This window comes from Mirounga angustirostris, unplaced genomic scaffold (assembly GCF_029215605.1).
Source record: "Mirounga angustirostris isolate CCGP_5_RB_7025 unplaced genomic scaffold, mMirAng1.0.hap1 SCAF_3, whole genome shotgun sequence".
In the NCBI taxonomy this organism is placed as follows: domain Eukaryota; kingdom Metazoa; phylum Chordata; class Mammalia; order Carnivora; family Phocidae; genus Mirounga; species Mirounga angustirostris.
Window position 1 is genome coordinate 146686335 of NW_026991711.1, and position 144179 is coordinate 146830513.

Below are 144179 nucleotides of genomic sequence, written 5' to 3' on the forward strand. Positions count from 1 at the left end.
AAATTCATTTGGATTAATAATATTAAAGCGAATGGCTGGTTTGAATATAGCCTCACAGAGTAAAACAAAAAATCACCTTGTTTCTTGGAACCACAGTTTTCTTTGCCTACTGTTTATGCCCAGCTTTAGAAGCTAGTTTCTTTTCAGAAATTGTGAGACAAGGAAGGAAAGGGATAGGATGGAACAGTCGAGGCTTGTGTGGTAATAGTTCCTAAAAACAGTCAAATAGATAAAACCAAATAAAATAAAATAAAATAAAAATCCAACAAAAGAACAAATCTGAGACAATGATGGGGAGAGACAAGTAAGGAGATTGGACTATTGTGGTGAGAAAGATCCTTCATGGTGGATTTCATATTGCTAGTCTGCACATTGTCATGTGGACCTAGGCCTCTCCCTTAGCCTCCCACCTCCGCCTTCTCTTCAGGTTGTTTATTAGGAGAACCATATGTCATGATTATTACCTTCTCCATTTTCATTACAACAACCAGTTAAAAGTATCTATAACTCTTCACCAGGATTTTACATTCTCTGACCTAACACTCATTAGTGGGCTATTTTTGCCACTAGCTTAAATGAAGGCAGTGTTGCCAAATTATCACAATTAACACTCTGCATTGGTATTTGGAAATTGTCTTCATATGTATGACAATTTATCACATGAAATATGTTAATGGGTATTTTATAATTTCCATGGAAGTTAGAAAAGCAGTAGTTTTAGAATAGGATAAAAAAGGACCAAGACAAGATAGAAAACATAATTTGCTGATAGCAAAACTTGCTAAAGGAAGGAAAAGTTAATTGCTTTCCCTAAAGGTTTTTAGAAAAGTGATACATTTTAATTTTTCTAGGATGTTTTATGTAGAGTCAAGCCTACAGGCAGAGAAATTGATAGGGACTTTCTAGATCTATAATTTTATGAGATTAAATTTTTTTTTGTATTAGAAGTACCACTTTTTTAGAGTTGAAGTCTGTCTCCAGATTACTATAATACAATCCGTTTCATAGGGTTATTCTGAGGATTAAGTGAAATTGACCTTGCTACATGCCTAGTACAATAATTGTCACATGATATACACTCAAGTAAATGTTATTATTGCCCCTACTGTTTAAAAAAGTAGACTCAAGTACAATTCAGAGTGTAAACTTAATTTACATTTAAACACTGACAGACACTGGACCTTTTTTTTTCTTTTTGTTAATGCTTTTCACTCTGCCGACATACTGCATTACCTTAAAGTTAGAAATGTTCAGTGAAATTTTTGCTCAAATAAGGAGATGATAATGCTGGTAGTTGAACTCTGGTGTTTTGTTTTGTTTTGTTGATCCATTTCTTTCAGTGTTTTCTCATGGAAATTTCTAATTTTAGATCCTATGCTGATGACCACAGAGGATCATTTTCTAATTCAACTCTAGAAGAAATTCAGTGACAGTGGAGAAATTGAAGAAGAATTTCTTTTTGCTATAGAAAATCATAAAAATTCAAAACTAGGGAAAACATTTTTCTATATCTTTACTATACATATTAAGTAAGGAACGTAGTAGTTTAATGACTCATCAACTGTCATTTAGTTGTGTTCGAAAAATTGAGTAAAGAGTTCAGATAGTTCAGATCTCTACTTCTCTATCTAAAATCGTATCTACTACCATGCGCTAAGTACAGAAAATGTATTATTAGATGGATTCTTAACAGGATCAAAGATAGATTCTTTTATCTCATAATGTCTTCTCTACCAGGGTCATAAAATGCAACTTTAGCAAATCCATGCATACTCATACACACATGCAAAAAAATGCATGCATGTTCAATTGTCTTTATATGATTATAGTCACATCAAACATGTGACGTGCACACATTTGGACTAAATATTCAGGACTGTTAAGATAATATGCAACAATCTGTGGTATTCACTAACAAACAAAATGTTTTCCTAAACAATGTCCCAAAGTACAGTTTTTCTAAAATGCTGGTTAGTGCTTGACAGTATAAAAGGTCATTTCCCTTCAATTTAAATATACAAAATATCCAATTTCCTGGATTTTGATACTAGCAAGTTTGCTAGAATCCACATCCAGGAATAACACAGCATTGCTTCAATTCTATTGAAGTAACCCATCATTTTACGTTGGATAGAAATCCATAACATCCAGAGTAGGTTATCCAACTGAAAAATAAGCATGTATCATTAGACTTTGATATTTACTGCTCACTACATTCATTAAGATAGGAAGTAGCAATTCAGGGCTTCCAGGAAGAAGCAACAAAACATAAAAACTATACTGGCATAACAAATTCTATTTAATTAGATAAGATGAGAATGTTTATATGCATGTATTGGTTTGTTAAATTATTTCTTAATACAGCAGAATCTTACCATTCATATACATTTTTCAGTGAAAGCTTTTCCTCTTAAGTGTATTGTTTAATGGGAAATAGCCCCTGTGTGGTAAAAGGACTGTCCAGTTGTTACTGTCAGATCTTGTTTAACTAATGAATTATCTCCAACAACATGATTTTATCTATTGTGCTGATTGAAATGCTGTAACTGATATAAGTGATCATTTTAATAAACCTATTCTTTTCTCTACAGTGAAACTTGTAAAAAAGAAAGTGCTCATAAACAACTTTTTTTTTTTTTATGTAGTGTTCCATGATTCATTGTTTGCATATACACCCAGTGCTCCAGGCAATACGTGCCCTCCTTAATACCCATCACTGGGCTAACCCATCCCCCCACGCCCCTCCCCTCTAAAACCCTCAGTTTGTTTTTCAGAGTCCATAGTCTCTCATGGTTTGTCTCCCCCTCCGATTCCCCCCCCTTCATTTTTCCCTTCCTACTATCTTCTTCTTTTTTTTAACATATAATGTATTATTTTTTTCAGAGGTACAGGTCTGTGAAATTCACAGCACTCACCATAGCACATACCCTCCCCAATGTCTATCACCCAGCCACCCCATCCCTCCTACCCCCCCACCACTCCAGCAACCCTCAGTTTCCTGAGATTAAGAATTCCTCATATCAGTGAGATCATATGATACTTGTCTTTCTCTGATTGACTTATTTCGCTTAGTATAATACCCTCTAGTTCCATCCACATCGTTGCAAATGACAAGAGGTTTTTTTTTTTTATGGCTGCATAATATTCCATTGTGTGTGTGTGTGTGTGTGTGTGTGTGTGTGTGTGTATACCACATCTTCTTTATCCATTCATCTCTTGATGGACATCTTGGCTCTTTCCATAGTTTGGCTCTTGTGGACATTACTTCTATAAACATTGGGGTGCACATACCCCTTTGGATCCCTACATTTGTATCTTTGGGGTAAATACCCAGTAGTGCAACTGCTGGGTCATAGGGTAGCTCGATTTTTAACTTTTTGAGGAACCTCCATACTGTTTTCCAGAGTGGCTGCACCAGCTTGCATTCCTACCAACAGTGTAAGAGGATTCCTTTTTTTTTTTTTAAGATTTATTTATTTATTTATTTGAGAGAGAGAGAATGAGAGAGAGCGCACATGAGGGGGGGAGGGTCAGAAGGAGAAGCAGACCCCCTGCTGAGCAAGGAGCCCGATATGGGACTCAATCCCGGGACTCCAGGATCATGACCTGAGCCGAAGGCAGTCGCTTAACCAACTGAGCCACCCAGGCGCCTGAGAGCATGTGACTCTTAATCTTGGGGTCTTAAGTCTGAGCCCCATGTGAGGCATAGAGATTACTGAAATAAATAATTAAAAAAAGCCTTATACACAGTCTGTAAATATATAATATTTTATATAATATGTAATATTAATATATAATACATATATAATATAAATTATATATTATATATAAAAATATAATACACATCCTTTAAAAAAAGTTTAACTGCTGTGCTGTGTTCCTAAAAAAAATGCTAACTTGTACATTGAATACTAAATTGTTTTATAAGTTATAGTCCTTTTAAAATCTGGTTTTTTTGATTCACATGTGCATCCTCTCATTTTAGTTTTGAATATCAAGAAAATATTTAGATTATTCACTAAGATATTATTGGCTATACTTTTTTGACTATACTTTCTGAGTGCTATAAATATGTAAAAATATAGTCTAGCCAGTCAGAAAAATTTGCCTAAATCCCCACTCTTCTTTGATTATACAGTCTTGGTTGTTTGTGTTCTGTTTCATAAAGCATTAGACTCAAAATTATTTAGTTTTGTGGCTTTAATTTCAAAACTTACTGCCTTGAAAAATTGCTGCTGTTACCACAAGAGTAGGAATTCTTGCTAAATGCTTACTAGCTCTTGCCAAGAATTGTACTCAAAGAGATTGTTCATTCAGGTGTTCAGTCATTTCATCTTGGTTTGTTTGCAACTTGATTATATTTTACTTAAAAACTTAAAAAATCTAAATTCCATGATACTCATGAAATAGATGATTTTTCATTAGTAACACCTCCTTTGACAAATATTTTTTCTTTAGTAAAAAATTATAAAATTTGCTTTGGAAAATAATCTTTTGCACTATACATTGAGAATCATTAAAGTATAGCATATATAGGGATTTGTCTACTAGTTCCTCAAAATTTCCAGAAATGAAGAGATAAGTTCTAGAGTTTTGAACATAGCTGAGAGCTTGAAGAAGAGTCTAGGTCAGCACTGAAGACATGACCTATTTGGAGGGGAAATGGACCTGAAGATCTCTTAAGGCAGAGTAGAAAAGTGGTAAATAAGTGATAATATGAGAGACATCATATCCATCTTTCCTGATGGCCACATAAAATTAAAGGTATATTATTCAGTCCCTCCTTGGGTTAAGAGAGGTACCAGGGTTCAGATGGCATCACTGTATGGGGATGAAGGACAGATACCAGAAATCCTGTCCTAATGCGATCATAGTTTGAATTGACCATTCATCCAAGTTTTTCCAAGGCAGTCCTGATTTATGCCTCTTTTTCAGTTTATTCCTCTTTTTCAGTTTATTTAATGTCTGTTCCATTTCACTCATTACATAAAGTATCCTTGTTTGCATATTAAATTATATGGGTACTCTGTCAAACCATATTGTCAAACTGAGCCACCCAACAAATGGGTTAGGTAAGAAAATAGAAATAAAATTACATATTCAAAGCAATGTGATGTGAGGAAAAAGGAATCATACAGAAGCATCAGCTAAGAGTGATGCTTCCCGATTCTATTACTAGAGAGCAGGTATTTCCAACAATATTTTGTACATTTTCATCTCAAGTTATTTTGGTTTTGATTAAAATATCTGTGTGTGAATGAGTAGGCACATCTAAGGGAAAGAATCTAGAAAATATTATACCTATCCTGTCAGAGACAAAAAAGGAATGCAATCATCACTGCAAAAGAAAATAATTCTGCCTTGAGAGACTATATATATATATATATATATATGTATATACACACATATATATATATTGCTGTCAAGTAGAATATTGGGTATAAAACAGAAATTACTATCCTATGTACACACTGAATAGTGTTATATCTCAAAATGGAACACTTCAAGTAATAGTTGTGGTCTCTGGGAGAGCTTGGGTGGCACAGAGGGTTAAGCGCCTGACTCTTGGTTTCAGCTGAGGTCCTGATCTCAGGATCCCGAGATGGAGCTCGGCGTCTTGCCTTGGGCTCAGTGCAGAGTAGGCTAAAGTTTCTCTCTCAGCTAAAATTTCTGTCTCCTTCCCCCTCTGAAGCCCCCCACCCCGCACGCCTGTGCGCTCTCTCTCTCTCACTCTCTAAAATAAATAATTAAATCTTTAAAAAAAATAGTTGTGGTCTCCATATTTAATAAAAGCTATCAGAACAGATTATGATAAATAGGTCAAAAAGCTATGACTATCTGAGTTTAAATTTGTCTCCTGATAATGGAATAATAAAATATCCACAGCAAATATTAAATATTGAATATTAATTTTAGAATGCTTTTGACAAAGTGCACAGTTGGATTACATTAAAAAGTGCGGGATTGCAAGACCAGTTTTTATTCTCAGGCTTGTTTACTCAGTAAAGCAAAACAGAAACATTTGTGGCATAGAAAATTTAGGAACAGTTGTGATATGAAGACTGATTGTAAAAGTAAAATAAATGAAGCAATATGGTTTACTTTGCCAGGTAGCATCATAATTCATAAGGCAGGATATGTAATTCATAAGCAATGGATATATATTTTCCAGTTGATAAATTATTCTATATGTGAAAAATATATGGGCATATACTTACTTTGAAATGCATTATGTTATTCAGATACTTTGCAGAAATGACCAAAATTTTATAGTATACATTTTTAAGTATTTTATTTTTCTTGGACCTAAACCAGTCACTGTAACTGTTTACTTTTCTTTATGTTCAGTTCATCTTGACAAATACATAAATTTATTGCATTCCATGGAATCATACATGAATTGTCCCCTCTTAAAAGTAGCCTGCTCTTACTGTTAGATATAGATAAAAATAAATTTTTATTTTGTTTCATTAAATTATGTTGTAGGCACTATACAGGGTACTGATGCAGTGTAGTTTGAAAGGTGAACAGATGGGATTTTATTTTTAGCTCACATTAGCACACCCCATCAAACACTCATTTGCCTGGGACGCCAGCATAATATAGCTTACAACTTTAAAGTATAGCTTTGCCAGTCACGTAAAATTCAAATAATGAAAGAAAAATGTGGAATAAATATTCAATTATAACTGATGATCACTGAGTTCCTAAAGCTACTTATTATAAACAAGTGGTAAAAGAAAAACTTCATTTATATTGCTGGAATATATCCAGCTCTAAGCAATGTATAAGTAGCAAGAGAGTTTTTCATTTAGAATTACTTTTTTCAAGCAACATTTCCGATGGAGAAAGGAGAAAAAAATTAAGGGTACATTGAAACCTGTTGAAGCAAATTAAAGAAACCATTTTCTGTCAAGATTATGATCTTTACTTTGCTTGAGATATCATTTCTAATGTAGAATAAACTGTTAGTTAAAAAAACTCAAAATGTTTAAAACAGATGGCTTTGATGAATATAATCAATTATCTTTTTTTGTCTACCAAAAGTTTATGCATTTTTTATATTTAATATTGTACTAAAATTTTAAATGATACTTTAAATAAATGCACAGTTTTCATACCTCATCTTTTCAAGGAAGTTAATTTTACTCCTCACTAGGTACTTTATTATTGGGCCAATTTTTCATTTGGGTGCCTGGAATAGGGAAGTTATGATTAATTTTTAAATATCACCTTGATGGTTCAGAAAACCTGTGAAATCCACTTAGTTCTAGGCCATACAGTCTCAATGGGGGCAATATTTTCCCAAAGCAAGTAAAAATGAGTTATTGGTGAGGAAATTTAAAAATCTTACTCTTATGTATAAAGCACAGATACATGGAAAATATATAAATAGATATATTTGTGGCATTAAAGTTTCATGGGGGTAATCAGGAAAAAAATGTCTAAAAATGCTACTTATAGAGGTAATAAATTTAAAAAAGGTTAAGAAATGCTGCTCTAGTCTTCCTTTTGAAATTAGAAGTACATTTTACATGCAATGCAGTGAACTGACCTTAACCATGGAGTTGAATGCTTTTGGCAAATGAACACACCCAAATCAAGAAAACATAATTTTTCATCATGACTAACAATTTCTGTCAGCCACTTTCCAGAGGCATATGTTTATATTTTTGTGTTTGTTTAATTTCTATCACTATAGGTTAATTTTTCCTCTTGAGTTTTATATAAATAGAATCATACAATATCTAAACTTTTGTTACTTCTTTTCTCCACAGAGTTTCTGTGAAAATTGCATGTTATGAATATGACGTGGTCGGTTATCCTTTCTTTTGCTAATAAACATTCAAGTTTTTTCCCAGTCTTTGGCTTACTAATAAAGCTTCTATGAGCATCTTGTATGAGTTTTTTTGTAGAAATATGTCTTTGAGGAAATACATTTCTCTTGAGATATACCAGGGTGAGTCTGAGATTGCTGGGTTATAGGGTAAATGTATCTTTAACCTTATAAGAAACTGTTAGAAGGTTTTCTAAAATGATTGTAAATTTTAACATCCCCACCAGCAACTTAAGAAAGTTCTAGTTGCTTCACATTCTTGACAGCACTTGGTATTGCCACTCTTTAAGTTTTATACATTTTACTGCATTTCTCATTGTGGCCCAGCCAAAAGGTCTTATCTTTACTTAAACTTTTGATATAAATTATTCATCACAAATTTTTGTATTGATTTTGATTTTTTTTAAGTTGCATTAAAATGTCATTTATCTTGATCACTATGTTTTTGTAACTCCCTTAAATTTTGTTCTGGAGGAATGCCTCACCACATCCTAGCCCTGGCTCTTTAATCTACATTTTCTTGATGACTAATGAAAACCTCTACATGTGCTTACACCTAACCCTTGAAACATTTGTCTGAATGGCAGAAGTCCTATTATTAACCTCCACTTATTGATTGTGGTTTAACAATCTTCTGAATAATGCCCAAATGTCAAATATTTTCTGCTTGATTGTATTTCTCATTGTTTACCTGGGAAATCTAAGAGGATTTTTGCCCACATCTGATGCTGACTTCAAAGTGAAGTTAGCCCATTAGTGTATCCACTTCTGGCATTCCTCCTTTCCCTCTCTCAGTCCTCCCAAAGGAGGAAGAGACACTTATGCTAATGGTAAGTACAGAAGGAGAAATTAAAACAAAAACAAAACAAAACAAAAAAAAAGCAATGACAAAAAACCCCTGCCCCTTCCTGGTGGAGTAAAGACAACTTTGCCAGAAGTTTTAAAGCAATCTGCCCCATGGGAGAGGCAATATGGTGTCATCAGTGACTGTGCAGGTAAATGTGCCTAAATCATGGGTTTAATATAAAGTAGTTCAAATGTACATAAATAAGTAAAATTGCCAACCTACAGGAGAGGGAGATTTCATATGCTGATGTAGTTGTTTTATTTTCCAATTGGTTGTGAAGCAAAGTAGAAAAGAAGAGGTGTGTGTGTGTGTACATTAAAGTACAATAATAACAAAAAAACCCAGAAAGCTGATAGAGTGTGAAATGTTTAATTTCAGAGGAAAAAGAAAAAAAAATACTATAAAAAATTGACAGTAAATCATAAACCTTATCTAAGTTATACAGTAGTTCATGTTTATATAAAAATAGATTAGTTTTATTTAATTGGAGAGTTTTAAATAGAAATGTAGCAAACGTATCAAATATATGAAAACATGGAAAAAAGTGATTTCAGAGGGAAAAAATCATCAAAAATATCAGACAGATGCAGCATATTATATTTTTTATCTCCCCGTTAAGCATATGCTGCAGGTATTAAAGAAAATGTCCAGACTTCTAACAGTCAGGCAAATGGCACACAATTGTTTTTTTTCTTCCATGTTGCATATGGTTGATTAGGAAATAAATCACATAAGTTACAAAGAATCAGGAAAGTTTTTATTCAGATATTTTATCTCTGACTTATACTTGCAGATCTGAAAAAGAAGACAACTATCAAAACACTTTTCCTTACTAGCTTTCAGTTATTGCATGATTAAGTGTTGATACAAAAGCAGTAATTATGGTTATTCTATTGTAATTCAAGGATGTTGATTACATTTGTAATTTAAGTTAATTTAGCGAAGTTAAATTTAAACAAAAATTTGTTCATTGTATAAAACAATAAACTAATCCAACTGACAAAACAAATTGCAGGGGTAGTAGTATTGTTTCCTGAGGATTGTGTCTATTCTTTTCAGTAAATTATCTTCAAATTACTACTATTAAATCTATTTGAGAATGTATTATTGTTGGAATATGGGGGAAAATCTTTAAATGCCAGTTATTGCTATGGTACTATATTTACCTCTCACAGTCATTAATCTTAATTTTTTTTTTCTAATCACTCGCAGTTTTAGATTCAATGCTTATGTATTACACTAAAAAAAGAACTGTTAAGGGATGCCTGGCTGGCTTAGTCAGTAGAGTATGGGACTCTTGATCTCAGGGGTCATGAATTCAAGCCCCCCCCCATGTTGGGTGTAGAGACTATTAAAAACAAACAAACAAACTGTTAAATGATTGGCCATTCCCTCAGTGACAGACAGTTCCTTAGAGTAAAAATAAGAAAGTAGTTGTAGTTATTGACTACTTGTCTCTAAAGAATACCTTGCCATACACCAGTGCAAGCTGCAAAGTGTGGCTATAGTCTGCCTTGGTACAGTCATCAATCACTTGAAATCTACAACTGACCATCACTGCCAGCTAAAATTTTACAATTGACAATATATGGAATAATGTTATTTACTGGGAAAAGTTTACATTTTTATCAAAATATTGCTGTTTTACATTGTATCCCATGAAAAATTAATAAATGGATCAGACAACAAATGTAATATCTAAAATCCTAAAACTTCTAGAAGAAAGCAGGAGAAAAGTATTTGTGATCTTGGTTAAGCAAAGATTTTTTACATATAGCACAAAAAGTATGATCCACCAAAAATTACAAATTGTCCTTCATCAAAATTAAGAACTTACTGTTCTTCAAAAGACACTGTTAAGAGAAAGAAAAGCAAAGTCACAAATTGGGAGAAATGTTTTAAAAATCATACACACACACACACACACGGGACCAGTGTGGAGCCCCACATGGGGCTTGAACTCACCACCCTGAGGTCAAGACCTGAGCTGAGATCAAGATTCAGACCCTTAACTGATTAAGCCACCGAAGTGCCCCTAAAGTCATATTTCTGTTAAAGGATTTGTATCCAGAATACATAGAGAACTCTCAAAACTCAATAAATAGCAAACAACTGATTAAAAATAGGCAAAAGTTGCACATAGTTAAGTGACCAAATATATACAAATGGCCCATAAGCATATGAAAAGATACCCAACATCATTAATCATTTTAAAAATTTGAATTAATATCATAATTAAATATGACTAAAACCTAGAATGGCTAAATTTTAAAACAAGACAAATTTAACAAACAATACAAAGTTTTGGCAAGGATGTGAAGCAATTGGAAGTCTCATATATTTTGGTGAGAATGAAAAATGGCTCACTTTAACTAACAAAGTGAAGTAATATTCTAATATACTTCTCAAGAAAATTATATAGCTCATAAAACTTAAAATGGCAAATGCATGCTAAATATCCAGTATTTTGAGCTTAAAAATTATGTTTCTATTTTAGCATTAGAAGACCAGTTTTTCCTCAGTTTCTCTCAATGAACAGTAAACAAGTTTATAAGAGGCACCTAATTATCAGTCAGCCGAGGTTAGTCACCCACCTTGCCAGGTTTCTAGATTTAGATATCCTGATATTTCAAGCTTTCCAACACCATGACACCTGCTGAGGTAGCAGAGATGTGGGAGCAACTCTTTAGAGAGTGAAAAATGAAGGTTCTACGTTAGAACACAGAAAGCCTCAGTCACTGATCAGGAAAAATTCCCTTAGAGAATTTTAACACATGAAATTGTGTGTATGTGTGTGTGTGCATGTGTGTGTGTATCTGTGAACATCACAGACTTTCAATTGATTGTGGCTCAGATAATGCCTTCGATCTTGGACAAATTGTCTTGATTTGGAGTAAATTTCATTTATCACTTATTTTCAAATGCCCTTTTTCTCCTTCCCTCTGTTGTCTCTATAGAATTGCTGCTAGATTGTGGAGCTCATAAATCTGTCTTCAAGTTCTTAAAAAGTTCTTTAATGAATCCTACGTTTTTGTTTATATGTACTGATTTCTGGAGAATTCCTCAGCTGGATCCTTGTGCTCACTAATCTTAGAGGCATGTGTTCCATTATTATTTGGCCATTTTTTTTTCTCCTACATTTTGGCAATTACATTTTTAATAACTAGCACTTATGATTATTTCCTTCTTGTGTAACAGCCTTTGGATTGGGTGGGGGGAATGCCATCTATATAAATATGCCTTCTATATTGTTTTAAATGGTCTTCAATGTCTTCTATTAGTTCTTCAGCATTTAATCATTTTATGGTAGATTTGATGCCCTTCTTTAGCAGGTGGATTATCTTTGATTTTCTGTTAGTGTTTCTTCTTGAAGATGTAAAATGAAGATCACCTGTAACTATAGTGTATTTCCTTAGCCAAAAGAAGCACCTTTTGTCTCTTGCAGTGAATGTTAGTTTTTGTTTAGAGGAGCTCTGCCTTTGAAAATTGCGTGGGAGTGTGGGAGTGTGGCAAACAGTAGTGATGATTCTTGGCAGGGATTAGTGCTGGGTCACTGCATGCTGTCAGGATGCACAATGTCCTAACCAGCCACTTTATTTTCTGGGGATGGTGACAGAGTCCATATCCCTCAGATGAATTGCAAGTTGTCAGGGGTGCTACTTGTTATTTTCATCCGGTGCATATTTGAAGGGTTCTTTTTGTTTTCTTTTTTTGTATTACTGCCATATATATACATAAATTTGGTGCTTGATTTGGAGTGCAAATATCAGAATCAATTGCTATAAATATGGAGAAATAAGACAGCTGATTTATTTCCTTTTTAATTATTTGTCAAGAGAAAATCATCTTCTTTTATCTTTCACTACTTCTGATCTTGAGATTATTCCTTGACTCCACTAGGAAAACTCCCTGGGATAGTCCTATCAGTCACCTCAAAGAATTCATGTGAGAATTAAATGTAATAATGTCTATGATGCTTAGTCTATAAGCATTGATTAAATATTGTTGTTAGTAGTCTATAAGTATTGAATAAATATTGTTATAGTTTTTGTGACTATTATATTATTTGCTAAATATAGACACCGGGAAAATACTAATTTCACATATTAAGGTGAATCATCCTTTTAGTAAACGGGAGAACAAGAACTTAGAACACAAATGGCACAATAGGGTTGTGATGCTGAGACACAAATGATCTAACTTTGGCAAGCAAGACTCTATAAAATAGGATTTAAACACAGTCACTTTTTTGTAGAGAAAACTGATCAGGAAGTTATATATTCATATCGCATGAACATATACCTTAAAATTTGTTTTTTTGGAGTTAGTATAAAGAAGCAATCTTTGATAATGAGAATTTTTATTTAGTAGTCATTCTTTTTCTTATTAAAAATAAATTCTATCTTGGGAGTTTCAGTTTTGGGTTAATTTGGTTCCCACAAACAATGTTTTAAATCTTCATTTACAAAAATATATAGATTCTAGGAAAATGTCTTTATTTTTCTTTGAGGCACTCCAAAATGTTTGTTCTTGGTGTATGATTCATATTAATTTTTACTGGAGGCAGATGCAATAACCAAAGAAGGCGTTAGAGAATAGACTTCAGCTTAATCTCTATTTTTAGTTTGAATTGCAGCTGTAATGGAAAAAAAGAAACAGAAAGAAATATAACTTGGAAACAGTAATGACTAAGCTTCTGGATCTATTTTGTATGTAAAGTACTTTTAGTTAATTGAGCTGATCTTTCCTGTCAACATAAGTGTGCATATGAGGTAAGAAAGAATCTAAATTAACTTATCTGAATATCATCATTTTTATTAGTTTTATATCTACTTCTGTGAATGATTGGTAAAGTCAAATGATTATTCCAAATAGTATATGTAAAAAGCCTAACAGCAATTGAATTGTTCCATATCCCTTTAATCTTTTTTTTTTTTAGGGTAATTGAAGTATAATTTACATTCAACTAGAAATATCACCAGTCTTAAGTTTACAATCCAGTGAGTTTCAGTAAATTCATAAGGTTGTGTTACTATAATTGCAATCTAGTTTTAAAATAATTAAGTCACCCCGAAAAAGTGTCCTCCTAATAACCCTTTATACTCAATCTTCACTCCCACCACCAGCTCCAGTAAGCACTGATTTTTTGTTGCTATAGTGTTTCTTTTTCTAGAAATTTCATATACATGACATTCTAAAATAAGGAGGCATTTGTCCCTTCCTTCTTTCAATTAGCATAAATTTTTCTAAGTCATGTTAGTGTATGTATCAATAGTTTGTTTCTTCTTTATGTTTAGTAGTATTCTATTACAAGGATGTGTCATATTTTTTGTTTATCTATTTGGCACTAGATGAATATTTGAATAATTTCCAGTTTGAAGCTATTATGGATACTGCTTCTATTAACATTTGTGTATAAGGTTTTTGTGGAGATATGAATTCATTTCTATTGGGTAACTATATATTCATATCGCATGAACATACACCTTAAAATTTGCTTTTTGGAGTAAGTATAAAGAAGCAATCTTTGATAATGAGAATTTTTATTTAGTAGTCATTCTTTTTCTTATTAAAAATAACTTCTAGGAGAGAAAATTTGGCAGTGTATGCTAAGTATATGTTTAAGTCACTAAAATAATCCAAGTGTTTACAAAATGGCTGTACTGTTTTGAAATTCCCATCAGACATGTATGACAATTCCACTTGTTCCAGATCCTAACCAATACTCAATATTGTCAATTTTTTTTATTATCTATTCTAGGTAAAGAGTAGTGTTATCTCATGGTGGTTCTATTTGTTATTACCCTAAAAATGAATGAGAGTAAGCATCTTTTCATGTGCTTCTTTGCCAGGAGGAATAAACTCATTTACCCATTTGTTGAACAATGTCCACCTTTTTTATTTATTTACTTATTTGAGAAGAGAGATAGGGAGAGAGAGAGAGAGAGAGAGAGAGGGAGAGAGTGGGGGAGGAGCTAAGGGAAAGGGAGAGAATCCTAAAGCAGACTCCCCACTAAGTGCGGAGCCCAACAAGGGGCTCCATCATGGAGATGTACAATGAGATTAGTGTTGTTTTCATGCTTGCTAACACATCCATTCTGTAGCCCATGGATCGAGGACTCATTTTGACTTTGAAGTCTTATTATTTAAGAAATACATTTTGTAAGGCTATAGCTTCTATAATGATTCCTCTGATAGATCTGGGCAAAATAAAGTAAAGACCTCTCAGAAGGATTCATCATTCTAGGTGCCATTAAGAACACATGTGAATCATGGGAAAAGGTCAAAATATCATCTTTAACAGGAAGTTGGAAGAAATTGACTCCAGCCCTCATGAATGACCTTCAGAGGTTCAGGACTTCAGTGGAGGAAGTAACTGCAGATGTGGAAACAGCAAGAGAACTAGAATTAGAAGTGGAGCCTGAAGATGTGACTGAATTGCTGCAATCTCATGATAAAACTTGAGTGGATGAGGAATTGCTTCCTATGGATGAGCAAAGAAAGTGGTTTTTTGAAATGGAAACTACTTCTGATGAAGATGCTGTGAAGACTGTTGAAAGAACAACAAAGGATTTAGGATACTACATAAACTTAGTTGATAAAGCAGCAGCAGGGTTTGAGAAGATTGAATCCAATTTTGAAAGTACTTCTACTATAATTAAAATGCTATCAAAGAGCATTGCCTGGTACAGAGAAATTGTTTGTGAAAGGAGGAGTGAGTTAAGGGGGCAAACTTCACTATTGTCTTATTTTAAGAAATTGCTACAACACCCCAGCCTTCAGCAACCTCCCTGATTTGTCAGCAGCCATCAGCATTGAAGTGATACCCTCCACTAGGAAAAAGATTATGGCTTGCAGAGAGCTCAGATGATGGTTAGCACTTTTTAGCAATAAAGCATTTTTTTAAATTAAAGCATGTACATTTTTTAGATATAAAGCTAATGCACACTAAACAGATACAGGATAGTATAAACATAACTTTTATATGCAGCAGGAAACAAAAAAATTCATTTGACTCTCTTTATTGCAATATTCACTTTATTGCCGTGGTCTAGAGCCAAACCTGCATTACCTCTGTGATATGCCTGTATTTATTTGAGTCTTCTTTATTTTCCCTGACAATATTTTGTTGTTATAAGTATTTAGGTCTTACATTTATTTTATAAAATGTATTCCCATGTCTATTTTTTTGTACTAGTGTAAATGCAAGTTTTTTTAAAATTTCATTTTCAGACTATTTATTCTAGTATACAGTAGTACAATTTGTTACACTATATTGCTTCTATACTCAGATATGTTGCTAAATTTGGTTTGTAGTTGTAGGTGTGTGTGCCTGTACGTAACCGTTAGGATTATCCACAAAGAAGGTCTTGTCATCTTCCAATAATGATTGAATTCCTCCTTTTCAATTTATGTTTAATTTTTTTGTCTTTATTGCATGGACCGTGGTTCTTTGTGCAATGATGATAAAAGTAATGAGAGTATATATCTCTACCTTATTCCAATCTCTAAACATTACGTCTTTTATGATTACCTAAGATATTAGCTATTCATTTTTTTTAAATTGAGCCCCTTTATCTAGAAGGGTAAGTTTGGTTTTATTTCTTATTGCTGACAGCTTTTTTTTTTTTTAAGATTTTTTTATTTATTTATCTGAGACAGAGAATGGGAGACAGAGAGCATGAGAGGGGGAGGATCAGAGGGAGAAGCAGACTCCCCGCTGAGCAGGGAGCCCAATGCGGGACTCGATCCCGGGACTCCAGGGTCATGACCTGAGCCGAAGGCAGTTGCTTAACCAACTGAGCCACCCAGGCGCCCCATTGCTGACAGCTTTTATCATGAATGGATGTGAAGTTTTCTAAAATGCTTTTTCTGCATCTATCAGGATTATCATGTTTTTAGTCTTTGTGCCTTAATGCAATGTATTTTATTCATTTATTTATGAATGCTAACCCAAATTGCATTCCTAGGATAAATCATATTTACTTGAGATGTGTAATCTTATATATATATAACTAGATGGTGTTGTCCAGTATTGTGTGTAGAGTTCCTTGCATCTACGTTTATGAGGTAATTTGTTTTTAGTTTTCTTGTAATATTTTATCAGGCTTTGATATCAGGGTAATACTGCCAAAGAAGTTAGAAGGAGTTAGGAAGTTTTCTCTACTTCTGTATTTTCTGAAAAAATTATGCGTGTGAATAGTATTATTTCTTCCTTAAGTGTTTGATACATTTCCCCCAGTGAAGACTTATGTGCTAGGACTTGACTTTGTAGTAAGATTTTGAACTATTTACTAATTATGCTAGATGCTAAATGTCTATTGACCTTTTGCTTTTGTCTTGAGTCAGTTTTTTTTTTGTATTTTTAAGATTCATCCACTTCGTATAATTTATTGTATTTGTTGTCACAAAGCTGTTTATAATTTTTCCTTAAGGTTCTTTATATTCCTGTAGTATCAGTAGTGATATCCCATCTTTGATTTCTAATTTTGATAATTTACTTTTTCAGTCTTCATGCATTTTTTACTAAATGTGTACCAATTTGTAGATTTACCAACTTTTCTATTTCTTTTTGTTTTATTTCATTGATTTTTCTTTTTTAAGATTGATTTGTTTGTTTGTTTATTTGTTTGTTTATTTATTTATTTATTTGACAGAGAGATAGCGAGGGCAGGAACACAAGCAAGGGGAGTGGGAGAGGGAGAAGCAGGCTTCCCACTGAGCAGGGAGCCTGATGCGGGGCTCGATCCCAGGACCCTGGGATCATGACGTGAGCCGAAGGCAGACGCTTAATGACTGAGCCACCCAGGCACCCCATTATTTCATTGATTTTTCTATTTGATCAATATTACTTCACAGTTTCTGCTTTTTATGTTTGATTAATAATTTTTTAACTTCTTAAGTTTAGCATAGGCCACTGATTTTAATATTTTCTTTCTGAGTAAAAGCATTAAGCTTTAAGTTCCCCTGTAAATGTTGCTTTAACTGTATTCCATGTGTTTCAAATTGCATTTTAACATTTTTCCCAAGCTTTTAAAAAAAATTTCGCTTTACTATTTCTTCAACACATGGATATTTAGAAGTACGCTGCTTAATTTTCACATTTTTAAATTTCAATATTTGTTATTGATTTCTAACTTAATTCCAGTTGTGCTCAAAGAACATACTATGTTTAATTTTAACTTTTTAAAAATTTTATTGAAAGTTTTTGGGAAGGTTTATCATATGGTCTATCCTGGAGAATGTTCTAGGTGTACTTGAAAAGAATGTGCATTCTATTATTACTTGGAGTTTACAGTATAGGTCAATTTAGTCCACTTAGTAATGTTGTTTAAGTTTCCCATATTATTATTGGTTTTTTATTTTAAAATTCTGTAATATTTACTGCATTATTTTGTGGCTCTCTATCTAGTTGTCATTTGTATTTAGAAATACTTTTTGTCTTAAATCCTATATTGTCTGATATTAATACATCCACCCTAGTTCTTATGGTTACTGAGTGTATCATATCTTTTCTTTGCCTCTACTGTCAACCTATTTGTGACTGAAATTAATTTGCTTCTCTGTTGAATGGCCTAGAGCTGTTCCTTAACTTTTTATTCAACCTGACAATCTTAGCCTTTTATTTGGAGTATTTTGTGAACATACATTCAAGATAATTATGACAATTTTTGCAGTAAGTTTTGCCATTTTTAATTTGTTTCTCTTATGTCTCATATCTCTTTTATTCCTATTCTTTTACTCTTTTTGCTGCTTTCTTTGTGTCAAATGTTTTCATTATAGCATTTTATTTCCTCTGTTGACTTTTTAGCTATATCTGAGGATTTGGAGGGGGTTGATTTAGGGATTACAATATGCATCTTTGATTTAAATATAGTTTATTTTAGACTGATACTGTCTTAAGTCTTGTGAATTATAGCAACTAAGTCCAGCATATCTCTATTTTGTCCTTATTTCTCTGTGCTATTACTATAATATATGTGTGTTTTGTCTAAATGTTAAAAACCCAATAATGGGGTGCCTGGGTGGCTCAGTTCATTGAGCGACTGCCTTTGGCTCAGGTCATGATCCTGGAGTCCCTGGATCGAGTCCCGCATCGGGCTCCCTGCTCGGCAGGGAGTCTGCTTGTCCTTCTGACCCTAACCCCTCTCATGTGCTCTCTCTCTCTCAAATAAATAAATAAATTCTTTAAAAAACCCCCAATAATGTATATTTTGGGGTTCTTTTGTATTTTTAATAATTTTTGATTAACAATTAGTTGTTTTAAATAATATATTGCAACAGCTTGGGATTTTGTTTTTCTGAAGGTACTTGTTTTCTTGTCTTGACTTAAACTATAAAATCTATCTACCTCAAAATATTCGATCATTGATATCTCTGCTTAGTTGTTCTAATGCTTTTGCTTTTATTTTCAGTACTACTCCCCAGAGGGTGATGCCTGTGCCTTTGTGTTTAGTGGTGAACCAGTAGTTTAGAAAGATTTTGATAAGACATATCATGTGTCTTAGCTCAGGCTGCTATAGCAAATACCACAAACTGGATGGCTTAAATGGCAGAGATTTATTTCTCATGGTTCTAGGGACTGGAAACCTTCTTGATGTATCCTGGCAAGGTGGAGAAAGAGAGCATTCTGGTCTCTTTTTATAATGGTGCTAATTCCATCATGGAGGTTCTACCCTGATGACCTCATCTACACCTAATTATCTTTTAGTGCTTCCACCTCCAAATACCATCACACAGAGATTAGAGCTTCAACATATGAATATGGGAGGGACACAGCTCATAGGATCATGCCTCTAAGGCTTTTATATTCTGTCAATTTGACTTATATACATGAGGAATTTATTCAAAGCTGTAGCCAGTTCTAAAGTCTCCATTGGCTCTCATTTTATACGAGAATATTTCAGTTCTTCTTTGTATATATATAATTTAAAATAACCTGTTATATGCAGGGTTCATTTCAGAATTTCTATGGTGCTCTCACTTCTAGGATCTCTACATTAATTTCTAGTGATTTTGCTGCTTGTCTTGAGCTGAGACACAGAGCCATGAGTTCTGAGCTGATTCTTCCCCGCTGAGCCACCAAAGCCATGGGTTATCCTACCTTTTCTCAAATCAATTCCTCCACCTCTAAGGACAAAGTTGCTAGGTTTTGTGACTAGCCATAATGTGGTAAAGCTATGGTACTCACAGAGAGAGCTGGGAGTGGGGAAAATGGGAGCAGTCTCCAGCAAGAAGTATCCATAATTCATACACATGGATGAACTTAAAAGAGTAAAAGGGGGAAGCTGGGTTAGCTCAGTCGGTTAAGCATCTGCCTTCGGCTCAGGTCATGATCCCAGGGTCCTCTGATGGAGCCAGGCATTGCATCAGTCTCCCTGCTCAGCAGGGAGCCTGCTTCTCCCTCTACCCTTCCCCCCTGCTCATGATCTCTCTCTCTCTCTCTCTCTCTCTCTCTCAAGTAAATAAATAAAATCTTAAAAAGAAAAGAAAGAAAACCACTGCAATTTGAAAAACAATAAAGACTAGACATAGAAGATTCAAAAGTATTCAAAAGTACTGGCCTCTATATCATCTCATCTTTAAGACAAAACATTGAGCATCTCTGTTATTTAATATATAAATGAATGCAAATTCTTAACCTTTATGCTGCCATTTCTAAATATAGGGAAATATTTTATATGATGAAATTTGAATTTTTTTGTGTGAGTTTAAGTGAAAATACAAACTACAAAGGTATAAAAAACATGGAATTTTTGAGTATGTGTGGCATAGGAAGATGGATTATATAAAATTATTTTGAAACAGAAAAGAAAATTAAGGTATTTTGGTATTGGTCTCAGCTTTGTTCTGAGTTAGCACAACATTGGAGAAAAGAGATCGAAAGGAATGTATGTCTGATGATTGACAGAAAAGTGGAAGTAGATCAGAGGAATGTCAGTTCTTAGATAAATAATGTAAAAGTGAGATAACTAAAAATATTCAATTTGTCTAATGATCAAAACTTGTCTAGAATGAGCAGGCTAAGTCAGCTTTTTTTGAATTCTACTGAGAGTGGGCTCCCTGGAGTGATTTGTCAGATCTTTTAAAGTATCATACCACACTTGGTGAAAGTATAAGAGAATTATACAGCCATTTATTTTTTTTACAGCTAAGATGGATATAAAATTGTTTTGTTGATAATTACAATTTTAAGTTAAATTAGATTAATCTATTTTTGTGTGTGTGATATTATATAAACATAAACTTCTCAAAGGAGAAAAGTCAAGTTTCATCAGATGCTGGTTTGTACTAAGTATGTGAATAATAAAATGAATAAAAACAGCTGGCCCACATTTGTTCAGTTAAATGGGATCCGTTTTTGCAATGCAAGTAAAATCAAAATTAATACAATTACTCAAGAGTGTTTTCAGATAATGTAGTATGGGCTAGATTGCGACAAGAGAGACTAGAAATAAGCCATAGCTCTTATTCTTAATAACTGTATTTTTTGGCAATTTATTTAACCTCATTACAACTTAGTTTGCTAATCTATAAAATGAATAGCAGTGCTTATATTCTGGAATTTTTATAGCAATTATTGTGATAACTTATTTGATTCACTGACTTTATACTAGATGTTTAATAAGTGTTGGTTCACTTCTCCTTCTCCCTTTACCACCGAAAATCCAAATTATGGAAAGGCTAGTTAAGTATTTAATGAGATGATTTATTTTCAGCAATTAGAAATGCTCAAATAATATAAAACTAAAGTGCTAAAGTGACTGACAGATTTTGCAAAAGATGGCTGGAACTGTTGAAAATCTACTTGTACAAAACTGCTTAGACCTGGAATGAAGTTAACGTAATTGAAGTTGTATGAGTAGCTATGTGATCTTTATGCAGGCAGGGACATATCAATCATGTTGCTGGCTATATCAGCAGGTGCTAGATTTTAATTTAAGTTTTATTTATTGATTGAGTGGTGTTGTCCTTCCTTTACTCTTGAATATTTTAGGGTAACATCAAAAAATACCTTATTTTTTTAAACATTAAATCATGTGAAGTGATTGAAATAGAAAATGATTACAAAGATATTGGTATTCATACCTAAAAATTGTTAAAATGGGATCTCTTTGTAGCACCTAAGGAATGTGCATAGCACAAAAGGAGTTCAAATTTAATGCATTTTAGTTTTCAGACTTCTTAGGGAACGTTAAGAGGTACCTATCACCATTTCTCTCTCATAAAAATGTGAAATGTGGTAACAGCTCAGTCTCTCAGAAGTAACACAGACATTTCCAATCCCCAACTTACTGTGACATAATCTCTTTCAGTCCAAAATAAACTTAGTGTCCTACAGTAAGCTTCAAAAATTATATATATACACACATGAATGTAAATGAAGATGCACACAAACACACAGATGTAGAAAATTCTATTTTTGGTCATTTTCCAGTGGAAAATGTTTGGATATTTGCAGACATTAAATTTATCTTTAAAATTAAGTAGAGAGTTGTTAATTAACTGCTAATCTGATAAATACAGAAAACCAAATCTAATAACTTAATGATTTAGGAAGATGAAATGTCTGAGACAGACGAGGGGGAATGGCTATTTTTCCATATGACAGTATGAAATAGTACCACACATACTTGTCTAACCAGAGTGAGAAATGGTCACTGAATGTAATTTTTCCCAACAATGTTTGGTTATTCATCAATAAAGATATGTATGTAAAAAAAAATTATAATGAGCTTCTGATATAATTTTCAAACTTGAACATATTTCTTTACAAACAAATTTTATGCCCATCAAGATTTTTGAAATATAAAGATGAATAAACAGACATACTTATGTTTTAGAACTGATATATAAAATGCATTATTCTGCAACCAGTTCAAGAACTATCAACCAAATGGACAAAATGTATTTGAGAATAGAAGGCATCATTTAAGATATTAAAACTATGAGTGGCCACGTGTATATATTTTAAACATTTCTTTACCCCTTATTTTTCCATACAACAATTTAGCTATTGAACTATAAAAAAAATACTGATTTAAACCATAAGTAGTCTTAATTGTTTCATGACTCTGTAAAGAAAATTATTCTTAATAAGGAAGAGGGGATAAATATCAATATTTGATTCGAAATCTTGGCTTAGATTTATTATTTTTTTAACTAATTACTATTCACTTGGCATTTTGGTAATATTTCTTCATTATGTATTCTCCCTTTTTTTTTCTTATTTCCCAACCAATTATATTACCTACATAAAACCCATTTCCCAGAACATGTCTTATAAACGATTTAGTCAGTTAAAGAAAAATTATAGTTGAGAAGTGCCCTCATGTTGGAACAGGATAGATAAGAGTTTGATTTCTGCCTTAGTCACTACCATATACTGGCAAAATTAACAAACTTTTTAAGCTGCATTTTCCTCAACTTGAAATGAGGATAATAACATTATCCTCATAGGGTTGCTGTAAGGATTATAAAATGTCCAGAAAGAACCCATCACTGTGTTTATAATAGTAAGCATTAAATAAATAGGTATTTTTTTGTTGTGATTACTGTTTGTATCATTATCATATTTGAATACATGACATTTCAAAGATCATTTTTTACCAGTTATGACTCTAAGATAAGACAGATTCTTGCCTTTATTCCTGGTGCTCATTTGCAAATATGGCAAATCGTTTTCTTCACTACATATAAACAACTGACATCAATAGCTCTAGAGATAAAGTATGTTTAACCAATAAAAGATGGTTCTGTCACACATGAAATGTAATTTCTAGATTTACCTGCTCATATTTTTGTGGTATTTATTTATTTATTTATTTATTTATTTATTTATTTATTTAAGATTTTATTTATTTATTTATTTGAGAGAGATAGAGAGAGAGAAACAGCATGAGAGGGGATAGGGTTAGAGGGAGAAGCAGGCTCCCCGCTGAGCCGGGAGCCCGACGTGGGACTCGATCCCAGGACTCCGGGATCATGACCTGAGCTGAAGGCAGTCGCTTAACCAACTGAGCCACCCAGGCGCCCATTTGTGATATTTATTTCTAATTGCCTCCTACTACATTGTGTCCAGAACATATTTATAAAGATTTATAATTTTGGGGGAATATTGATTACCTCTCCTAAATGAAGCCATGATGAATTATATGAGACTGAGGGGAAAGCATAAAGATTGAGTTGTCTTGTAAAATAAGAGTTTAACATTATTAGAAAAGTTGTGTATATTAAAAAAAAAAAAAAAAAAAAGACCTGAAAAATAGTTTGTGACATTTTGTCACATTTAAGCTGTTAGCTTTCTCCATTCCAGTGGAGAATTGCCATTAAGGACTTAGTATTCTCTATTATTAATGGAAGACTGATTGTGTGTGGCAGAAATGAATTGTTTATAAAAGTTATTCATTTGCATATACAGAAATGCATTTTAAAAAAAATAAATATATACACATCCGTACATATGCATGTCTGTATGTAGATTAGCTGAAGCCGCGTAAGTCCAGTGAAAACCAACTACAATCTACTTGTTTTTTTTTTTTTTTAAGATTTTATTTATTTATTTGAGAGAGAGAATGAGATAGAGAAAGAGAGCATGAGATGGGGGAGGGTCAGAGGGAGAAGCAGACTCCCTGCCGAGCAGGGAGCCCGATGCGGGACTCGATCCCGGGACTCCAGGATCATGACCTGAGCGGAAGGCAGCCGCTTAACCAACTGAGCCACCCAGGCGCCCCAATCTACTTGTTTTTTATAGGATTTTTGAATTGCAAATGTTCATTTTCCTATAATTTATGCTAAGCAGAAACACAAGGATCCAAAAACACATTCCTATTTTCTTTTTAAACTGCTCAGGATCTAAAACTATTAGAGAAGTAAGGGCTTTTAAAAATTTTGCTTTTCTCGGGCGCCTGGGTGGCTCAGTTGGTTAAGCGACTGCCTTTGGCTCAGGTCATGATCCTGGAGTCCCTGGATCGAGTCCCGCATTGGGCTCCCTGCTCGGCAGGGAGCCTGCTTCTGCCTCTGACCCTCCCCCCTCTCATGTGCTCTCTCTCTCATTCTCTCTGTCTCAAATAAATAAATTTAAAAAATCTTAAAAAAAATTTTGCTTTTCTCTTTAAAATAAAGAGTCATAGAATTTTCAATTAAAAAAAAAAAAACGCAAAGGTGATGGTGATCCAAGTATAGGAAGATACTAAGTTCACTTCCTCCCATGGACACACTGAGTCTACAGCTACATATGGATCATTTTCCTCTGAAAAAGTTCTGAAAACTAGATGAATAGCTCCTTCAAGACAAATCAAAAGGACCACATTAAGACAAGTAGGAGAGGCAGAGACACTGTCCTGCCAAAAGTCCCACCCCTAGTGCAGCAATGCACAATTGGTAGGGTTCTCAGAAATCTGGAGCCTTTCCCTGAGGAGTGAGAGGTTGGTGCCCCACATCAGACACCCCAACACTTGGGACCTCCACTAGAGAGACAAACCCCCAAAACATCTGGCTTTGAATGCAATGGGGAATATGTCTAGAAGATACAAAGGACTGTAGGAAACTAAGATACTGCTCTGAAAGAGGTTGCACACAGACTCAATTACCCTGAGGTCTAGTGCAGAAACAGCAGTTTGAAAAACACCTAGACCTATATGCAAAATAAATTCATTTGCTAATTATAAAAAGTCTGCTGGAAGGAAAGGGGCTTGTTAGCAATCTCTTGGGGATGGAAGCACCTGTGGGCACCATTTTTGCACTCTCCCTTTTCCTTGCAAGTGCTAGCAGGTGCACAGAATCCCTGAACTCTCCCACTGCCCTGCTAAAGTTGGCAGATGCACCCTGGCTCTGTGTTCTCCCCTGCTTTACTAAAGCCAACAAGCACACCCTGCATTCTTCCTCTGCCTCACTAAAGCTAGAAGGCACATACAGTACACATAGAAGACATTCCTTGATTGCTTGGGTCTGGTAACTAGGGGACCTTCAGTTCTTGGGTCCCACAGGACTTTAACAATTGGAGAGACAGTTCTTAGAGGGCTACTATGCCCAGGGCACTGTGTGGATACAAACTAAAGCACACCACCAGTCTTTTTGTAAAAAAAGCCCTATTTACTTGACCTGGAGCTTCAGCCTGAAAGGCAGTCCTCGGGTTTGCCAGACATCTGGAATCTAAAAAGATGCTCTCATGGAAAGTAGGCCAGGTGATGCTATCTTTGTACTCTCCCTTGGCCTTGCTATGGCTCACTGGTAGCCCCCAGAAAAGAGCTAATACACTCATCTGTAACCCCAGTTTTTGCAACCATCCCCCAGGGACACCTCCAGATCATCTACCCTGGTGGCTAACAGAGTTTTCTATGAGGTCCCACAAGACTGTATATACTTGCATATTTTAAAAGTTGGTGCCAATCAGCCTGAAACTAGGTGCTGACTGAGATCCTTCCCTCTGGAACAATGACAGGTCTTGGCACACCCTCAACAACTGAGACCTATCAAGAATAAATCTGGCTGCTTATATAATCAAATAGGTTAGAGAGACAATCAAAAGCTAGGGCAAGGCTGAATAATAACTTTTATGTTTTACAGAAGGCCACTCTTTCAAGCTATTGCATTTGATACATTGAAACAAACACAAAGCAAGCAAAATGAGGAAACAGGAATATGTTCCAAGTGAGAGAACAATATAAAACTTCAGAAAAAATAAAACAGTGATAAGTAATCTACCTGATAAAGCATTTAAAGTAATGGTCATAAAATTATCTTTACTGGACTGGGGATAAGAATGGGTGAACACAGAGAGAAAATACAAGAAAGGTAAAGAATACATTAAGTGAAAAATATACTAGATGGGTTTGACAGCAGACTGGATGAAACAGAAGAAATAATCAATGATCTAGAAGACAGGGCAGTGGAACTCACCCCCAAAAAGCAGCAAAAGAATAAAATAATTTTTAAAAACAAAGATAGCTTAAGGGACCTATGGGTCAACATCAAGTAGAATACCATTCACATTATAGGAGACTCAGAAAGAGAGGAGAAAGAAAAGAGGGCAGAAAACTTGTTTGAGGAAATAATGGCTGAAAACTTCTCTAAACTGGGGAAGGAACAGACATCCAGATCCAGGAATCCCAGAAGTTCCAAAACAGATGAATCCCAAGATATCCACACCAAGACACATTATAATTAAGATATCAAAGGTTAGAGAATCTTAAGCAGCAAGAGAAAAACATGTTATGTGCAATGGGAATCCCATGGCTATGAACAGATTTTCTCAGCAGAAATTTTGCAGGACAGAGGAAATGACATGATATATTTAAAGCACTGAAAAGGAAAAATAAAACAAAACAAAACTTCCAAGCAAGAATACCCAGCAAGGTTATCATTCAGAATTGAAAGAAATGTAAAGCAAAAGCTAAAGGAGTTTATCATCACTATGAACTTTACAAGAAATGTTAACAGGACTTCTTTAAGCAGAGGAGAAAAGACACTAACCAGTAATAAGATAACATATGAAAGTAAAAACCTCACTGGTAAAGGTAAATATATAGTAAAGGTAATGTATTAATCACTTATAAAGCTAGTATAAAGGTTAAAAGACAAAAGTAGTAAAATTAACTAAAACTACAATAATTAGTTAAGGGATACACAAAATAGATGTTAAATGTGACATTAAAAACAAAAACACTGTGGGAGGTAGTATTTATGTAGTTTTAGAATTCATTCAAACTTAAGTTACTATAAACTTAAAAATAGACTGCTTATACACACACACAGGCACACTGTTATATGTATGTTATATGTAACACATGATAACTACAAAGCAAACACCTATAATAGATACACAAAACATAATGAGAAACGAATCTAAACATAACGCTAAGTAATCTAAACATGACACATAATATCAGGCCACAAGGGAAGAGAGCAAAAGAAGAAAGGAACATAGACAAACTACAAAACAGCAAGAAAACAATTAAGAAAATGGCAATAAGTGCATGTCTATCAGTAAATACTTTACATGTGAATGATCCAAGTTCTCCCAACAAAAGACATAGGGTGGCTGAGTGGATAAAAACACAAGACCTATCTGTGTGCTACATACAAGAGACTCACTTGAAATGTAAAGACACACACAGACTGAAAGTAAAAGGATGGGAAAAGATGTTTCATGGAAGCCAAAACAAAAAACAAAAACAAAAACAACAAAACAAGCCGGGGAAACTATACTTACATCAGACAAAATAGACTTTTAAACAAAATCTCTAATAAAAGGCAAAGAAGGACATTATATAATGATAAAGGGGTCAGTCCAACAAGAGGATATATAACATTTGTAAATATTTATGCACCCAACATAGAAGCACCTAAATATATAAAGCAAATTTTAACAAATCAAGGAGAAATTGACAGCAATATAATAACAGTAGGGGACTTTAATACCCTATATACATCAACGGATTGATTAGACAGAAAATCAATTAGAGAACAATGGCTTTAAATGACCCATTGGATCAGATAGACTTAACAGACATAAACAGAACATTCCATACAAAAGCAGCAGAATATACATTCTCTAGTGCACATGGAACATTCTCCAGGATCAATCACATGTTATGCCACAAAGAAATTCTCAATAAATTTAAGAAGATTAAGTTCATATCAGGCTTCTTTTCTAACCACAATGGCATGAAACTAGAAAATAATTACAAGAAGAAAACTGGAAAAATCACAAGTATGTGGAGATAATCAACATGCTACTTAATAACCAATAAGAGAAGTCAAAAAATAACTTGAGCAAATGAAAATGGAAGTACAAACCAAAATCTGTGGGATGCAGCAAAAGTGTTCTAAGACGGGAGTTCATAGCAATTTTGGCCTACTTCAAGAAACAAGAAAAAAATCTCAATCTAACTTTACACCTAAGGGTACTAGAGAAGGAAGAACAAATGAAGCTCAAAGCTTGCAGAAGTAAGAAAGTAATAAAGATCAGAGTGGAAACAAATGATATGGAACTTTTAAAAAATGGAAAAGATCAACGAAACTAAGAGCTGGTTCTTTGAAAAAATCAAGAAAATTGACAAATTTTAAGAGTCACCAAGAATAAAAGAGAGCTCAATTTCATAAAATCAGAAATGAAAGAGAAATGACAATACATCCAGATATTCAGAGGATTATAAGAGACTACTATGAACAATTATATGCCAACCAATTGGACAACCTAGAAAAAATGGATAAATTCCTAGAAACACAATCTTCCAAGACTGAATTAGGAAGAAATAGAAAATCTGAGTAGATAGCTTACTAATAAAGAGATTGAATCAGAAACCTCCCAACAAACAAAAGTCCAAGACCAGAGGGCTGCACTGGTGAATTCTAGCAAACATTCAAAGAAGATTTAATACATGTTAATTAATATTCATAGTATAGTATATACTAAATATTATATAATAATAAAATAAATACTAAGGTAACTAATTGCTGATGGTTTTCTTTTCATATTTATTTAGTTTTCCCTTATGATCATGGATTCCCATTAATGCATATACTTCAGGTGTGTGTGTGTGTGTGTATGTGAGAGAGAGAGAGAGGAAGAGAGAGGGAGAGATATGAGGGGGAGGAGGAAGGAGAGGAGGGGAGGGCTAAAATAAAATTAGCTGTACTTCAATAGGTTGGCCTTAGCAGAATCCAATATAAATTCATGTCAATCAAAATTAAATGTGAGGCAGAAGTTAAAATGTAAATATCAAGAAAATAGGAGAAGTAGGGCTAGTTACCCAAATCTTAAACCTGACTGAGGTACTGAATGACTCTGTGATTTTGTCAAAGAATTGAGCCTCTTGAATTTCCAGATCTGTCTTCTCAACTAGGAGATAAGTTCACAGAACTAAATCTTCACTGAGTTTCTATTTAAGTCTAATGTCTTATAGTCTGTGCAGTTTTTAATTACTCAAATTAAAATCTTATAAATCTCAATATTCATTATTGAATTGTTTTATTTTTATGCAGGTTCCAAGCACATTGACTTAATTATTTCAAAATTTTAGAATACATCTGTTTAACAACCCACAATGGTTGTTTGTTCATTATTTCTCCATTATTATTAACTCCATTAAAAGAGATATAATGATATTACTAAATATTTACTTTGTAGAATAATACCATGGTTTGCACAAATAACAAAGCAGTTCCCAGATGGTATTACACATGGATGTCCATATGAAGATACTAAAACTTTTATATTCTATGAATTTTAGTGAGATGAAGCAATGAATATAAAGGTTTTGTTTGGGTTTGTTGTTGTTGTTGTTTTAGGTCTTTGATTTCTTTCTTTTTTTTTATTCTTTTTTTTTAATTTTATTATGTTATGTTAATCACCATATAGTACATCATTAGTTTTTGATGTAGTGTTCCATGATTCATTGTTTGTGTATAACACCCAGTGCTCCATTCAATACGTGCCCTCTCTTATACCCATCACCAGGCTAACCCATCCCTCCATCCCCCTCCCCTCTAGACCCTCAGTTTGTTTCTCAGAGTCCATAGTCTCTCATGGTTCATCTCCCCATCCGATTTCCCCCCCTTCATTTTTCCCTTCCTGCTATCTTCCTCTTCTTCTTCTTCTTTTTTTTTTTTTTTAACATATAATGTATTATTTGTTTCAGAGGCACAGGTCTGCGATTCAACAGTCTCACACAATTCACAGCACTCACCATAGTAATACCCTCCCCAATGTTTATCACCCAGCCACCCCATCCCTCCCACCCCCCCACCACTCCAGCAACCCTCAGTTTGTTTCCTGAGATTAAGAATTCCTCATATCAGTGAGAGTATATGATACATGTCTTTCTCTGATTGACTTATTTCGCTCAGCATAATACTCTCCAGTTCCATCAATGTCATTACAAATGGCAAGATTTCATTCCTTTTGATGGCTGCATAATATTCCATTGTATGTATATGTGTGTGTATATATATATATATCACTTCTTCTTTATCCATTCATCTGTCGATGGACATCTTGGCTCTTTCCATAGTTTGACTATTGTGGACATTGCTGCTATAAACATTGTGTGCACGTACCCCTTCAGATCCCTACATTTGTATCTTTGGGGAAAATACCCAGTAGTGCAATTGCTGGGTCGTATGGTATCTCTATTTTCAACTTTTTGAGGTACCTCCATACTATTTTCCAGAGTGGCTGCACCAGCTTGCATTCCCACCAACAGTGTAGGAGAGTTCGCCTTTCTCTGCTTCCCCTCCAACATCTGTTGTTTCCTGACTTGCTAATTTTAGCCATTCTGACTGGTGTGAGGTGGTATCTCATTGAGGTTTTGATTTGGATTTCCTGATGCCGAGCGATGTTGAGCACTTTTTCATGTGTCTGTTGGCCATTTGGATGTCTTCTTTGCAAAAATGTCTGTTCATGTCTTCTGCCCATTTCTTGATTGGATTAGTTGTTCTTTGGGTGTTGAGTTGGAGAAGTTCTTTATAGATTTTGGATACTAGCCCTTTTTCTGATATGTCATTTGCAAATATCTTCTCCCATTCTGTCAGTTGTCTTTTGGTTTTGTTGACTGTTTCTTTTGCTGTGTAAAAGCTTTTTATCTTGATGAAGTCCCAACAGTTCATTTTTGCCCTTGCTTCCCTTGCCTTTGGCAATGTTTCTAGGAAGAAGTTGCTGTGGCTGAGGTCAAAGAGATTGCTGCCTGTGTTCTCCTTTAGGATTTTGATGGACTCCTGTCTCACACTGAGGTCTTTCAACCATTTTGAGTCTATTTTTGTGTGTGGTGTGAGGAAATGGTCCAGTTTCATTCTTCTGCATGTGGCTGTCCAGTTCTCTCAACACCATTTATTGAAGAGATTCTTTTTCCATTGGACATTCTTTCCTGCTTTGTCAAAGATTAGTTGACCATAGAGTTGAGGGTCCATTTCTGGGTTCTCTATTCTGTTCCACTGATCTATTTTCTGTTTTTGTGCCAGTACCATACTGTCTTGATGATGACAGGTTTGTAATAGAGCTGGAGGTCCGGAAATGTGATGTCACCAGCTTTGCTTTTCTTTTTCAACATTCCTCTGGCTATTTGGGGTCTTTTCTGGTTCCATACAAATTTTAGGATTATTTGTTCCATTTCTTTGAAAAAAGTGTGTGATATTTTGATAGGGATTGCATTAAATGTGTAGATTGCTCTAGGTAGCATTGACATCTTCACAATATTTGTTCTTCCAATCCATTAGCATGGAATGTTTTACCATTTCTTTGTGTCTTCCTCAATTTCTTTCATGACTATTTTATAGTTTTCTGAGTACAGATTCTTTACCTCTTTGGTTAGATTTATCCTAAGTATCTTATGGTTTTGGTTGCAATTGTAAATGGGATCGACTCCTTAATTTCTCTTTCTTCTGTCTTGTTGTTGATGTATAGAAATGCCACTGATTTCTGTGCATTGATTTTTATATCCTACCACTTGACTGAATTCCTGTATGAGTTCTAGGAGTTTTGGGGTGGAATCTTTTGGGTTTTCCACATGAAGTATCATATCATCTGCAAAGAGTGAGAGTTTGACTTCTTCTTTGCCGATTCGGATGCCTTTTGTTTCTTTTTGTTGTCTGATTGCTGTGCCTAGGACTTCTAATACTGTGTTGAATAGCAGTGGTGATAGTGGACATCCCTGCCGTGTTCCTGACCTTAGGGGGAAAGCTCTCAGTTTTTCCCCATTGAGAATGATATTAACTGTGGGTTTTTCATAGATAGCTTTTATGATATTGAGGTATGTACCCTCTATCCCTACACTCTGAAGAGTTTTAATCAAGAAAGGATGCTGTACTTTGTCAAATGCTTTTTCTGCATCTATTGAGAGGATCATATGGTTCTTGTTCTTTCTTTTAATGTATTGTAACACATTGATTGATTTGTGGATGTTGAACCAACCTTGAAGCCAGGGATAAATCCCACTTGGTCGTGGTGAATAATCCTTTTAATGTAATGTTGGATCCTATTGCGTAGTATTTTGGTTAGAACTTTTGCATCCATGTTCATAAAGGATATTGGTCTGTAATTCTCCTTTTTGTTGGGATCTTTGTCTGGTTTTGGGATCAAGGTAATGGTGGCTTCATAAACAAGTTTGGAAGTTTTCCTTCCATTTCTATCTTTTGGAACAGTTTCAGAATAATAGGCATTAATTCTTCTTTAAATGTTTGGTAGAATTCCCCTGGGAAGCCATCTGGTCCTGGGCTCTTGTTTGTTGGGAGGTTTTTGATTACTGCTTCAATTTCCTTAGTGCTTATAGGTCTGTTCAGGTTTTCTATTTCTTCCTGGTTCAGTATTGGTAGTTTATACACATCTAGGAATGCATTCATTTCTTCCAGATTATCTAATTTGCTGGCATGTAGTTGCTCATAATATGTTCTTATAATTGTTTGTATTTCTTTGGTGTTGGTTGTGATCACTCCTCTTTCATTCATGATTTTATTTATTTGGGTCATTTCTCTTTTCTTTTTGATAAGTCTGGCCAGGGGTTTATCCATCTTATTAATTCTTTCAAAGAACCAGCTCCTAGTTTCATTGATTTGTTCTACTGTTCTTTTGGTTTCTATTTCAGTGATTTCTGCTCTGATCTTTATTATTTCTCTTCTCCTGCTGGCTTTAGGCTTTATTTGTTGTTCTTTCTCCAGCTTTTTTAGGTGTAGGGTTAGGTTGTGTATTTGAGACTTTTCTTGTTTCTTGAGAAAGGCTTGTACTGCTATATACTTTCCTCTTAGGACTGCCTTTGCTGCATCCCAAAGATTTGAACAGTTGTGTTTCCATTTTCATTGGTTTCCATGAATTTTTTTAATTCTTCTTTAATTTCCTGGTTGACCCATTCATTCTTAATAGGGTGCTCTTTAGCCTCCATTATTTGAGTTCTTTCCAACTTTCTTCTTGTGATTGAGTTCTAATTTCAAAGCATTGTGGTCTGAAAATATGCAGGGAATGATCCCAATCTTTTGGTACTGGTTGAGACCTGATTTGTAACCTAGGATGTGATCTGTTCTGGAGAATGTTTCATAGGCACTAGAGAAGAATGTGTATTCTGTTGCTTTGGGATGGAATGTTCTGAATATGTCTGTGAAGTCCATTTGGTCCAGTGTGTCATTTAAAGTCTTTATTTCCTTGTTGATCTTTTGCTTAGATGATCTGTCCATTTCAGTGAGGGGGGTGTTAAAGTCCCCCCACTATTATTATATTGTTGTTGATGTGTTTCTTTGCTTTTGTTATTAATTGGCTTATATAATTGGCTTCTCCCATGTTAGGGGCATAGATATTTACAATTGTTAGATTTTCTTGTTGGATAGACCCTTTAAGTATGATATAGTGTCCTTCCTCATCTCTTATTACAGTCTTTGGTTTAAAATCTAATTTGTTTGATATAAGGATTGCCATCCCAGCTTTCTTTTTCTGTCCATTAGCATGGTAAATGGTTTTCCACCCCCTCACTTTCAATCTGGGGGTGTCTTTGGGTTTAAAATTAGTCTCTTGTGGACAGCATATCAATGGGTCTTGTTTTTTTATCCAATCTGATAGCCTGTGTCTTTTGATTGGGGCATTTAGCCCATTTACTTTCAGGGTAACTGTTGAGAGATATGAATTTAGTGCCATTGTATTGCCTGTAAGGTGACTGTTACTGTATATTGTCTGTGTTCCTTTCTGGTCTTTGTTACTTTTAGGCTCTCTGTTTGATTAGAGGACCCCTTTCAATATTTCTTGTAGGGCTGGTTTCATGTTTGCAAATTCCTTTAGTTTTTGTTTGTTCTGGAAGCTTTTTATCTCTCCTTCTATTTTCAATGACAGCCTAGCTGGATATAGTATTCTTGGCTGCATATTTTTCTTATTTAGTGCTCTGAGTATATCCTGCCAGTCCTTTCTGGCCTGCCAGGTCTCTGTAGATAGGTCTGTTGCCAATCTAATGTTTCTGCCATTGTAGGTTACAGATCTCTTCTCCCAAGCTGCTTTCAGGATTTTCTTTTTGTCTCTGGGACTCATAAGTTTTACTATTAGATGTTAGGGTGTTGACCTATTTTTATTGATTTTGAGAGGGATTCTCTGCCTCCTGGATTTTGATGCCTATTTCCTTCCCCAAATTAGGGTAGTTCTCTGCTATAATTTGCTCCAATATGCCTTCTGCCCCCCTCTCTCTTTTTTCTTCTTCTGGGATCCCAATTATTCTAATATTGTTTTGTCTTATGGTATCACTTATCTCTCGAATTCTGCCCTTGTGATCCAGTAGTTGTTTATCTCTCTTTTTCTCAGCTTCTTTATTTTCCATCATTTGGTCTTCTCTTTCACTAATTCTCTCTTCTGCCTCATTTATCCTAGTAGTTAGGGCTTCCATTTTTGATTGAACCTCATTAATAGCCTTTTTGATTTCAACTTGGTTAGATTTTAGTTGTTTTATTTCTCCAGAAGGGTTTCTCTAATATCTCCCATGGTTTTTTCAAGCCCAGCTAGTATCTTTAAAATTGTCATTCTGAACTCTAGTTCTGACATCTTACTGATGTCCATATTGACTAGGTTCCTGGCAGTCAGTACTGCCTCTTGTTCTTTTTTTTTTTTTTTGAGTTGATTTTTTTTCCATCTTGTCATTTTTTCCAGAGGACAATAGATGAATGATAGAACAAAATGCTAACAGGGTGACAATGACCCCAGAAAAATATACACCAAACAAATCAGAAGAGACCTTCCAGAAAGTGGTCGCTTTTCTGTTCAGAGAGTTGCTGCTATTCTTTTCTTCAATCTCCTGTTGAGTTTGTAGGTATTCAAGAATTGTTTTGATCCCTATCTAGCTGAATTCCTGGGACCAGACAAAATTTAGGTCTCCTACTCCTCTGTCATCTTGCTCCTCTTTCTGGTTTGTTTTTGCTTGTGTATGTGTGTGTCAATAGTTAGGCCAATTTTTAGAAAACAAATTTTCACTAGCCACATTATGTCTTCGCTATCTTATATTTAATATCTTTCAATTCTTCTGTGGACCTTAGTAGTCATTGTATTCTTCTTTTTGTTTTGTCTTAAAACAACATAACTCCATAGACTTTGTTAGCAGGCCAAGCAGCTAACACCCCAGTAGGGCTAAGACACTAGGAAAAACTACAAAACAATCTACTTCTTTGTAAGATAGCAAATAACTGTAAATTGCATTTATTAAACCTACGTATTAAATATATGCATACATAAAATACATGTATGAGAGCCTCTTTACAGAAATTCTCCTTTGTTTAGCATAGAACTTTTTGTTATTGTGGATTCATAACAATAGTTGAGTAAAATTTTGTGCAAAAGCATAATAGAATTCAAAAGGAAAAAACTCAAGGAGAAATACAAGATTTACAAATTTTGAACTGGGTATAAATAACTATACAAAAAGATAATTTAGAAAATAGCCTTTTTTGCCTATATACCAACAATAAGTAGAATTTGAAATTAAAAACACAATAGCATTTGGGACGCCTGGGTGGCTCAGTCGGTTAAGCGTCTGCCTTCGGCTCAGGTCATGATCCCGGGGTCCTGGGATCGAGTCCTGCATCGGACTCCCTGCTCCGTGGGGAGCCTGCTTCTCCCTCTGCCTCTGTCTCTCTCTCTGTCTCTCATGAATAAATAAATAAAATCTTAAAAAAAAAAAACACAATAGCATTTATATTAGCACCCCCCAATGAAATATTTAAATAGAAATATAACAAAATATGTACGGTATCTATACGAAAAAAATGCAAAACTCTGATGAATGAAATCAAATAACTAAATAAATGGAGATATATATATATATATACACACACACACACACATAATAGGATTCAGTATTGTCAAGATGCCAGCTCTTCCCAACTTCATCTATCAATTCAATCAAAATCCCAGGAAGTTATTTTATGGATATAGACACACTGGTTTTAAACTTTATATGGAGAGTCAAAAAACCAGAATAGCCAGCACAATATTGAAGGAGAAGAACAAAGTTGGAGAACTGATGCTACCCAACTTCAAGATTTACTATAAAGCTACAGTAAGACAGGGATGTACTGGTGAAATAATAGACAAACAGATCAAAGGAAAAGAATTATCAGAAATAGACCCCTGCAAATATAGTCAACTGATCTTTGACTAAGAAGCAAAGGCAATACAATGGGCCAAAGAAAGTCTCTTCAACAAATGGTGCTGGGACAACTGGACGTCAACATGCAAAAAAAATGAACCTAAACACAGACTGTACATTTTCACAAAAATTTACTCAAATTGGTCATAGACTTAAATATAAAACATAGCACTTTAAAACTGCTAGTAGATATCATAGAAGAAAATCTAGATGACCTTGAATATGGTGATACCTTTTTATTTTATTTTATTTTTTTAATTTATATTTTAAAATATTTTTATTTATTTATTTGACAGAGAGAGACACAGTAATAGAGGGAACACAAGCGGGGGAGTGGGGGAGGGAGAAACAGGCTTCATGTGGAGCAGGGAGCCCAATGCGGGGCTTGATCCCAGGACCCTGGGATCATGACCTTAGCCAAAGGCAGACGCTTAATGACTGAGCCACCCAGACGCCCCTGATGATACCTTTTTAGATACAACACCAAAGACACAATTCATGAAAAAAATAACTTGGTAATCTAGACTTCATTAAAATTAAGAATTTCTACATTCTGCAAGATAATAATGAGAGAATTAAAAGACAAGCCACAGACTGGGAGAAGATTTGTGAAAGATACATCTGATAAAGGACTGTTATCCAACATATACGAAGAACTCTTAAAAGTAAACAATTAAACAAAAGAAACCTGATTTAAAAATGTCCAAAGCCCTAAAAACACTCCTCACCAGTGAAGATATAGATGACAAGCATTTGAAAAGAAGTTCCACATCCTGTATCATCAGTGAATTAAAACAATGACATACACTACATACCTGTTAGAATGGCCAAAATACTGAACACTGTCAATACCAAATGCTGGTGAGAATGTGGAGCAACAGGAATTTTCATACATTGCTGGTGGAAATGCAAAATGAAACAGCACTTTGGAAGAACATTTGGCAGTTTCTTACAAAATTAAATGTACTCTTAGCATCTAGTAATAATGCTTGTTGATATTTCCTCAAAGGAATTGAAAACTTGTGTCCACACAGAAACCTGCACACAGATGTTTTTAGCAATTTTATTCATAATTGCCAAAAGTTGGAATTAACCAAGATGTCCTTCAGTAAGTGAATTGATGACTAAACTGTGGTGCATCCAGACAATTAATATTCTTAAGTGCTAAAAAGAAACGAGTTGTCAAGCCATGAAAAATGTGGAGGAAACTTAAATGCATATTACTAAGTGAAAAAGCCAATCTGTATTCATACTATATGATTCCAAGTATATGACATTGTATAAAAGGAAAAACTATGTAGACAATAAAAAGAGCTGTGGTTTTTAGGGAAAGAGATAAATAAGAACATAAAGGATTTTTAGGGCAGGGAAAATACTCTGTATTATATTATAATGAGATACATGTCATTATGTTTTTATCCAACCCCACAGAATATACAACACCAAGAGTGAAACATTAAGCAAATATGAACTTTGGGTGATTATGATATGTCAATGTAGGTTCATCCTTGACTTAAAAAAAAGTACCCATTCTTTGTGAGTGATGCTGTTAATGGGGCAGCTATGCAAGTTTGGGAGCAGGGGGTCTATGAAAAATCTCTGTATCTTCTTCTCAGTTTTGTTGTAAACCTAGAACTGCTCAGAATAAAAATATTTTTAAGTAGTTTTCTATACTTCCATAAACTCCAGTTATGACAGGAGTTAATTAATACCCTTAGGTTTACCAAGGTTCATTTTAATGCGATGCCTGGTTCTAAGTCCTTGCAGATATCTTCCATGATTAACTTGCCACTTGTAGACTCCGACCCCTTCTAGCCTATGGACAATTTTTGTCCTGAGGTAGAGTGATTTCAAGTAAATATTTTTATTGCTTTCTATTAAGTCCAAAAAACTAATGGATGTTTTTTATTGTTTAAAGATCACATGACATTGGGACCACATTGGTGATTTTGATTTCAGTTTTAGCAATTAAACCACCTTATTTCCTATTATTATATCCTAAGTGATGCATTATTGCTCTATTCATGCAACCCTCCTTTTAATTTTTGCATTAGACATCACCTGAAATTCAGCCAAGTTTCATACCCCAACAGGATTTGTATCACTATAGTCCTCTCATGCTTAGAATTTGCTGTTTTAGATTTGTAACTATACTTCATTCAAAAATTCCATTATACTACATCTATTTGCTGTGATTCCCTACTTTTGCCTAATAAGGAAAGCTTTCTATGACATTATAAGCTTTTCATCTCCAGCTCTTTCTTAATTTTTCAGTTCTGTGCCCAGCAAATTCCTAGTTCTGTACCCATTGGAGTGGAGAAAGGAGGGGGTATATCCACTTTTTGCATGCTAAGAATAGTTTCTTTTCCCCCCACTTAAATCAGAAGCAACAGTTTTTACAGCTATTGGTGCATGAACACAAAAGAGATAGAGCACAACTTAACTCTTGACTCTTCAATCTGTAGTCTTCCAGATGTAATGTGACTGTATATTCTCATTTGAGTGAGATAGATTTGGTTAAATTCAGCTACCCCTATGGAATTGTTAATATTGCCTTCCTTTACTCACAAGTATATCCCAACTTGAGAGATAAATTATATGGTCACCTTAGCCAGAAGTGTGAACTTCAGTAAATAAAAAAGAGAATATAATTGCTTAAAACATGACTAGAAAGGGAGCACATTAAAGGTAGGCATCATAAAATAAGAAGTGTGATTGAAAATGACTGATCATAGATAAAATGCCTAATATGTATTTATGATCTGTCTCCTTTCATTGATATTTAAAAAGATAAGTGAAGTCTCAGAATCAAGGTCCAGCAAGGGTAGTAAAATTAAAAAGCATAGCCATTAAAGAAAATACAGTTAGGAGAAGGAGGATAAAAGAGGAATATGATCCTTAATATTGAGAAAATAGAGCTAAAACTAATGAGAAAAGTGAAGTAAAAATATAGACATTGTTCAGGGAAGAGGCAAAATTGGCTTCTGGAACTTACAGAAATTATTCAAAATGCAGTGAAAAGGGCATGAATGTGAAAACTATTAAAGACATTGAAAAATTGGAAAAATCTTATTAGCAAATGGAAGTTTGTGGAAATTCTGAAGTACATTTAAGATAAATCTATGTCAATAAGTTATATTCAGGTTGAAAATTCACTTTCATACTAAGGCTGTAATGCTTCATTTCAATTTAAATATTTCCCCAACATAGGGGTGCCTGGGTGGCTCAGTCAGTTAAGTGCTTTTGGCTCAGGTCATGATCTCAGGGTCCTAGGATCGAGCCCCGCATCCGGCTCTCAGCTCAGTGGGGAGTCTGCTTCTCCTTCTCCCTCTGTTCCCTCTCTCTCTCGGCTCACTCTCAAGTACATAAATAATCTTTTAAAAAATAAATATTTCCCCAACACAAAGTATTTAGATTTCATTTTCAGTAGGGATGTTCATGTATATACATTTTCTTTTTTTAGATACTTATAAGAAAGATGACCAAACATAAGAAATCTGTAAGTTAAAAAAACTCCATTTAGTGGCCATTTGCTCTAGAGAAGTAACTCCTTCAAAAAATCCAGTCTTTAGTGATTAGGTCAGGGTCTTCCAGAAAAAAAAGAAAAAAAGAAACATTTCACTGAGGATAAAAACATGTAATGGTAGAGTCAGGTTACTTCTGAAGAAAAAGGTTTAATATTCTTAAATGTTTTCATATAGTGAGGGCAAGGCAGGTGGAGAAGGACCTTCTGACTATATTAAACTTTAACTTTGATAGTCTTAATGGAAAATATAATTTGAAGAGAATAATTGTAAAACTAAAAGTAAGAAAGGAATAATCTAACATAACTTTTAGTGGTTTTATAGCAAATTCTTTTTAAAACTTTTATACTTAAAATATTGTGTGTGTGTGTGTATCCAATAAGCCAAAATATGAAACAGTGTATTCTGTGGAAATCACTAAAAAATATCTGGTGTCACTTGTTCTAGAGTATCAAATTTATCATTTCATTATCTAGAAGGACATCTTCTAAGAAAGAAACTATAAGTAATGGCTCTATTGAACTCAGGTACTGAGGTACTTCCTATGATGTTTTACAATAATTACTAAATCCATAAAGATACAGTATTTAAAGACTAACAGAGCTTATAGAATTTGTTTTCTGAAGAAACTTATGGAAAATCAGTCTAATTGGTTAGTTTATAATGATTTGCTAATGCTAAATGGGTGCATGAGAAAACAATTTAATAAAAAAAGAATGAGACATGACTGTGTAATCATAATGGCACATGGAACATTTACAATTAAAATGATTTTAAAGAGTAGGCTATTGCTGGAGTCAGCAAGACTTGGTCTAAGGTAGAAATATGGAAGGAATAAATTTCAGAAATACAGTGTTCTGTAATGGATGTTATTTACCTGGTATGTCAACACACCTTTGAAAAATACTGTCTGCCAGTCCCTGTGCTGGATGCTGAAGCATCACTATTGTTACTAGAGTAATAATCCCTTAAAGAAAATTTATATAAGTGGCCATGGAATTAGGAATTAAATTTATTTAAAAAGGACTAAAAGTCAATGCATGGATAAATATTAACAATATTTTAAGTAGAAAGCACCTGACTAATGCTTCTTCTGAATTTATGAGTCATTAGCTCAATGCCTTATGAAAAGAACCAATTAATTAGTTCAGAGCTTGTCAAGAAGGGAGTCGCTAATGCTCTTTGGTCATGAACTCCATAAAATATCTGCTTTATAACATATTCCACAATATTTAGAGTAATAGTCATGAAGTTTTTGTCAATGTCATGTATTTATAATAATTTCTGAAAGGATTCATGATACTTTATAGATAGGAAAAAATAAAATTTGAGGACTGTCAAAGCTACATATTGAAAATAATAGATACAGATAAAATTTGTATCTAATGCATACCTATTATATTTTACACATGTATACATATATAACATTATAGATTTGTATACAGTGACCTTTAAAGTAAATTCATGATTTATCATGGAAGTCTCACTTCTTCCTCATTAAGAAACAATAAGATACTCTTTTACCTCAGCATCTGGAGATCTTTGATGATACTGGATTATTTTCAGTGAGTAACACAGTACTTTGATGAAAATTGAGTTGTCACTTTCTAGCTTTCCCAACCTTATTAGTAAATACAAAGGACCTTAGTTTTCTAACTCTCTGAATTGTTTTATTATCTCTTTCTCTCTCTCCCACTCTCTCTCTTCCCACCCCACCCCCTTTTTAATACAAGTACTTAGTTTATGTGGCTTTTCTGCATAATCACAGCACATATGTTTATTTTGTTTCTAAAAGTATTATCTTTGAGGGTCTACAGGCAGGTTTGGATAGCAAAGGAGAGATAGGAAAAGAAAGATCAGCTTCATGAGAACATCTTGTCTCCTTTTCTCTCCTCCTACCCTGTTTTGCCCCATCCTCACCTATGCAGGAGAAAGGAAGTGTTAATTTTAAATTCAAATTTAATTTTAAATTCTGGCATGACTGAAGACACCCATTTACCTTGGTGAAAATAAGTCTAGATAGGTGGGAGGTAAGAGGCATTATGTTCTTTAAAAAACATTTATTCTTTTGAGTAGTAAGATGTTGGAGGAGAGACATTAAAATAATTCTGTTTGAAAACCTACTTTCCAACTTACAATCTTAAATTAAGATAGTGTCTGTACTAATAGAGGATCGTGACATTTGCTTGTGCCTTTCTATTTCCTCAGGCAAAGCGTAATACTCAGACCATACACCTCCATCAGTTTAAGCCCATATTATGTGTGAGTTACATATAGTTGAGAAATTTAAAAAAGAGATAGTTAAAAGTATAAACATACACAGGTCAAGTGTACGTGTTCATGACTTATCCCAAATTTTCAAAAGAAGAAACCTGAAAGACAGTGTTTACCACTTGAGGAAAAAAAAAATATTGCTATATTAGAAAATGTGATGATTGCTAAAGAAATATTTTCTGGAGCATGTCATGTGTCCCAAATAACAGCTTATTTTTCCCCAAGGAAAAAAATCTGTTTATAAATAGAAGCAAATTGCATCTATATTTTGTGTGTAATAGAGAATTTTGCACAGAAGATATATAATTTTTTGGTTTGGTTTGGCTTTAGTTTTGCTAAGTAAATTTCCTTTTTAACAAATCTATATGTCTTTATCACCTCAAGATCATAAATCTCTATGAATGTGATGGGATTGTAGCTTTCTGCTTATATGTATAAACCATCTTCTTTTTTTTTGTTCTTATAGATTTTATCTATTTGTCAGAGAGAGAGAGCAGGCAAAGGGAGAACTAGGCTCAGAGGGAGAACCAGGCTCACCTCTGAGCAAGGAGCCTGATGTGGAACTCGATCATGACCTGACCTGAAGGCAGACACCTAGACAAGTGAAACAGCCAGGCATTCCATAAATTTTTTGGACCAATGTGGAAAATAACAAAGAATTAAAAGTTGAAATAAAAACCATATAGGATGATAATTAAATCAGTGACAGGAGAAATAAAAGAATAAAATGAAATTATTGAAATCAATCTATAGAATTCATTTTTCAAATCGTAGGCTATATTTTTTACATGATAATTGTCATAATACGAGAAAATACTAAAAAACAATAGTAAAAAAGTAAATGGTAACTCATTCTCACTAAACAGAGTTAATCACCTTATAGATGTCCTTCATGTCAACTGCAACTCTGACCTTGTCCATTTACATATATGTTATTTGCTTATATATTTATAGGCCTTTCCACTTAGAAAGCTCAATAAAAGCAGAAACCCCAACACTGAAAAAAGTATTAGTCATAAAGAAGACACTTAATACTTTTTTATTGAATAAATGTTTAATGTCTAATACTGTCTCAGTGTATTCAAAAAAGAATTTGTAATTACTCCCTTCAGTCTGCTCTTAAATCATTCTCCCTATTTCTGAAGACAAAAATCTTGGTGTCACCCTTATGTGTTTCTTTCACACTCACATCTACTCTTTCTGCAGATTTTGTGAACTCTATCTTCAAACTGTATCTAGGCACTTCTCACCACCTGTAATGCTACCACTCTGGGTTGTAACAATTTCCAAAATGGCTTCCACCCTCCGACTGTTCCTCCCTCCACAGTCTGTTGTCCAGACAACAGCTACACAAATGTCTACAAACGTCTCATTCAGATTATAAATCCCAGCCCTGAGCATCACCTCCATGACCTTATCTGTTCAGGTCCCTTCACCTGTCTCATCTTACCCTTTCTCACTCTCCACAAGCACACTGAGCCCAGCTGTGCTAGCTTCGTGCTCTCTCCACAAATACACCAAACTAAAAATTTCTCAAGTCCTTGATGTTTCCATTCTGTCTGGAATGCTCTACCCCCAGACATCCCCACGACTAGAACTCTCACTTGACTCAGGCCTTCACACACACGCCACCTTATCAAAGGGGGCTTCCCAACTACTTCACCTAAAAGAACAACTCTTCCTCCAGCGCATCCTGCTGCTTCCTCATCCTGTTTTATTGTTCTTCTTGACAGTTATGGCCAACAGATATTTAAGTATTCATTTGATTTTCCTTTTATTTTTGATCCCTATCTCCTGCCTGACACTTTATTCATTGCAAAATCTCTAAATCCTATAAAGCACTTCTTACATAGTAAGTATTCAAATAAGCATTTGTTAAAGAAAGAAAGAAACATTAGATTGCTATTCTATTGGACAGAACTTGTTCTACTTCTGAGTATAGTTGGCTGCTACCAGGTCGACACTAATGTCAGAGAGGGGGTACCCCACTGCTACTCAGTCTCTCTCAACTCTTCTTTGAAGCCTGAACAGAACTATGATATTTAACATTAGTTTACTGAAGGTTGGATGATGATCAACAAGACATCCGATACAGAGAACACTATGAAATTAGACTATATTCAGAGTGAAAATTAGTCAAATATTGTTTTTGTTACAACTTATACATTTTAAAAATAGTATTGCTGGGTGGCTCAGTCATTAAGCATCTGCCGGTCATGATCCCAGGGTCCTGGGATTGAGGCCCACATCTGGGCTCCCCGCTCAGCGGGAGCCTGCTTCTCCTCCCTCTGCCTGACACTCCCCCTGCTTGTGCTCTCTCTCTCTGTCAAATAAATAAATAAATAAAATCTAAAAAAACCCAAAAAACAAAAAACTAGTATTGCTGTGGTTACTTATAATATTTACTATTTTTTAGTCTATAAATAGATAGATAAATAATTTTACCACTTCCTGAGTAATGCTAGGATCTTACTGTAGTTTAGGTTCATTTACTACCTTACTGGCTTTTGTGCTTTTTTTCCTTTTTCTTTTTCTTTTTTTGGTCAAGTAAGTTAATTCTACCCATATTTGATAGCGCACAAGAAGTTATTATTAATGCTTTAAATAAACATATTTATTTACATTTACCCTAATACTTTTCAGCTGTTATTTTCTTTCTTGCAACTGTGATTATTTTCCATTACTCTGATAAAATTCATCTAATGCTGTTTTTATTACTAGTTTACTAGCAGTACATTTTCTCTCCCTCTCTTTGAAAACCTATCTGTTTTGCTTCTTTTTGGTAAAGAATATTGTCCCTGGGGCTAAGATTATGGGTGGGTCATTAATTTTCTCTTACCAATTCAAGGTTGTCTTTAGGCTTCCATTTTTTTTTTTTTAATTAAAAAGTCAGCTTATGTTCTCATTTTCCCTCTTTTGAAAATGTTTGCCTATTTGGCTACTTTTTGGCATTTTTATTTAAATTCCAGTTAGTTAACATACAGTGTAGTATTAGTTTCAGGGTACAAAATAGTTATTCAACACTTCAATACAATACAAGGTGCTCATCACAGCAAGCACCCTCCTTAATCCCCATCACCTATTTCACCATCCCCCCACCTCCCCTGTGGTAACCATCAGTTTTTTCTCTATAGTTGAGAGTCAGCTTCTAGGTTAGTCTGGCTATTTTTAGTATTTGTTTTTTGTCTTTAATTTTTAACAGTTTTACTATGTGATGTTTTAAATGCTTATTTCTTTGAATATACACTGCTTGAAATTTATGTTTCTTAACTATTTGGCTTGAAGTCTATTTTGAAAACCAATATTTCTGGAAAATTCCTGAATCCTCCTTTCATTTGAGACTTTAATTTACCTGTATGTTGGCATTTCATTTTATTTCATATGTCATTTCTGCCCCATATTTTCCATTTTTTAATAATTTCTTTATTTCCACTGAGTTATTTTTTCAGACCTATTCCAGTTCTGTAATTTTCTCCTTTCCTGTGGCTAGTCTGATATGTATGTGTAGTCTGTTAATTACATTTTATTGTTATTTGCATCATACTTTTCAGCTTAAAACTATCCATTTGATTCACTTATAGATTCCAGTTATCTGATTAAATTTTCCATCTCTTCTGCTTTTGAACATATCAATCATGATGATTTTAAACCACTGGAATTTGATAACTTCTGTATCTAGATATCCTATGATTTTATTTCTTTTTTCAACTTATTCCTTAGGTTTTGGTCATTTAGTCCAGTTTTCCATGTGTGGTGATATATTTTTTTTTTGAATTTCAAAGATTCTCTATGTGACACTGTTAAGACTTTAAATGATGGTATACTCCCCCAGAAATAATATAACTTTCTCATGAGACTAGAATACTAACAGGTCATCTTAATCCAATCAAAGCTGTGTTTCAGACTCTGGTTTGTGCTTACTCCTAAGGCATAGTCCTAAAGGGGTCTCAACTGAAGACTGGGCTGCTTCCTAGGACTTTCTACTTTTTCAGGCTCTGAACTGCAATCTCTAGCTCTTCAGCATCTGTAGATTGCAGGGATTCCTGCTCAGACCCTAAGCACCTTGCTAGCTCCTTTCTTATTTTTGTCTCAGGTTACAGAATGCTTAAGAGTTGGCAGTCACCTTGACAAATAATTGCAGGCAGAATACTTAGGGTATTCAGCTCCTGTGATTTCTTCCTGTAGAGTATGGTGGCTACTCAAGACACATCTATCTGTGCTTTGCACACAGAATTCTAAACTCTGTCTCTCTAGTCCAGCAAACCTCTAAGTCATTCTTTTGATTGGCCCCTATCCCTAGCACAGTGTTTTGGAATGTGTCCTGAGGGGACATATCGGAGGTAAATGCTCACCTTAATGTGCTGCCCTTCCCTCTAGGATTTTAGCCTGTCCATTTCTGGCTGTATTGTTTTACCCTGACCCTTTCAAACAGCATTTTTTCTTTGGTTGGTTGGCTTTATATTTTACTGAGACTTTATTGTTGTTCTCGCCAGGAGGGCTGGTCTGATACAAGCTAGTCTTTTATTGCCAGAGACAATTTGGCTTTAAATAGCATTTTATATAGGTCATCAAGTCTCCAGTCCACATTTTTCTAGAGAAATAACTAGTTATGGTGTGATAGAGCTATTGGACACTTAGTCTAAACATTCCCATTTTTTAAAATTTTGACTTGTATTTTTTCCCAGAGAACACATTTTGATAATTTTGTATATATTTGTGTTGTTAAATAATCTAATATAGTTGTTTTATCAGATATATAAAGTAGATGAATTTTATAGAAAAATAGTACTATATACAATTTTAAATTAGTAAGTTTTCTTATCTTACATTTATCAAGGCTTTAAAATTCTGAGGGCCTGCTCTTACCTGAAGCCCCCTGCTACATATTATTTACCCATATTTATAATGTATATTTTAAAATAGTTTTCTTTTTTCATTGATACAATTTCTTCATTGAATTTAGTGAAGAAGCTCCCTTGAACTTATAGAGTCCCTTCTCTATTTTTTCCTAACTGAAGGCCATCTCTTATTTTGGAACTAAGGTCAAACTTGGGAATGTAATACTAATCTTCAGTATGACTTTCTCTCTGCATGACTACCAAGCTGCTAGGGAGGAAAAAAGCAAAGCAACAAAGCAGGTCAATGGCATTAGATATGAAAGGAAAATTCTCTTTGTGGACTCCCTAGAAAATCAGACACCATGTCAGGATTAACTTGATACCTGATAAAGGAGAAAGTTATTGGAATGAGCTTTCCACATAGTATGTTTTTCTCACCTTCTGATTTCACTTTCCCCCCTAAAATAATGGAATGAAGTTTCGGATAAATAAGATTTCTTAACTCTCTAAGGAAATATGAGTCAAAGTAAATACATATTAGTTAACAATGGTAGAGGAAGTACTGATAATGATTAACATCTGGCTTTAGAATCGTATTGCTTAAGTTAAAATCCTCAACTTGTAACCCACTACTATTAGCAAGTTTATCCAACCTTTCCTTCTAAACATTAATAAACTTCTTTCTAAAGTAGGCATAAACTATCATCCGTACCTAAGATTTTACATTTAAATAAGTGAAGTCCTGAACAAAATACCTGGTACAGAGAAGCTCTTAATAAATGTCTGATACCACTTTCATTATCTACTCCATGCTCAGTATCAGCTACTGCAAGGTATGTAAGTGGCATAATATACATTCCTATTCTCAAAAAAATTAAAGATACTTCTTGTATCTTTAAACTTCTTTTTAACATCCTATTGCCCAATTGAGAGTGTTGTGTTAGATTTAATTTACATATTCCCTTAATCTTTTTTTTTTTTTCATTTGAAAATCAAGTCAATAGAAGTAACATTGATTTTGATTAAGGATGCAGTGTATTAAAACTGTGTTTTCTCTTGACTGATGCATTGATCATAATTATCTTGTCAGATGTCACTAAAGGCAGTGACAAGGTGGTAATAAAGCTTTGCAAGTTTAAAATAAACTCAGCTTTTTTTGTTACCCAGCCTGTGTATGCTGGAGCTTTTAGTTAAGTATGGAAAATAAAGACCAGTGGAAATAAATAAAATCTAGCATTAAAAAAACCTGAAAATCAAAGTAGTTTGCTTTCAAAGTCATAGTGTTGTTTAGGTAGGTATTAATAATGCCTTCCCACACCCAGTACAAGGCACAGCATGTGGTGCTTACTAAATGCTGAATTGTAAAATCTAAATTAAACCAAATTTCAGGCAGATGAAGTTGGGAAGTGGGTGACAATGAAGGAGATCTAAATAAGAGGCTCCAGAATGATGTATGCATTTAAATAGGTTGGTTTAGAGAGGCGTCAATTGTGGTATGCTCAATTAGAATAAACAGAAACAAAAAAGCCTCACAGCAGGTAAGAAAGTCAGGAGATAGCAAGAGTAGCACTCGTTTTAAAAATCAGATTATTTACTCTCTGACCCCCTCTTTTTTTTTTTAAGAGTTTATTTATTTACTTGAGAGAGACAGAGATAGGGAGAGAGAACACAAGCGGGGGTGGGAGGAGAAACAGACTCCCCTCTGAGCAGGGAATCTGACATGGGGCTCCATCCCAGGAGGGGTGGGATCATGATCCCCGGGATCATGACCAGAGCCGAAGGCAAGCAGACGCTCAACTGACTGAGCCATCCAGGTGCCCCCTGCCCCCCTCTTTTTAAAAAAATACAACTAATGGGTATGGGAAGTCCTAGATCCAAAGTTACTGAATTTATATGAGAAAATACATGTCTAAAGATTAATGTTGGTTTTGACTGAGGCAAAAACAGAAAAGCTGATATTACCTTATATAGTCAAACTTGCCTTAACTGGCAGGAAAAAGTCTATTCTGTCCAATAGGGAGTACTAACTGTGCTCAGTTAAAGATCTTAAAAAATCCCTCTCATTTTATTTCACTTTTCTCTTGACAAATGATTAATAATGCCTTTGGGTATATGAAATATTATTTTTTCTGATTATAAGAGTAAGAATTATGGATTTAGGCAAGGAAAAGTTCAGCTAACTGTGATCCAGAAACAATGTACAAAATAATTGAGAACTTTAAAATTATAATCAACCAGTATATATGGAGGGCATAGAGTATCAAATGAGATAATCTTTCTAGTTTCTTAAAACTAATTAGTCAATAAAAAGAAAATTTAACAAAATGCAAAAAAAAAATGTAACCCCTCTTCAGGAGGTTAAAAATAGGTTGATACTAAATAAGCAGAAATAATTAAACTTTTGAATCTATTTATTGTATTAGACATCCTTTTTCACTCTTAAAGGTATTTTAATTATGTTTACACAAGTGACTGTATTTTAATTAGTAGAAAATTGAATAGAAAAGCAGCTGTACAATATAATAAAAAGGCCATTTTCCCTAAACTCTTAGAACTATAAAAAGCTTTAATATAAATCATGTTATTTGTTGCTTGATTTCTCATGTTATGAATCCTGTGAAAGAAACAAAATTAGTATTTAAATAAATGAAATAAATATATCAAAGGATTCCAAATTTGAACTAAAATTTTAGAAAATGGCTTCTGATATTTGTATTGTGTCTTTTGAGTGAATTAAAGAACTTTGAAACATTTAATTAATTTTAGAATATTTATTTCTATAATATTATTTTCAATTTATAAATAATGATACAAGGAAAAGGGAAGTCCTTTAGCAAATTGAAATATGAGAATCCAGAATTTTTAAGCCTAATGCTTGTCATTGAATCCTTCTGTAGAATGCAAAAAACAAATAAGGCAACTATTTGAGATTACTTACTTCCACAAATATCAAGTGTGTTTTTTAAAGAATGCACATTTAAAAATTATTAAAAGTGAGAAAGACACATGGCTAAATGTATAGCTAGAAATATTGTGCAAAATAGATATATTTATGCATAAGAAAATGCATTCGTTATTCACCTATTAGGGACACAGGGCTTTCAAAAATGTGATCTTCAGAATTCTATGATGTGATTTTTATTCTCATTTTAATTTTAAGAAGAGGTTAAATGGTCTGCCCAAGTTTACATAGCTAAAAAGTAGTGAAGCTGATGAATTCAAGTCGAACTTTTTTCTCTTAGAGGTATTTATTTATTTTTAACAGACTTTATCTTCTAGAGCAGTTTTAGGTTCACAGCAAAATTGAGTGGAGAGAACAGAGAGTTCCCATATTACCCCCTACCCCCATATATGCATAGATTTCTTAATAATATCCCATTGGAGTGGTGCATTTGTTACAGTTGATCTTAACACCTCACTATAACCCAAAGTCTATAGTTTACATTAGGGCTCATTCTTGGTAGTATACATTACGTGTGTTTGGACAAAGGTATAATGCCATGTATCCACCACAATAGTATCATAACAGAATATTTTCACTACCCTAAAAATCCTCTGTGCTCCACCTGTTAATCCATTTCTACATCTAACTTGTGGCAACCACCAACCTTTTTACTGTCTCCAGTTTTGCTTTTTCCAGAATGTCATATAGTTGGAATCATACAGTAGGTAGCCTTTTCAGATTGGCTTTTTCACTCAGTAATGTGCATTTAAGTTCCCCCCATGTCTTTTGATGGCTTGATAGCACTTTTCTTCTTAGCACTGAATAAAATTCCATTGTCTGGATATAGCACATTTTTTTTTTTAATCCATTAACCTCCTGAAGGGCATTTTGGTTGCTTCCACAACTTTGATCTCTTGCCTTCTTATAAGGACCCTTGTGATACATTGAAACCACCTCAATAGATAATTCAGGATAATCTCCCCATCTCAAACTTTTTGTCTTAATCATATCCACAAAATCTCTTTGCCATATAAAGTAACATTCACAGGATTAATGTGGACATCTTTGGGAGGGTGCATTTTATAGCCCACCAAAATCTTCTTTGTGGTAACAGAGACTTACTGAAACTATACCCCCCACCCAAATGGGGGAAGATTCTAAATTCAGGTGTGAGTTGATAAGATAGAAGATAGAAGAAAAACAGGGCTCTCAGTAACACAGGAATCAAAGAATGCATAACTAGACTGACTATTGAAAAAAGCAGAAACCATGCTATAATTTAGCTTCAAGGTATTGGGAATGGACATTCTTTTAGAAACCTAAGCAACCCAGAGGACCTCAGTATTTGAAGTTTGTGGATCTCCACTTCATTTTTTTATTATTATTTTTTTTATTTTATTATTTTTTTTAAATTTTGTGTTCAGTTAGCCAACATATAGTTGGCTTTTTTAATTAGTTTTTGATATAGTGTTCAACAATTCATTAGTAGCGTGTAACACCCAGTGCTCATCACAGCACGCACCCTCCTTAATACCCATCACCCAGTTACCCCGTCCTCCTACCCCTCTCCCTTCTGTAACTCTCAGTTTGTTTCCTGGAGTCCAGAATCTCTCATGGTTTGTCTCCCTCTTTGATTTCTTCCCATTCAGTTTTCCCTCCCTTTCCATGCAATCCTCCACGCTATTCCTTATATTCCACATATGTGTGAAACCATATGATAATTGTCTTTCTCCACTTGACTTATTTCACTTAGCATAATCCCCTCCAGTTCCACCCATGTTGATGCAAATTGTGGGTATTCATCCTTTCTGATGGCTGAGTAATATTCCATTGTATATATGAATCTCCACTTTAAACTATTCATTAATGATACTGTCCATATTGCTTTGTTTTTGTGCATATCCTTACTTTTTGCCCACCAACTTCTTCTTTACACTGTTCTTTTATCCATCTCATGGTTCCTGCTTATCTAAAACTTTAGAGTACTTACTATTTTATCTAATGTGCCAATAATGACTTCTTCTGCCCAGTGACTCTCACTCTCAACTCTTTTGCTCATGTTACCAGTACCCAATTTGCTGTAGGCTTATTTGGAACATTATTTTTCAGAATGTGATTCATAAAAACTCTGTGCTAGAATTTCCAAGGATGACCATTAAAGATACAGATTCCTGGGTCTATCCACCTGAATCAGAGCTCTGGGCTCAGGGATAGGATCTGAATTTTTAATAAGCTCCCCAAATAATTCTTATATCTAGCAAAAATTGAGAGGACTTATGCTTGAGAGAGAACTTGATTCAACCAGCTATTCTTATTATCCTTGTTTAAGCAGAATTGGTTTTTTAATAACTAGATAAAAATTGTCTGTCTAGCTCCTGTATTTACTGTCCTTAAGCAGTGAGAAACTGGATCAATATGCATAAGGATTCTAGAATATTTTTTAGAAGTAAATTTATTGAAAACTTAATTCAGTAATTTGATCTATATCAATAACCAGCTAGCTACATATATATCACTATATATAGCTGTGTCAGATATTTGAGAAACATCAGGGAACAACCCAATATTTGAGACCCTAAGCAAGGTCCAGCTACAGGTATAAGCTATGTTATTTTTTAGCAAAATTGACTATGGTGGTAGAAAGATACTATACCAGTGGGCTGGCCCTTTAACTGAGGGGGAAGATTAATGAAAAGTAGCACTTATGGGTTCATATAATGGTTTCCAGATCCTGCCCAACTCAAGCATGTTAGGGCTAACCCATAGGGATATTACTGTATGATTAAATCCAGAGAACTGATATTTGTGTGTTTGTATTTAATGACTTGAATTCCCTACCACCAGCACACATCTTCCTCCTTTGGGCTCTGAAAAACTCTGAAAACTGAAACCTTTTGGAAATGGAACAAATGCTCTTGGCATCTAAATCTTACTACACAGATGTGAAATATTTATAATTCATATGATACCATTTAGAGTAGCTTTTCACATGTTTTGCTATAGAAATATCAGTGTGTTAATTGCAGAATGCTATATCAGATCCATCTAGTGGTTTGTGTAATATTTGGTATATACATACTATTACAGTTCCAAAAATCTGAGCCATTCTTAATTATGAAATGCAACTGACCCGGAAAGTTTGTGGACTTGTACTAAGTATTGAAGAATTAACCAGTCTGTAAAACTTAACTACAACTCAATCAATTTTGTAATTGACCACATTTTAAAATTCCATTTAAAATAGTGGGGTACCTGGTCAGCTCGTTTAGAAGAGCATGTGACTTTTGACCTCAGGGTCATGAGTTTGAGCCCCATGTTGGGTGTAGAGATTACTTACATAAATAAAACCTAAAAAAAAAATAGTGAAAAAAATATTCTCTAACAATTACTGTTCAGTTACAACAATAAAAATATGACCCATGCAATTCAATAAAATGCTAAATTGATGGACAAAGACTCCTAAATTTAGGAGAAAATTCAATATGTGTCTGTGTGTGTGTATGGTTATTCATCTGGATTATAAAACTAGTGAGATGGATGAACATATACAAAGTATTATAGATTTATTAATAGATTGGTAAAAGACAATTTGGAACAAGTAGATAAAGACAAAATGGATAAAAGAACTTACTAAAATATCCATATTACAAAATTTGAAGCAAGGAAGAATCACTACAAAATGAAGATGGTTTTGGATATCAACAGAGAGAGAAAAATGAGTATTTTAATATTAGAACCAACTCAGTAATTTAAAGGGAAATTTAAAATAATGAAAATTTAACTGTGATAATCACTAATATTTAATATAACAAAGTGACTAGGGGAGAGTGAGCTTATAAGGCAGGAAAGAGCACACTTAAGAGTCATACTGAGAAAAGGAACTGTGGCCAGTATGTTTTTTTAATTTTGTAGTAACCGATCTTAACATTCTATTTTAACACTTTGCTTTATTAGAATTTTTTTTTTAAGATTTTATTTATTTATTTGAGAGAGAGAGAGAATGAGAGAGAGCATGAGAGGGGAGAGGTCAGAGGGAGAAGCAGACTCCCCGCTAAGCAGGGAGCCCGATGTGGGACTCGATCCTGAGACTCCAGGATCACGACCTGAGCCGAAGGCAGTTGCTTAACCAACTGAGCCACCCAGGTGCCCCGCTTTATTAGAATTTAATGTATTGTTATAAGTAGAGCATCAAAAGGGCTTTTAATTCTTTAAATTTTCTACAACCACTTAATTATTAGGAAAGTGTTTTGAAGAAATAATCAACAAATTATAATTTTATTTACCTGTCAAAAAGATATTTCTTTCTTAGAAATTATTAATTACATTAAGAGGACCTTTGACACATTCTATTAGCTGAATATAGACTAATGTTATTACAGCAAGAATCACAATTGTCTTGGCACGCCTGGGCGGCTCAGTCGTTAAGCGTCTGCCTTCGCCTCAGGTCATGATCTCAGGGTCCCGGGATCAAGCCCCGCGTCGGGCTCCCTGCTCCGTGGGAAGCCTGCTTCTCCCCCTCCCACTCCCCCTGCTTGTGTTCCCTCTCTCACTGCCTCTCTCTGTCAAAAAAAAGGAATCACAGTTGTCATTAAACATGTGATAATTAATTACAACTTGTGATGTTCTTTATCAAAAATAAATTGTTTTGCCCATTCTACTACTGCTTTTTGAATTAACACATATTTATGGGGGCTCATCATACTATTATTTTTTCTGACAATATAATCCAAATTCGAATGCATTTTTATTCCTCTGGTGATTTTTTTTTTTTTTAACTCTTCAAACTAAATGAGACCACCATAAAAACACATTTTTATTTAATCAACCTTTCACATTGCCAACTGTTTCTGATCAATAAGTCAGTCACCTTGGTTTCATCTTCTGGTTAAATGGCTTTATCACTCATATGTTTTCATACATATTGAGAACATGCCCCAGTTAAGTAAGTAAAGTATAAGCAACATATTAGACTTGGGATATGAGTAGAAAATTCATGTTTAAAATACAGAGCTTTAATGTTGTTGGAATAGCCAATGGGGTACAAATAAGCTCAATTTTCTTTGAAGTGTTCCTGCCTATTAGTCAATGTCAAATCTTCTTTAAGTTTAGATGAAATCCTTTATAATCTATGTATTTTTATATGAGAGTGTATTTGACCTTTTATGATATCTGAAAATATCCTTTAAATATCTATATTCTTATCAAGTTGACTAAAGCACTGAGGAATAGAAACTGGAAAAAATAATGCCTTAGGTCAATAGCTGTTCCAGTCAATAGTTGACTAAAGCACTGAGGAATAGAAACTGGAAAAAATAAGCCCTTAGGTCAATAGCTGTTCCAGGTCAATATTCTGATGGCTCCAGTGAAGTTTTAGAAAGTTTGGTATAAGGTTCTCTAGCCTAGATTGGTGCTTGCCGCTTTTAAAGTGCATATTAATCACCTGGGGACCTTGTTAAAGTGCTGATTCTAATTTAGTAAGCCTGGAGTGGGACCCGAGAGTTTGTATTTCTAACAAGTTCTCAGGTGACCTCTATGCTGCTGGCCTGTGGCCCACACTGGGGTTTCTACAGCCTTGTACCTCAGAGTCTGATGGGTTGGCTTATGGACCCTGATGTTACATCTCTAAAAATGATTTTATAATTAGTCTGTGGCAAGCCCTGGATATTGAGATTTTTTCTCTCACTTTTTTAGGTGATCTCATGTGCAACCAAGTGTGGAGGAACACTGCTCAAGAGCAAAGCAATGATTTAGAACCTTTTACAAAACTTCTGAGAAGTTCTGATGACTCAAATTGTAAAAGTTCATCTCCTTCAGGGCTCTTGAGGCCTGTAACTTATATACTTTTAATGGTTGCCGTGCAAACAAGAATACCTCTGAAGTCCAACTACAGTCTTGAAATAAGAGCACACTTTGGGAAAATAATAACTTTTAATTGAGACAAATTGACCCTTAGGATCAAGTTATTAATGCTCACTGTCCCTTCTCTATCATTAGTAGACATCAGTGGGTGGATTAGTATAAGAGTAGCAAATGAATACTTTGTGTGGTAATAACTGTACTAAATCTGAGTATTTCTTGAAACCATTTGCACAACTTTAATGTACCTGTGATTTAGTCATCTCCTTGGAGTACAATTTTAAACTGTTACTTCCTTGGTTTAGAAACCTGTATGTGGTTTATGACCCGGTTAGTTTAAATTGATTCTTTCTCTATGTACCCAATTAGCAGTTACGGTTTTCAGAGCCCAAAGGGGGAAGATGTGTGTTGGTGGTAGGGAATCAAAGTCATTAAATACAAAACCACAAAGACAAACAAAAACAAAATAAAACCCAAACCAACTTATCATTAGTTACCTCAGAAAACCTACCACAAACATTGTTGGTTAAATTATTCTGTTTTTGTTTGTTTTTATATAGCAACTTCATCTGTGTTTGCAACTTTTATACTTCATGATGTCAGTTGGCAGTGAAATCCTTAATTCAGTCCTTAATCCTACTTCCTTTCCCTTTCCTTTCTTTTCTTTTTTTTTTTTTTAAGATTTTATTTATTTATTTGAGAGAGAGAGAATGAGAGAGAGCACATGAGAGGGGGGAGGGTCAGAGGGAGAAGCAGACTCCCTGCCGAGCAGGGAGCCCGATGCGGGACTTGATCCCGGGACTCCAGGATCATGACCCGAGCCGAAGGCAGTCGCTTAACCAAATGAGCCACCCAGGCGCCCTCCCTTTCCTTTCTTTTAGCTAAGTGTTGATCCTTGTATTTCTTCCCTCAAGAGAACTGGAACTTTATCATGCTTTTTATGCTCTAAGCCCTGTTTTCAGGTTAATTATAAAATTGCCACTTATAAAGTATGCAATCTAGATGTAGTTATACCTTCTCATATTATTAGAATCCAATACCTTTTAAACCTAAGCCAAACAAATGACTTTCAATGAGTATAAAATGAGGCATCATGAAAGACCATGGAAATCATCTGGCATAGAGTGAACTTTTAGCATTATTGATCTCATATTAATCCATATACTTAGCTGAACCCTGCTGTGGTTCATAATAACAAACTATTTTATTTGGGGGAAAACGTGCATACTACCATTCTGGCGAAACTGTCCACATTTCAGTCCCAGGTTTCCCCACCTTCTCCCAACATAAAAACTCTGTCTCAGAGTAGCTCAAGCAGACTCTAGAAAATGAGCACCAAGGGAAATAGGGAAACAAGGTGGTTTGCTGTGGCTTCCATAACAAAGCACCATGGACTTGGCTGGCTTAGACAAGTATTGGCTCATGGTTCTGGAAGCTAGAAGTCCGAGATCAAGGTGTTGGCAGGGATGGTTCCTTCTGAGGGTTGTGAGAAAGTATCTTTTCCACTCCTCTTTCCTAGTTTCTGGTGCTTTTCTAGCAGTCATTACTGTTCCTTGGCTTGTGGATGAACTACCCAGATCTCTGTTGCGATGTTCGCATGGAGTTCTCCCTGTGTGTGTCTGTCTCTAAACTTCTTTTCCAAGAACACCAGTCATTCCGGATTAGGGCCCACTCTAATGACCCCATTCCAACTTGATTAACTCTATAAAAACGCTGCTTTCCAATAAAGCCACATTCTGAGGTACTAAGGATTAGGACTTCAAGATGGGAATTTTGGAGTAGCACATTTCAATCCACGACACAAAGCAAACTATTTGAGGTCATCTGTTCCTTGGCTGAAAATTCAGTTATGACAGCAAAAGGGGACTGGGAATCATTTTTCTATTAGGAGAACTGTAGATACCTGACTTCCACTAGCACCTTGGTCAAAAAGATTGACTATGAACTAACATTCATCAAACATTGACTATATGGTGGGCGTTCTTCTATGTGCCCTACATCATCTATGCCATGCGAGTTCATTGTAAACAGGAGGAAACTCAGACACAGAGAAGTTAAGTAATTTGCCCAGGGTCACAGAGGAAGAGGCAGAATCAAAATTCAAATCCGGAAAATCTAGTAGCTTAGATTCATAGCCACAGTGGGAGACTGCCAGGGACTGATCTGCCTCCACAGGGAGGAGACTACATGTTGATTGAGCATTTAGTGATCTCCAAGGTTTCTGCTGGCGATCATAGCCCGTTACTTTTGTTATGTTTAAAAGAAAAAATTTTCTGTGTAACAGAGACTAAATAGTAAACACTAATGAAATCTTTTTAGCTTGACATACATGGTATGGATTTTCTGATTTATTTAGGACCCTTAATTATATGAATTAATTAAAGTGAAAGTAAAATGTGAAGAATTCTATAGAAACCACTAAGTTAAAAAGAAAAGTACTTAAAAGGGGGTCTTGTTTTGAATTCAAAAAAAGGCATTAAAGTTGAGAAGGAAAAAAATAAAGATATTTAATCCCTTTAGAGAACACAGTCATTAAGTACAAAACCACAATTAGTGAAATGAAATTAGTTAAAGGGGAATGTAAGCCACTGCTCTTTGCGGTGAGGGCAGTGGACTCAAGGCAAGAACAGAACACCTAGAAGGATCTTTGCTGGTTGTGAGAATTGTGCTCCTTGCTTCACTGACATGATTTTCTGCTCTGCTCTCTATAGTTCAGTTGGAATCAGTCATGGAGAGATCAGTTACAGGGGTCACTGTGCAACTGGTAAAGAGTGATTTGAAGACATTTCTTCAGAGGCAGCAAAGCTCAAAACAGAATAACTGATGAGTTTCTAATGAAAGGGAGTTGGGAATTACCTAATTAGTGCCTTTCTAAAGAGGTGGCAAATGTGACACTGGAGCCCTTTGGAAATCCAGAACAGCAAAGGGGGAACATGCAGCTTCGAGTAGCAGGCCTCGTATGACACATGAAAAACTAAAATAGTACAAGTCGTAAAGTCATATAAGTATATGCATAGAGTAAAGATAACTATTTGTTTTGTCCCAAGTGCCTCATTCTTTGTCCTTCTCTTAAACAACATACACTATGAGCATTTATGTTAATTCCTGTGTGGTGGTAGTGGTGGTGTTCTATTTTTCATGTACTCAGGTCAGAGAGCCTGCATTAGAACCTGCCTTTGTGGCATTCACAAATATTGGTGGGAAGAGGTCAAAAACAGTCTGGAAAATAAAAAATATATATATTTTATTTTATTTTATTTTATTTTTTATTTTTTTAAAGATTTTATTTATTTATTTGAGAGAGAGAGAGAATGAGAGAGAGAGAACACATGAGAGGGGATAGGGTCAGAGGACGAAGCAGACTCCCCGCCGAGCAGGGAGCCCGATGCGGAACTCGATCCCGGGACTGCGGGATCATGACCTGAGCCGAAGGCAGTCACCCAACCAACTGAGCCACCCAAGCGCCCCCAAAATATATATATTTTAAATGGGTGAAGTATGGCATCTAGGGAAGGAAATGGGTCAGTCTTAGGTGGACAAGCTGGTAACAAGCTACACAGAATAAAGCTCAGGTTAGGCAGGAGGTCACAAATCATGCAAGTACATAAGAGCCATGTGTTTGAAAATTCTGTAAGTAGAGAAAACAATTTTGTCAAGTATTCAGGCAGATAGGGAATTGAAAATCCGTCAGCAGTAAAGGAGCAAGACAAAGCAGCAGGAGAAAACAAAACCTTATTAGCAGAGAAGGACCTTGATAAGTGAGGCAAAGGCCTGCTTTAGCCCAGAACTTGCCTCTGTTTCCTGTGGATCAGGAACTAATCTATAAGAATGGCTGGCCTAAGGCTTATAGGTGGAGAGAATTAAAGACATTACATTAGTAAAACACTTGGAAAAAAAAAAAAGAAAACCTGTTGGCAAACATTTTTAAACAATAAATAGAACATATTCCTTTGCAAATATTAGGCTCTCTTAAACTTTATCCAAAAATATGAGTAGGGAAAAAAAACTACATAGTTTCAAAAGGCCATTTAATGGAGAGGCCATGTATAATTTAGACATTTCTTTTATTGGAATTATATCCTCAACAATAAAATTGAAAACACTAATTTGAAAAGATATGTATCCCTATTTTTGTTGCAGCAATATTTACAGTAGCCATGATATGGAAGCAAACTAAGTGTCCATCAATAGACAAATATGTAAGGAAGATGTGTGTGTGTGTGTGTGTGTGATGGACTATTATGCAGCCATAAAGAAGGATGAGATCATGTCATTTGAGACAACATGGGTGGACCTAGAGGGTATTATGCTAAATGAAATAAGTCAGATTGTGAAAGATAATTATCATATGATTTCACTCATTAGTGGAATGTAAAAAATGAATAAACAAAAGCAGAATCAGATCTATAGATACAGAGAACAGACTAATGATTGCTAGAGGAGAAGGGGCTCAGGGTTGGGCAAAATAGTTGAAGGGGGGCAGGAAGTAAGGCTTTTGGTTATAGAATGAATAAGTCATGGAAATAAAAGGCACGCATAAGGAATGTAGTCAATGATATTGTAATAGTGATATATTAGGACAGATGATAACACTTGTTGTGAACATAGCATAATGTATAAACTTGCCAAATCACTATGTTGTATACCTGAAACTGATGTAACATTGTGTGTCAACTATGCTTAGATTAAAAAAAAAAAATTCTTTTTGAAATATAAGGTAAAACTCCATCCGAAATTCCATCTTGGCTGTTCCCCTGGTGGAACTTAGAAGAAGCATGCTACATTGGGTTGCTCTTCTCAGCCCGAACCATACCATAGAACACAATTTCAGGTTTCAGTGGGGCTACATTAATTTTGGTATATGCTATCTTCAGTCACCAAGATGTTGTCTCACTAAAGTGCGAAATAAATTCATTGTAATTGGCTAATATTAGTGTGAAGAAACACCTGATGGCAATTTTGTAAAGGCAAAATGCCAATGGATACTGATTCTAATGATAGAAAATTGTAAGGCACTCAGAGGCTAGGAATCTGGAGTTGAGGTTTTATACAATCTGGTATCAACCTACCTCTCTGGTCTGATTATTGGTTATTCATTTTATTCAACAGTAACCAGTGCTCTTGAAGAACCAAAACTGACATCTTGCCCTGTTGCTATTAAGGGTGAGCATATAAATTATATCCCACAGTTAGGAAGAAGTGGTGCTTTGTACCCTGAAATTAACAATAACTACAACAAAAATCAGAATCACCCTGTCTTACATGCATTTCTCATGGGTTGCTGACTCCCTAATAAAAACATATTTATCCCTGACTTCTCAAATGTTAATATCTGATAACGATCTTTGTGAATATAATAACATGAGAAAATTCCTGTGTGATCAACATGAACTGAGAAACAATGAACTGAAATATTGATGATACTGTATTTCTTGTCTTTTAAACAAGTATATTTTTTAAAACAAGTTTATTTTTTAAAAATTATTTGGGAAGTCAATTTCTTACTGCTGGACTCTCTTGAAAATTTTTCTGTGAATGCTTTGTTGTTTCTCATACTGAGACATTCTTTTTTTTTTTTTTTAAAGATTTTATTTATTTATTTGACAGAGAGAGACAACACAGGCAGGGGGAGTGGGAGAGGAAGAAGCAGGCTTCCCGCCGAGCAGGGAGCCCGATGCGGGGCTCGATCCCAGGACCCCGGGATCATGACCTGAGCCGAAGGCAGACGCTTAACGACTGAGCCACCCAGGCGCCCCATCATACTGAGACATTCTTGAACATTATTCTGTTTCTTCTGGGTTCCCTGCCCATGATCTACACTTTCTTACCTCTACATTTGGTTTATACTATTAACTTTTCCTGGATTTTTTTCCTCTTCTTTTCTATCTAGCAAACTCCTATCCTTTCTTCATGACCCAGAGTAAATGTTGCCATTTCTGTAAAAGTTTAGGTTTTGCCTCATGCTAATCCCTCCTTCCAGTATGTTCCAATACTATTTTGTTAAACCTACATTATCTTATTACTACTTAGTTATTATTTTTAAATATCTACTTCCCATGATTTTACCCGGAATAGCAGATATTAATAAATGTTGATACATGCTCATCAGTGGCCATATGAGAGAGACTTTGGAACACAATACCAAATTTTACATTTTGATAATGATCTCTTCTACCCATATGTTAAGTCTGATTTTTCTCAAATCTATATAATTCACATAAGATTATCTTTAAAGAAAAATGTATAGTTACAAAATAAATATCTTAAATATATTAATATTGCCTTTGCTTAGCCTAAAAATATCATCTTTTAAAAATATAATATCCTAAATATCTTATCATCTTTTACTGAATTAGAGGGATTGCTGCTATTGGCTATATGCTTCAATAATAAGAAGAGTAGAGTTAAATTGGGTATAATCTTTTTTTTTTTTTAATTTCTTCACTGTCTTTGTGGTTGTGAGAGAGAGATGGACCAGTCTGTAGAACACTAAAGACTTGTGAAATAAATTCATTTCTAGTAAGAGACAAATTTGAAATGAGTGTTTCATATTTATATAAAATATAAACATTCATTCATATAAAATGAACATTTGACTAACATATATTCCATAATTTGCTTGGTGGCAAGCTCTGTGTTTCTATTTTTACAGATGAATAACACTATCCAGCTCAGAATAAGAATTCAGCAGTTGAATAATACTTTGTTTTGACTTAAGGAAGCTTTGAGTGGTTTAGTACATGAGTGCTAGCATCAGATGTCCTGCCCAAATGCCAACTTTATTTCTTACACATTACATGACCTTAGTGATTGAAATTTGTTGTGCTTTACTTTTGCCATACTATTTTAGGAAGAGCATAAAGAAGTATCTGACACAAAGAAAAGCCCTCGGTGTTAGCTATAATTATTGCAGTCAATAAAGAATCGCATGTTTACAACAAAATGGTCACAGAAAAGTTCTCTGTTTTACTTATCGTGGCATTATTCATACATTTTCCATATTTTGAGTCAAAATCCAATTCAGAAATCTCCAGAACAGGTGCAATTTGGGACAAGATATTCCTATTTCTGAGTGTTTGCTTTTACTGTAAGAATTCCCCAGAGGCTCCTTTTTAAACACTGATTATTCAATGCTCATGACTAAAATTCCAATTTTGTTTCTCATAGATAACTTTTATTTTAATTTTAATTAAGAATTTCTATAACATTAAGAGGAAATTGAATGATGTTGGTGTCTGGATTTCACTGAGCTACTGTTAGTCCAGGCAACATTAGTGATTGCATCTGTAATTCAGTACAAAGAATCTCAGAGTCAGTCTCCAGATGAATTAATGTGCTCAATTTTAATCTTGCTTTAAAATACTCATCTAATATCAGTTCACAAGGAGCTCATAAGTATGACCATTTACAAGTTTTAAACTTTATCATATAGAAAATGAAATATGTTGATAACATATTATCTTCATTTATATCTATCACGAAATAGCACACACTCATCTAGAAAGCTGTCAGTGACAATGCTCCAGGTTGTCAAATTCATCTTAGTTATTTTTTTCCTTTTTAAGAAGTTGGAAAAAAAATCAGAAAAAAAAAGCACAGACAAAAATTCACACTAGTGAAAATGGTAGGAGTTTAGAACAGGCAAGTACAAATTCATTCATTGTATGGACCAAACTACCATGAAAACCAATAATGGGCAGTTTGTGCTTCTACTGATTCTGCGTAGTCTATCTAGAACCAGGACTTTGGTCATATGTCTTAGTATCATAACTGTGAGTTGCCTGTGGCGGTATTTGTTGCCACAATGTTTCAACTGCAAAGCAAACATGAGCGCCCAAAATACATATACACATGCGCGCACACATCTTCCATAGGCAATTTCCATGGCTTCAGTCATTCTTCATACAAGATAATGTTCAAGTCATTGAACTTTTAATTTCTGCTGATGGATTATAATGTCTCTTTACAAGGAAAGGTGTTATTTCCAGCTTAATTCAGTTTAGTAAAGTAGTATTTATATTAATGTTACTTAAGAATGGATATGACACCTTGGAATTCCAACTAATCTGACAAGTTCAATTTACTAAAGTTAACGTGCCATCATGGTCATTCCAGTCATGCCCAAAAGAATTTAGTATAACAATATAAGTGTTACTTTCCAATCTGAGGTTATTCTGGGCCCAAGTACCACTTGGAGACTATCTGAAAATTTGTCTCTACACTGGGACCCAGAAAAACAGAAGATCCATTGAACAATTTTCCAGAGATACAAAGCATTAAAGAATAATTAATTTTAACAGAAAATGAAGTGGAGGCTAAATCCAAGTTAGTGCTATGGCATATAGAATGGATTGGAACATTTGTTGGAATAGAATATGGTCTAGATAGGCAATGTATTAAATGCTGGGAAAATAATGGTGACTATAAAGCATCTACTCAAGAAGCAAAACTAGACTAGAAGAGTAGAGTTTTTAACTTTCATGTGGTCTAAGAAAAGTATTTAGTTTGATGAGATTTTTCTTATTTTATTTATTCCCCCGTGAGCCTGCCCTTGCAGTTATTTCTACAAGCAGTGCTGGCTTAATGCAAGATAGTCTAAAACTTATTTTTGAAAGTGCCAAATATGTATGTTTTAAGCTGAAGTATAATCCTACCCTGGATGAGATCCCCAATCTAGATAAGATTTTTCTAGAAAAAATAATTTGAACAAAATATTTCATTTCATGATATTGGAGTTTTATACCATGATACTGGAGTTTTAATAGTTTATTAAGATTATAAAAATCTACACTATTATGTAGAAAAAGCAAGGAAACAAACAAGTATAAGATATCTACAAAAAAGTTATGTCCCTGAAATACAGCAAACTGTAATTTACCATGATTGTTAGCAACTGGTAGAATATTAAAAAGGAAAATAGTACAGGAATTAGGCTATTAGAACCCCAAAGAAGTTAAGTCCTCTGTAGTGATATTTTTTAGAAGTCTTATTTTATGAAAATAGCATCATACATGTATTTTCTGTTTCCTTCCAAATAAATGCATATTTAAAAAATTCTTACAATATGGTATTAAAGAAGATAAATTTTAAATTACTAAAACTTCCACATCTTGATGTTTAGCAATATTTCATAATTTCATACATCTATGTCTATATACATGCAAACGTATATACACATATACTCTCTCTGTCTCTCATACACACACACACACACACACACACACACTTATACCAACAAATGGAAACAACAGTACATATTGTGTCTTACTGTGGGTATCTTTTATCAGTTGTTTCCTACTCCCCTACCCCTTCTATCACCCTTTCTTCCAATAAGTAATCAATGTTGTGAATTTGTTGTGGATCACTTTACCTTGTTTTCAATGATGATATGATTGTACATTAATTTTACATATATAGGATTTTTATTTGTCTTATAGGATCTGTAAAATACATATTCTTCTCTGTTACCCTGCTTTATCATGCTTTTTTTTGGTTGGGAGAGGGTTTGAAAATGAATTGTAGAAATCACTCCCTTTCAACTGGCATACATTTTTTTTTTATTCTATCATATAAATTCATTACTGTTTATTCAAGTTATCTCAATAGAAGAACATTCTGATTTTTCTATCTGCTTTCTTCACATGTGAATGTTTCTATAAGGTATTTGTTTACCTAATAGGAAGATTGTCCCATTTAATTTCAATTTTAATAGCTATTGTGAGATTGACTTTCAAAAAAATTTTTAAAAACCACATTTTTATCAGCAATATAATGAGAATATCCCTTTTTCCTGAATATCACTCAACAGTGGCTGATTTTTTTTTAAATGATAACCTCATGTTTACTTTAAATTAACTAGTGTGAAATTAAGCATCTTTTCTTCTGCTATTTCTGTTTCTTTAAATTGCCTAATAGGCTTTTTCACTTTTTCTGATAAGTTCTTTGTCTTTTAATCTTTGAAGGAGATTTTTGAATATTATAGATATCATTTTGATCTGTTTGTGCCAAAAATATTTTTTCTCAACTTGTCATTTTGGTGTTTTCTTTCTGTCTTTTATTTTTTCAATTAGTTTTTTATTTATATTTAATGTTTATCTTTGCCTCTATAGCTTTGGGTTTCCTGACTTGCTTTAAAACTCTCCCAACAGCTAAGATATACTCTTTTATTATTCTTCTAAAGTATATTATTGTGTACATTTTATTGTATACGTGTGTATACATTTTATACATGTATACAAATTTTATTACTTAATATTCTTCTAAAATGTGTAATGCATAAATGTATTATTGTATTATTTGTTTATTCAGCTATAACTGTAAGTTAGGTTCAATTTTATAATATTTAACAACATATGATTGTCATTGACATTGATTAACTATTTGTAAATATTAAGATATATTGTTAAATTCTATTTTAATCTATTGCCTACTTGCCTTTTCCTGAACCAGTATCATCTGAAGATTTTATTTATTTATTTGACAGAGAGAGAAACAGAAAGAGAGGGAACACAAGCAGGGGGAGTGGGAGAGGGAGAAGCAGGCTTCCCGCGGAGCAGGGAGCCGGATGCGGGGCTCGATCCCAGGACCCCGGGATCATGACCTGAGCCGAAGGCAGACGCTTAACGACTGAGCCACCCAGACGCCCCTGAACCAGTATCATCCACAGTGCATGCACGCACATGCACACACACATACACACTCCTTCCTGGTACAACATATGATTAAGGAAGCTGGGGCAAGGTTGAAATCCTGGCTGGGTAAATTACTACATGTGTGAGTAATTTGATAAATCATGTAAACAAAATCTATGCTTCAATTTCCTTATAAAGTACAATACCAACATATAATAATATATAACATCAAACATACAATTGATTATAATAACATATCAATACATAGGCCTGTATGGGGATCACATGAACTAATTTATGTACTTTATTCATTTAAAACTGTTTTTGTTCATCTGCATTTTTTCAACTTTCACTTTTTTTTACCGTTGCCTACCTCATAGATTTCTTATTTCCTTTTTCTCTCTAGGTAGTGTAGTGAATGCTGTGCTTTCTTTCTTTCTTTCTTTCTTTCTTTCTTTCTTTCTTTCTTTCTTTCTTTCTTTCTTTCTTTTTTTTTTTTTGATGCTGTGTTGTTTCATGCAGGTGTTCCTGCTAGGACTGGAGCACTCATTTCCCTACATGCTGGGCATGTTGGCATCAGTGTTTCTCAGCTAAGTCCCTCTGGGACTTGCCCTCAGCTGAAAAGTTACGTCACCTAAGGCCATGCTTCATCCAAGAGGCAGTTTCCTTCCAATGGCTCTTTGATGAGGAAATCTAAAATTTGGGCTTCCTTGCCCATTTCAGAACAAATATTAAGGGTCATTCCAGTTTGACAGTTCCCCATAGAATTGGCTGAAGCCTTAAGTTCCACTTCCTCTCTTGCCCAGTCCTGCTTCCTTCACTCCCTACAGTTGTTGGTCCTGAAAATATCCACTAATATACTTCTGCAGGTAAATCTCCATCTCAAAACCTTCATCTCAGGGATCCCATCCTGGGATGGGTAGTGTCTCCATCTTTTTACTCACATGGCTTGTGTTGGTGATAGATTCTGTCTTTCAGTATCTCAAAACATCCTCTTCTGTCCTGACTAGAGAATGCTCTCTGCTAAATATCATATTTCTAATCCATAATTGTATTTTGAGACTTTTTGCCACTTCATTTCCAGGTTATCATTCTCTTTTTAGGTTCATATATTAAATTTTTAATTAGAAATATCTATGTTTTCTGGAATATTTATCTTCAATTGAATCTCTCCTGTATGTTGTCATTATTTTAAAAACTTTATTTTCTTTGTCTATTCTGAATATTTTACTTTACTTAGAGCTGCCTGTTTTACTGGATCCCCTTATGTAAATTTTTTTTTTCTTGTACTCATGTTTTTGGTCACTCTGATAGTCTGAGTAGTAGAAAAACAACAGCAGAGTGGTAGTAAACAGAAGTCCATTCTCCAAAAGTCAAGTGATGTTCCAAAAGTAACTGTTGAGATGCTAGAAGAAGCCTTACTGCTCCCAGGACTTTTCTTTGTAGCCTTGGGTATAGAGATGAACCTAGGAAATCTGTACATCTTCCCAAAACATCTTGTAGCACCTAGTTGCCCACTGTGGCTTCTGGGATCACACGCATGGGATTGTGGCAAAACAATGAACACCAGAAGCCAAGTGTTCCCTGAGGAGCATGGAACTTTCATCTTTACACAAGTGATCACAGAGGTCTGTCCCTACTTTTGTCAGTATAAGAGCTTGCCAACATCTTTTCCTCATATTCTAGCAGAGCAGGAACATCCACTGCATAATTACCCAGTGTGCCTCATCACGATCATGGCTGATTTTCTCAGGAGATCTCTTTTCATCAGAGTTGAGCTTGGATGGAACTTTAGAAACGCTTTCCTGGGCTGTTGTCTTGAGACCAGAAATAAAAATATATGTTTTTATGGTCATTTATCATGAATTCTGATATCTTATTTCCAAATTTAGGTCCAATGTATAGACAATGTAGTAAAGAATGACTAATGACTACAAAGTTGCCTACCTTAGGAGTATAAAAGTAAGGATGCAGCTTTCTTTTTCTTTACTTTTCTTTCTTTTTTTTTTTTTTAGTTGAAGTATAGTTGAAATACAATGTTATCTTAGTTTCAGGTGTACAGCCTAGTGATTCCACAACTCAATACGTTACACTATGCTCACCATGATAAATGTAGTTACCATTTGTCACCGTGCAACATTATTACAATATTATTGACTATAATCCTTATGCTGTATTTTTCATTCCTGTGACTTATTTATTTTGTAACTGGAAGTTTATAGCTTTCTTTTCTAATGTGATATAGAGAAGAAGTATAGAGGTAGAGGAAATTCAGGCATGTTAATTTTTTAATATTATAAAACAGGAAGATTAAAGATACAGGAATAGTAGTCAGAATACAAAATAGATATTTATGTACATTAATTCAAGTTTCAAGGACCATATATGGAGAAATTAATGATAGGGCTGTTATCATTGAAAATTGAAAGTTGAGAAGAGGAGCAAGTGAACTATATTCTCATTTTTCTAAACAAAAATTCTAAAGAGAACATCAGAAATTTTCAAACATAGAAATAGCATGATAGGATTATTATATAGTAGTAGAAGGTTTCCATCAAAACATTTAAAATTGCAAATTTTTACAAAGTGTAGTGGCAGCGGGGTTTGAATCTGGGAACAGTTGCTTTTCTCTTTGACCCTGCTGTACTTAGTTATGTGTTAATTTGTAAAAAGAAAAGTCTCATAAATATTGATGATAGTTTTTAAACCAAAGAGATAAATCTCTAGAGTGGAATTTCAGAAAATGTGGCATCTACGTGGTAGTGGTGGTACACTTGTATTAATAATTAGGTGCCTTATCTCAAATTTAATTTCAAAGTAGAAAATTCATTTATGTAAGTATGAAAGTGATTATCACCATGGGTGAACATGATGCTGAAGCTCTTAAAATGAACCATGTACCATGAAGCATTCCCATCTAATGGAGTTAGGTTCCCCAGATATGGTTATTAATATGCAGGGCAGGGGCTCCTGGGTGGCTTAGTAGGTTAAGCGTCTGCCATAGGCTCAGGTCATAATTCCAGGGCCTGGGATCGAGTCCCGCACCGGGTTCCTTGCTCAGCAGAGAGTTTGCTTCTCCCTCTGCCTGCCGTTCCCCCTGCTTGTGCTCTCTCTCTCTCTCTCTGACAAATAAATAAATGAATAAATAAAATCTTTAATATACAGGGCATTAAGTAGGCTGTGGGAGGAAGCAGAGCCATGCAGAGGGAGAATCTGACCTGTGATGTAGTCTTAAAGAAGGCCCCAATCTGCCTAACAATAGGCTCTGAAGCTTGGATATGTCTTTAGCATTGTATTAAGTTGATTCATCAGGTGTGGACTGCTCCTGGAAAGAGATGTGACATTAGGCAAGGCTGATATCTTTGGCCATGGCAGTTCCTGAAGAGGACGGACAGCTGAGAGCAATGTTCTGAAAGAACTTCCAATACCGGAGACAATGTCATTATTCTTGAAGGGGGATCTGAGTGACACATCAACACAGTATACGTCTTATGTGGTTCACATCCCTTGCTTCACATAGTATATGCAAATAGGAGGTTCAGGCTTCTGGTGAGCATTACTTCCAGAGGGAAATTTAAAAGAGGAAGGTTAGTGGATCCAACAACAGCTCCTACCACTAAAGCTGGTCTCAGGGATGCAAATAAAACTCTGTCTCTCCTATCCTTTCTAGGTTTTTCTCTCTGTTCATCTCAGTGTTACTTGGAGGCATTTTCCTGAGCCATTACCAGACCCTAGTCAGGTCTGGGTTGCTGCCATTGTCTATATACGATAGAATTTGAGAAAAGGAGTACCAGTGTGTTTCATAGATCAACTGGGTGTTACACATATTCCTCCCTACCCCATAGGTAATAAGAGTCTTACCTCCTACTAATGATAGGGGTGAGTTACTCCTGCCAAGATAGCTTTTTTCCTTCTTGCCTGCTCATCTCCTAGAATGAGGATTCTAAAATACTCAGCTGGATATTGTAGCTTCTGGTTCAATAGGACTCTTGCTTGTCCTCCTAGTGGAAGTGTTCCACTGTAGGAGTCAGGATCTCTAATCTGCAGAGCCAGAGTTGCAAGAACAAAAATATAAATTCTCCAAGTAGGTCACTGATTGTGATGGTAAGCAGAACCACTCTTACTTCCACCGTTTGATTCATGTTTTCTACTTACTGGGGATATATAGCACTAAATAAAATTCTTCAATGTGTACAGTACTGTGTTCTGGAGAATGGTAATTGACCATCTTATTGACTCCTTTCAACAGTCTGTTCCATAACTTTATCAGGCACTTATGGGTGATGTTATATGTGGTATAAAAGTGGATTTTATGTCTTACTCAGTGTTTTGTGGATCCCTATGCTAAACATTCTATAAGCCCTCTCTGGTGGGCATTAACTTGTGATTCAAAGATTTCACACTTTGTACCAATTCCCCTAAGTCCACCCATATGTAATTACCCCAGATTTCACAATCTTTTTCCTTCCAGATTCTTGACCAAGCCAATTGCCTTGTCCATTACTGTGGTCTCTATAGTCTAACTACTCAAGGTGGATCAGGATCACCTCAAAATGCCTCAAGTTCTATTCATGAGAATTTTCCCTCACTATCCTCTTTCAAGACCATCCCTGAGTAAAGATGCAGGGCAGCTATCATTGATTTTTGGCTTGTACCCACATACAGGGTCAACCGTTCTGTGAACCAGGCTTGGAGTTTCATTTTTCTCTCACCTGGTTATATGTGATCTCCCATGTGTGGCCATAGCTGTAAGATGAGAGGGAGTCTCTGGTACAAGTGTGAGAGAGGACGTGGGGGGCTGGGCTATGTGCTGACAGAACTAGCTTACTCTCTCTGATCTTCAATCTGTACAAAGACAAAAGGTCGTTATTCTTTCAGGATTGGAACCGATCGACTGAGAGAGAGCTTCAGTTCCCAGGAGAAAGGACTTTGTAGAGCCACTTACTTTAGCAAGTAAGATTTGATTGTATTCAAAGCATTCCAAAAAATAAAGCACATATGTCCTAGCTAGCAGGGAATACACAGTGAAGAACAGCTAGATCACAAAACTGGAACTGAGAAGTGTATAGGAAGGAAGCAAATGCTCAAACTCTTTCTCTCAGAGGCTGTGTGGTCATTTGTGCATCTTATTGGAAATCTTGTCTCCTCTCATGTTTTTTCCTATTCACTTAATGTTTTGTTTTGTTTGTTTGTTTTCTTTTAAGTTTTCTGCTAAATAACCCTCCTGCTAAATAAGTCTGATTGATTTCTGAGACCTGGAGACTTTAATTTATATTTCAAAGAAAACCTAAGTCCTTTAAAGTAGTGAAAGAGCGTGAATGAACCTTTTACATGAAACTTTGCTTTTCTCAGACCACTAAAGACAGATAAACAGAAGAGTACAGGTAAATTGTGTCACTATTCTGATCTGCAAGAATCAGAAAAGACAGAAGAGTGTTACTGTGGAATATTCATCTCTGTTCTTTTAAAAATTTTTAGAAATGATACATGACTTCTTTTCCTATCACAGAAAAACAGTGGGGTGGATGTAGCATTACTTTCCAGATTATAGAAATTGGCAAATTATACAAGATTTTCTTGTTTATGAGAAATTAGATGATTACTGCATTGAAATGGCAGCAACTATTATTTTATCATTTTAGAGATTCAGAACTGAGTGGGAAGTTGAGTATGAGTGGAGAAGTGTTGCAATTAGATGAGAAAATTAATACTAATAATTCTTGCATTTCTAACTCAGGATGGGGCATGTTATACTAAATTTGGAAAACAAAGGAATGACATTTGCACTGAGTCATTTATTGTATTGAAAGGGTCACATAGAAAACATTTAACATGTAAAGGGGATTAAGAGTTACAAACTTCTAGTTACAAAATAAATAAGTAATAGGATGTAATGTAAGGCATAGGGAAATATAGTCAATAATGTAATAATTTTGTATGGTGACAGATGTTAATTAGACCTATTGTAGTGATCATTTTGTAATGTATAAAAATATTGAATCATTCCCGAGTACACCTGAAAGTAATATAATCTCTAAAAAAGTATGTCAATTCTAATTCAATAAAAAAATAAGTAAAATGTTTAAAACTGAGTTTTAATGATTATTTGATTTTACTCATATTAAGAAGAACCCTTTTTATTATTAGAACATAAACTTCTGAGGACCAGAATCATGTTTTTTTAATAGACTTCTGTTTCTTCTCCCTGTAATACAGTTTGACCCATAGTAATAGTTAAAAATATTGCTCAATAAGTAAATATTAATTGTTAATAAATTAATAAACCTAACTGTCTTTAAATAAGGTTACAATATTTTGAGTTAAACAAGATAAAATTAGTGTCATGACTACGATTTTTCACAGAACCTCTATAATGCCAATTTACATTATATAATTCAAGGATATTTCCTATACTTGATCACATAACCTATGTCTTGCAGTGCATTTGAAAAAGAAAAACATTAACATTCATATTCATCAAGCTATGTTATTTTTTGATCAATGGAAACGTTTTTATAATATTTTGTAGATACACACATCTTGTCTTTTTTAATAATTCCAAGGGGAGTAGGGCATTTGTAAGTGTGCATGTACCACAGTTTATCTCAAAAGCGCTTACTAGTTAGAGTTACAATAATCCTTAGATGCAAGGCTATCAGAGAGCTTTGTACTCACCAAGAGCCTTGCAAAATATTCTTAGAATTATCTGTGTCTTGCAGATGCTCTTAAGCCACAGAGACAATTATTTAATGGGGAATTTATATCCCATAAAGGATTCTGCAGCTGAGAGACTGGATTGCATGACTGACCACTGATGGAGGTAAAATCCAACAAGCCAAACCACATCTGCATGAGATGATCTGCCCCTCCCTGGAGAACAAGTACATTTCACTCAATTCCCCATCCCTGTTGGCTGGGGTGTTCCATCTGATGGATTTATGTGGGTCCCCTAAGGCTTGATCCTAAGGGGCCTGGCTGGAGGGAAAGATAAAGCAAAATGAATATTTAAGCTTTGAGAGGATTCTTGAATTGGATCTCTGGCATGTTGGATTAAATGGCTTAAGTATTGATAGAATAAAGTATTCCTCGGAAAGGTAATCCTTGTACTTTTCTCAGAGATTGCTCAAGTTATAGAAAAGAAAACAATGTAACTGTTCTTATCAGAGTACATAAACAGAGAGGGAACAGAAAATATTTTCCAAAACTCTACTAGATCAATGTTTTCCCAACTGTGGTCTGTAGTTATAATTAAGGAGTACAGAGTTATTCACATGATTAAAAAAATATGTTTCCATTAAAATAGGTACTTACAGTTAAGGAGTACAGAGTTATTCCACATGGTTAAAAAATATGTTTCCATTAAAATAGTTACATATATATTTGAAGAATTAAAAACATATAAAATAAACAAAACAAATCTTTGGCATATTTAAGTTTAGATAATATGTGAAATTCAAACACTAAGAATTAGTTTGATTTATTTTATGTTCCTGGGAAACAAAGCCACACAATGGGGAGGGGAATAAAATAAAACAACACCTAAGTGTGTTTGCTGTAAAATAATTTTTAAGTACTTAACAAGTTATAGTGTATGAACTATCACTTACTCATTAATTTTCCTATAGTCATTGTTTTGTGATTTTATGTAATTATCTAAAATAATGTTTTACCAGCCTTAAAATTAACTCAAGCATAAATTAAAAAATAAGCTACACAGCACATTTGAGTTCTCTTATCTCTATGTGTCAGAAACTTATAGAAGGAAGGGGCAGGGAAGGTGAGGAATAATAGTATATAGCAAATATGCACTGCAAATTGGACCTTAATCTTTGCCTAATAAGTCAAATGAGCAAGACAATTTATTAAAGAGAAAAAAGCTGATTTCCTTCATAAAGCGTGAACATATTTCTGATTTGGGCATCCCTTCTTTTTTTCTTAAATTTTATTATGTTATGTTAATCACCATACATTACATCATTAGTTTTTGATGTAGTGTTCCATGATTCATTGTTTGCGTATATGAGTTTTAATGATTATTTGAGTGCTCCATTCAATATGTGCCCTTTTTAATACCCATCACCAGGCTAACCCCTCCCCCACCCCCCTCCCCTCTAGAACCCTCAGTTTGTTTCTGAGTCCATATTTTCTCATATTTCATCGCCCCCTCCAACTCCCCCCCTTCATTTTTCCCTTCCTACTATCTTCTTCTTCTTCTTCTTTTTTTTTTTAACATATAATGCATTATTTGTTTCAGAGGTACAGGTCTGTGATTCATCAGTCTTACACAATTCACAGCGCTCACTAAACAGGTTCTGTTTCCATTTACTTCTTGGTTCCTTTGTCAGCACTATCTTATCTCAAATGTAAATATTTTTTGTTTCAACTTAACTTTCCATTCCATTTTCAATTAACTTGACTAGCTTATTTTCACTTATTATTAATAGTACAAACAACTAACATTTTGTCAACATTTCTGCTACTATTCAGTATATTATTGTTGCCAACAGAATTATGCAATATTTCTTCCTAGTCCTATCAGGGAAGACTGATTCCTGTATCAGTTCAAATCCCAACAGAAGATAGCACACTCAAAATAGAATTATTAGATGAGAGTTTGCCAGCAAGGATAGTTACAAAGCTGTAACCTCAGCTCTGAAGGAGAGGAAGAGATAGTCCAGAGCTAGTAGCTTCTTGCCAGTCACTCCATGCTATGCCTGATAGGACAGAGAAATTGGAAAGAGAAAGACCTGTGTAGAGACGGTGAATCAGGTCATTCTGTTAAAGACAAATTAGCCTACGCGATGCCCTGGAAAAGCAACAAGATAAATACCCTGACTTCACTCTTTCAGTCTGTCTTCATTCTCTCTTCAGTCTGTCTTCATCTTTATTTTTTTCAATTTTCTTCCTGGTCTTCCTCTTAACTTCTTAAGAAAAATTATCTAAAACTTAGAACTAAAACAAGAGAAGATGGCAGGTCTTTTCAATGTCATACAGAGGTATTATTTAACAAGCCGTCTGAAAGTGATTTATTTCTCTAAGAGCATAGGGCAGTGTTTGACCTTGCTATTTATTATTAATTACAGGCTGAGACCATATGAGCTTGCATGTTAAGTTGCAGATTTTTGTCTGTAGAGATCAAATTACTTCTGTCTCGTAGAAAAGATAACCTGTATTGTGTTACCCTGTAGGACATTCTTACTGGTTTTTACTTTAATTAATGAGTTGAAAAAATTGACACCTTTTCATTCTATTGTGTATGAGTCTCATTTTTAACTGAGCCTGGTTAGGAACCAGAGGACACAAGAGGCCTGTTAATGTAATCCATACAGGTCAGCCTTAGGGCAGAAAGTAAAGTGGAGAAGGATGGATCATAAATCTCAAGGAACAAATGGAAGATATTCTACCCAATTACAATCTTTGATCTGATATAATATCTTTTTTCTTTCCCAGTATGACTAGTCAGGTCATGAACACATTTTAAATTACTCTGAGTATATGTGCAGTATTTTTTTTTAACCAATGAAGACACTTTTGTGCAAAGAAGTCATGGATAGAAACCACTAAAGCCATACAGGACTGATTAAAAAAAAAAAGATTTATTGGGGGAAAAATCTTACAAATAAATAGACCTAAATAGATATATAATATAGAGATAATAATATAATATATGCTATTAGAAGTATATAATAGAATCCCTTAAACTCTCATTATCTTTCTGCTCAGGCTGGAAATGGACAAATGTATGCAACTTAGCCAATATTTCAGGAAAGAGGAGCCTTACCCCATAATGTTCTACATGTATTTATAGGTTTAATGGAAGGAGGTGAGCCAGAAACATCTTTGTGACTATGCAAATATCAAGGTTCCCTGATTAGAAGTAGAAGCTTCCAGAGTCCAGTAGATGGTATCAGTCTGTTCTAATGAGCCAACTCTGACCTACTGAGATACATTCTTGTTTAGCTACTGAAAAGAAGGATGGTGATGGTAGTGAATGAATTCCAGAGCCATCCACATCTCTCTTTTGTTAAACAAAAGTACCTCCATTATCTCTGATTGACTACAGGTCTGGAAATGGGACATCAGTAAGATCCCACTCAACTAGGTCAATTAGAAAGACACATGTGCAATTGTGAGAAATTTGTATTATAAGTCCCCTCCTAGGATACTTGCAAAAGTCTTCTTGTAAGATCTCTGTCCATAATATAATACTCCTGACCCCACCCACATCCTTGATTTGGATCTGAGATCCAAATGTCTGGCTTACTGGACAGAAGTCAGTGTATCTGTCCTTTGTCCTGCATGATGAGTTCCACAAGAATCCTAGGGTCACCATTTTGTAATTGGAAGCAACATGCATGACAGAAAAGGGCAGACCTAGTGCCATCTGACATAATCAGGATCTAAATTCATGTCTCTCTTCATGTATCCCCTTTCTGAACAATATGTACATCCATCTGCTGAGGTCATATGAACCATCCATTAATAAATTGCAGTCAAATCAGGCATTATATGAACTATTTACTCATTCATGAGACCAAAGTAAGCAAGAAAAATAGGTAAATGAACTTTTACTCTTTAGAAAAAAAAGGAAGAAGGAAGTTTTCTTCTTAAATTTTTTCAACTCCGTGACTCCTGAGTATCTAGAAGCTCACAAAGGCAGAGGTCAGTATGGCCCGGTAATCTTTTTTTTTTTTTTTTTTTTTTTTTTTATTTTTAGGTTAATAGTGGCTTCCATATGCATAAAAGTAAGATTTTCATTGGTCATCCCAATCCTTTATTGTGATGTTATTACCATAGAGGCATCGAACATGGATATAGTAGGCTATAAAGAGATGATATCTGCATGGACATGATTGGTTTTGTTAGTCTAGATGTTTCCTTTTAGATGTGCTTGCTTCAAATGAATGTGTATATTAGCAACATAACATTTAAGTTAATGAGCCAGTTTTGTAATATTTTCCATAAGAGGTGATCCACATGGATGCATATTTATAATCCATCCATGGGTAGGTCAAAGGCCTACAGCTAGCACATACATTTAGAAGATAGTCCTGATTCATGAGTCTGTGTAAAGGTACATTTCAAATTCTTTCCAAGATTCAAGAAGCACCCCCATCAAGTATCCAAATGCTGTGTTTTACCAGTAACTTACAACCATCAAGATGAGTGAATGTATTATTCCACTAGATTTGTCCATCTTGGAGGCAAGCTGATTTATTAGTAAGCCATAGGTGTCAAGTTTTGTGGGTGAGGCCCCTATCAGGCCACTAGTTTGCGGAAGAAAGCAGATAAAACTACCTCTTTGCCTAATAGGTAGACAAAGTATTGTATTGGGGACTTGGGTTGAGTTACTAATTGGAGGTACCATCTTAATTTTTCAGGGAGTTGGAGTTGTCCCATCTCAGAAGATTTTTTTCCCAATTTTTAAAAAATTATAACATACACAATAACAATTACCATCTAATCCATTTTCAAATGTACAGTTCAGTTGTATTAAACACATTCATAATGTGCTACCATCACAACCGTTCTTCTCCAGAACTCATTTTGTTTTCTAAAACTGCAACTCTACACCCATCAATAACTCCCCATTTCCCTGAGCCCCTGGCAACTACCATCTTACTTTTTGTCCCTATGATTTTGACTACTGCCTTATAAAATTGGAATGATACAGTATTTTTCTTTTTGTGGCTGGCTTATTACATTCAGCATAATGTCCTCATGGTTCATCTATGTTGTAGCATATGGTAGAATTTCCCCCTTTTTAAGGATGTGAAATATTCCACTGTATGTATATCCTACATTTCACTTATCCTTTTATCTATTGATAAATGCCTGAGTCCCTTAAACATTTTAGCTGTTATAAATAATGCTGCTCTAAACATGGATGTACAAATATCTTTTTGGGAATCTGCTTTCATTTCCTTTGGGTATATACCCAGAATTAGAATTACTGATCATATGGCAGTTCTATTTTCAATGTTTTGAGGAACTACTATACTGTTTTCCACAGCTACTATACCATTTTACATTACAAACAGCAGTGCACAAAGGTTCCAATTTCTCCACGTCCCTGCCAACACTAGTCATTTTCCACTTCTTTGATAGTAGCTATCCTAATGGGTATGAGGTTGTAACTCACTGTAGTTTTGACTTGTATTTTCATAGTGATTAGTGACATTGAGCATCTTTTCATATGTTTATTGGCCATTTATAGATCTTCTTTGGAGAAATGTCCGTTCAAGTCCTTTGCCACCTTTTTTAACTGAATTGTGTTTTTGTTGTTGAATTTTAGTTCTCTACATGTTTTGGATATTAACCCAGTATTAGGCATAGGACTTCTAAATATTTTCTTTCATTCTGTGTGTTGTCTTATTACTCTGTTGATAGTGTCTTTCGATGTACATTTTTAAAAATTTTTGTAAGTCACTTGTCTATTTTTTCTTTTGTTGCCTATCACCTTTAGCGTCCTGTCCAAACAATCATCATGACATCCAAAGTTGTGAAGCTATTGCCTCATGTTTTCTTATAAGACTTTTATAGTTTTAGGTCTTATATTTAAGTCTTTGATCCACTTTGAGTTAATTTTTTTAATTAATTTAATTTTTTTATTATTATGTTGTTAATTTTTATATATGGTGTTAGGTAATGATACAATTTAATTCTTTTGTGTATGGATATCCACTGTTCCCAGTATCGCTTGTTGAAAGGCTGTCCTTTCTTCCATTGAGTGGTCTTAGTACCCTTATAAAGAATCATTTGACTATATATATGAGGGTTTATACCTAAGCTCTCTATTCTATTCTATTCCGTTGGTCTATACATCCATCATTATGCCAAAACCACACTGTTTTTAATTACTGCAGCTTAGTGAGTTTTAAAATCAGGAAGTATTAGTCTTCCAGCTGTGATCTTCTTTTTCAAGATTGTTTTGGCTGTTTGGGGTACCTTGAAATTCCATGTGAATTTTAAGAAGAGGTTTTATATTTCTGCAAAAAAAAAAATCATTCGGATTTGGTAGAGATTTCATTGAACCTGTAGATGACTTTTAGTTTACCATCAACTTCCAGCAGAAGTCTTCAAGTCCCAAATTCCAGAGACCAATTATATTCTATGAAGTCTTTATCCACTGTTCCTGATCACCTGAGTCTTGCCATATACATCTGTAATTTTGGGGGGCATGAAGGAAAAAGAGTAGTGTAGTACAAAGCTTGATTTACTATATCTGGACTATTTTGAATTCTTTCTTTCTTTCTTTCTTTCTTTTTTTTATATATATTTTTTTAATTCTTTTTTCTACAGGGGCTCTCCTGTCAACTTTGGCCATATCCAATATCAGTTGATTATAATGGCTATTGCAAAGTTCTCAGTGGATGTTCTGTTTAAAATAAAAAGGCCCAATAAAATGTTGGGAATCTTTTTTGTGAATTTTTTTTCCTTGTGCTTCTAGGACCAGCAATCTATTTCTGAAATTCTTTGGCTTATGGCCCAATTTGTCATAAAATTGTCACTTGAATGTCAGGGAATATGTTTTTGTTCCTTTTTATCTCATTCAATGATCATCTATTCTTAGGTGTGCTTGGTGGCATGCAATCAAAATGAGCCATTGTAAAGAAGTTTCCTGGTGGGAAAATTATGTCATTTACACAATTGTGTTAAGTTTGGTTTATATATAGACCTTTCCTGGTCATGTTTTGTGCTGACTTGCTCTAAATCAGACAGTGGACACCATGATTGCATTTAATAAAAACACGATAAAAATATCTGAGACCTAGTCCTTTTGCCTGTTTATCCCATCTCCATGTTTTTTTCTGAAGTCCAGTCAGGGTCTTTTCATCAGCTTTTTCATCATCTTTGCTACCATTTTGAGCAGCTTCTACAGGTCACAGATTAGCCAACTCATTTATCCCTTTAACTTATCAGTCCATCATTTTGTGGGGGTTTTTTTGTGAACACTCAAGAGCATGACCTCCTTTGTTATCACTATGAGGAGTCTCACCTTTCCAGGTTCTTACATTTTTTTTTAAAGATTTTATTTATTTATTCATGAGAGACAGAGAGAGAGAGAGAGAGAGGCAGAGGGAGAAGCAGGCTCCCAAGGAGCAGGGAGCCCGATGCGGGACTCGATCCCAGGACCCTGGGATCATGACCTGAGCCAAAGGCAGACGCTTAACCATCTGAGCCACCCAGGCACCCATGGTTCTTACATTTGTAGTTAATCTACTCTTCTAATTGTCTGTTTGTTTTAGAGAGTAGTTGGCAACTTTCCTCTTTTTCAATGACTTAATTACTTTTGTTTCTCATGGCTGATAGACTCATAATCTGTAACCCTAGTTATTCTAGGGTTGAAGGAAAAGTTTTTGAAATTTTAAAATCTGTCCTCTTATTCTTAGTTGCTCCTCACATGCATGAGCTTGGAAGAGACACCTCAATAATTCCTTTGTAATAGGACCCTGAGCTAGTAGACACCGAAACCACATTGACACTTTTTTTGTTTGTGAACACTTGGCTACTGTCTTACTCATGTTTTGCTACTACCCTTAGCAGTGAAGTTTCTTACTCCCATGGTAGACTAAGTAACATGGTCACTGTAGTAAAACAAAACAAATAGAACAAGACAACATTTTATTGAAACTAATTTTCATATGATGGGTAAAGGCAAACTAATAGTGCCACATAGTGAAATATAAATGAGGAATTATTAAGAGAAAACCTTATAAGCAAAAAGTAGTAAAGCACACTCATCCCCTTCTGATGTCTCTTAGGTCCAACTTAGGGTGGGCAGGGGTATGGTGTCCAATGGCCAGTGTTCCAGTAAACAGATGTCTTACCTGTAATCATTCAGATAGTTCTAACATTGGCCATATGTACCTTCTTTACTTGCTAAGGTAAGATTTATAATGCTTTTGTTAAATCAGTTATTAAAGTCACCAATCGTACTGTAATTAGCTTTAGTGATTTAGCTGTGCTTCTAACTTTTTTCAAATAATTAGCCAATATTAGGGCAAAATAGCATTGCTAATGTCTTTCAAGGATGTTTGTTTCCACATAGGAGATACAATTTTATATATATATAATTTTATATATATTTATATTTAAATACATATTTATATATATATAGTTATATGTATATATAGTATATTACCTTTTAAGATATTAGAAGCTCTGGAAGCAAAAAAGAACAAAATGGGTAAAAATTCTAGAAAGAAAGAGTACTTCACTTTTATTTAGATTTCAGAAGGTCAACAAAATCTAAGTAGGACTGATAAAAAGAAAACTACCCCTAGTCACTGATAATCACACTATTGAAAACCAAAGACAAAAAAACTGCTTCAAAAGGGTAAACATAAGATGGATGGCTGAATTTTCAGTGGCTTCTATAGAAGAGAGGAGTGAATTGCATGGCATTTTAAAAATATTAAACTATAATTTTAAAATACCATTACATAATATTTCAACCCAGTGGAAGTCACCATCAACAATGAAGATGAATAAAGAAGACTTTGTTCCCCTTTCCTGTCATCTACCGATTATCAGAAATATTTTAATATTCTAATTCATGTATTCGCTTTTTATATATACACCTCTTTTCATTATTTTTAAATTCTTACTTTAAAATTTCTATATTCATCTTTATAAGTACTCTGTGCCATTTTATCTAAAACACAGAAACCTCCCATTCTTTATGCTACAGGTGTTATATGTCATCGTTTTTGCTTTAAACAGTTCTGGGAACTCTCTGTTGAGTCTGTGCTGCTTTCCAGACCTGTGGCCCAAATCAGGCAGTTAAAGGAGCATGTCTTTTACTCTCGATGGATACAAGTGTCTCAAACCTCAGGGTAGCATTCATCAAGATTTTGTTATAACCTTTGCACACAGATACACATTTACCCATCCTAAACAAATGATTAAATGTTATAATATGAATGATATATTTGAGTAAAATTAACCTAATAGTTCTAGATGTTTGTAAATTATTTTAAGATTACAGATTTGAGGGTGCCTGGGTGGCTCAGTTGGTTAAGCAACTGCCTTCAGCTCAGGTCATGATCCTGGAGTCCCTAAATCGAGTCCCTCATCGGGCTCCCTGCTCGGCAGGGGGTCTGCTTCTCCCTCTGACCACCCCCCCCATGTGCTCTCTCTCATTCTCTCTCTCTCTCAAATAAATAAATAAAATCTTTTTTAAAAAAAAGATTACAGATTTGAGTTTTATTTTGTATTTTTTTCAGACCAAACTTGTTTTAGTCAAAATAACTCCAAAGGTTTTCAGCAGTCTTTATTTTGTTAGATGTGACTTGCTATTGACCTAGACATTAAATCAGCCATCTTCTGTGGTGCCCTGATACCTTTTTTAAGTCAAGGACAATTAAAGACTATTATGTGAGCTTTAGGCTTACATAGCACAATACACTATTAATCTTTTCCAACGCACATGCACTGTAATCCAGTGTATTGTTAAAGGCAGTTTACTTTTAACTTACTTTACACATTTGTCTAAAATACTTTGCATATATTATATTCTATAATCAATGCCATGGGAATAATATTGAAAAAATTAAAGATGCCGAGACTTTAATATATTTCACATGTAAGCACTTTATTTCCAATGTCCTTCTCTTATGTTTGGAACTTTATTACATTTTACACGTAAGCATTTTATTTCCAATGTTCTTCTGTTATTTCATGTGTACTATTTAATAATGGAGTATAAGTATCATGCTCATCTACATTTTGCATAGAAATATTTCTCTTCACTGCAAACATTTCATAACATTCTAAGAGTAGTTACATTTTTCAAATTACCTTATGTCCAAAACCCAGTCCACAGCATGTACCTCAGTTTACAAAATCCACTTCTCTTTACATGCTCAACCTTCCTTACCCAGATTTTATAATGCATGAATTTTAGGTTGCCAAACAGCCTCTCATAGGATATTGGCAAATAGTTGGTACTGTGGGCCCAAAACTATCTAAATATTTGGAAAGTTGGAAGGAGGTCAAAACCAGTAAGTGGTCATGCCATGAGTGAGTAAGATTGTTAAGTGGCTAATAATGGCACACATTAATTATTGATGTATACTGTAGATAAGTTTCATAGGTGACATATACTAAGAAGATTTCCATTGTTTAAAACTGAATACTGACAGGAGTAATATGTGGCCTATATAAAAAACTCTAATAACACCAAAAAGAGAACAATTAAAATATTAGGCAAAGGATATAAGCAGGTAGTTTATAAAAGAAGGAATACTAAATACAAGAAAATTAATAGGTATTCATAATAATACTTAGTTATCAAAAGTTTTGAAAACATACTCTACTAGATGTTAAGATTTAATAAAAAGTTATAGTAATTAAAATGATGTGTTATGATTTCAAGGATCGCTACATTAACAATAAAACAGTCTGAACATGGATTTGTAGGTATATGATATCTTCATGTATGATGAATTTGGCACTGAAGTATTCTTTTTAAAGATTTTATTCATTTGAGAGAGAGAGACAGAGAGACAGAGAGAGCACAAGCAGGGGGAGAGGGAGAAGCAGACTTCCCGCTGAGCTGGGAGCCCGATGGGGATGGGGGATGCGGGGCTTAATCCCAGGACCTGGAGATCATGACCTGAGCCGAAGACAGAGGCTTAACCATCTGAGCCACCAGGCGCCCCTGGCACTGCAGTATTGTGGAGAGATTTTTTTTTCAATATCCTTTGCTAGATCAGTTCAATAGTCATAGAATATGTTAATAAATTTAACTTCCTTCCTCATAACCTCGTACCATATGCAAATAATAATTCCTAAATGTGAAAGGCACATATGTGTGTGCATGCATGCAAACAGGCACACACACACATTTTTTTTTTTTTACCCTAGAAGAAAATGTAGTAATCTACCATCTGAACTTCGGTAAGAAAAATAACTTCTTAAATAGGACAGAAAATTTGCTAACCATAAAGGAGCAAATTCACATTTCATACTACACCAAAACTAAGAACACCTGCTACTCTAAAGACATAGTTAAGTCTGAGAAAAATTCAAGTCATAGAAATTGGAGAAAAATAAAATAACTGTAATTCAAACAAAAGAGATGCCTTTTGTGGATGGTAATAATTGACCATGAATGAAGAGATTGATTAAACCTTCTTCACTTGAACACAAAACAGGGAAGGAGGAGTTAGTGACATCCCTATCATGTTTAAAGGGATCTTGGAATAAAAAATATATTAAATTATACAAATATAAATCATCATAATCCTAACAAATCTTTTTTTTAATATGGTAAGGATTAAGATTACAGAGACACTAAATTGTTCCTACCTCTGCAACATTTACACCAAAGAAAACTGAACAGAAGAATACTTGAGTTTTATTTAATGAGCTGATTTAAAATAGATGAGTGATTAGTGATTTACTCTAAGAGATGTGAGATTGATCTATTCCAGCTTCCATGACTTCAGTTTGGATATTAACAGTGTGTGTGTTGTGTGTGTGTGTGTGTGTGTGTGTGTAATGTATAGTATATAGAAAAGTCTAATTTGAATAAAGATAAAGTAATAAACATAAAAATAAAATTCCCAGAGCTTTATTCATTTATTTATTCAGGCTTTCAGCTAACATTTATTGAACTTTTACTATGAAAACAGGGCATTGTCGCTTTTTTAAACATTTTACGTTTTCTAATTTAATCAAATTAAGTCTGAAAATGTATGTTTAACATATATTGTGTAACCATAAGTTTGGTTTGCATGCTGAATTATAAGAAGTTGAAAGACAGTCTTACAGTGAAGGGGCATATCATATTTTTTGAGAAGACTGTAGGTTAGTGAAAAAAGTAGAGAGATGACGTGTATGGGAAAGATCTGACAAATATAAATTTCTTTTTAATTGTCTGTGGAGGGTTTTTTTTTTTTTCTTTTTGAATGGGGAGAGAGGTGTTGATATATAAATGAATTGGGTGGTGTCACTCTTCATTTTCATCTAGGGACAGTACCTCATGGGACAGTGTTTTTAATGACTCTTTTATAAACATTCAGAATTTTGCCTTTAAAAACAAAACAGTAAAAAATATTACCTTCAGAAAGTGCATTATATAGATGCCTCACACATTGTCAAGTGAACGTTTGGCACTTAACTGGCAATTTAGGTTAGAAGGAGAAAAGCAAAGCAAAGTATAGGAAAGAAATGAAGCACCAAATCCGTTTACTTGAGAAGAGTGGTTTGTCTACAGCAACAAAATAAATGCGTGTGGAGGGAGGTGGGTTGAAACTCAGTGCTGTGTCATTTTAAAAATAAAATTTCAGGGATTTGTTATTTCTTTTATTCAAATAGATGTAAATAGATATTCATGACTATAACTATTTTATTTGAAAGGACTATATATACATATAAATAATATGCCTGAGTATTAAATGATTGGTGCAGTGAAAAAAAAAAAGTTGTTGGATTCTATCCCTTTAAATAGTGGTACAAGCACAAAAAATATATTTCTACTTAATCAACAGTAAAATTAGTTTCCATCCAGAAGGTATTAAGCAAAGATGCAGCAAGCTGTTTGTCTGAGATTAAAACTCTGGTGAGCCAAGTCCAGTAAATGTGAATGTAAAGAGCACAGCCTTCCTTGCTAGTCTTCAAAATGCTGCCTGGTTGTTTGCTGTGGCTTTAAGACTTGCTCAGTTGCTGCTAATCCGCCTATTCCCACTAATGGCAATTCCGCATTGTGTTTTTTCTTTGATTCTGTGCTTAATTGTTGGTGGGGGTGGGGTTTATAAATAGCCACTATACACTGTAATTCAGAATTAGATTCGATAATTACCTTCAAGCATGATATGAAAGGAAGTATATTACATTAAGGGTGGTTGTCCTATTTTTAAAAATTATTACTTAATTTTTACTTAATTATTACTTAATTTACAGATCTACTATTCCTATACTCTTTCTGACCATTCTCTGCTTTTTTTTTCTGTGACTGTTCTTAAGGTTTTATTCTTACCAAATTTTTGCTTTATACTTTAGCATAAAGTTACTGTCCTGATGGGCTTATATCTCCTGTTTTACTTTGGTACTTTTTTTCTCCCTGTTTTCTCACCAGTCTAGAGGAAATTTCCACTTCCATATCTTGCCCTCAACCCAAGATGACCATATTCCAAAATGAAATCAATATTTCCTGTCCAAATTGGTTTTATTCTTCAATTATCTCCACAGAATTCATGGGCGCACACTCCTTTCTTCTTCATTATTAAAAACTACAAATCTTGCCATTCTTTCTTTCTTTCTTTCCTTTCATCCTTCTCACGTAATCTTTTGGGGGAAAGTGAAATAATGTTTTACTTTCAGCCTCTCTTGGGACTTCACCTTCCTGTCCATTCTTTCTCTTCACCATCCTAGTTTTCATTTTCATAACTCCATCCTATTGTTAATCTACAAACTTCCTGATAGAAAATTCTTAGGCCGGTTTCTCTAAAACTACTTTTTTTTCTTAACAGCATTACCTTATCACTTCCTTTCTGAAGATGTATGAACCCTGTTGTCTGGCATTTATGACTCCCCAGAAATTTATTTCTTGGTATTTATTCACTTTTATTCTATACTGTCTTGGAACTTCCTTATTTGGGGAGATAAACTGAGCAACACACCTCTTTTTCTCTATACATTCTCTGCATTCTTGGGCTATATGCATTTTTTTAAGGTTTAGATGTTTTCTTTCTTTGGTAGATACTGTTCATTCTCTAAAATCCAGATTAATCTTTAACTTCTTTATGCAATACTTCTTGCACACACTGTTCTTTTATCTTTTTGCAAACTTTATTGCAGTTATAGTCAGTACCAGATTGTATTCCTTCATTGTTCCCCACTTCACAATATTTCATCAGATTGATGGCTACATCAAAATAGAAACCACATAATTTCTTCTTTTGGTTCCCCTATAGCATATATTATGTGCTGTATGTAGAGACTCTTAAATACTTTTTAGCACATTAGTAATCTGGTTATTGATCTAGACCCCACTTATGTACACTAGCAATCCACCATCTGTAATGGCATCTTGGAAATTTCAATACAGAAGGCCGTCAGCAGATATATCAAAGGGAAGAGAGATCTTTGGTAGCTTACAAGTAGCACATTCTCAGAAGAAATATGTGCTTACAAGAGGAAAAATTATGGTGACTGTGAGAGATCAAAATGAAGGTCAGTGTTCATATTTCTCTCCACCTCCTTTCAACATAATACATCTTTAAATTATTATAGCATTTTTGTTAAGGTAAGGATCTCCAATGAGCAACTGAGTTTTCCTAATTGTCCTCATCTGGTGGCCATTGCATTCCAGAAGGTCAAGGATAGTGTATTTATTAGTAGTTTTCAAAGGTTATGAAGAATAACAATGAATGTGTAAAAGTGATAAATTTAGTGTATTTTTTCCCAAATCTTCAGTCTAGTTATTGAAAGTGGAAGGCAACCAGGTAATGGGACATATCAGGAGAGGAAGATTTCTACCTTAACTTTCCAGGCACAAACATAATTTTGAACTTAAAAATAGTCATATTTCTCAATATCACTCTTTCTTCAGATAACGTACATTAATTAGTCCATGGGTGCCAGCAAGGCTCGAATCACTGTAGTGGATATTCCCAGGTTAATAGACATATTGGACAAAGCTGGATACAAATAAAATTCTCCATTTGGCTAACGGTGCCTGACAGAATTGATGTAGTTTTTACACCATCATTTGAATTTATGACGAATTGTGGTAAGTTATTCTCAAATCCTCCTAAGTGCTTATCAATAAGTCTGTCATTTTACACACTACCAAGAAGACACTTTGAGAAGGAAATTGTCTGTCACATCTTATTATGTATGGACTGGAGATCGAGTTTATGGTGTGTGTGTGTGTGTGTGTGTGTGTGTGTGTGAATTCTAAGGAATGCTTCTCCTTATGCAGGTAAAAATTGAAATTCTAACAACTCAAGCAAAATTGTACGAGAGTCCTTCTCAGCAAAGTGATCCTAGAATATCATTTCCATCCTTTCCAAGACTTCAGGAATCTTAGAAGCCCCTGAATATTGTTAGGCTACATGACTAGTAGCTCTGTGTACTATGGACATGGCCAACAATAGTGCTCAAGATGGAACTGCATGGCTTTCTTTACCTGCATCGCTTTAGTGTTGTGCATCTGGTACATCAGTGTGTATAAATAGAGCTATAGGATAACAAAAATATATGTATATTTTTCCTGTCTTGTTATTTTCGATGTGTTTACAAACAGAAATACATGTACACAGCTGGAAACATGATTAAATACTATATATATATGTGTGTGTGTGTACATATATATATATATATATATATATGATATTTATGACTGTCACTAAAAAGAGAACTAATGCTATTATATTTTCTGGAAGGAGTCTTTCCATCACCAGAACTCAACCATCTGCTTAGGCAGCAACATGAACAAGCAGAGACACCTAGGTTTGATAGTATTCTCAAATATAAAGCAAGAACTTCAGTGACCATATCAGACACCACGTATGTCCTAACTCACATTCATTTTACAGCTCACCCTTTTACTCTGGGAATGGATATGGAAAGCAGCTGTATGCAAATAGAAGCTAACTGCAACTTGCTGAGTTGAATCATGCATCCCTAGCTTTCTGCTCTGAAGATTATTGTCCACTGCCATAATGGGATGCCCAAAGGAACCTATAAGCAATTCTGACATATATGCAAATCTAGAATGGCATAAGTGTTAATAGTCTCTGGTAAAACCCTTGACTAATAGGTGTTGGCATCTGAAAGATTCTCACTTCTTTTGTCCCTGAGGCAGACAATTCTGAGATGATTTGTATAAAGATTCTCAGAGTTTCCCCAGTGGGAACAAGCCCAGTTTTCCTACAGTGATGGCCAACTTACCTTTGGGTAGTCTTTTTCTTCTTCCTGTTTCAACCTTCCCAGTCACCTACTCAAACCACCCAGTCACCCAGTCCCTCAAAATCACTTCCTGAAATAGCATAGCTGCATCTAGCTCTTGCCTCAGGTTCATTTTTAGAGGGAAAAAAGGATATACATTACTAATAAAATGGCCCCACTGTGAAGCTACAAATGGATTTAAAATTTCATTTTAGAGAAGAAAAATCTATGACTTTTCCTGGGTGTTACCTTGTGTGATCGATCATGATAAACATTTTTTTCTTTAATGACCAAAACTAATCCCCTAAGTAGCTACCACTGGAGAAGGAATAAATGTCTAGAACAAATTATTGATTTTCAAAAGTATATTGACCATTTTAAAATAAGAAAACCTAATACCATTCTTACTATGCTGTAATGATGTATTTTAATGATACAAATCATGACTGATATCATTCTTGTTCCAAGGTTGATGGCTCATTCAGTTCATAATGAACTGAATGTCACTAAATTTGATCTCCTGGGCTCTATCTAGCTCAGGAAACAGCATATAGCAAACACTTGTTGAATCAATCAATTACTATAAATAAACTCCAGATTATATATCAATTACAGTTAGGTTAGCCGTAATAACAAAAGCAGTACCAACACCTCTGGTCATCCATCTACTGAACCTGGTAATTTGGTGGTCCCAAGAAAAACAGTAGTACTGTTATTTTTTCTAATGAAGGAAATTTGCCATTTATTTAACAAGTGTTCTCCAGAATCTTGGTGGGAACTCCAGGAATTAATTTACCTGTTTTAAAAATATAAATTATATTTGGGCTTTCAACCATCAGCTACCAGCTTTAAAAGATTCAAGTTCAAACTCAGGAGGAACACAATAATTTATTATCAGGAGGATGCAAGAGAGATCTTGAGAGACTGCCATTTCACCCTTCCAAGCAGCACAGACATGGTTAGAAGAGTTTTTTTGTTTGTTTGTTTTGCTTTTTAATTAATTTTGTCGTACTTCAACAACTTATGTTGGAAATCACGCATATGTTTGTAAATCACACATATATTTTTGAAAGCAACATTCTCCTTCATTTATTCAACAACATTTGTTTAGTGCCTAATTGTATACTGTCACTGTACCAGAAGCTGTACATAGAAATGAGTAAAATAGAGTACTTGCCTCCTAGAGGCCCATTATCTAGAGAGGGATACTGTAAGCATGATTACAATAAAAATGAATTATTTCTGAATATAGCTGACACACAATGTTACATTAGTTTCAGGCGTACCACACAATGATTTGACAAGGCTATATGTTATAATATGCTCACCACAAGTGTAGCTTCTATCTATCACCATATAACCCTATCACAATTACCATTGGCTATATTCTCCATGCTGTACCTTTTATAAAAATGATGAATTAGTTGTATGAAGTGTGCTACTGGAGCACAAAAGAGGGATGGAATCATGCATATAATTCTTCTTATCTTTTCTTATTAACTTGTTATATTTAATTGAAATTTATTTTACTGTTACTATTTGGAACAGAGCTAGAATATATCCCATGAAAAATGATATGCCAAAGCCAAACCTGTGTACATTATTAGTCTATTTCTTAATTTATTTGCCCTGCTCTTTACATAAATGTTTATTCTAGTTTGCTTATCATCATCATCATTATTATTTTTAGAATCCCGTCTTTTTGCTGCATGTGGTAAACATACTGGGTTTTGTAAGCCCATAAATTATAAGCATATCATAGTAGAGAGGGCAGTGTTAGAAGTCAGGAAGCTATTTGTGGCGGGCATAGCACAAGGTATAGAAAAGTTGAACCACTATGTTGTGCACCTGAAAGCAGTGCAACATTGTGAGTCAACTATAGGCAAACAAAACAAAACAACTCAGGAAGCTCAATTTCTAGTAATGATTGTTCAGGGAACCCTCAAGTCACAATCCCTCTGGGTCTAAATTTTCCTCCTCTTTAAAAAAAAAAAAAGATTAGATTTCAATGGATTTGTCAAGATTAAAGTACAGTGTTATAGAGAAATTTGACAGAGCTTAGCAAGCAGAATTTTGGCCAATTTTATTACAACATTGATAGAAATATAAAGACTTCCTTGTTCTTTGTAAAAACATTCATCTGGGTCTAGGAATAGCTTATGAGTTACACAATTTGTTTAATCTATAGCATAACAGAGACTAAACGCTCATTGGGACTCTAATTTGGGACTTTGGGACTCTAATTCAATCTTTGAATAGCTTCTATATTTGCCTTTAACCTTCTTTCTGATTCTACTATTTGTCTTATTTTCCTTTTGTCTTTTTCTTTCCTTTGTCTTAGAATCCTTCAGCTTCTAAACAGAATATGTAGATAAGGAATCAGCTATGATGTCCTTTTCAACTAAAATCTTTAAGTGGATTTATTTAATAAAGTGGCATAATATCTTTAAAATAAGAATAAAGACAACAAGAAAAGTATTGGTTGGTTATGTTTAAGTTCTGTCCACTTCTGTTCAGAATATGAGCCAGACTAGTTCTTTTATTATTTAAATATGCTTCACAAATAACATAAAATAAGAAATTATATACTGAGAGTTTTAAAGACTTCCTTCAAGATTAATACAAATTTGTATCAATTGTCACAGAACAATTAACTTTAAAAAATATTATACAATATTGTATCTTATTAAATATGCAGTAAACTAACAATTTTAGCCTTCGTTTGAATTCAGACATATCTAGACAAGTTTGGAAAATGTGTCCTTTAAAATAAATATATGTCATTTAGACCTTTTTAGCACACAAAATTCATTTAGATAAAAATACACCTTGTGTATTTATGATTATCATAGTAATCATATGTTTGGAATCAGTTCTCATATTTTATGAGGGAAACAATTTATAAGCTGGTTATCATTACTTAAACACTTTGATGATATGAATATGTTTAATCAAATACGAAATTTAGACAAAACACTAAGTTTAGAGAACATAAAAAGTAACAGATTAATTTTAAAGGAACAGATTAACGTAGAATGACAATAGATTCAGTGGTGTTTGTGAAACATTTGTTTATCTATAAAATATGTAACATGTAAGTAGAGAATTATGTTTACATGAAGGAAAGTCAGATGATACCATATTCTAAGGCTTAGATTTAGCAGAATAAACTGGAAAACAGTGGAAGAGGAGAGCATGTATATGCCCTGCATGGCTTACGGCTACAAAGTGTTTGTTTTCACGGATGAACTCCAAGTACCTGGAATAGAGTCTAGCACACTTGAGAAGAGGGATAATTATTTAAGAAATGAATGAAGCAGGGTGTTGGAGGGCTTTTGGGTAGATTCAGGGTGATTGCATATAGGGCTAATTGACTGCTTTGACCAGTTTACTTGTATTGGTACACAACTGACATGCATATCTCATCCCTTTAGCTGAATTATGACAGAGCTCACACTGTGCTTTTAGCATCATTTTCACCTGTGCCTCGGCAAAGGCGTGGCATATTGTGCTTTGATGTTGCTCCCTGAAGTAAGCCCATGTAAGCCAGTGTTCATCTTGCCTTCCGGAGGTAGATCAGGGGCTCCAATTTTCTTGAACCACATTAGTGAGCTTTAACATGTATTGGTTCTGAATAAAAATGTCACCTTTACATAATCAGACTCTTCCAATGCCTAGACTCTGGAGAAGTATTAGAAATCTTGATTGTGGCTCACCCTCAAGCCCAGATAGTACCAAAGTTGCTGTTTCATTTCGCTCAATCTTGCATCTGCCTTTAATTGGTTTCAAATTCAGGTTTAGATAATTATCACCAACTAAAGAAAAGCAGAATGTAAATTGATTCAATGAAATGAAAACATAAGACAGGTTTTCAATTAAAGAATCAATAGTAGTGATTATGCAACTTAATAGTTATGCTTTGTATATCAACTCACAAAGTATGTTCACTTACATCTTATTTGAATCTTAGAATAAAATAAGTATGTGGTTAGATAAAAATACATTTGTTATTTTAGGATTATAGAGACAGGAATACCTATGGGATAAAACAAGGAAACTAACTTATGAATAAATATATTCCAGAAGAAAGAGTGCAATGCATTTTTAGTAGACAAAGAGTAAAGACATTCATTCGCTGACTGGAATGACTTAAATTGGAATTGGACAGACCTATTTTTAATTTTGGCTTTATATCTCGCAGTTGTGTGACATGAATCTGCTCATCAACTTCATCTTCAAAATAGGAATAAATAATAGTTATCTCACAGGTTTTTGATTAGGATTAACTGATAAAATATATGAGATATGAAGTGCATAGCTTGTAGTAAATGTTCCACAAATAATAGCTAAGGCAATACCAAAGTAGTTTAAACTACTAGAGATCTTGGGCAAAACTGGGAAAGAAAACTGAAGCCTCACAAAACTCATATATGAAATATATTTATTGTATATATAGGTATACTTTTCTTTTTCATCAAAATAATTACTACACTGTAAAAAAATGTTGGAAATCTAATTTGCATGTCCTTCATACCTTAATTACCCCAGTATTTTATTCACCATAACACTGAAAGTGATGCTTAACACAAGCTAACTCTTTCTTTTTTCTTTTTTTTTTTTTAAAGATTTTATTTGACAGAGAGAGACAGCGAGAGAGGGAACACAAGCAGGGGGAGTGGGAGAGTGAGAAGTAGGCTTCCCGCAGAGTAGGGAGCCCAATGTGGGGCTCGATCCCAGGATCCTGGGATCATGACCTGAGCCGAAGGCAGACGCTTAACGACTGAACCACCCAGGTGCCCCCAAGCTAACTCTTTCTGGTGCCTTCTTGTGCATAAATTTCTTTGCTGATTCTTTGAGACGCATAAGTACATTCTAAGGTCCCTTTTGTACATCTTCTTAAAACAAGAATCTAACATAGGTTTCATTTTTTTGTGTGTAATTCTTCATTTTCAACTCTCTGTATACTTTCACAGGGAGAATAACATTTTCAATATAAAAAGTATCTTCCATAATTTTAATTATTCCAAATGTATTCAATTTTTGAGTTTATGTCTAGAAAGCTCAGCAGACAATATCTTTGGTGCTAAGTTAACAAGTTTGAGCATTTTTCTGAACCCAAAATGTTTGCTTATGGTTTTCTTGGTATGGTTTTATATTCACTGGATAGAATGCTTAGTTCCTTTTTATAGCAGTAATATAAACTTGACTCAGCCAGTCTTTTAGAAAAAATTAAGATAATACGTGATACTACTTTAAAAGATACTTTTATATTGCTTCTAGTGTAGGGTTTACTTAATGTGACATCAACTCTGACTTTGTTTATGAGAACGGATATTTCATTGGCCAAAACCAAAAGATTACTTCTTACTGTGGTTATTAGTTCCCTAGACTTATCTTCCTCAGCCCAAATAATTATAGATTAAAAATACAATTGAATTTTAATGTAAAAACATAGCACTATATGAAAGTTAGGAGCTCCATCAGATAGCTCTGGAATAGAATCCTGTGTATGCCACTTATTAGCTCTTTGGCATTATCTGAGATGTTTTAAATCCTTCTAATGATCATTTTCCTCAGCTTTAAAATTAGGGTGATAATGATATTTGTACCAAAATTTATATTAAAAGAACAATGCATATAATATTCTGTAAACACTTATTTACTTAAAGTAAGCACACATTTATTATATTCATGTATAATATATAATGACATTTTTGGAATTCAAAACCTGGAGTTTAATTTTGGAGTATTAGAATTATTAGAAATGTCAATTCTAAGACATCTTGTAACCTGCCTCCAGAGATGAGGTGTAAAAGTGAGGCTCTAACATATTATACTTTTGTGTGAATAAAGTTTGACATTTTGCCATTCATTCTGACCAGTTCCGCATGATTCCTTTGATCTCTCCAGCACACTCCTACACCATGTAGCTGGCAAATCTAAAAATGGACCTTTAACATTTTTCTTGTGCTTACTCATGAAACCACTTGCCTGAACTTCTTTTATACTGTTCATCCTTAATTGTTCCCCACATTCTGAGCTTTTGTCTCTTTCACTTTTTTTTTTTTTTAATGTCAGTTTTGCCAACCTCACAGTCCTGACATTTAGGTTCATTTTACCACACATGACCTACTTTCCTCATGGTCTACAATTTAGAATTTTCTCTTAGTTCCCCTGACTTCCACTAGCCTGAGGATAATTTTCCCAGTCTTCGGGATGATATACTACATTTTACCCCCATAATAGGAGATACTCCTGCTAAGCTCCCCTTAGAATTATGAACAAACCTTAGATATACTCTAATTAGTTTTATTTTATAAAACCGGGATTCAAAACCTAAAAATTAGTTGACTTCTAAGCAGAAATCAGTAAACTACAATGACAGACAATACACTAGCAAATACTCAACTTCCAGTCTGCACAACTGTACCTGGAAGGCATGACCATTTGCCCCTAATTATGTCCCCACCCATACTCGAAGCATGGTTCTAGAATCCCTGAAGGGATTATATAATGATCTCTTGCTTCAAGAAATGCTGACCTAGTTACAAAGATCACTCTTGCTTCTGTTTCCTATGCTGGATATCCGGATGTGTGAGATGAATTTCTCACTACCCAGCCCCTCCTCTTTCCGTGGTTCCTTAATTCACATTGCTCATTCTCTCTATATAGATCTTCTTTAGAGAAAATACAGAAATACAATGAGCATGCATTATATATAATATATATTTAATAAGATACTGTCTTAAACATATATAAAAATAAATATATGACATATATATAAATATATATGTGTATATATAGATGTGTGTGTATATATATGTATATTGCATATGTGTGTGTGTGTGTGTGTATGTAATACATGCCTATCATATATCTGTGTTATCCTGGAGTAACAGGAAGAACACTGACTTCCCAAACCTTGTAATCAAATCTCTTTTCTTGGATACTTGCTTCTCTCTGTTACTGGATACAAGCCATGAACTATACCTTCTACCATCATCTCTTCATCTCTGATCTTCTGCACTTCCACCTAGCATGCTTACATGGAAAGCCACTATCTGCTTGGTATTTCAAGTTTATGCTGCTGCCCTAGGTACTTACTTGATCTGAGTACTTACAGTGGGTCTGTTTGTGTGATTGCACCTAACTCCCCCAACTCCTTGACTTCAGACACAGTCTGTCCATTTGAATATGTGTCATTCCAGCATAGTTCTTGTCTGTTAAGGTAACACACACTGTCCATATCATCAGTAGTCTATAAGTATTCTTGCTTCATCAGATTATTCGGCTAGACTCTTCCCATGTTGCTCGATCCTGTTAACATTAATTAGCATTCATGAATTCAAATAGTAATTTACAATATTAAAAAACTGGGTTGAAATATTTACCACCATAACATACCATCTTTTCTATTGACTAAAAATAATGTCATTTTATATAAATACAGATATAGATATGTTAAGAGAATCATATTTAAAACTCAACTTTTGGGGCGCCTGGGTGGCTCAGTTGGTTAAGCGACTGCCTTCAGCTCAGGTCATGATCCTGGAGTCCCAGGATCGAGTCCCACATCAGGCTCCCTGCTCAGTGGGGAGTCTGCTTCTCCCTCTGACCCTCCCCCCTCTCATGTGCTCTCTCTCTCAAATAAATAAATAAAAAATCTTTAAAAAAAACAAAAAAAACCCCAAAAAACTCAACTTTTGGGCACCTGGGTGGCTCAGGCGGTTAAGCATCTGCCTTCAGCTCAGGTCATAATCTCAGGGTCCTGGGATCAAGTCCCACATTGGGCTCCCTGCTCAGCCAGGAGCCTGCTTCTCCCTCTCCACTCACTCCTCTGCCCAGCTCATGCTCTCTCTCTCTGTCAGATAAATAAATAAAATATTTAAAAATAAATAAATAAAAATAAAACTCAACTTTTTCAATTAGTGATGTTGATAGATAATTTTATATTTCACAACTAATCTGGTTTTGTTTCTCTGGCTTTGAGGCTAAGTAGAATTGTATTTCTCACAATGTAATTATGATTAAATAAGCTTTAGACCTGGCATGATAGAAATGGTATTGTTTTACAAAGTGGGAAGATTATTTTAAGGCCTTTTTACTGCTGCCTTTTCCTTCATTAAAAAATAGTGTCATCTTTATATTAGTAAGTATACATTAAAATTGAGGATCAACAAATTTCAGTTTCATCTCAATTATCTGCACGTCTCTTTAAAGTCTTCTTAGCTGGAAGGTAGCAGAAATACTCCCCACTGCACGTTATTAAATAACTTTCAAACTGTATTTGCACATTTTTCTGTATTAGTCAAAGCCATTTTCTGCAGCAGCCCGTAATCAAAGCTTAGCATACTTAGAAAGAAAACTATAACCACATTATTTCTCTTAAAGCAGGCCTGACTATTGTAAAGAAAGATCTGCCTGCAGAATTTAATGGAGAGACTTTGCATTTGATTGCACATTGGTAAAATAATGAAATCATCCTCCTACAACCACTACCTTCAGAAAAAGATAAATTGCCAGGTAGATTTTATACAATATGACAACTTCGAAAAAAATAAGACTTGGTAATTCAAAATATATAATATTGAGTCATGCCATTTTTCATTGTTGGCTGTTGCGGCTTTTTCTTATTGCCAAAGATGAAATGAAGGAAAGGCAGAATCCTGTATATACATTTTCCTTGAATTTAGCAGATGAATATCTTTTTTTTTTTTTTAATTAAGAAAGGAGTGGGGGCAAAGGGAGAGGGAGAGAGAGAATGTTAAGCAGTCTTCACATCCAGCATGGAGCCCGATGCAAGGCTCGATCTCACAACTCTGTGATCCTAACCTGAGCCGCAATCAAGAGTCAGATGGACGCTTAACCAAACGAGCCATCCAGGTGCCCCTGCAGATGAGTATCTTATATTTACACATTGAAACAAAGTGGACTCTTAAGCAATGGACAAAAAATTTTTTCTGGAAGTAGTTTATTCAATCATTTTTAAACTTCATTATTGTAAGGCATTAGTTTTATGTAAGGAAAAACAAATCCCTTAGTGTATTCATTTATTTTATGTGAGATGCCAAATAATTATTTGACACATTGCTTAGTAATTCAGCCTCTCTTTCACATTTTTTAGGTTGCAGTTCATGTCTACAACAATATAGATTTACATGTAACACAATGGGAATAATTTAAATAAATTTAATTCCATTTGACAGTATTTCAAGCAATTAAAAATATGGATGCTAACCATTTTGGTGAGAGATACTGAAAACTCAAAAAATTTTTAAAAACTAACAGTTTTGAAGCATTAGTAGATGTGTAGATACTGAAAGTAATCAGTACATACTTTTAATCCCCAAATTTTAACATCACACACACACACACATATTCTAATAACCTGATGAATCAAACAGAACCAAGTTTATTATCTCCTGCATGAAGGAGGAGCACCAACTTGACAGAGTCTTAGTAGGCTCTTAACAGAAAATTACAGTGAGAAGTTTATGGAGATTTGAGATCTAACCTTGTGTGGCTTAAGATGGATGTTTCACTGTGGTAAATCTGAACTTGATTGGGCAAACTAAAATTCCGACATTTCAGGTTGGAAGATCTTGCAGCAAATTTGAAAAAGTAAAGGGTTGTTTAATAAGCAAATGTTTTGTTCAGTTGAGGGAACTAATGCTGTGAAAAGTAGGCTAATTTGAGCTGTCAATTTTGGAAAATTCAGTTTTGGAAAGTTGCTGACACAAACAATGAAATTATTAACTGGTTTTCAGAAGTATCTGAGTGAAAGTTTTTTGGAGTAAATAGTAATCATGTTTATATAGGTGGTCTTGGTTCTCCATCCTGGTAATTAAGCCAGAAGTTTAATGCGGGAAATTTTGTTTCATAGTCACCCCTTTGGGGCATTATTCAGGCTGAACTGGAAGATATACCATGATATCCAGAGACTGTCACAGCACAATGAAAGGCCTAGGGTTTTACTACATTGGCAATCTAACAAGTTAGCCTACTACTGTTTCATAGATAGTGGTAGAAGGCACAGATTTCCGGGTCAGAGACAAAGGACTCTATTAGTCATGGAAAAAAAAAACAGTAACTAGAATGGCTCCTTGAATTCCCTTGGTTTTCTTCCAATGTCTACAGAGAGAGGACTAGGTTAGGGTGATATAGGTATGCTGGGAGACATTCCCATATAGTGAATTGCATTGCAGGAGAGGAACACTGAGCTTGGTGAATATTACTGCTTTTACAGCAAGCAAAAGAAAGCTTTCTCCTTGTCTCATAATAATCCATCATTCATCCTGACATGTGTTTGGCAAAACTCAAATTTTTATGAATATGTAACCTTGGTGATTGTTGTGATTAATCTCACCAAGAAAGGCTGGAACTAAAACCATTTACTTTTTCCCATGAACTATTTCATTAAAGGCAGTATCAATAGAATTATAAGCAGCACCATCAGGCCAAACTGCAGTATTGACCTCAGCATGTCCCCAGGGCCCCAGACTCTGTCAACAATGAGTAAGTTCCAGGGGGAAACTGCTAGGTCTCATTTCAGAAAACAGAGTGAAGTCTAAGGGGAAGCTATCATCCATTAGACATTTGCTCAGTCTCCTTTAATCCAATGGATTAAGAAAAGATCATTATTTGGTTAAGAAAAGATCATTATGACTTTTCCATCCAATATAAATACAACTTCATTTTTCAATTCAAATTAATATCTTAACATGTGTTTTGTGAACTTCTATAGAAAGTAAGTGAGAAAAAAATAGAGATTTTGTGAGATACATTACTAATACGAGTCAAGTTTAGAATATATACATCTGATATAATTAATTTATTTATTTTATAGTTTATAAAAAGAAAATAATGCTTTAAATAATTTATAATAATAAATGTAATGAGTAGCTAAAGCTATTATTTTTTAAATTAGTGGTATGTTTCAAGACAGTATTCTTTGATAAACCTGTGTGTATGTATCTGACTATGGTATGTGATTTTTACCGATAAATGAATAACTGAAAAAAATATAGCATAAATAATTAATTTGATTAAACATCATAAGTGAAATATTCTTATTAATTTGATATAAATGTTATATAATAACAAATTAAGTGGTCTAGAATTAACATACAATTAAATATTTTAAAACATGAATATAATAATTGACTATTGTTGGAATAAGTATTTTATAATCTAATTGGATTAACTAGATTTGTCTAGAGGTTTTATTCATTATGTCTTGAAAAATGTGATATTCCTAAAAATATTCCATTTACATTTTAATATCATCTGTTAACCAATACTGCTTTAAAAATATTTTAGGGGTGCCTGGGTGGCTCAGTCGTTAAGCGTCTGCCTTCGGCTCAGGTCATGATCCCAGGGTCCTGGGATCGAGCCCCACATCGGTCTCCCTGCTCTGCGGGAAGCCTGCTTCTCCTCTCCCACTCCCCCTGCTTGTGTTCCCTCTCTCGCTGTGTCTCTCTCTGTCAAATAAATAAAATCTTAAAAAAATATTTTAAAAAGTCAGTTTTAGGATTCATTCTCTCTATATGCCTCTAAAATAGCCATCTCCCATGGAAGAGCAAAGACACAGCCCTCCTCGTCTTAACCATATAATCTGAAACAAGAATATTCCAACACAGGCCACACTATGTTGTGTCTAGTTTCATACTTCCTCTCTCACTGAAATAGTTACAAGACAGAAAAGAACAAGATGGGTCCCATGCTGTTTTATGGAATTTTGAATAATACTAATAATCCAATAAACCTAATGCATAGTTTTACCCAAGATATGTGCGATGTTGATAATGTTCTCATTCAGTTCTTTCTTCTGATAATCTGAAAACATTCAAAAGACTCAGATATACAATAAATATCATTATACTAAATGGGCTGAGAAATCAAGTAGATTGTTGAAAATTGGCCCTGCCATGAAGATTTTTCAAAAGCACCTTTCATGTGGTGAGTTGTAACAAATAACACAATAATTCACGAGTCTAGTCCAAAACTAGCAGCTGTAGATGCTCCAAAGTTCTTGTCAGTCAATCCTAAATTACATTATATTTAATTATTTTATGTCTTGATCATAGCTCTACAGTAGATAAAATGTTTAGCATATATACATTTCAGTAATGTTTTTAATTGAATATGCTACTAATAGCAATGCTTCTTCAGGGGGCAAAAAGCGTAAAGTGGTCAATTTCATACTCTTAAACTTGCATTTAGTTTTAAATTACTTATTACACTGAATTTTGAAAGTAAGATAAAAATATTGACCCAAACAAGATAAGATTGATGTCATTTCTGTATACCCTCCAGCATTTCTTATTACAGTGCCTGTGTTTCTCCTCACTAACAAAACTTCCAATTTCTTTTAAATATTTTCTCTGAAATTGCTGCTTTTGAGTTTAACATTCTACTGACACATGTTCTAATCAGGAAAAGGCATATAATCACTTACTTTAGGAAGAAATGTTCTCCTGTGGACCCCTAGTATAGACAAATGAAAGTAGAGCAAGAGTTAGTTTTCTAACAAATCTGGTAACCTAGGGGGTAAATTTATATTGTGCCAGGAAGCTCAAAATAGGCAATATACGTTTTGTTCCAATATGCGATCCCTAACTGTATCGCCAAGTTTTGAGTCAGATGACTGTCTTTTTATGCTTTACATAGCACTAGATGCATTTTCTATAGGTCTTTCTTTTTGCTTCGTGTACCATAAGAATTGGTATTGCTCCCAGCTCTGATTACTTATCTTCTTTTTTACACTCAAGCTATAAAATGTTAAATAATAGGTAGGAAATATTTTCACTCATGTGAAAGGAGGGACAGCGTGGTAACCTTCATTTGTTCTATGCCAAACTATTTGTCCTCTCAACTGCAGACCGGCACTCCTGTGCAGGAGAGCTCGCCCAAACACACTCACTGAAATTGCCCCAGTAGACGTCATTACCTCTTGGATCTACACCTGTATCACTCTGGTTATTTCCTCTCAGCCTTTTCTGAATCTGACTGAACTCTCTGTCTGCAGTTTCTTAGTGTATATCAGTGTTATGGACAAAGTCATCATTGCTGTTTTTGCAAGTGCTCTACTTTTAAATATTTTGTTGTTTTGTTTCAGTAACAGTTTCTGATTTCTTTGTAAAACTTTTTCTTTCTTTTTTTCTTCCTTTTTTTTTTTTTTTTTTTTTGAGAGAGAGAGAGCCAGAGTGAGCAGGGGCAGGGAGGGGCACAGGGAGAGGGACAGAGAGAATCCAAAGCAGGCTCCATGCCCAATGTGGAGACTGACACAGGGCTTGATCTCACAATTGAGATCATGACCTGAGCTGAAATCAAGAGATGGCGCTTAACCCACTGAGCCACCCAGGCACCCCATCTTTGTAAACTTTTAAGGAACACAGTTCAGCGGCTCTGTACCTCTGTATTTTTTATAAGAAGAATCATAGCCATAAATAATTTTATGTCAAATGTTCAAATGTGTCTTTAATTTTCATTACTTTTTTATTACTTTTTTATAAGGCATTTTTTTTTCAGGTGACTGGTTTAATTGTTACTTTTTTGGTCATAGATTAGCATAGATAATAGATAATTAACATAGATAATCTTCCTATCCTTAGGTCTCTAAAGGAATCGTCATATTCATTATTCATTTACTTTTTTATTCATTCATTTAAAAGTCATTCATTTATACTTTGTATCATTCGATGGTAATAGAAAGTAGTGGATGAAAAAGAAATATACCAACCATACCAAGATTGGGAAAAAAATCCGATAAAATGACATTTCCACTTTCAAATTAGTTTAGTTTCATTTTTATGATGAAAACCAGGGATGAGAACAAGAAAATTGTGAGATATATGTGAATTTCAGAGAGTTGAATGATCCACAGAAGGAATGATCTGATTTTAGAAAAGACAAAGGACGCATAATTCTTTAGAATTTCGTCAGATGGAATAGGAAGAAATCAGAGAGGAAGACAAACTATGAGAGACTCTTAACTGTGGGAAAGAAACTGAGGGTTGCTGGAGGGGAAGTGGGGGGGATGGGGTAACTGGGTGATGGGCATTAAAGAGGGCACATGATGTGATGAGCACTGGGTGTTATATGCAACTGATGAATCACTGAACTCTATCTGAAACTAATTCATTATGTTGGCTAATTGAATTTAAATAAAAGAAAGGAAGAAAAAGAATTTCATCAAATCCAAAATGAATATTTCTCAAAGTAATTTATAATTTAAAAGAATCACCAAGTAATGAACTAGCAAGAACTGTCAGATTTGACTATTTTAGAACTCTAGAGTCTAGTTTAACACTTGCAGTGTCCAGGGGAGTGCTTGATTAAAAAAAGAGGCAGGTAAATTTTGACATTTCACATAGCATCTACAGTGACCCCAAGACAGGTAGCTGTAGAGATGGTGGCCCATATTCCTAGTACAATTTGCTGATGCCAGGCGGACAATAAGGACCTGCTCCTTCAAAAATTGAGTTGTGTGTTTTAATATGACTGGCAGTTCATAGATCAGCATAAAGGCCGGCTATTGCTACAACCTCATCAGGTTGAAACAGCTTCCTGGGTAGATTCTGTTGAAAGAATTTAGAGACAAAATGCCTTCCCCCCACCCCTTTCTTTCCTTATTGGATGAAACAGACTGAATGCAGACATAATAAAGCATATGGCAGGGAATATAGTCCTTACCAAATAGCTTGGAAAAGTCACTAAACAAATGGATAACTACTGTCCTCCTCAACAGCAATCTCTGGGGAGGAGGAAGAACCTTATTTTTAGAAGTCCTGCATTACAATATTAAAAATATAAAGTTCTCAACAAAAATTACAAAACATAAAAAGGAAAAGGAAGATATGATCCATTCATAAAGAAAACAAAATAAATCAAAAGAAACCATCCCTGAAGAAGTCCAGCAATTGGAGGTACTAGACAGACTTCAAATTAGCTGCCTTAAGTGTGCTCAAAGCTCTGAAGAACAAAAAACTAAATCAGGAGAATGATGTTGAACACATATGGAATATCAATAAAGAGATACAAAATTATAAAACTTTGCTGAAATGGGCATATTTGTTGTGAGACACAAGCTATCAGAGCTCTCTTAAAAAGAACTATATTACCTGAATAATCTATATTTATTTAAAAATGAATCTGTATTAAAATATTTCCCATAAAAAAACACTCTAGGCAGAGTTGTTTTTTCTGATAAATTCTACCAAATGTTTAGAGAATAAGTAATAAGAATATCCTTCTGAAAAAACTGAAGATGAGAGAATACTTCGCAAATAGTTTTATGAGACCAGTGTTATCAAAATCAAAGACATAAAAATATAAAAGTACATAATAATAAAATAAATAAACTTCCAGTGGAAAAAAAATATTTATATAAGTACTTCAAAATATACCCATGACATAAACCCAAAATTTCTTTACACAAGGTCAGAAAAACCAAATGGTTTTATCCAGTGAGTGTAAGGCTGGTAAATATTTGAAGATTAATCATTGTAAAGCACCATGTTTCCATTTTAAAAGTAACACAAAATCATCTCAAAGATACAGATAAAATGTTTCAAAAATATCTCAACCATTTATGATAAAAACACTCAGCACTTTAAGAATGGTAGAGTTGCTCCTTGACCTGATAAGAAGGCATTTACAAAAATCGTATGGTTAAATTATATTTATATAGTGAGATATTGAATTATTTCCACCTAAACTTGCAAAAAAGGCAAGGAGGTTCACTCTCATTACTCCTACTCAACAGAGCAACTCAGTGATTGGGTATTATGGTGTGTGTTTGTTTTATCTGGAAGTTTGGAACATGAGAACAAGGTTCTTGTTGATGGTAAAGATGTATTCATACATGTTACTATGAATTGAGGAGTTACTATGAATTGAGGAGGAATTTTGTGATTTCCAAGTGTTTTGATTTTATCATGTTGAGTCATAGTAATATACTAGTCCTGTCTAATTATTGTCATTATACTATGAAAGTTTCTTATGTTTATTTGGGAACTTCATAGCCTAGCTCTCAGCTGCCAGTTGTCAAGACAGTCTTCATTTTCCTTTAAGACAATGATAAGAATATATGAATACCTTCATAGTGTTCTCTTTTTAATGAAACAGTAAGTATATTGTTCAAGTTAAATGACTAATTTGACAGAAAACTGTCAGTTTTAATTTATAATATTTAGAATACACAATATTCATTGCTAGTAACTCATGAAAAGCATAAGCATATAAGACCACAGATTTATGAACATCTTTCTGGCCAATCCCTTCTATAAAATCATGAAGACTTTATTTAAAATAACATTTAGGAGCATGACATGTGGCTAACACACCATACGTGATGTGGAGCATTTAATGTGCCATTATTAATAGACAAAATGGCATTTTTCTGTGTATCAGGTGGCATATCCTGAAATCATTATGTGTCTTCACAAATGGTCAACAGTAATCATACCATGATGGGACAGTTTGTGAGTCTATATTTGTTTTAAAGACTCATAAAATTAATGATCTTTTTTGAAGAGGTTGATAAGTTTGAGTTAGTCCATTTTAATAAGATGCCAATTTGGGAGCACAGTAGTTTTTTCAAGAATGTAATGACATGAAATCCATGCTCCTTATAATCAAAAATTATTTTATGCATGTCAAGAAATAGAACTCAAGAGAATATACACACACAGTTGTTAATTTTTAAAGATAAGTGCCAAAGTGTGAATCCCATATACGTAGTATTTAAAAGAAAATTAGACAATCAGGAGACAGTAAAATATTTTAAGCAATGAGTAATTTGGTTAGATTTGTAATCTGAAAATATAATAATAATTATAATAGTAGTAGTTATATTAATAAAAAACAACCTAATTCTGATAGCAGTGGATGATGGATTAGTCATGGCCAAGATACTATGGGATGATTATCAGGAGGCTATTTCATTGAGTCAGTAAAAAAGATGCAGAGAATTTAATCAAAGCATAAGTTGAGGGGATGAAAAAGAGGAAAGAAATTTGAGAAATACGGAGGCAATAGAGAGAACTTCACAAAGACTGAATCTTGAGGACATTATGCTAAGTGAAATCATCTGGTCAGAAAAAGACAAATACTGTATGATTCCACTATTAGGTTCTTAAAGTAGCCAAATTCACAGGGACAGAAAGCAGGATGATGGTTACCAGGGGTCAGGAGGAGAAGGGAATGAGGAGATGGTGTTTAAGGGTATAGAGTTTCCATTTTGCAATATGAAAAGATTTCTGAATATGGAGTAAGGTGATGGTTGTACAACAATCTGAATGTATTTAATGTCAAAACTATACATTTAAAAATGTTAATTTTTTGAGTATTTTATCACAATAATTTTTTTAAATATAGATGAATAGATAGAACTACTTTATATGAGATAGCATGTTTTAAAATATCATTTATCCAATCAAATATTTACTGACTACCAAGTAGTTTAGTTTCAGAGGACAAGAGTAGATTTTTTCCCTGAGACCATACATGCAAATGGGAAGACATATATAGAGATAAGGAAATGCAGATTAAAAAGCTACCTCATGTACATGGCTTGATCTATTTGACCTAAAAGGTGAAATTATGTCTTAGGCCTGGGACAGGAGAGACGCAGGCTTCAGAATACAGTTGACCCTTGAGCAACACAGGTTTGAACAGCATTTATACATAGATTTTGGTCAATAAATATAGTACTGTAAATGTATTTTCTCTTCCTTATGATTTTCTTAATAACACTTCCTTTTCTCTAGCTTACTTTATGGTAAGAATGCAGTATATAATACACATAACACACAAAATACGTTAATTGACCGTTTTATGTTATTGGTCAGGCTTCGGAGAAACAGTCGGCTATTAATAGTTATGTTTTAGGGGAGCAAAAGTTATACACAGATTTTTGACTGCATGAGGGGTCAGTGCCCCCTAACCCCTGCATTGTTTCAGGGTCAATCTTGTACAAGGAGAAAGGGACTGAAGCATAGCAAATTCTATAAATGCAACTACTTACTATAGGAAGTAATCATGCATTTTATCAATAAAATAATGAGATGACCAGACTAAAAAGTTAAGGTCATCCGTGAACAAACTGCATTATATCTCTTTTTCAGGGGAAAACAGACATTTAAAGTGGGACATTCTGGACCTCTGCCTACAAGAGTCTTGCCAGAAAGATGTAGATAAGGAAAGTTTTATGATGCTTCCCATTTGTGAGAACCAGAAAGAGAGAATATAAAGAAAAATAGTTACAGAGAGGATAGTAAGTAAGAGATAAACAGATTCCTAAAATGTTTTAGGGACATTGATAGTTAATTTTATGTGTCAACTTGGCTGGGCCCATGGCACCCAGTTTCTGGTCAAACATCAGTGTGTAGCTATTTTTTAGATGGGATTAACATTTTAATTGTTTGCCTTTAAATATAGCAGATTACCTTTCCAATATGGGTTGGCCTTATCTAGTCAAAGGACTTAAAAGAAAAGACTAAGGTCCCCTGATGAAGCAGGAGTTAGCCTCTAGGCAGCCTCTCGACTAGACAGGGCAACACCAACTCATGCCTGGGTCTCTAGCCTACTGGCCTGCCCTGCAAACTTTAGACTTGTCAGTCTTTACAGTCTCGTGAACCGATTCCTTAAAATGTGTCTCAGTCTCTCTCTCTCTCCCTCGCTCTTTCTTTGTGTGTGTGTGCGCCTGCATACACACACACACACACACACACACACCCTATTGGTTCTGTTTCTCTAGAGAATCTTGACAATACAAGGACCAAAGATTAAATATTGTTTGAGTCAATGAAAAGGATAAACACTGGTCCTAGCAATGGAATGTCATTAATTAACTGAAATTCCATAGGGCAATATTTGCCATTACTAGTCCCACGGGACATTCCTCAAGCAAATAAATTAAAAAGACAGAAAAGGAAAAGAAAAAAAGCATTATGGTATAGTAAATTGAAAGATGTCGCACTGAATACCCTCACTTAAGATTCATAATTCACACACCTGTAGGTGTAGGAAACCATGCAGTAAAGACAGTTGTTTGACCCTGTTTAACATAGGGCTTCACAAACTCGTTTGACTGTCAAATCCTTTGTGGGGTGTGTGTGTGTGTGTGTGTGTGTGCTTATTCCTGTGTGTGTATATGTGTTTGGTAAATCTGGTAGGAAGCATCCAGTGGGACAAAGAAGAAAAGAAGAGTGTATTAGTCAGTTAGGGCTACCATAACAAAATACAACAGACTAGGTGGCTTAAACAAGCAGACATTTATTTTCTCACAGTTCTGGAGACTGGAAGTCCAAGATCAAGGTGCCAGTAAGTTTGGTTTCCCCTGAGGCCTCTCTTCTTGGCTTATAGATGTCTCCTTCTGTGACTGAGCTTGAACACAATCCAAAGAAGTATTGAAAGTGAAAGACCTTCTTGTTTCTTTTTATAAGTAAGGAGACAGGGAGATAGTTGTCAAAGCACTGTCTTTCCATGAGGTTAGTAGAGGAAGCTTTTATTCAGTGTATTAGGGGGCAGGGGCAAGGAGCTTGTATATGCATTAAGGAATTTATACATATTCTATTATTTGGGCACTTTGGTTCAATTGTGCATGCCTAGCATATCAACATGCTAGTGCATCTATCATGTATTCAAAAATAGTAGGAAACCCCACCATGGGGGGAGCTTTCAGTATTATGAGCTAAAGGTAACTTCAGGTCAACTGGGGGTAGGGGCCGCACAGGTCCTCAGCTCCAATTTGGCTCAAAGTGGCTCATGTAAGGGCCTCTCAGGTGAGACACACTTATTAGCCCATTGTCTCCTTGGCTGAAACTGCATTTCTTCCCTGCTTTTGTCCCTTTGTCTGCTTCCCTTCTATCGATAGCTTTTAGCCCTCTAATTTGTGTAACTTTCTGTTGCATCCTGGCTAACATTTCTCTTTCCCTGCATTGCCTTTTCCTCTGTGAGTGCACACTCCTGGCGTCTCCCTCTTCTTTTAAAGATACCAGACAGATTGGATTAGAACCTTATCCTTATGTCCTTATTTAACCCTAATTGCCTTCTTACAGGTCCTATCTTCAAATACAGAAACCTTGGGGGTTAGAGCTTTAAACTATAGATTTTCAGGGGACACAATTCAGTCCATAATAAAGAATGATTTTTCTTTGGTCTGATTTGGTTGTTTATTATTGACTAGACTAAATTTTAGCTGATCAGGTTGTAAGCATCAGCTTGGAAGGACAAATTCTACTTATATAATGTATCTTCAGCAATCAAACTCATAGGAGCAGAGAGCAGGATGTTGGTTGCCAGGGGCTGGGAGGAGGGGAAAATGTGGAGTTGTCCAATGGGTATAGAGTTACAGTCACACGAGATGAAAAAGTTCTAGATCTGCTATACAATATTGTACTTATAGTCAACAATACTGTACCATACATTTAAAAATTTGTAGAGAGGGTAGATCTCATGTTTATACCACAGTACAAAAATCTTACTGCATGTAGTGAAAACTATAAGATTTCTTATTTATTTTTATTATTTTTCCTCTTTGTGATGAAAGAATTTGTCATGAGTAAACCTGCACTATAAGAAATATTTTAAAATGCTCTTTAATCAGAAGGAAAATAACAACATATGGAAAATTGTATCTACCTATGGAAATAAAAAGAACAGAAATGGTAAATATATAGATAAATCTAAAATACACTTTTCTCTTTTTTTTATTTCTTAAAGATGATAATTTAAAGCAAACATAGTACCAATGTATTGGAATACTTACATCCTTTGTAGAAGTAAAATTTATTACAACATGACACGTTGTACAAGATCCCAATTAACTCTGCACACATTGGCTTGCAATTATTTCTGCAGAGACCTCTAGTAGTTTACTCCAGAAGGCAGTGAATGATTTGGGGAAATGTGTGTTATTAATCATGTAACTCCATCACCTAACAGTGGATATTTTTTCATATATTCTTAAATATTTGTTGAGTGAAAGGTTAGAGGACTCAATAAATTTTTTTCTTTCTCAAAACAGTTTTTAGTAAATGAAACATTATTTTTTACTTATTTATTTTATTTTATTTATTTATTTTCTATTAAAGCCAATGCTCTACACTAAAATATTGGAGAACTGAAATGTGAATTTGTTAAAAGCCGTAAAGGGAGCAATAAGAAAGTAGGATTTAAGAAATAAATTGTTTATAAAGTAAAATTATTCCTTAGCAATAGTCTCCATCATTTAATTGATTCACACTACATATTTTCAACTAATGTATCTTCACATGTACAGTACAAAAATCTAGAAATCTGTTTAACGTGAGTTTCTTCTATATTTGTACATTGTCTTTTCCATTTATCTCTCCCTATTTCTAAAAACAAACAACATTTAATACTGCAAAATGATTTTTAATATTTAAAAATATGTGCATTTGAGAGAAATAATAGAGTATGTACCAAGTATTTTTTTTGTTGTTGTTGTTGTTAGTATAAGACTCTAAGGTGTAGTGGTAACTTGAAACTAAGATTAATTTTATTTTGAATCATTACTTCCACAGCTAAACATATTGCACTATTTCTGATATTGGTTATTTGTTTCTAATTGATGTTCTAAGTAAAATTACCTACAAAATAACATGTAAACTTAATAAGGTAGACTATATAAATTCATCCTTTTAAATATTTGCAAGAAGATGGGGAATAATTTAGCACCCTGAAATGAGGTGATAAAGCATCTATATAAATAAATTAAAATAATGACAGAATTTAATTTCCTTTTGTTCATCTTCTTTATAGGTGAAATAAAATACATATGAAGTTTGTAGGTTGTTTGAACATATCCTGGGGCAGTGGTGTTGCAATTAAATTTATGCTGGGTTGCTGTGCAAACACCCCTAGGAATTTGTAATTTCTAATTAGCGATTTGCTTAACTATTAGGAATTTTGGAATAGTCACCCACCGGCCAGGTTTACTGGCTGATGAACACCATGGCCACTCAAGTAATTTGTAATTCTCCTTACTGAAAAATGACTCTCTGTATAGTCATTAAGATGATTATGGAATCTTCAGCAGCCAAACTAGACCATGCTATTAGCAATTATATTTTTAATCACATCTTTTTGTTCTAATTTGTACTAGCTCTCATAATAAATCTGTGTAAAAATGGGGAACCAAAGCATGTGTACATTAAAGAGTCAATCCACTTAGTAGTAGCACAGAAATAGTATTTTTAAAATTGTAGGTTCACTAAATTAATATTTGAACAAGATATGATTGTCACAGGCATCTTTGGCAAATTTTATTATTCCAGTAGGCACTCATTCAGTATATATTATTTAAAAAGACACACTCTGGCTTTAAAGAGTTTTCAGTCAGTCTAGTAGGTAAGATACATGTTTTCACAGTAACTAGAATGCCATGTAGTAAGGGTTTCTGAAACAGTCCATGCAGGGAGCTCTGAGAACACAAGGAAAATTAACACCTGAGGGCATCAGGGAAGGTTTTGAAAACAATAGTAATTAAGCTGCATTTTGAAAACTCTATGGATAATAGCTGGGCACAGAGTTGGGAAGAGAGCAGCAAGAGGGATATTTCTGGTGATGGAATAGTTCTGCATCTTGATTATGTTGGTGGTAACACAAATATATGTAGGTGATGAATTAAATGGCATACACTTATAAACCCACAGACACACAGATGAGTACACCTATAAATGGTGAAAGCTGAAAAAGATCTGTGAATTATGTTAATTTTAATTTCCTGGTTTTGATATTGTCATATAGCTATCTAAGGTATTGTTAGTGAGGGAAACTGGGTGACAGATGAGTGGAGCTTCTCTGTACTAGTTTTGCAACTTCCTCTACATCTATAATTATTTCAAAATAAAAATGTTTCCAAGCATCAAAGAGCAAGCAGGTAGCGAAGTTCTTTAGCGTCATCAAAGACACTATGTATATGAGTCTGATGAAGCAAGGTTTAGATTGATTCAAATTCAATAAACACTGACTGTGAACCTGTTATCTGCCAGATTGCAATGTGTTTCACATACATCACTTCTCTTAATTTCCACAGCAAACATATCAATTAACATGTATTGGAGTTACAGAGACTTGCTATTAAAAGAGAATGGATTAAACCATGAGAGACTATGGACTCTGAAAAACAAACTGAGGGTTCTAGAGGGGAGGGGGGTGGGAGGATGGGTTAGCCTGGTGATGGGTATTGAGGAGGGCACGTTCTGCATGGAGCACTGGGTCTTATGCACAATGAATCATGGAACACTACATCTAAAACTAATGATGTAATGTATGGGGATTAACATAATAAAAAATTAAAAAAAAAAGAGAGAGAGAATGGATTAAATTCTACAGGCTAGCAAGAATACTTCTGAAGTCTCCACTTCCTGACCACATCAAATCCTGTCCCCACAAGATACACACACACACACACACACACACACGTTTCCCACTCAGATTTTGATAGTTATCTTAAAGGCATGTGCCTTTTTGAATGTCTGGGCATTTGCTGTTCTGGGCTGAATGGTGACTTCCCAAAATTCATACAGTGAGCTTTTAACCCCGAGTCCCTCAGAATGTGATTGTATTTTGAGATAGGGTCGGTAAAGAGGTAATTAAGCTAAAGTAAGGCTGTCAGAATGGGCTCTAATCCAATCTGACTCGTGTCCTTCTAAGAAGAGGGAATTTGGGCACACAGAGAGATAGCAGAAGTGTGCCTGCACTGAGGAAAGAGCACCTGGAGACACAGGAAGGAAGAGCTCATCTGCAAGCCATGGAGAGAGGCCAAAGAAGAAACTAAACTTACTGATGTCTGATCTTAACTTCTGGTCTGCAAACTGAAGAAATAACTTTCTGTTTTGTAAGCAACCCAATCTGTGATACTTCGTTGTGGCATCCCTAGCAAACCAATGCACTTGCACACTGACTTTTCTTTTGTCACTTCTTAGCTTTGCTCGTTGGTCCTCAAATCTTAATGTAAAAATGACTTTTTAAGGCTTTACACTGAAAAGTATGAATGTTTTACTTTATATTTAGAAGAATTTTGACATGAATTTTGAATATGTAAAATTCTTTTTTTTTTTTTAAAGATTCTATTTTTATTTATTTGACAGAGGGAGACACAGCGAGAGAGGGAACACAAGCAGGGGGAGAGTTAGAGGGAGAAACAGGCTTCCCGCCGAGCAGGGAGCCCGATGCGGGGCTCGATTCCAGGAGCCTGGGATCATGACCTGAGCCGAAGGCAGACGCCCAACAACTGAGCCACCCAGGCGCCCCGAATATGTAAAATTCTTAACAGTCTTCAACAAACCTTGCATTAAATGCCTTCTACTATACCTCAAGCTATATAATTGTATATAAATTGAGACATAGTCCTAGTTTTCTTCAAAATGTGTTACACATTTTTACAGTGAATAACATATATGGAAAGCATATATTTAAGACTTACTGAGATAAAACAGTTAGCCTCATCTCTAGCAGTTTGCTGGCTTACCCATTTCCTTTATCTAATGAAAGACGATTAAATATTTTGATTTAACAGATATTTTATGGCCAGGTAAAGAAGCTATTCTTTGATGATAATGACCTATCTAAGCATTCCAGTCTTATACATGAACAAAAGCTGGGTTTGCATATCCTGGAAATACGACTGACCACCATTTAAAGGAAATAATTGTATTTCAGTTACGAGCTGGCATCTTGTCACTTGTTCTCTTCTGTGTTCTCTCAGTAACCATCTACACTTCTGACAGTTGGGTAAGATAAGAATGCTCAAAGATGAGTTTGGAAATAAAAACTTCACTTTCCATCACAAACAAAACAAAAATAAAAATTTATTACTATGTTTTTCATAACTCTTTCTCCTTCTTCCAGTGCCTACAATGTAATTGCTTTAGCATACTTGATAATGTTCAAGTAAAATACAATGGGGATGAGGCTTGGAGATCCTCCAAGTGGACAAAAGCATTTAAGCCGTGTAAACAAAACTAAATCCAGCTTATTTCATAAACATAAGTGAAACGTGAGTTACTTCTTGTAAATGCCTCTGATAATTATAAAGGAAACAAGTCATCTTCCTAAACGTTGTGTAAGATAAACATTTTTAGCCAATCCCAAAGCATTTAACCAATCCCTAATCATTTTTAATGAAACCTCCACTGTAAGAACTCTTCATTGTAAAGTTTAAATAGCTTCCCCATTTTCACTTTATAAGCTATCCTGTAACATCATGCCACTGAGCTTCATATCAGTTTTGGATTTGTCTGAGAACGTTTTTTTATGTGCCAAATAAACTCTTAACTACTTTTTATTGAACAGGTGGTTTTAATTTTCCTATTCTGGACTTCTGACATTACCTGAAAAAGTTGCCACAACTTTTGCCTTAATGTAAGCAATGATACAAAATTGAGTGTTTGGCATATAAAAAGATTCATAAACCACTTAATTGACAATGATATAAACAAAATTGCATTTATATTTTATCATATTCTTATAAGTTGGCATTTGGAACTATTTTTTTTAAATTTCTACTTTTGAGAAAATATGACTTTCAACATATTTTCATTTCTATTTAGCTTTTTTCTTTTGTTTTAGGTTACTTCTCTCACTGTTCATGCTGCCGTGGCTCTATTTCTATTACCATTTTTAGGAAAGCAGCATGACTGAGAGGGAAACTTGGAAGAGTCAAAATCAGGAATCTTGAACTTTAGAACCCGTGTGCCACTAGCTGCTTAGTGTGACCTGAGATAAGTCAAACACCCTCTCTGATCCTCAGTTATTTTGCCTACATCATATCTCAGTCTAGATGATCCCTGTTATAGGCTGAATTGTGTTCCACAATTTGTAGGTTGAAAGCTCTATCCCCTATTTTGACTGTATTTGGAGATAGGGCCTTTGGGAAAGTAATTAAGGTTAAATTAGGACACAACAGTAGGGTTCTAATACTATAGGACGGGTGTCCTTGTAAGAAAAAGAAGAGACACTAGGAATTTGTGTGCATAGAGAAAAGACCATCTACAAGCCAAGGAGAGAGGCTTCAGTAGAAACCAACGCTACTGGCAACTTGATCTTGGACTTCTAACCTACAGAACTGTGAGAAAATAAATTCCTGTTTTTCAAGTCACCCAGTGAATGGTATTTTGTTATGGTATCCCTAGAAGACTAGTAAAGGTCCTTAAGGAGTCTCTACTTCTCAAAATATTCCTCTGTCCTCTGGGTGTCCTAAATCTGAGACCATCTAGAGATAGAGTTTAACATATAAGTAGATTAATACAAAGAGAAAAAGAAAAATATTTTAAAAAATACTACAGAACATCTATTATTCACATTTAAAATGTCTTCATCAGAAACTATAGAACACTTAGGAAAGAAATTGAGGAGGACACAAATAAATGGAAAATCATTCCATACTCATGGATTAGAAGGGCAAACATTGTTAAAATGTCGATACTACCCAAAGCAATCTACACATTTAATGCAACCCTTATCAATATACCACCAGCATTTTTCACAGGGCAAGAACAAACAATCCTAAATTTTGTATGGAACCATAAAAGACCCTGAATAGCCAAAGCAACTCTGAAAAAGAAAAACAAAACTGGAGGCATCACATTCTGGATTTCACACTATATTACAAAGCTGTAATCATCAAGACAGTATGGTACTGGCACAAAAACAGACACATAGATCAATGGAACAGAATAGAGAACCCAGAAATGGAGCACAACTCTATGGTCAACTAATCTTCAACAAAGCAGGAAGGAATACCCAATGGAAAAAGACAGTCTCTTCAACAAATGGTGTTGGGAAAATTGGACAGCCACATGCAGAAGAATGAAACTGGACCCCTTTTTCTTTCCTTCCTTCCTTCCTTCCTTTCTTCCTTTCTTTCTTTCTTCCTTCCTTCCTTTCCTTTCCTTTCCTTTCCTTTCCTTTCCTTTCCTTTCCTTTCCTTTCCTTTCCTTTCCTTTCCTTTCCTTTCCTTTCCTTTCTTTCTTTCTTTCTTTCTTTCTTTCTTTCTTTCTTTCTTTCTTTCTTTCTCTTTCTTTCTTTCTCTCTCTCTCTCTCTCTCTCTCTCTCTCCTTCCTTCCTTCCTTCCTTCCTTCCTTCCTTCCTTCCTTCCTTCCTTCTTTTTTAAGATTTTATTTATTTGAGAGAGAGAGAGCATGAGTGGGGGCAGGGGCAGAGGGAGAAGCAGACTCCCTGCTGAGCAGGGAACCTGACATGGGGCTTGATCCCAGGACCCTAGGATAGTGACCTGAGCCGAAGGCAGAGGCTTAACCAGCTGAGCCACCCAGGAACCCCAACTGGACCACTTTCTTACACCATACACAAAAATAAATTTAAAATAGATGAAAGAACTAAATGTGAGACAGGAAACCATCAAAATCCTAGAGGACAACACAGGCAGCAACCTCCTTGACCTCAGCCATAGCAACTTCTTACTAGACATGTCTCCAAAGGCAAGGAAAACAAAAGCAAAAATGAGCTATTAGGACTTCATCAAGATAAAAATCTCTGCATAGCAAAGAAACAACCAACAAAACTAAAAGCCTATGGAATAGGAGAAGATATTTGCAAATGACATATCTGATAAAGGGTTGGTATCCAAAATCTATAAAGAACTTATCAAATTCAACACCCCCCAAAAACAAATAATAGTTAAAAAATGGGAAGAAGACATGAATAAACACTTTCCCAAAGAAGACATCTAGATGGCTAATAGACACATGAAAAAAATCTTTAACATCACTTATCATCAGTGAAGTACAAATTAAAACCAAAATGAGATACCACTTCACACCTGTCAGAATGGCTAAAATTAACAACACAAGTAACAACAGGGATTGGCCAGGATGTGGAGAAAGGGGAACCCTCTTGTGGGAATGCAAACTGGTACAGCCCCTCTGGAAAACAGTACGGAGGTTCCTCAAAAGTTAAAAATAGAAAATAAAAAGTTAAAAATAAAAATAGAACTAGTCTACATTCCAACAATTGCACTACGAGGTATTTACCCAAAGAATACAAAAATACTGATTCAAAGGGGTACATGCACCCTGATGTTTATAGCAGCATTATCAACAATAGCCAAGCTATGGAGAGAGTCCAAATGTCCACTGACTGATAAATAGGTAAAAAGAGGTGGTATATATACATATATGTATGTATGTGTGTATGTATGTGTGTGTGTTTGTGTGTGTATATGCATATATATATATAAATATTATTCAGCCATAAAAACAACGGAATCTTACCATTTGCAATAATATGGATCCTATTATGCTAAGTGAAACAAGGCAGTCAGAGAAAGACAAATACCATATGATTTCACTCATATGTGGAATTTAAGAAAGAAGACAGATGAACATATTGGAAGGGGGAGAAATAAAGTAGAGAGGGAAACAAACCATAAGAGATTCTTAACAGTCGAAAACAAACAGGGTTGCTGGAGGGGAGGGGATGGCGGATGGGCTAGTGGGTGATGGGTATTAAAGAGGGCACTTGTTGTGATGAGCCCTGGGTGTTGTAAGTGATGAATCACTGAATTCTACTCCAGAAACCAATTGCACTGTATGTTAACTAACTAAAATTTAAATTAAAAACAAATGAAAAATAAATGTGACATTAATTCAAAATATTGTCTTCATCAGAAGATTCACATGTAATTTACTTTTAGCTATGTTTTTAATATTTCAAATATAATCATATTTTATATCAAAAGTGTTTTTTTTTCCTAGACAATTGGAACTTTTTCATTGCATCTATAGCATTCATCATGTGATAAAATTGCAAACTAGCTTAATGGAAATTTCCTTTGGAGCAAGATGGTTTCAAAGTACTACAAGAGAAGGATAATTATTGATTCTAAGTTAAAAAGCATATACAGCACATTAAATGCAGACAAAACAAGAATCAATATTGTTGACTCTGCATGGAGCAAAATAATTAGAGATATGAACTTACAAAAGAAATAAATACTAAAGACATGATCATTTATCTCTGATTGGGAAGTAAGGTCTTATGGGAAACTTATCAGCAATATCACTATTTTTTTTTTCCTGTGATTTTCATTTAGTGTAACAAAAACCTGCAGGGAGTAAAATCTGAAAAAAGTTACTGTTTCAGCTTCTCCGTGCTTAGGTGATGATGACTTAAGTAGAAAAATTAGAATGATTCAGGCCTGCAGCCAGTAATATGTTCAGACGCTCACTTAGCCTGGATGCCTCTTGACTGTAATAGGAAGCCACGAGTTCAGGCAAGAAGTGGATTTTAAATGGTCTCAAGTGTCAGCAGAAGTTTGAATGGGCAGACTTTAAGTTGGAAGTAACATAGAAAAAAAAGTAATACCATGTGATAAGAATTTTAACATAGTCAAATTTCAAACATATGAAATAAATCAAAACGTAAGACATGTGTAATCACCTATAAATTTATGTCTATTACTATAGAAGTAAAATTATTCTAAATTCTTTAACCCATGTGAGAGGAAATGCCTGTTTTCTATAATGTCAAATAAAATCAATTGTAGACTAAAGTTAAGTGGTAATTATTAACACATCTAGGAGGCTAGCCTCTAAATCAGTCTCGTATAAAGGGATACTGACATCATAGGTAAATAATGGAAGGTAAAATATTTTTTAAAGAATCCTAATTTCTTATTTTGTTTAAAATCAAATGTCAAGTTGGAAAAATGTGTATATTAAAGTCAGAGTCAGCACCTCTGCACCAGTCATGATTAATGACCAATCAATTCACTTGATAGTCTTCCCACTGAGATAGTGAAGCATGGAAGCAAAGTGCTGATTATACACCTGCAAGAGCTTTTCATTCAACCTATGGGGTCCTGCTAGAATGCTTCATGATCATGGCCAAGGTAATCCTCACCTCCTAGGAGAGGAAAATTCGAGCAGCTAATGTTTGTAACACACTAGTTACTTCATTCCCATCATTAGGAAGATCCTATTTATAAAATTCTATTTGTTTAAGTGTGACCTGATTTCATTTTTTTTTTTTTTTTTTTTACAATGTATACGTACTCTGGGCTTGAATTCCTATCCCTGAGAGCAAGACCTAAACTGAGGTAAAGAGTCAGACTCTTAACAGACTGAGCCACCCAGGCACTCCGGCATAATTTCATTTTTATTAATGGCAGCAAGATTTAAATGGATAAAGTTCTTTATAATGTGACAAATATATAAAAGCAAAGGTAGGGCATCAAGATTGTTTCACATTTCTATTAACCTTAAAAAGTCTCAAGAACAATCATGTGTGTGAATGCTGGAATGTATACGTTTTAATTGTAAGATGATGAATGTAAGATGTTAGGTGTTTTAAATTTGCACAGTCACATGCTTTACTTGGGCCACGTACTGGCATCTGTGTTTAGGAAGAGACGGCTGTGATAAGAGAGGGGATTTCTTACAAGAAAAAGGGGTTGGAGACCTGGAACACAAGCGTGGAAAGAAACTAGAGATATAGGAGGAGATACATAAAAGGAAAATAAAATACTTATTGTTCACAATAGAGAGGCATCTCATATGCAGTGCTTCTCATTTTTTGTTTTTTTAAATCATGATTTGAAGAATAATTTGGAAAATTGGACTCTTGGCAGAGTTTGGTAAAACTAACAGCAGACATATTTATAAGGAGGGGTTAATGTCTCCAATGGTAGTTACCATATATTAGGCGATGGCATATACCATGTAGTGTTCTAAGTTTATTACATGTGCTAATTAATTTACTCATCTCTACTAACTTAGGAAATAGGATTGTTGTTACTGTTCTTAGATGAGGTCCTTGCTTTCTCTTGCAACAAAATAATGAAAAGGGCAATAGGCATTAACCCACCTACCAGCTTTCATATATACATACTCATCTTTCTTACCTGTTTCCATAGATTAACTATCCACACTCCTATAGAAATCAAATTCTTCTGCATATGACTAGGACTTTGCAATAGCCATGCTGTATTCTATCTTCTACGGCCTCAACTTCTGTTGTATTGGATCATTTTCATTGGCAGACAGCCATGTTCTTTTCTTCTTCTTCTTCTTCTTCTTCTTCTTCTTCTTCTTCTTCTTCTTCTTCTTCTTCTTCTTCTTCTTCTTCTTCTTCTTCTTCTTTTTTTTAACTCCTATTACTTGGCAAGCTACTGTCCCATTTATTTACTTTCCTATGAAGCAAAACTCAAACTCAAAGTATCAAGTCCTTTTTATCCATTCTCTCTAAAGCCCACATTACCAGCTTCTAATCCCCACTCCACCAAAATATTCTTAAGTATCAGCAATAATCTCCATGTTGCTAAATTTAATGGGCATTTTATTTGGCCTCTGGGCATCATTTGCTGTAGTTGATCATTTGGCTTGATCACACCAAGAAACTGTCCCCAGAAAAGCAATATTTAAAGGTCGTCTTTCCATCTTTTAAAGGAAAAATCAGAACAGAACATATAATTTTCATATAATACAATTAGAGTTTTGTGAAAATGAAGGTAATCAAGGTCACTTTTAAAATGTGTAGTGCCTAGGACAAGAGTATCAATGGGTACCATTTGCCATATGGCTCAATACTTAAAAAATCATAAATCAATCTTTAAAAAACTGTTAAAATATATTCTGCATTTTTGTTTTGGCTTATATTCTTCCCCCCCAGCCTTACTGAGATAAAATTGACAAATTAAAATTGTATATTTTTAAGATGTACAACGTGATGCTTTGATGTACGTATACGTTGTAAAATGATTATTACAATTGAGCTAATTTACATACCCATCATCTCACATAGTTAATCATTTTTGTGTAATGTGGATGTGCTGTGAGAACACTTAAGAACTATCTCAGCAAATTTTAAGTACACAATACAGCATTATTAACTATAGTCATTGTGCTGTCCATTAGATCCAGAACTTATTCATCTTATAACTGAATGTTTGTACCCTTTTATGTTGACTTATATGCTTTTATAGCAACAAAATTTCTTTTATTGATTTATTTTTCTTTCCTAAACTGCTTTTGTTTTTTCTGTTTCTATAATGATCTTGACTTTTATTCATTCTCAATTATCAAAAGATTTGTAGCAACAGAAAATTTACTTGCATTTAAAATGTTAAAATGTAAGGGCTGCCTGGGTGACTCAGTTAAGTGTCTGACTCAATTTCTGGCTCAAGTCATGATCTCTGGGTGGTGAGATCAAGCCCCGCATTAGGCTTTGTGCTAAATGGGGAGCCTGTTTAAGATTCTCTCTCTCCCTCTCTCTGCCCTTCCCAACTCCCCCCATCCTGTCTGCATCTGCTCTCTCTCTCTCTTTCACTCTAAAAATAAATAAATAAATATTTTTTTAAAAAGTTATAATGTATGTTTTAATCCAAAACCAAGTTGAAGACAATGGAAAGCGCTGGAAAAATAAAATTATTTCTATATTTCAAAATCTATTTTTATTGTTTTCTGAAACACTCATTACTTATTTATATGACACGCTAAAATTAAAAAGCAAAACAAAAATTGTAAGTAATAAGTGTGAAAATTTAAATTAAACATTTAGATGAGGCTGGAATTTTAATTTGGGAGGTGGGAATTAAATAACTGTTGGTCATGTATAAAAATATCCAGTATTCAGTATTACCCATTGATTTGTCAACATAGTAAACTATCATTACTTTTTACATATAATATGTCTAGACCTCCATTTATACAAATATGGGTGATTCAGATTGATTGATATTACAAAATCTTCCTCAGTCATGATGTGCAACTCCTGCAAATGTCATGCTAACTCATGACTTCTTTAGAACTAAAAATTGAGTCATGAACAGAAACAAAAAGATTTTGTCTACTGTTGAGAAACAATACTTTATTATGCAAGAAATTATTGCATTCTTGCTGAGAAGAATTTGACAAATTAATTAATTTGTCTTTTCATTTACTGATTTCTACTGCTCAAATTATCTCTCCCTATGTGCCAGACTATTGTCTGTTTCAACATCAGCAAAGACACAAGTCACAAACTATCCCAACAATCGAACCCAGTCACTCTGTTTTCCAAGGATATAAGATAAGAAATGTGGAGAGGAGTACTATGGAGATGGAAAGGTATTAGCCACAAAGAGCACGTTTAATATTACAGGTAGCACTGTGCCAGTTATGAGTGCCAGATCAGAAATAGCAGAGGTTTTGTATATTCTTTAATACATTTATTTTTTGTATGTTTGCAATATTCAAGGCCCTCTAAAGATGCAAGCATAAGGGACTTTTGTATATGGAATTATGGTATAATTTTGCGAATTATTATTAGTTATTATTGCCTTAGGGTTATTGTTATGTCAACAATGCATAAAGCCTGACTATGATGTGCATCACTGATTTACCAACTATATGTTCTGGAGACTTCCATAGATGAGACTGTCATAGAGAAAAACAGAACTAATTAGGATGTGGACATTCACTCCCAGTTAATAGCATATCTCTGGCTTTATCTAATTTAGTGAAGAGATTTTCCTACTCAGGTCTTTGTTTATTTTTAATATTGCTGATCAAAAAATCTGGAAAACCATTGGAATACATCATAGGACCAATTTGAAAAAAAATAAATTGAGATTTGTAGGCTGAAATGCATCACAGAAAATGTCAACTATATATTCATGTTGTTCATATTATGTGTGTTTTAAATATTGCATTTACTACTTTACATTTTTTGATAATAGACAGTTTTTGATGTTGCAGAATTTGGACTTATAAATTTTAATCATAGTTTTAAAGGACAGCATAAAGTATCATTTAATTCCTTATCTCTCAAAGCAGCTGTATCTTTCTGAGCTCTTTGAATTGAATTGACATTTGAATCTCAATACAAACTTTAATTTCTTGGCTATTTCTGTTATTCTTTGCTTTGATAGGAACAAAAGTTTAAAATGTAGGGAAAGGAACAAGGTATGAGTCAACTGAAATTTGTTTAAAGCAGGAAAAAAAGATAACACAATGTGTTGCCTATTCATGTGAGAATCTGCTAGAAACCAAAGGATATGCTTGGCTTTTATTGTTTAACTTTAAATTATAGATTCTCAAAAGACTTATTCAAATTTGAAATAAACTTAGCAGATCTAAATAAATGCTTATAAAAATTGAGGAAACACTGTGAATGACATACCTGGGTACCATAACAGCAGGACTTAGAAAAAGGCACAAATGCTTGAAAGAGCATTTAACTAATGATAGTCTGGTTAATTCTGAAATATATAGATCTATGGATTAACCAAGAAATATAATATTTCACATAAATTATTATGGCAAATATTTTTTTCCAGAGTAAGACTTGAGAATCTAGTTAAAAAAAGGTGAAAAGGGAAAAAGAAAGGGTTTTTTCATGGTAAAAGATTGTCATTAAGAGTATAACCTTGGGGGCACCTGGGTGGCTCAGTCGTTAAGCGTCTGCCTTCGGCTCAGGTCATGATCCCGGGGTCCTGGAATCGAGCCCCGTATCGGGCTCCCTGCTCGGCGGGAGGCCTGCTTCTCCCCCTCCTGCTCCCCCTGCTTGTGTTCCCTCTCTGGCTGTCTTTCTCTCTGTCAAATGAATAAAATCTTTAGAAAAAAAAAAAAGTATAACCTTGGACTGTTTTATAATCCTTTTTTTGAGTTGTATGAGTTCTTATATATTTTGGATATTAACTCATTGCTTTATATATGGTTTACAAATATTTTCTCCCATTCTATATTTACATTTTCAATTTTTTAATTATTTCTTTCGCTGTACAGACACTTTTTGGTTTCATGTAGTCCCACTTGTTGATTTTCACTTTTGTTGCTTGTGCTTTTGGTGTCATATATTAAAAAATCATTGTCAAAACCTATGTCAAAGAGCTTCTTTCCTATATTTTCTTCTAGGAGTTTTATGGTAGTAGGTCTGATGTTTGTCTTTAAAAATTTTGAGTTAATTTTTGTGAGTTATGCAAGATGGGGATCCAATTTCGTTTCTCTTCCTGTGGTTATCCAGTTTTCCCAGCGCCATTTGTTGAAGAGACTATCCCCATTGAGTGTTCTTGGTTGTCTTGTCAAATATTAGTTGACCATAAATATAGGGGTTTATTTCGAGTTTTCTGTTCTATTCCATTGATCCACATGTCTATTGCTATACCAATACCATACTGTTGTGATTATTTTAGCTTTGTAGCATAGGCTGAAATCAGGAAGTGTGATGCCTCTGGTGGTGTTTTTTTCTTAGGATTGCTTGGCTATTCTTTTGTGGTTCCATATAAATTTTAACATTTTTTTCTTTTTTTTGTGAAAAATGCCATTGTAGGCTTTGTATTGAAAATATAGATGGCTTTGGGTGAGATAAGTCAGACAGAAAAAGACAAATACTGTATGATATCACTTGTACGTGCAATCTAAAAAAAGCTGAACTCCTAAAAAGAGAGTAGAAGGGTAACCACCAGGGGGCAGGAGTGTAGGGGACTTAGGGAGATGTTTTAGGGTACAAACTTGAGACCAGTAGATAAATGAGTTCAGGAGATTCAATGCATGGCACAGTGAATATATACAATGCTGTATTATAAACTTCAAAGTTGCTAAGAAACTAGATCTTAATTGTTCCCACCACAAAAAAGAAATAATTGTGTAATATAACAGAGGTGTTAACTACTGCAGTGGTAGTAAACATATTTCAATATATAAATATATCAAATCAACAGGTTGTATGCCTTAAACTTATACAGTGTTATATGTCAATTATATCTCAAAAAAAAAAAGACTATAACCAAGCTCTCTCCACATATTTGCCTTAATAATTGCACAAAAGCGATCACGGTAGGTTTGGACTGTAGCATTAAGGGCATCTCGGATGGATAGCAATCCTCTAGTTCAATATTTGAATATTTGATCACTTGTTGCTATTGTAATTCTGGGGTTTTTAGTTTTTTGTTTTTCCTTCCTTCCTTCCCACTTAATTTGGGAGGGTGGGGAGGGCTCTAGGCTCCCCCACCTCTTTTTTTTTTTTTTTCTTTTTTTTTTGATAAAAACCTGGAGCTTCAGAGCTGGTCAGTAAAATATGGAAGGATACCATATTTTATTCACATGATTTTCTTATTTTTAATATGAGTAAGTAACTAAAGCTCAATAAGTACTAACTGAACACCTTGATCCCCAGCAATGTTTTTTCTGGGAAGAACTCATTTTAAATTATAACAAAAAGAAAATAATTTTAGTTGTGTTTCAAGTAAGGCTGTGATAATAACCATCATTTTTATGCCACTAATTAGAATATTATCTTCCAGAAAATTCATTTAATTGTGTTAAAAATTTTAAACAAGCTTTTATTCTAGTTATAAAACTTGTCATTTTACTCTTACTCTTTAAAAAAAAAAAACCTTTTCAAAGAAGGAAGATAAAATTCTAAAGAAATAACTTTTACTAATACTTTATGTTTTATAAAACATTTATAATTTTACCAATTTTCTATTCACTGACATTTTCAAATGAATTATTTCATAAGGAAATTATGAACTTTTGTTTTCATCGTTTGAAATTGTCTTTTAAAATTTAGTATTAGTGACTTTTGAGCCAAAATAGAACAAAGTATGTTTTATAATAAATTGTTGAGAACTATTAGCATATTAAGCAATATTATCTCTGACCATTTACCCAAGGTTGCCATAGTTTTGTGGATTTTACTTGTCTCTATCAGTGGGAAATATATTAAAAGGAAATGTAATTATATCTGCCTTTTCCTATATGTTAAAATATTTCTAATTGAGATAGATATTATATAAATAAGACCATTTTAGGATAAATATGGAAGAGCTTTGTCAAAATAGTATTCTAATCATTGTGTGTAGTCTTGAGTACATGTTACCTCAGCTTATTCTTCCCTTTTCTGTATGGAGAAAAGGACTGATATTTAAACCTCCTTAAAGGGTATTAAATATTAGGATGTTGTGTTTTGCTTTGTTTTGTAACTCTTAGGATGGTTGGTTGTGTTTTGCTTTTCCAGGCATATGTGAACTGTGGGTAAGTTGGGATGCAGAGACACTCCCCAGATTTATTCACTCACTTTGGTTAAGGAGTGCTCTGAGATACTCTTACTACCAGTTCCAATGTTCCACATACAGGATAGGAGGAGCAAACTTACTTATACTGTCTTAACCCATTCAAGCTGCTATAACAGAATATCATAGATTGGGTAGTTTAGGAATAACAAAAATTTATTTCTCACAGTTGGGAAAACTGGGAAGTCCAAGGTCAGGGCTCTGGCAAGATATGGTGTTTGGTAAGAACCTGCTTCTTAGACAGTAATATATTCTCTTCATAATTATCACCCCTTCCACAACCCCACATGGTGGAAGGGGCAAGCTAACTCTCTGGGGTCTCTTTTATAAGGGCACTAATCCCAATCATGAGTGCTTCTCCAATGACCTAATCATCCCCAAAAAGTCCCACCTCCTAATACCAAAACACTGAGGTAGGATTTCAACATATGAATTTGAAGGAGGCACAAACATTCAATCTGTAGCATGTACTATTAAAGCATGGTATGTGAGCATTTTTAGCTACTCGTAACATCAAAAATCTGAGCTGAAGAATTTATAACTAGAGCTGCTAAGCCCTCTGACATGAAGTAATATGTGGACCTAAGTACTCCATATTCTTTAAGACCAGGACCCAGGCTTTCACATCAGACTGGGGAACCAACAGTTGCACAGGTACACCAGTCCCTGGTGCACAGGACCTGAGAATGGAGGGAACAGGTGCTCTGTCCTCTGCCAAGCCCCCTTTCCAAATCTGAAAGGTTCCCATTTTTCTCTCTGAATAGTCGGTTTCTCCCATAGGAAACACTTTTGTTTGGGTGAGAAGTCTTAGAGAATGTGAGAGTATAATAAATTTAAGCATATTGAAATATTGGTCTTCACGTTTCTACCAAGATTTATGAAAGATGGTAAAGCTGACTTCTGACATTCTCTGTACTTGCCTAAATAGTAAAGCAAGGAGCTCAGTCTTCCCAGCTTCTGTCCATGGAACCTCCTGATAATCTGCCATGCCCTTTTTAGTTTTTAAAAAATTGATTATACAATTTGTGACTCCCTAGATGATTTACTTATACACTTTCTTTTCTTGAGAGCATTTCCCCCCTTACTATTTGTTTTATACATAGTAAAACAATATAATAAATATTGTTGTCTGGCTGGGAAAAAAAAGGAGCCCCTTTTATGTGTACTAGTCTCCAATTACAAAGTTCCAAACGGAAGTTAATGGAGAGAGACTTAAATTTACCAGTGACAAATGGATTGATCTGCTCTCTGCAATCTATCTATCAGATACCCCGAGATGCCAAGAGAATGGCTTAGGGTTTAGCTTCTCTCAAGGGTGTCCTCTTAAGGATTTATGATGTAAAGTAAGGACTCCTTATGCCCCAGTAAGTAAAGCTACCTTTTTCTTCTTCCTCCTCTTCTCCTTCCCCTCCTTCTTCTCCTCCTTCTTTATAACCAGAGTCAGCCTTACATATCATAAAAGCAAGTTAGTCATATAAAAGCAATAGAGTAATTTAAAAGAGAACTACAAAGTTTAATCAGTAAATAATCTTTTGCAAGCAACTGTGATAGATGGTAGTCGCATAATGTTTTCACTTGCTAATTTAATCTATGTTATTTAAAAATAATATGAAAATTCCACATGGCTTTCCCCCTACTCCTGTGAGGTAAGCTCAGTCAATACATTCATTGTTTAATATAATTTCAAAAGTGTGGAGCTTTGTTTTGATTAATTAATTTATTATGCATATGGGAAACATTTCTTAAGTTCTTTTTATTTGAAAGCATGCAATTAAAAAAACCCTCAAACTTATGCAAAGGTTGTAAGAAATATTCATTGAGCATATGTATACCTTTCTGTATATTCACCAATTTTCATCATTTTACCACATTTGCTATATGCTCTACTTCGCTCCCTCTCTCCATCTCTCTGATATTTTTTCTCTTTGACTGAACCATTTGAGATCAAGTTAGAGACATCATGATCTATTATTTCTTAATAATTGAGCATATATCTCCTAAGAACAAGGACATTCTGTCACATGTTCATTGTACAATTAACATATTTAGGAAACTTAATGTTGATATTATTTTATCTGATACAACATCTATACTTCAACTTTGCCAATTGTCCCAATAATGTCCTTTAAAGAAATTTTTTAGTTGAGGATAAAATCCAGGATAATGCATTTCATTTACTTGCATGTCATCTTAACCATCTTTATCCATGTGAACAATTTCTCAGCTTTTCTTTGTATCTCATGACACTGTCATTTTTAGAATAGTTTGTGGATTTATTTTATTGTTTCCTCTTAATCAGATTAGATGCCTGATGCATTTTTTGGCAAGAATTCCCCGTAAGTAACATTGTGTCATTCTAAGTACAAAACATCTGGGCAAAACATCTGGGGGCATAATGACAATGAGTCCCATTCTTTGTGTGCTAACTTGAGATATTCAATTAAGGTGATATTTCTCAAATCAATACATTAATAAACAGTGTGTTTGGAGATGTTTTGAGACTATGTAAATATACTGTTTCCTACCAAAATTTAAATGGTTTCAGCATTCATAGATAATTCTCCTCTGAGTCAAGAATGCAAATTGTTGGAGCACCTGGGTGGCTTAGTCGGTTAAGCATCTGCCTCCCACTCAAGTCATGATGCCAGAGTCCTGGGATCAAGCCCCACATGGGCTCCCTGTAGCTCCCTGTTCAGCGGGTAGTCTGCTTCTCCCACTCCCTCTACCCCTTCCCCGACTTGTGTGTGCTCTTTCTCTCTCTCAAATAAATAAATAAATAAATAAATAAATAAATAAATAAATAATCTTATTTTTATAACGGTTTTTTATTTATTTATTTGAGACAGAGAGTACGAGAGAGAGAGAGCACATGAGAGGGGGGAGGGTCAGAGGGAGAAGCAGGTTCCTTGCTGAGCAGGGAGCCCGATGTGGGACTCAATCCAGGGACTCCAGGATCATGACCTGAGCTGAAGGCAGTCGCTTAACCAACTGAGCCACCCAGGCGCCCAATAAATAATCTTTTAAAAAAAAGAATACAAATTGTCATATGGAGATTTTTTTAAATCTATTATTCTCACACCGGCTTTTTATTTATTTATTTATTATTTACTTACTAACATTTACTATGGACTCATTCAGTGAATTATCAACCATTGTATTTACTTTACAGTTTCATGTGAAAACTGTCCAAAATTAGTCAGTGGGAGCAACTTCAAACTGGCTTTTTCTTCTTCCTCCTCTTCTCCTTTCCCTCCTCCTCCTCCTCCTTCTATTTTTATTTTTTGAGTATTTTCTTACTTTCTGGCATTAAAAAATGTTCCAGGTTTATTTTATTCTTACCTGCCACAGCCTCGGAATCAGCAATTTCTCCAGAATTCCTGTTTCTTTAAGTGGGCAATGGTTTCTGAAAAGCAAGATATGGTTGCTAGGTGCATTTATTGGTGCTGGGTTGCCACTGCAAATTTTGCCATTGGATTCTTTTTACAAAGAAAACTATAGGTAGGTAAGTTTGTAGAACATAGGTAGTTTTTTCTTTTTTATATATTTATATACACAACTAGGAGTTTATACTGATATCTTTAATCTCACATCAACAAACACAAGGTTCACCCTTGTCTTACCCCTCCCAGTCCATACTTGTATTACTCTTCCCACAACACAAACGTTTGCTTCTCATAATGTCAATATATTTACTTTTTTGCTTAGTTCTACGATATGTGTAACCATACTGTGCAGGAAAAAGTTAACATGGTAGGCCTCAATTTCTATCCTTGAAAGGAACTGCTTACAAGTTTAGCCCTTGGCTGACTCTGGAAATTTGGACTTTGGAGGATTCCCATACCTCCAACTGATAAGAATTGCTCACTGTGCCTAAAGAATTGCTCAAGTGCAAGCAATATGGTTTATACTGAAAACCTGCTTTCCTTCTCAGAATCTATAATTTTGTACATGCCTGACAAATACCACCTATGTGGTCAGGCCTAATAAAAACCATGGAAAATGATTCTGTATGAGCTTCACTGGTTGGCGACATTTCATATGTGTTTTCACAACTCCTTGCTGGAGAAATTAAGTATGTCTTGTGTGATTCCACTGGGAGAAGACCCTTGGAAGATTGTTCCTGGTTTCCCTAGACTTCACCCCATTTGACTTTTCTCTTTGTTGATTGTGCTCTGTATCCTTTCACTGTAATAAATCATAGTCATGAGTCCAACTGTATGCTGAATGCTCTGAGTTCCCCTTAGAGAATTACCAAACCTAGGGATAGCCTTGGGGATTTCCAACACGCTATGAACAGAAAACCTCTAAGTACAGTTAAAAAGTATATAGAATTCTTTTGGTCTTTAGATTTAGGGTACATAATCAGAAACTATTTTTTTTCTTTCTACTTTTTTGTTTTGAAACTATTTAGATCTATACAAATTATAAGAAGTGTATATGTACCCTTTATCAAGAGAGATCCATGTACTCTTTACCAAGTTTCCTTCCATAGATATATTTTACATAACAAAAAAATAGTATCAAAAGAAGGAAATTGACTTTGGCATAATGTATGTGTATAGTTCTGTGCCATTATATCACATGTCTAGATTCCTGTGAACCCAAGGACAATGAAATTACAGAAGTATTCCTCATAAAGATCCACTTCAGACTCTCCATTTGTGGTCACATCAGATCCCCTTCTTTCCACCATTGTTGGCAGCATTGATCTATTTCTACCTCAATAATTTTGTCATAATGAGATTGTCATATAAGTGGAGTCATACAGTATGTGATTCAATTTTTTTCACAAAGTAATTCTAATAAGATTAATCTAGTCACTGCTTGCATCAATAATCTTTTTCTTTTTTTAAGTAATACAATTTATTTTTAGAGCAGTTTAAGGTCTAAAGCAAAAATTAACAAGAGATATAGAGAGATCCCACCTATCCCCAGTAATTGCTTTTTAACACTAAGTAATATTCCATTTTCTGGATGCACCACAGTTTATTTCTTCACTCACCTACTGAAAGATGTCTCGATTGCCTACAAGTTTCTGCAATTATGAATAAAGTTACTATAAACATCCACGTGCAAGTTCATATGTGGATGTAAGTTTTTAGTTCATTTGGGTAAATACCAAGGAGTAAGATTGCTGGATAATATGGTAAGAGTATGTTTAATTTTGTAAGAAGCCATCAAACTTACAAGGTGGCTGCACCATTCTGCACTCTTACCAGCAAAGACTTAGAGTTCCACATCCTCACCAGAATTTAGTGTTATCAGTGCTTTAGATTTTGGCCATTCTAATAGTGTGTGCTGATACCTCATTCTTGTTTTAGTTTGCAGTTCTCTAAGAACATGATTTTGAACATCTTTTCATATGCTTGCTTGCCATCTGTACCTCTTATTTGACAAGGTGTCTATTCAAGTCTTTAGCCTTTTTTTTTTAAGTTATTTGTATATTTTGGATAACTTTTTTGTCAGATGTGTCTTTTGAAATATTTTCTCTTACTTTGGTGATTATCTTCTCATTCTTTTGATACCATCTTTCACAGAATAGGTGTTTATATTTTTAAGTAAGGATAGCTTATCAATTATTTCTTTCATGGAGTGTGTCTTTGGTGTTGTATCTAAAATGTCATCACCATACCCAAGGCCATCTAGGTTTCTCCTATGTTATTTTCTAGGAATTTTACAGTTTTGCATTTTACATTTAGGTCTATGATCCATTTTGAGTTAATTTTTATGAAAGGTGTAAGATCTATGTCTATATTCATGTTTTTGCATGTGGATGTCTAGTTGTGCCAGCACCATTTGATAAAGAGAATATCTTTGCTTCATTTTATTGCCTTTGCACCTTCACCAAAGATCAGTTGGCAGTATTTACATGCATCTATTTCTGGGTTCTCTATTTTGTTCCATTGATCTATTTGTCTGTTTTTTCACCCAGACCACACTGTCCTAAAATTGTAGCTTTATGGTAAGTTTTGGAGCTGGGTAGTGTTAATCCTCCAACTTTACCCCCCACCGCTTCAATAATGTGCTGGCTATTTTGGATCTTTTGTCTCTCCATATAAACTTTACAATTAGTTTGTCAATATCTATGAAATGAATTGCTGGATTTTGATTGGAATTGCAATGAATCTACACATCAAGTTGGGAATAACTGTTATCTTGACAATACTGAGTCTTTCTAACCCCAAACGTGGAATATTTTTCCACTTACTTCATTCTTTTTGATTTCAGTCATTAGAGTGTTGTGGTTTTCCTCATATAGATCTTGTACGTATGTTGTTAGATCTTTATTAAGTATTTTATTTTTGGAGTGCTAGTTGTGTAGTAATGTGTTTTTAATTTCAAGTACCATTTGTTTATTGCTGGTATTATAGGAAAGTGGCATTCATATTTTATCCTTGTATCCTGCAGCCTTGCTAGTATCATCTATTATTTCCAGGAGCTTTTGGATTTCCACTTAGATGATTATGTCATCCACAAAAATGACTGCTTTATTTCTTCTTTTCCAATCAGTATACATTTTTTTCTTTTCTTTTTTCCCCCCTTTTTTTTGTATTACTTCATTTGCTAGGACTTCTTCTATGATGTTGAAAGCAGTCATGAGAGGGGACATCCTTACCTTATTTCTGATCTTAGCAGGAAGGCTCAGTTTCTCACCATTAAGTAAAATGTTAGATAAATATTTGTAGATGTTATCAGGTTGAGGAAGTTCCCATCTATTCTTAATTTACTGACAATTTTTATTTAAATGAGCATTGGACTTTGTCGAATGCTTTTTTTTTCTTTGCATCTATTGACATAATTATATGTTTTTTTTTTAGCCTATTGATGTGATGGATTACATTAGCTGATTTTCAGATGTTGAACTAGCTTTGTGTACATGGCCTAAATTCCAATTGATCTTCATGTATAATTCTTTTGATATTTTATTGAGTTAAATTTGTTTATATTTTATTGAGGATTTTTTGCATCTATGTTTATGAAAGATACTGGTCTTGGCTTTCTTGTAATATCTTTGTCTGGGTCTTGGTATTAGGGCAATTCTGGTCTCATATGCTTCTGCCTTCCCAAAAAATGTAGAAAATTAGGTAATTTATTTTTAAATATTTGGTAGAATTCACTAGTGAACTCATCTGGGTCTGGTGCTTTCTGTTTTTAAATATTTATTCATTATTGATTAAATTTCTTTAGTAGATATAGGCCTATTTAGATTGCTTATATCTTCTTAAGTGTGTTTTGGTAGATGTGTCTTTCAAGGAAGTGGTTCATTTTGTATTTAGGTTATCAAATATGTGGGCATAGAATTGTCTATAATATTTTCTTATTCTCTCTTTAATGTCAGTGGGATCTGTTCTGATGTCCCTTTTTTGTTTCTGATATTAGTAATTTGTGTCTTCTCACTTTTTCCTTAGATAGCTTGAAATGGCTTATCTATTTTATTGATATTTTCAAAGAAACCTCTTTTGTTTCTGTTGATTTTTCTTTACTCATTTACTGTTTTCAGTTTCACCAACTTCTAATTTTTTATTATTTATTTTCTTCTGCCTACTTTGAAGATTTTATTTATTTATTTATTTATTTATTTATTTATTTATTTATTTATTTAGAGCAGGGGGAGGGGCAGAGGGAGAGGGAGAGAAAGAATCCCAAGGAGACTCCCTGCTGAGCACAGAACCCGAAGCCCAGGCCAACGCAAGGCTTGATCTATGACCATGAGATCACGGCCTGAGCCCAAATCAAGGGTCTGACACTTAACCTTCTGAGCCACCCAGGCGCCCCATTCTTCTGCCTACTTTGGATTAATTTGCCCTTTTCTAGCTTCAAGGTAAAGATTTAAATTATTGATTTTATATTTTCTTTCTAATATATACATTCAATGCTATATATTTCTAAGCATTGTTTTTTACTGCACTCCACGTATTTTGATAAGTTGTATTTCAATTTTAATTTAAATTATTTTTTGAAATTTCTTCTTTGATTTATGAATTACTTAGAAGTATATTGTTTAATCTTGAAGATTTTTGGATTTTTCCAGCTATATTTCTGTTATTGATATCTAGTTTAATTCCACTGTGCTCTGAGAAGACATTGTATGAATTTTATTCTTTTAAATTTGTTAACATGTTTTTAATGACCTGAAATATGACACACATTGCTGAATGTTCCATGTGAACTTGAAAATAATCTGTATTTTTACATGAAGTAGTCTATAGATGTCAATTATAGCCTGTTGATTGATGGGCCTATTGAATTCAACTATGTCCTTATGGAATCCTGTCCTATGGAATCTTCCTTATGGAAGCTATAAGCTACAAAATTCAGAAAGTACTTCTATCACTTTTTTTTTCTTTTACTCATGTGGTTTTCAGACAAAATTACTTTTTTTCAAAATATTTTCAAAGTTTATTTATGTTTAATTTCCAGATTTCTCTTTATATCACAAGAATTCAGGTAAAGCAGTTGTAAAGTGATCAATATCAGATTTTTGGATTCTAATCATAACTTCCCTAAAATAGTATCTGCTTTGGAATTAAATTCTTTGGAAGTTTTTGGAAGTTGTTAGAATTTCCCTATAATGGCCCTATTGTGTTAAAATTGATATATATACACACATACCACTTCTTTTTATCCATTCATCAGCCCATGGACATTTGGGCTCTTTCTATAATTTGATTATTTTTGATTAATATCGGGGTTAATGAATCCCTTCCAATCAGTATTTTTGTATCCTTTGGGGTAAATACTTAGTAGCACAATTGCTGGATTGTAGGATAGTTCTATTTTTAACTTTTTGAGGAACCTCCATACTGTTTTCCAGAGTGGCTGCACCAGTTTGCATTCCCATCAACAGTACAAGAGGGTTCCCCTATCTCCGCATCCTTGCCAACATCTGTTGTTTCCTGTGTTGTTAATTTTAACCATTCTGACAGGTGTGAGGTGATATCTGACTGTAGTTTTGATTTGTATTTCTCGATGATGAGTGATGTTAAGGATCTTTTCATGTGTCTGTTGGCCATCTGTATGTTGTCTTTGAAAAAATGTCTATTCATGTCTTCTGCATTTTTTAACTGGATTGTTTGTTTTTGGATGTTGAGTTTGATAGGTTCTTTATAGATTTTGGATACTAACACTTTTTCAGATATGTCATTTGCAAATACCTTCTCCCATTGTGAAGGTTGCCTTTTAGTTTTGTTGACTGTTTTCTTAACTGCGCAGAAGCTTTTTATCTTGATGAAGTCACAATAGTTCACTTTTGCTTTTGTTTCCCTTGCCTCCGGAGACGTGTCTAGTAAGAAGTTGTTACAGCTGATGTCAAAGAGGTTGCTGTCTTTGTTCTCCTCTAGGATTTTGTTGGTTTTCTGTCTCACGTTTAGGTCTTCCATCCATTTTGAGTTTATTTTTGTGTATGGTGTAAGAAAGTGTTCCAGTTTCTTTCCTTTGCATATTGCTATCCAGTTTTTCCAACACCCATTTATTGAAGAGACCAAACAAAAATACTTTTAATAATTCAGTAAGTGCTAACATTTTACTTCTTTAGCTTTTGCCTATATTATTAGCCTATTTTAGGAACTTTAAAGAAAGTTAGATTTTATGTAATCTTCAAATTATCTCTGACATATAGCCATATTACTAAGCTTATTTCTCCAGCAACTTTGGACTAACTCAAATTCTGCAAGAGATCTGTATGTGTTAACCTATGTACAAATACATTCCTTCATTTAATTTGTTGTTTCCAAAACATGGTCAGTGATGAGCACAAGTGATATCATATGAATATCTTTGAAGATAACATTGGACTTTCTGCATTTCAAACAAGCTTTATTAGATTTTAAATAAAGAGTGATAAATACAGTGTAGACTCAATTACAAAAATGCTCATCTTTTTTCCTCTAAGATGATCAATTAATGTAATTTAACTTTTACTGTCTTGCTTACCATAAGTCAAAAAATTGTTATATGACACTTATGGAAAATACTTCAAAGAATATAGAATAAAACATTTCCATGAACTTTATTTTTTGAAGCTGAAAATGTGTAATAATAAAAATAATAATAGCCCCCAAATTTTAATATTTACTGAATGTCAGGAACACTTTTAAATATTTAGTTTTCATGAACTAATTTTATCTTCAATATATTCCCCTAAAGTAGTTGTTAACATAGTCTTTTTTTTCCACAAATAAAGGTAATCATTGTCATGAAAAAGGAAACATTCTTATTTTTTGTTTATGTTTAAATTACATTAAATAATTGTGATCATGGATCTGTAGATAGCATGCACATTTTAACAACATTAATTCTTCCAATTTATGAGCATAGTATATGTTTCCATTTGTTTGTGTCATCTTCAATTTTTTTCATCAATATGATTTCATTTACATGTGGAATCTAAAAAAACAAAGCAAATGGAAAACAGAAGCATAAATACATAGAATAAACTGGTGGCTGCCAGAGGGGAGAGAGGATGGATTAAATAAGTGAAGGGGATTAAGAGGTACAAACTTTCAGTTATAAAATAAGTAAGTCATGGAAATGAATAGTACAACATAGAGAATGTAGTCAATAATATTGTAATAATGTTGTATGGTGACTGTATTTATAATGGGGAGCATTGAGTAATGTAGAAAATTGTTGAATCTCTGTGTTGTACACCTGAAACTAATATAACATTATATGTCAACTATACTTCAACAATTAAACAAAATTGTGATCAAATATTGTTTGATTCACTGTGGACTGTTCTATAACAAAATAAAATGTTATATGCATGTAGCAAATAGTAAGCCAAACACTAAATGCAGGATTTCAAGAGTTAAAAATAAAACAAAATGCTCTCTATCAGCTACCTGTGTATATAAAGAGAAACAATCTTACTTACTTTACCTAGGTGATGTTAGATAAGTGTTTTTAAGTATATATGTTAATCCTATGTATTATTTTTCAGCAAATGGCTATACCATCACTTTTCCTTCCTTCAAAATTACTCCATAACCACACTTTATATAGCATGCAATCTCTTACTACATAGGTAAACTGATTCATTAAAACAAAGTTTCCGATTTGGGTAGTGTTCAATACACATTAAATGTGAGTTTTAAATTTTACATGATAGAAAAAAAGCATCATTTTTATACCTAGGCAAGTCAAAAATATTAATTGAAATGGAAACATGTAGTTTGTTAAATTATTTGGAGTCTCATGTTTTTAGTTTTTCATTAGTGCCATTTACTTTTCTAGACATTTTCAATATACCAGCAAGGAAATAAGACCAAAAACTTTTCCTCTTATGTATTCTACATTCTAGTAGGGCAAGGCAGATGGAATAATAAAATGGAAAAACGTTATAGCAGGTGCTAATTTATAGGGTGAAAAGTAAGAGTGAAGCAAGGTATGAGGACTCTGAGTTCAAGGGAAGACCAGTTTGCAGTATTTAACAGTATGGTCAGAGTAGATCTCCTGTAATTACAGGGCACATTTGAGGAAGGACAGATGAAAGTGGCCAGACAGCTACAGTGGACTGAATATTTGTGTTCCCCCATCCCCTAATTCATATGTTGAAATCCTTTTTTTTTGTTGTGTTATGTTAGTCACCATACAGTAGATCATTAGTTTTTGATGTAGTGTTCCATGATTCATTGTTTGCGTATAACACCCAGTGCTCCATGCAATACATGCCCTCCTTAATACCCATCACCAGGCTAACCCATCCCCCCACGCCCCTCCCCTCTAAAACCCTCAGTTTGTTTCTTGGAGTCCATAGTCTCTCATGGTTCATCTCCCTGATTTCCCCCCCTTCATTTTTCCCTTCCTTCTCCTAATGTCCTCCATGCTATTCCTTATGTTCCACAATTAAGTGAAACCATATGGTAATTTACTTTCTCTGCTTGACTTATTTCACTCAGCATAATCTCCTCCAGCTCAGCCATCAGAAAGGACGAATACCCAACTTTTGCATCATATGTTGAAATCCTAATCTCCAATGTGATGGTATTAGGAGCTAAGGCCTTTGGGAGGTAATTAGTCATGAGGGCCCAGTCCTCCATGAATGGGGTTAGTGACCTTACAAGAGACCTTAGAAAGCTAACTAGTCCCTTTTGACCATTTGAGGACACACTGAGAAGATATATCTATCTATGAACCAGACAGCTGACTTTCACCAGACATCAAATCTGTTGGCATCTTGATCTCAGACCTCCCAGCTCCAGAACTGTGAGAAAAAAGTTTTTACTGTTTATAAGCCATCTGATCTATGACATTTTTGTTATAGCAGCCTGAATTGAGTTAGTAACTAAGCAAAGTCGAAGGGAGGAATACTCCTTGAAGAGCTAATAGGTATAGCAAAAGTGTAAAAGTAGAAGTGTGTCTGGTTGATTTGAGATACAAGAGGCTAACATACCTGGAGCAGGGAGAGCACAGTCTAATGTAGATAAGAGAGCAAATTTGTGGGAAACTAGATTATGTAGGTTCTAATGTCTAAAGGACATTTGCTTTTTACTGCAAAAGAAATTGGGGTCAGAACAGGGTTTTGAGCAGAGAGGTGGCAAGATCAATTGAAATTTAAAAGGATTACTCTGACTACTTTATTGAGACTAGACTACATGTGGATAGGGGTGGAGGATAGGTAAAAGTAGACAAGAGATAATTCTTTGAATATGCTTGAATTAATCCAGGTGAGAGATGTTAGAAGCTAAGACCAATGGAGGGAGATAAGATGGGTCAGATATTTGATCTATTTTGGAGGCATGCCAGCAAGTGAACAGTGTCATGTGCTCGAGGTTAAAATTAGAAGGTAGGATAAGAACAGGATAACTGATCATAGTCATGTTGCTAATATTAGTACACATTTTAAACTTTTTGATTTTGAAAAAGTCATGTTTTAATCACATGTATTAATTTTAGAGAATATTTTATCATGCCAAAACACACTTGTATGAAGAAAATACTTTTAATGAGATACTTCTGCATAAATGAATTTTTTTAGGAGTCATCCCATTCAAAATTCAAAACCTTTAATAAAAACCATTTATTTTGGAACATGAATAATGCTATCTAAAGCCAGTGATTACCAAATGAGGTAGAAAATATAAATGATAAAGAGATTGCTAACAAGACCCTGCTTAGATGTGATAACTTACAATATTTATTTTTGTATTAAATAAAAGATATGGTTCTTACATTTATTTTTATAATATACACAGACTTTTCAAATTAAATTTCATGGCTATAATATAATCTCTCTCTCTATGTGCTCAGATTAATTCAGTAAAGAATCTGTCTAGCAAAAAAAAAAAAGTGAAATTGGAATCAAGTGTAAGAAAATACCCTTTCTGTTAAAATACTCTTTTTATTAAACTTCTAATAAAGGTCACCTAGAGAATGAGGCAAATATAACTAGAGTAGAGCCCCTAAATCAATAATATTTCAATGCCAAAAGTAGTAATTGGGAAAATTTTAATGTAAGTCTTATCAGAAGGACTTCTTATTTTGGGAACTGCAACACACACCTTTCAAATAAAATTTAAAAACATCAAATGCCTGATGGGATAATTATGAAAAAGGTAGTTATATTTGAATGCATACATTATACTGCAGGTGTGAAATTCCAGACTACACTGGAATCATTAAGATGACATTTCTTTTTTGAAGTTAATAAAAAAGGCTATTGAATTCAACAAAAATTTTTGTCAATATACAAAGACTAGTGTAAAACTTTAAAGTACAATTATATCCCCTCTTTTCAATCAAGTACAGTTTCAATATGTTTGGCATACTGAACAATAGTATTATATTTTGTTCCCATCCACAGTATAAATCACTCCAAGGTTTACTTTGAACCTATACTCAGAGGTTAAGAGAGATCAATTCATATCCCATGAAATTATAATAACCTCTCTCCCTTTAGCCGTATAAAGCATTGTGATTTTAGAAGAGAGATGAAAAACAGAAGAGTATTTTAATCAATGAGAGCTCCTTTCTCCTTATAGAGTAAAACATTTCAATATAAAGTATTTTATGCTTATTTTGCTTATCTTGAATTTTTGGAAAGAAGTGATTGTCTTAATGCCATATTTAACAGAACCTGTTCTCAGTTTTTTTCCCTGGTCAAAAATGTGTTATTTTAAGTGTTTTTTTGTGCCTTATTTAGTCCACAACATTTCTCCCCTGCAGTTTTTAATCAATACTGGCATCCTTTTTTTAATTATTATTTTTTTATTTAAATTCAGTTAGACAATATATAGTACATCATTAGTTTCAGATGTAGAGTTCAGTAATTCATCATTGCATATAACACCCAGTGCTCATCACATCATGTGCCCTTCTTAATGCCCATCACCCAGTTACCCCATCCCCACCCACTCCCCCTCCAGCAGCCCTCACTTTATTTCTTATAGTTAAGGGTCTCTCATGGTTTTTCTCCCTCTGATGACTTCCATTCAGTTTTCCCTCCCTTCCCCTATTATCCTCTGTGCCATTTCTTATAGTCCACATATGGGTGAAACCATATGATAATTGCCTTTCTCTGATTGACTTATTTCGCCCAGCATAATACCCTCCAGTTCCATCCACATCAATTTAAATGGTAAGTAGTATTCATCCTTTCTGATGGCTAAGTAATATTCCATTGTATATATATACCACATCTTCTTTATCTGTTCATCTGTTGAAGGACATCTGGGCTCCTTCCATAGTTTGGCTATTGTGGACATTGCTGCTATAAACATTGGGGTGCAGGTGCCCCTTCAGATCACTACATTTTGTATCTTTGGAATAAATACCTAGTGGTGCAATTGCTGGGTGTTAGGGTAGCTCTATTTTTAACTTCTTGAGGAACCTCTATACTGTTTTCCAGAGTGGCTGCCCCATATTGCATTCCCACCAACAGTGTAGGAGGATTCCCCTTTTTCTGCATCCTCGCCAAAATCTGTCGTTTCCTGACTTGTTAATTTTAGCCATTCTGACTGGTGTGAGGTGGTATCTCATTGTGCTTTTGATTTGTACTTCCCTGATGCCAAGTGATGTGGAGCATTTTTTCATGTGTGGCCATTTGCATGTCTTCTTTACAGAAATGTCTGTTCATGTCTTCTGCCCATTTCTTGATTAGATTATTTGTTTTTTGCGTGTTGAGTTTGATAAGTTCTTCATAGATCTTGGATACTAGCCCTTTATCTGATATGTCATTTGAAAATATCTTCTCCCATTCCATAGGTTGCCTTTTAGTTTTGTTGACTGTTTCCTTTGCTGTGCAGAAGTTTTTATCTTGAAGACCCAATAGTTCATTTATTGCTATTGTTTCCCTTGCCTTTGGAGACGTGTCTAGCAAGAAGTTTCTGTGGCCAAGGTTGAAATGGTTGCTACTTGTGTTCTCCTCTAGGATTTTGATGGATTCCTGTCTCACATTTAGGTCTTCCATCCATTTTGAGTTTATCTTTGTGTATGGTGTAAGAAAATGATCCAGTTTCATTCTTCTGCATGTGCTGTGCAATTTTCCCAACACCATTTGCTGAAGAGACTGTCCTTTTTCTATTGGATATTCTTTTCTGCTTTGTTGAAGATTAGTTGCCCATAGAGTTGGGGGCCCATTTCTGGGTTCTCTATTCTGTTCCATTGATCTATGTATCTGTTTTTGTGCCAGTACCATACTGTCTTGATAACAACAGCTTTGTAATAGAACTTGAAGTCTGTCATTGTGATGACTTTGGTTTTCTTTTTCAACATTCCTCTGGTTATTCAGGATCTTTTCTGGTTCCACACAAATTTTAGGATTATTTGTTTCAGCTCTGTGAAAAATGTCCATGGTTTGGTTTTCTTTTTCAACATTCCTCTGGTTATTCAGGATCTTTTCTGGTTCCACACAAATTTTAGGATTATTTGTTTCAGCTCTGTGAAAAATGTCCATGGTATTTTGATAGGGATAGCATTCAATGTGTAGATTGCTCTGGGTAGCATAGACATTTTAACAATATTTATTCTTCCAATCCATGAACATGGAATGTTTTTCCATTTCTATGTGTCTTCCTCAATTTCTTTCATAAGTGTTCTGTAGTTTTTAGAGTACAGATTCTTTTCCTCTTTGGTTAGGTTTATTCCTAGGTATCTTATGGTTTTGGGTGCAATTGTAAATGGGATCAATTCCTTAATTTTCTTCTGTCTCATTGTTAGTGTATAGAAATGCAACTGATTTCTAATTGATACTGGCATCTTAAAGTAAGTTTATTTCATGGGTCAACAGAACATTTATAATCAATTCATGTGCACTATATGTCACATGTATAAACCCATTTTTTTTTTACATTTAATTGGTTTTAGAAGTAGAGGGATTTAAAAATTCACTTAAATTGAAGAGACAAATACTAGGAAATTCTTATTCCACCTCCATATCTGCATTTCCCAATAACAAAAACTATGAACAATTTTAGTTTTCTCCCTTTAAACAGCTTATAAATTGCCTGTGTAAACTGATGGACAGAGACAGACATAAGAGAATCCACCAACTCATGTCATCTGGGACTTTGCTCACCTAGTTACCTTCTCTCTTTAACCTCAAGTCTCTCATTTTCACCTGTCTCTTTCTCTGCCACTTATGAAAATGTTCAATTTAAATTCCTCCCACCCTCTTTTCTTTCAAAATATCACCCTGTTTTCCTCCATTATTAAATTTCATCAAATTAGTTTGTATGTTCTCAATTTCCACTCCCTCCCTAATCTATTTTTGACTCACCAGAAAATGACTCTTAATAAATTACTAATACTCTTTGATTTATCCAAAAATTTTCAACTAAATATAACTTTAATATGTATACAAATAGAGGAGTGAGAATGTAATCTACACTTTGCAGGATAGTGGCTGCTTTGTGAAAAATAATCTCTTAAGGGTGGTGGGGGCAAGACTAGGAGCAGGAAGACTAATGAAGAGACTTGTAGTATAGGGGTAAGATGATAGTGGCTTGAACTTGGGTATTAGGGCATAACTATTTTTAAAAATTAGATTTAGGTGGGATGCCTGTGTGGCATAGTCGGCTAAGCATCTGACTCTTGGTTTCATTTCAGCTTGTGATCTCATGGTGGTGGGATCGAGCCCCACATCAGGCTCTGTGCTCAGCATGGAGTCTACTTGAGATTCTCTCTCGCTCTCCCACTGCCCCTCCCACTTGTGCTCACTCTCTCAAATAAGTAAATAAATCTTTTTAAAAAATAGATTTAGTTTGTATCTTAGAAAAAGTTGGACATGATTTGTTTCAGGAGTGTGAAACTGAGGGAAAAATAAAGGTTTATTCTTTTTGTTTTGACATTTATGTGCAAGTGTCAAATAACCATTGGACAGGAGTATAGAGTGCAGGAGTGAGGCAGCAGAGACGCAGCTGTGGAACCAGTAAACAAAATTA